This window comes from Pleurodeles waltl, chromosome 8 (genome assembly GCF_031143425.1).
Source record: "Pleurodeles waltl isolate 20211129_DDA chromosome 8, aPleWal1.hap1.20221129, whole genome shotgun sequence".
Taxonomy (NCBI): Eukaryota; Metazoa; Chordata; class Amphibia; order Caudata; family Salamandridae; genus Pleurodeles; species Pleurodeles waltl.
Genome location: NC_090447.1, coordinates 290,115,693 through 290,259,871, shown reverse-complemented (window position 1 = coordinate 290,259,871; position 144,179 = coordinate 290,115,693).

The window sequence follows — 144,179 nt, the reverse complement described above, 5'->3', positions numbered from 1 at the left end:
CAGTGCATACATGAGTGTGTGCTTGGGTGTGTTATTGGACGCATTAGTGATTGTGGGGCATGAGTGTCTGCATTTCTATGTGAGTTTATGCATGAATGTGCACCTGAATGTGTCAGGGTCGGCACCATTCTGTGTCGCTGTGTGTTAGTGTATGCATCAGAGTGTGCCTGGGTGTGTCAGTATATGTATCAGTATGTGCCTGGGTGTGTTACTGTATGCATCAGTATGCATCTGGGTATCTCAGTGTATGCATGAGTGTGTGCCTCACTGTGTACAAGTGTGTGTGTCTGGGTGTGGTTTTTAATGTATTAGTATTTGGGTGTGTATACCAGTGTTTGCACTGGTATGTGCTTAGGTGTCAGTATGTGCCTGGGTGTGTCAAGGACTGCATTACTCTTTGGTAAGTGTGTTAGTTTATGCATCTGTGTGTGCCTGGTTATGTCACTGGATGCATTAGTGTTTGGCTGAGTGTGTGAGTGTCTGCAGTGGTGTATGCCTTGGTGTGTCAGTGTATACATGAGTATATGCCCGATGTGCCAGTGTATACAATACAGTATGCCTGGGTGTGTTATTGAATGCTTTAGTATTTGACTAGGGGTGTCAGTGTCTGCATAGGTGTATGCCTTGGTGTGTCTGTGACTACATTAGTGTTTGGTAAGTGTGTTAGTGTCTGCATGAGTATGTGCCTGTGTTTGTCAGTGTTTGCATGAGTGTGCATCTGGGTGTGTTAGTGTCTGCATAAGTGTGTGTCTGGGTGTGTCACTATATGCATCAGTCTGTGCCTGCATATGTTAATTTATGCATCAGTGTGTTCCTGGGTGTCTCAGTGTATGCATGTGTGAGTGTCTGGGTGTCTCAGTGTATATATGAGTGTGTGCCTGGGATGTGCTAATTGATGCATTCATGTTTGGGTGTGTAGTGAATCCTAGTTTGTTTTAATGGGATAACAGGATTTAGCTTAGCCTTCGGCTTTCAGACTCGTGCCCCTGTCACCTAGTGACTTTTAACCTACTTAGCTTGCTCTGTCCTAGCCCATTTTATTATTTAATTCTTCTAAGATGGCTGCCTTGTTTATAGTTAGGCCACTTGTTATGCTTTGCATTATCAGTGCCACTGCGCTAAGGCGTCAAGATCAAGTGACAAAGACAAACAAACATTAGGTGTTCACACTTAGAGACTTTCCCTCTCTATACTTTTGATGGAATTGTTTATAGTAATTGCCGCCCCAAGCATGTCTGTTATCTATTGTTTGGGAACACACCTACGTCAGGGGTCCAAGTAGATCTGTATAAATACATCACACTTTAGACAGATAATCAGAGGGATTCCGACCAGAGAGCATCGCCACCATCGCTGATATTGATGCTGCATGTCGTCTTGACACTGACCCTATTTCGTGTCCGTACGGAGTCTAAGATAGAGACCTCATTCCAAGGTAACAAGAGTTGGCGGCTTCTCTCATGGACATGGCATTGGCAGATTAAGCTTAACATACCCAGCTCTCCTTTAGGTAGGAGGTTAGGCCTATCATGATACGGTAGTAGGACATATTACGCACTTTGGCGGTCATTCCGACCCTGGCGGTCATGGACCGCCAGGGCCGGGGACCGCGGGAGCACCGCCAACAGGCTGGCGGTGCTCCCAAGGGCATTCTGACCGCGGCGGTACAGCCGTGGTCAGAAACGGAAAACGGGCGGTGTACCGCCGGTTTTCCGCTGCCCTGGGGAATCCTCGATGGCGGCGCAGCTTGCTGCGCCGCCATGGGGATTCCGACCCCATTACCGCCATCCTGTTCCTGGCGGTTTTGGCCGCCAGGAACAGGATGGCGGTATGGGGTGTCGTGGGGCCCCTGGGGGCCCCTGCAATGCCCATGCCAATGGAATGCGCACTGCAGTGGCCCCTGTAACAGGGCCCCACCATGATTTTCAGTGTCTGCCATGCAGACCCTGAAAATCGCGACGGGTGCAACTGCACCTGTCGCACCCCTTCCACTCCGCCGGCTCCATTCGGAGCCGGCATCCTTGTGGAAGGGTGTTTCCCGCTGGGCTGGCGGGCGGCCTTCTGGCGGTCTCCCGCCAGCCCAGCGGGAAACCGAGAATACCCGCGGCGGTCTAGTGACCGCGCAGCGGTATTCTGGCGGCTCCCGCCGGCCCTGCGGATACCGCGGCCGGCGGGAGTCAGAATGACCCCCTTTATGTCTTTTCATGTTATTGCAATAGTGTGGGGATCTTTGTAATAATGACTCTTGTCTTTACAATTCTGTTTCTTGCACTGTTCATTATCCTAATCATTGCAGCCAATGCAACTTATCTCAGATTGCAGTTGTGTTAAATAAAAACTATTGAAACTTTACTGCATCTTCTTTATTGCCTGTGTTTGAATGAGACATGCTGTACCTGTGCGAAAGGGGTAATCTTCATTTAACCACGACAGTCCCTGAGATGTCTTACTTTTGAGTCCATGCATAAAGGCTGTCACAAATCACCTTTTACTATTTGGGTTTTTGGTGAGGTGCTGCTAGTGAGCCGGAAGGGTTGGGCGACAGCTGCAACTTGTTGTAGGATAGGCATAGTGGCCTACAAACATAAGTACTGTCATCCTTAAACCAGCAGTCTTGCCTAGAACAAGTGTCCAAACTACGACAGGTGGGTATATCAAAGTTTGCATTGGTGTGTTCTTGGGTGTGTCAGTGTATACATCAGTGTGTTGCTGGGTGTATCAGCAACTACATTAGTGCTTGGAAAGTATGTTAGTGAATGCATCAGTGTGTGTCTAGATGTATTAATGGATACATAGGTGTATGAATGCGAGTTTCAGTGTATACATAGTTGTGTGTCTGGATGTGTTATTGGATACATTCATGTTTAGGTGGGAGTGTAACTGTCTGTGATGGTGTATGCCTTGTAGTGTCAGTGTGAACATCACTCTGTGTCAGGGTTTGTCAGTGACTGCATTCGTGTTTGATAAGTGTGTTAGGGACATATTTATTATTTTTGGTGCAAAAGTGCACTAACGCAGTTTTGCACCAAAAAGTTTAGCACTAGTTTGCGCTATTCCTGAGCACCAGCCAGGCAACATATTTATGGAATGGCGCAAGCCGGTGAAAAGGGTGAGCTAGCGTAACAAAAATGACGTTAGCTGGGTGGGGCTGGCGGTATGAGAGAAGGGGGTTTTGCACCAAAAAATGACGTTAGGCTGGTTAGAGTAAAAATTGATGACTCTAGCCAGCCTAGCGTCCATACCACATACCACATGACTCCTGCCTTAGAAAATATAGAAGTCATGCCAACCACCCCAAAGGCCAGCACAGGGGACCAGTGTCCCCTGGGTATGGCTATTGCACCCTGTGCCATTCAGGGGGGCCCAAGATGGGCCCCCAGTGGCACTTTAACAAAAAACAAATTACTTACCTATACTTACCCTACTTACCTGGGATGGGGTCCCCATCCTCCGGTGTCCCTCTGGTGTGGGTGGTGGTGTTTCTGGGGCTTGAGGAGGGCACCTGTGGACCCATTCCATGGTGTTTACCCATGGAAACGGGTCCACAGGTCCCTTAACGACTGGTCTGACCTAGGCGTTAAATAATAGTGCAAAGCAAGCTTTGCACCATTATTTAGCCCCTCCTCCCACCCTTGTGTCATTTTAGCATGGGGTATAAATATGGGGATATGGGGGTAGCACCATTTCTTAGGTGGGAATGCCTACCTTGCATCTCATTGACGAAAGATAGGTTCACACATCTACAAAATGGTGCAAACTCCAATATTTTGACGTTAGACTGGTCTAATTTCAAAATATAAATATGGATTGAGTTTTGTGCCGAATTTGCGTAAAAAATCACTGAAATTCAGTGCAATTGTGGTATAAATATGCCCCTTTGTATATTCATCAGTGTGTGTCTGGATGTGTTATTGGACACATTAGTGTGTGCCTAGGTGTGTCATTGTCTCCACAAGGTTATGCATGGTTGTGTTATTGGATGCATTAGTATTTGGGTGGGTGTGTCAGTGTCCGCATTGTTACATGCCTGGTTGTGTCAGTGTATGCATGAGTGTGTGCCTGGTTGTGTAATTGTTTGCCTCACATCAGTGTGTGTCTGGGCATGTCTGTGACTGTATTAATGTTTGCTAAGTGTTTTAGTGTATGCATCAGTGTGCGTCTTGGTGTCTCAGTATATGCATTCTATGTGAATCAGTGTATACATCAGTGTGTGCCATGTAATGTCAGCATATTCATTGGTGTCTGCCTGGGTGTGTTATTGGATGCATATGTGTATGGCTGGGTGTGTCAGTGTCTTCATCAGTGTGTGCATGTGCGTGTCTGGATGTGTCAGTTGTATATCACTATTTGCCTCAATGCATACCTTAAGTATATAAATTTGTTTAACAACACTGAAAGAACTAATTAGTAACCTACATTACTCCAATATACGGTTCCATTGATCTGTATAACAATAAAAATATATATCTTTAAGTTAATGTTATGCTTTATTAAATTACACAATAAACTTTAAGTTTCTGCAATAAAAAAGTTATTGTTCATAATAAAGCAGTACACTTTTTTATGGTGTAATTCAATCTTACGTTAAAATGAAACATTTCATTTTCCCTTTTTTTACTGTTCTTGGTTCTATATTTGTACACAATAAATAATGTAATATTTAAAGGTATGTAAAACCAAATCTTCCAGGAGGAATTGTTTCTATAAATATTCACACTATTTACTGATGGTCACCATAGTGATTCAACTAAATAACTCAAGTAAGAAACAAATATGTTTAACCAAATGCATAAATTCAAACAGTCATACGTAGCATATTATGAAAAATTAAAGACACACTTTACTTTTGATTCACATAAGGAGCAAAGTCAAGACTCCTATACACTTGTAATAATTATTCTGTCTAGCTAATATAATGATAACTACATATACAGCACCGACACTTCCTCTTCAGCAGTCCAAAATGCTGGGGAAGCATAAAGTCCTCCTAATCACAAGCATTCTGAATCACAAATCCAAAAGAGCCAAAATCCTTGTCTTCAAGCTTCTGTTTATTGAACACCATCACATATGATGAGTTCACTGTGGTTAGGGAGGACACCCCTACACTTTTCGGTCTCACACGGTCATGCGGTCCACGAGACTGTCATCAGCAGTGATTAATACACAATATCACCTAAAATGCTAGCCCGAAGCCAAAGATCATACATAAATCACACCATTTATTAAAAATAACAATTACAAAACAAACAATACGCTCCCACTTCCTTGTGCATCATCTGCTCACCAAAACCCAGAGAAAAGACAATGGCCCTGATTTAAGAGGGTCTAGTGCCACTTTAGCACTGCCTTTAAGTCATCCTTATCCATGTGCCATATTTGTGCACTTTGTAACCCTTTGTGCTACATTATGTCTGTGGCAGGCATAAGGTATGCATCGGGGTGTTCCCCCGTTAGGGGAGGGGGAAACGATGGAAAGAAATCTAAGACATTTCTTTACACATTTTTTCAGCACTTTTAACTCCTGCTCAGAGCAGGCGTTAAAAGGAGACACACCATTATTTACAATGGACCTCAATGGGCTTAGCAGGATTAGCCTCAACATTTTTTATGCTAATTCTGCAAAGCTCCGAGCTAGTGCCAACATTTATGATGGTAGTTCCCTAAATACTGCTATGGTGCGGCGTATCTTAGATAGGGGGGCGCAAAGGAGGCGCACAAGAAACATGGCGCTGCACTGGGTGCAGCGCCACTTTTCTTAAATCTGGCCCAATGTGAACACAGTATTTGTATTTGTATCTGGATTTATAAAGTGCATTCCAGCCAAGGCATTGAAGCGCTAAAAAGGTAAGAGACACGTCCACCGTGTGAGAGAGAAGTCAAAAGAAGGCATTAGCGCGGAAAGAGCCATGTTTTGACTAACTTCCTAAAGACTAAAAAATTTTGTTCCTTCCTGATAGTCATAGCCACTGTAAAGGCTTTATCTCCCCATTTTGCTTTGTAGGTACGGGGAACCTGAATTTTGAATGCTCCTGCTGAGCGAAGAAAACATTTGGGTCTATACCAGAATAGTTTAGAAACCAATATTTGGAGCCGTTTCCATAAAATGCTTTATGGCTCAAACATAAGGTTTTAAAAATAATGCTCTGGGCCACTGGAAGCCAGTGCAGTTGTTTTAAGCTGTCACTAGCCAAAGCTGAATGAAGTAGGTTCAGGATTCCCCTAGCAGCAGTATTTTGGATCAGCTAAAGTTAGTTAAGAGATGTTTTGTCTAGATTAAGCAGCAGGGCAATGCAGTAGTCCAATTTTGACATCACCAAAGCCAAGGTTACTGTAATTTTCAATTCCCTTTGAAGGAAGAGAAAGACTTTCTTTAGCATTTTTAGTGTCCAAAAACTAGTTTTCACAATATGATTAATGTGCAGTCTAAAAGAGAGACAATTGTCAAAAATGACCCCTAAGTTTCTTGTAGAGGCAGTAGGAACTGGAAGAGTGCCACAGACGGTCGGCCACCAACGAGAATTCCACAGTTCACTTCCTAATCCAAAGCAGAGTATTTCAGTTTTGTCACCGTTTAATTTAAGCCAATAAGACTTCATCCAACCATTGACTTCCCGCATACATTTATTGAAACAATCAGCCACTTCCTCCCAATTTTTGTTAACTGGGATGATCAATTGGGTATCGTCTGCATAGGAAGTTGGTCTGAAACCAAACAAACGAATCAGTTTGGCCAAAGGAGCAACATACAAATTAAACAAAGTGGGGATAAGTGATTATCCCTGGGGGACACCACAAGGTAATAGGGAATAGGTAAGCGGGGGATCTGAAGTCACTGGAGCTTACAGTGGTCCACTTATTTGTCAGAAAAGATTCCAATAACTTAAGAACCTCATCTCTAATATCTGTTTGATATAGGCGGGCTATCATAATCTGTGGAGAAATGGTGTCAAATGCAGCAGACAGGTCCAATTGGATCAAAATAGCCCCTTGCCCTTCATCCACAATTCGCCTGATAGAATCCGAGGAGGTAATGAGGGCTGACTCTGTGCTGTGTGCTTTCCTGAAGCCATGTTGGGAGCCATCTAGTCATCCAGATTCTAATAGGAAGTTAACTAATTCCCTGTTAATGTGTTTCTCCAAAATCTTGTCCAGAAAGGGAAGTAGGGCAATGGGACACAAGTTATTAAGGTCCTGGCTGATTCCATCTTGTTTCTTTTTCAATGGGATTACTGTAGCCTCCTCCCAAGTTGCAGGATAAACTCCAGAAGTGAGGACCTCATGAAAAATTGGAGCTAAGGCTGAAGAAACAAGATTGGGGGCTAATTGAAAAATAGAAGGGGAACAGGGGTCCAAAGGAGAACCTGATTTAATTTCAAACATCAACTTATTTATTCTTTCCAGAGGTAGGGGTTGGAAGTTAGATAGTGTAAGGTAGTTCATTCTTGAACCAATATGAACTGTATCAGGATGGCCAGCTCTCTCCTCACAGGGAATAAAATTAACATACATGTGTAAAATTTTATTTTCAAAGTGCCGAGCTACTTTATTGCAGAATTCCTGTGGATTCTCCGGCTCTGACAATATTGGAGGGGAATTCAAAGCATTAATCACCTTAAAGAGTTCTCTGGGGGTGTTAGAGGCCTCTTTAATTTTTAAGGTGTAAAATTTAGATTTGTCTTTAATACTCGCCTCTTTAGAGTTTTCAAGAGCAATGTTTAATTTTTCTTTCTCAGTTAGAGTAGCATTCAATTTCCATTGCTGCTCTTGTTGGTGATACTTTCTTTGGAGTAGTTTAAGGTCCTTTGTGAACCAAGATTGACTTTTTTTTTTTTTTGTGGATCATAGGCCTTAAGGGGGGCCAATTGGCGATTCCCTGATTGAAATAATCCAGAGGTGACAGGGACAGCTTATTGGCCCTGTTCCATCCTTCTTCAGAGCGTCCAATAACTGTTCTTTTTTACGTGCTTCCAGTGCCTAATCAATTTACTTTTACGATTAGGTGCCTGGGGTAGCAAACCAGCCATAAATTTGAACGTCAGTAAAAAATGATCAGTCCAGCTTAAAGGGGCATTAAACAATGCCAACTGGTCCTTGTTACGGGCAAAAACCCGTCTATCAGATGTCCCGCTATATGTGTAGCTGAAGATACCTTTAATTCCCAATCTAAGGCCATCATGAGATTTATAAATTCTATGATATGCAGGTTTTGAATCTCATCAAAATGAATATTAAAGTCACCTAACATGATAGCCTTAGTTGACATAACCATGGGCTCTAACAAACCTGTCCAATTCTAAAAAAAGTTTAAAAGCGGTCCGGGTGGACGCTAAATTCATAAACCTTCAAGGAGTGACAAATTTTGCTGAAAGATTTTAAAACACATTGCTTCACATATCTCAGAGTGGGGGTTAGTGCTGTTCCATTGACACGTGAAGTCTGATCTGCAAATGATCGCTAATTCTCCTCCCCTACCAGTTGCCCGGTCTGATCTATAGTAGGCATATCTAAGGGGAGAAGCCTCACTAAAATTGGGATTAGTTTAGCCCATGTTTCTGTGATAAAAAGGCAATCAATGTTATTAGAGGCAATTAATTCCCTATTTTCCAATTTATGTTTTGGAGAGAACGGGCGTTAATCAGGGCATATGTGAGAGGCCTCCTACTAACCGACCTATCTTGTACATGTTTACTTCCTATCTTATTTATCTCTGAAATCTGAGCTCTAGTCTCCTCTATGGTTTGGGGAGCTTGAATCTCCCAGTTACAGTGCCTGCAGTTCCATGCTGTAGAATAATCTAGGGCTACCTTGTGTAGGCAGGACCTACCTGCAAACGAGCGAAGATATGCAGGGGAGAGGGCACCAGTTGTCGGTAGTTGGGCATGGTCCTCGGCCCCCGACCCTGGTTGGGCGCGGATGGGCGCAGACAGGCTTGCCTTGGGCGTGGCCGCATTATCGAAGAATATATGGCGCCGGGTCAAAAGAGTGAAGCTCACGGGACCAACGGCATCTAGACCGCTAACCAAAGAGTTAGTGGTCAAACAGGAAGTAGGGCTCTAACCGGCCCTAACTTCTGAAAAGTAAAACCCCCAAAAAAGAACTCCCAGATGCCAAAAAAACTAAGGTTAGCCCCACAAAGATAAAATGAATTTAAAAACACTTCAATTCAACTGTATTTAAATTTTTTTAAAGTACATTAAAAAGAGCCAGCGGCACACACGCTCACCTTCTCACAGTGCAGAGGCAAATACTCCTCAACCACAAAAGAGCCAATCAATTACTTTTTTTTAAATATATATGTCTGAACTCATGCACAAACCAATGTTCCATGCAGTTTACCAATCATTAATAATTTACATAATCCTAAATACGCTCCAGTATTGGTTACAATCTGTCAAAAAACTGAGTGAAAAAAGAAAGTTAGTGCAAAATCCACAAAGCTTCACAGACTAAGGGCCATATTTATACTCCGTTTGCGCCGAAATTGCGTCGTTTTTTTTGACGCAATTTCGACGCAAAACTAACGCCAACTAACGCCATATTTATACTATGGCGTTAGAGGCGAATAGCGCCAAAGTTCCCGGAATGTGCGTCATTTTTTAGCGTGAACCCCTTCCTTGCGTTAATGATATGCAAGGGAGGCGTTCCCGTCTAAAAAATGACTCCCAGGCCTTTACGTGGTATTTATACTCCCGGGCAAAAGTGACGCCCGGGAGTGGGCGTGGCTAAAAACGGCGCATTTGCGCCGCTTTTTAACGCCTGGGTCAGGCATGGCGTTAAGGGACAAGTGGGCTCAAAATGAGCCCAGAGTGCCCTCCCCTGCCCCCAGGGACCCCCCCTGCCACCCTTGCCCACCCCAGGAGGACACCCAAGGCTGGAGGGACCCACCCCAGGGACATTCAGGTAAGTTCAGGTAAGTTTTTTTTTTTTTTTTTTTAATAATATTTTGTGGCATAGGGGGGCCTGATTTGTGCCCCCCTACATGCCACTATGCCCAATGACCATGCCCAGGGGACAGAAGTCCCCTGGGCATGGCCATTGGGCAAGGGGGCATGACTCCTATCTTTACAATGATAGGAGTCATGTTGATGGGGGATGGGCGTCGTTAAAAAATGGCGCAAGTCGGGTTAAGACGATTTTTTCGACGTAACCTGACTTGCCCCATTTTAAGACGCCCATGCGCCATTTTCCCCCTACGCCGGCGCTGTCTGGTCTACGTGGTTTTTTCCCACGCAAACCAGGCAGCGCCGGTCTGCTTGCGCCGGCTAACGCCATTCCATAAATACGGCGCCCGCATGGCGCTTCAGAATGGCGTTAGACGGCGCGAAACTTTTTGACGCTAAACTGCGTTAGCGCAGTTTAGCGTCAAAAAGTATAAATATGGGCCTAAGTACCAAGCCTCATGTGACAGGCAACCATAACCCTTACCAATTCGTGGGTAACTCAGGGCTGACTAATCAACTTAACACAAGAGAAAAAAAAACTTAATCCAAAACAGCATGAGCAGAAAATAGTCTAAACACGGGTGACCCAACTGCCACTTTAACTTACTTCATATCATGGCTTTTCACCTCCCCAATAATGTCCCCGTGCCATCTATTCAATTTAGAACCACATCAGCAATTGAAAGACATCAGCAATTGAAAGACGTCAATCAAGCCGTCATGTTCTTGCAAAGTACAGCTAGTCACCCGTAAGGGTCTTGAGGTGCTAAGGGGGGGTTAGTAGCAGTTCAGTCAAAGAGGCAGTTCTTGAAGTCCTTCCTGAGTTGACGTAGTGATGGTAATTGCCTGAGGCATAGCACAAGAGCGTTCCAGGTCTGAGCAGCGAGGTAAGAGACAAATCTTCCTCCAGCTGAGTTTTTGCAGTATCTTCAGGGTTGCGGTGTGGGGCACTTGGGCTGAACAGAGGTGTCTGGTGGGCATGTAGAAGGACAGGCAGTGGTTGAGGTATGATGGATTGATGTGGAGGGTCTTGTAGACATGCGTAAGGAGATTGAAGGTGATCAGAAGCCAGTGAACGTCTCTCAGGTGCGCGGTGATATGGCTGCGGTGAGGGATGTCCAGGATGAGTCTGGCCGAGGAATTCTGGATTCTTTTCAGTTTCTTTTGGAGCTTTCGGGTTGGGACAGCACAGAGTAGGTTTCCATAGTAAAACTTGTTGCTGACGAGTGCCTGGGTGACTGTTCTCCTGGACTTGATGGGGATCCATTTGAAAATATTTTGGAACAGGTGGAGCGTTTATAAACAGGTGGATGAGCCAGCATTGATTTGAAGGTTCATTGAGAGCTAGGAGTCAAGGATGATGCCAAGGTTGTGTGTGTGGTTGGTGGGTGTAAGGGTGTTCTGAGTGCTGATGGCCACCAGGAGTCATCCCAGGCAGAAGGGATAGAGCCTAGGATGAGGACCTTGGTTTTGTTCAAGTTGAATTTCAGACAACTGTCCTTCATCAAGGTGCCGACTACCTTCATTCAAATGTGGAAGTTGCTGTTTGTGGTTGTAGGTTGGTCGGTGAGGGAGAGGTTCAGCTGGGTGTCTTCGGCATAGGAGACGATGTTAAGTCTGTGGTTTCTGATGATATTTGCAAGCGGGTCATGTAGATGTTGATGGGGGTGGGGCTCAGAGAGGAGGCCTGAGGAACTCCACAGTTGATATCTGTTGGTTTTGAGAACAGTGGGAACATGACTCTCTGGGTTCTGCTGTTGAGGAAGGAGTGGATCCAATCTTAGGCCCTCATTATCAACTTGGCGGCAAACCCCCGCAGACCGCCCTGCTGACGGCTGACAAAAGACCACCAGTGGCTGCAGATTGCATGCCACATTTTAATGATGCCAAAAAGGCACACTGACAAAAAATTGACAACCTTCACCCACCGCCAGGGCCAACGATGGTAGAAACTGACATACATACAAACACCCTGCCCACCAAATAATGATGCATAAATCAGTGCAGTGGTCAGTGAATGTCAAACGACCATTGGTGGCACGGACTGCCGCGGTCAGCAATAGAACCCGCCAACAACAAATGCACACATTGGCAAATGTGAAAAGCACACACCTCACACACATCCACACACTTCACACACCCACCCACACCACTATAATGCATACACACCCCACACTCCTTTGCAACACCAATAGCACAATGGATATTGACACCTCAACATGCATACACTGAACTAACAATCACACAAGTCATACACACAAAACTACCACCAAAACTCAAACACTGCACACCCACCATCACAAACCACACACCCAACCACATAACAGCACGTCCACCAACTCACCTACAACACACCACCCACAACACACACCATGGTACCCCCTATTCACCCCTGCTTCACCAACAGGGAGCTGAGGACCATGGTGGATGCAATACTCAGGGTTGAGCCACAGTTATTCAGGCACAGGTGCAGTAGATGCCATTGGCCAAGGATATGGAGCTATTGCAGAGAATAGTCAACAAGGTCAACGCTGTGGGAAACCACCCACGTACAAGTGATGTGTTAGAAATGGGGGTCTTTGGTTGGCAGTCAGGTTACCACCTGTTCAAACAAGGACCCTCACTCTAGTCAGGGTAAAGGAGAACCACCCTCAGTTAACCCCCGCTCAACCCCTTGGTAGCTTGGCACAAGCAGGCAGGCTTAACTTCAGAGTCTAGGTGTAAAGTATTTGTACCAGCACACACAGTAACTCACTGAAAACAATACAAAATGATACAACACCAAGTTAGAAAAATAGAACGTATTTATCTAAACAAAGCAAGACCAAAACGACAAAAATCCAACATACACAAGCAAAGTTATTAATTTTAAAAGCAAAAGAATCCTAAATACTTCATTAAACAGTAAAAACACTGTTAGCGTTGAAAAGTACCTGGGTAGCATCAAAATAACATGCATGGGCAGGCGTGCGTCAAAAAAGGCTACTGATGCGTCGATTTCTCACCCGCAAGTGAGACCATGAGTCGTTTCTCCTCCTCCGGTTGGGTCGGTGTACGTCATTTTTCCTCTCCGCAGGAGAGCAATGCGTCAATCAGGGCAAGCACTTGGGTCCGGGCAGGTTTTGCGTCGTTTTTCTGCACCTAGCAAGGTTTGCGTTGAAAATCCTGCTGCAGGGTATCAGCAAAACTGCACTATGTGGGTTGCAACATTATCAGCCTCCGTCAGCGGATGTTGCTCGTCCTTTCTCCAGCTACATACATGGATCTTCTAGCCGCGATGCAGGTGGTGCGTCGATTTCAGCCACGAAGCCGGTGGCGTGTCGTTTCTCAGCTGCCTCTCGGAAGGTGCATCAAAATTTTCCCCTGATGGAAGTCTGTGCGAGGATTTGCAGTCTTGGTCTACCAGCTTCACCTTTTAAGGCCCCAGGTCTCAGCAGAGTCTCAGCAGAGACTTCAGGTTCTGGCAGGATAAGTCTTTCATGGCCCTGAGACTTCAACAACAGGAGGCAAGCTCAGGACAAGCCCTTGGAGATTTCTTCACAAGCAGGAATGCACAACAAAGTCCAGTCTTTGACCCCTTGCACAGGCAGAAGCAGCAACTGCAGGATAGCTCCAAAATCACAGTCACAGGTAGGGTAGCACTTCTCCTCAGCTCTTCAGCTCTTCTCCAGGCAGAGGTTCCTCTTGATATTCATAAGTGATCTAATTTTCAGGTGTTCCGGGGCCCTTCTTTTACCCAGTTCTGCCTTTGAAGTAGGCCTACTGCAAAGGAAAGTCTCTCTTGTTTGTGAAATCCTGCCATGCCCAGGCCGGGCCCCAGACACACACCAGGGGGTTGGAGGCATTGTGTGAGGGCAGACACATCCCTTTCAGGTGTAAGTGACCACTCCTCCCCTCTCTCCTAGCACAGATGGCTCATCAGGCTATGCAGGCTATACCCCAGCTCCCTTTGTGTTACTACCTAGAGAGAGAGGTGCAAACAGCCCAACTGTCAAACTGACCCAGACAGGGAATCCACAAACAGGCAAAGTCACAGAATGGTTTTTGCAAGAAACTTCCCACTTAATAAAAGTGGCATTTTCAAACACACAATCTCAAAACCAACTTTACTAAAAGCTGATTTTTTAAAATTGTGAGTTCAGAGACCCCAAACTCCACATGTCCATCCCCTCTCAAAGGGAATCTATGCTTTAATCATATTTAAAGTCAGCCCCCATGTTAACCTATGAGAAGGACAGGCCTTGCAACAGTGAAAAACACATTTGGCAGTATTTCACTGTTAGGACATATAAACCACATTAGTATATTTCCTACCTTAAACATACACTGCACCCTGCCCATGGGGCTAACTAGGGCCTACCTTTGGGGTGTCTTTTATGTAAGGAAAGGGAAGGTTTTGGCATGGCAAGTGGGTACACTTGCCAAGTCGAATTGGCAGTTTAAAACTGCACACACAGACACTGCACTGGTAGGTCTCAGCATTCTTTACAGGGACACTAATGTGCGTGGCACAACCAGTGCTGCATGCCGACTAGTAGCATTTGATTTGCAGGCCCTGGGCACCTCTAGTCCACTTTACTAGGGTCTTACTAGTAAATCAAACATGCCAATCATGGACAAACCAATCAACAATACAGTCTACACAGAGAGCATATTCACTTTAGCACTGGTTATCAGTGGTAAAGTGCTCAGAGTTTAAAAGACAACAAAAACAGGTTAGAAAAAATAGGAAGCAGGATGCTAAAAGATTTTAAGATGACACTGCAAAGGAAAAAAGTCCAACAGGATGACATCAGGAAGAGATGGAACGACCCGTGGGGGAAGGTGCGATCCATGGTATCACAACACAACATCGCAGTACAGAAGACTGGCGGTGGTCCCCCACCTCCTCCCCCCAAATTCACTGACTGGAAGGAGAGGGTCTTGGCTATCCTCAACCCTGAGGACCTCAATGGACTCCCTGGAGGACTGGACTCAGGTAGGTCAACTACAATACCCTAACAGTTACCACCCCTGTAATGCATGTATTACCCCATCCCTCTCTCTGCCACCATGCCCCCATCTCCTACCCAGCCCACAACACCCAGACACTCCCATCCATGTTCCCTGCATGCTACACAACATCCCATACAAATCACAATCCAGCCTCCTGTGCACAGTCACCAACCCATGCATGTACTCTCAGGACCACTACAACATCCAGAATGCACCACCACCTCCTCACTAAATACATCAAAAAAAATATGAAGGGACCCTGTATGCTACTACATGGGAATGTAACCACCAATTACTGTTGACCAGTGCTACAAGGGAAATGGCAATGACTTTATAGGGAGCAGTAGACAGGAGACATACAAGACAAATGTAATCAACCCACAGACAAATACCCAAATGACCCCTATGAGACCGAAGGACAGTTCTGCCAATGCAGCGCCAGACCAACATTCAGCCTGAGTCCTCGAACCCACTTGCAGGCCCATTCAAATAGCCAGGACAGTGCCCTGGCATCTACCTCTGCAGCAGCTAGTGGACTGGTGCCACTGCCAGAGGACTCCAGGACACCAGCACCCCTTCCACTGCAGCCCAGGTTCCCCCTTGCAAATGTGGCCTTAGACCCAGACATCCCAGTGAAACACCAGCCAAGACCAAGCCCACCACCAAGAAATGAAACTTCCCTGAACAGTCTCCTTTGTGCGCCACTGAGCTACCTTGTTGACATGCCACTACCATTTCACCATCTTGCAATGGCCCCATGGACTCTGCCCCTGTGCTACCAACTGCTGTGGAAATGCACCTGAGTATATTGTTCAGCATGTGCCCATTCCCTTCCACTGTCCCATCACTTATGTATGTATTATCTTCAAATAAATACACTTGTACACACTAAATAGCTGTCCTTATTTAATATAAGCAATCAAATGTTAATGTGTATGTATTAGCCTGTTTCCATCATAATGCTGCTTTTATTTCAGGAGGGGGTCTAACAGACTGTAGTGTTTTAAGTATGTCACACTGTACATTCCATTGCTGTAACAAACATCTGTTACTTCATTCATAAAGTTGGTACATCACTGGTAAGGGACACCACAGCAGCATCTGTCTGCAAGGTAAATGTTATAAATCAGTACTGCACTGTTCAAACACAAAACTTCACAATTTCAATTTCTGATGTACAGACACACACAATTCACCAACTGCAACATTGGGGAGAGTGCACAAGTATCACTTAGGTCATCAATGATATTATCTGCATATGACCTAGCACAGTTTCTATCATACTGTGATGTAGATTGGCACCGAAAAAGTGCTTTCTGCACTCATCACCAGAGTGTAGACACATGGCAAAATGCCAGAAGAATACTGTTCCCCTGCCCAAACAACATTGATGTCTCATAATGGTGCATGCAGACCTACTCCAGGCAAGTACCCTGTCTGAGCGATGTTGATTCTAACCACTGACAACGCTGCAAACAGGTAACTATGAGGTGTCCTCAGTAACATTACACATACAACAGTATAGGAATGTGCCCCATGGGTGGTTCCCCAAAAACACCTTGGTGAAACATGCCCAAGGACACACAGCACTGTGCTGGTACTTAGTACATAAGTCACTCTAAAACCATGCAGTAAACCGATTTGCCTAATAGAAAATGGACCTGAGATTCACTGGAAGTATAGCCGGATTAGCTGGATTCTGGAGTTGATGTCTTCCCCCTCTTCTTCTCCATCACTCTCATCCATCCTCTGAGGTGGCAGGGCTGGATGGACAACATCCTCCTCTTCCAGAAGTGGCATAGCTTTCCTCGCAGCCAAGTTGTGCAGCATGCAGCAGGCCACCACTATCTGACACACCTTGTTAGGGACATTGCACTGGGATCCTCCAGAGAGATGCAGGCAACAAAATCTTGCCTTCAGGAGTCCTATGGTCTGCTCAATCACCCTCCCAGTGTGACCATGTGCCTCATTATAACATATTTCTGCATCTTTCCTGATATTTCTCACAGGTGCCAGGAGCCACTGCATGTTTGGGTAGCCAGGATCCCCTGGAACAGTGGATGAAAGAGGGTTAAAACATACACTTTCTACTTTCATAACTGCCAAGTATATAACTAATACAGTGTCATACACACTCACCTATGAGCCAAGCTCTATCCCATTGTAGTTGTCCCATCATGTGTGGCACACTGCTGTTTCTCAGGACAAAAGAATCATGGACTGATTGCTGCCATGCCCACTGTCACTTGGAATGAGCCTGTGGCCAAGAAATGTAGCACAGATAGTACCTGCACAGTTGTAGGTATGCCATGGGGATTCCTATTTGCTGGCATCAGATCAGGCTCCATTTGTTCACAGAGTGACCGGAATGTGGCTCGATTCAGGCGGTAATTGATAATGATGTGACGTTCGTCCATGGTGGCCAGATCTACCAGGGGTCTGTAAACAGATGGGGCCCTCCCTCACATATGGGTCTGTACGTATGGAGGAGGAAGAGAGACACATTGAGTTGAGACATACACTTCCATAACAAGGTTCCTCTATTTATGTTGTATATGCAACACAATTTTCCCTCACACAGACACAAAGAACTTGGTAATCCTGTCAGGGTAATGTGTGGTGAGGTGTGTATGTTTTATTGCATCACAGTGTAGGCACACTTTCTACCATGATTCTATGAGGAGGACCAGTAATTATGACAGTATTCAATGAAGGTGAGATGGAATGGAGCCATGGACTATGCCCCCGGCCAGACTTTGAAGGCGTGGTGAATGCAAAATGGCAGCCCCCTGCCCTACAGGTAGTGTAGTGTAGGAAGTGACCTCATTTCGCTTGCGTTAGTCGTCATAACTGTAGGCAGTGTTTACTGCTGTGCCTCTGATCATTGGCCAATCATGATCACCGCCGGCGGTGACGGTGCACACTGCTGCAGTATCTACCGCCATTTTCCCATGCCCTTGCCACTTGACTCCTGCACCTCGAGTAGGGAAGAACTCGACTGCGTGTGCTTCTGTGTCCTGACTTTGGTCCTTGAGATGGCATGTGCTACATGGGAATGGGCCCCGGCCTTCATCACAGAGGTGCTGGAAAAGCTGGTGCACGGGGTCCTACCGTGTATGCAAAGCTGTTTGGGCGACCAGAGGACTAGGTGAGTTGCTATTTGTCCTCCTTGAATGTGTGTGAATGTGGCAGATGCTTGTACACATTTTTGTTGGCTGCGTGAATGCTTACCCGTAGTGCGTCTGGCAGTCCTTGGCTTGGCTACTGTCTATATGTATGACTCCAAGGGCTATGTCAGGTTGAACTGGCATGGCATTTGTGTATGGGGCAAATGTAGCAGAGTAGAGGGCCAGGATGGTAATGTAGTGAACTGAGGGATCGTGCCTACCAGTCAGGGGCACATTCATATCATATATTGTGTCTGCTGAGAGTTTGTGAATGAGATGGGTCCCAACATGTATATTATTCCTGGAATTGACATACTTCCTTCTTGTTTTGCCCCCCCATGCTCTTGTGTCCTTGTGTGCTTTAGCATCATCTGGTGAGGGAGCTGAGGCAGCAGTGAGTGAGGATGCTGCAGCCCACAGGACCCAGGAGGCAGAGTCCATTGACACTGAGGGGACCAGTGGGTTAGAGGATGAGGGAAGTACCACAGGGGAGGCAACTACCACTGGAGGTAGTGACTCCAACACCTCCTCTGACGCAGCTCACTGATGGTGGTGGACCTTACTGGGCCCACCCATTCTTTGCCATCTACTGCCACCCCCATGCCATCACCACCCTTGCAGTAGCTCCACACCGAGTTGCCCGTGCCCACACAACATCCATATATACTGGCAGCCTGTCTTCTCCTACTGTGTCCACCCCATCCTCCCAAGACACACAAACACTCACACTCATCCACACTGCACACATCCACCATACATAAGCACACTGAACAGGCACCTGCATCCACGTCCAGCACACCTACTCCTTGTACCACCACTCCCTCAACCTTCACTCCTAAACCTGTCTCCAAAACCCCTCCAACTACACCTAAAAAGCTTTTCTTCTCCCATGTTACACTGTGTAAACCCACTGGCCCACACCGTCCTGTCCCTGAACGTTCCCTTGGCCTCCCCAGATCCACTCCTTCCTCTTCAAAGTCCTCCCCGGCACATCCTTCCCATTCCTGTGCCCCTTCCCCAGGGAGGAAGAAGGCCATTGTTGCCCCTGGTCCCTATGCCACCCCCTGATCCAGGCCCACTCCTCCTCCTTCCAAGGGCAAGACCAAAACCTCTCCATCTCCAAAACCTAAGCCCAAGACCCCCCCTTCCAAACCTGAGTCCCAACCCCACCACCTCCTGCACCCGATCCCTGAGCTGCCTGGCTGCCCCACTGATGCCCCTTATCAGTGCAGGATTGTTTTCATTATAGGAGTCAAGTGTGGGCGATATTTGTTTAAAATAAATGTTAAAGCCCAGCAGACATGTTGGTGCAGGGTTTCACTGTGGGGTTGTGGTGTACACAGGTGTGTGCATTGGCGCAGGTATTTGTTGGCTTGTGTCTCGTAAGTATATTTTGTTAGGGTATTTATAGCTTGGGGTGGTTGGAGGGGTTGAGTGTGCGTTCCTGTGTGGTTGGGGTTGGCGGGTGTATAATTGTGCCCTTTTCTCCCATGTGTGTTAGACTGCAGAACTTACCGTTGTGATCTTCATCGGTGGTCACGGTCCTGGAGAAATATGGCAAGGAGAAGCGCTGGGATTATTTCCAACTCTCACTCCATGTCGCCGTCGATGTGTTCTGTGTGCCTCCGGTGAGTGTACCCCTTCACATGGGTCGTTTCTGCCAAGCTTTGCGTGTCAGTGTTTCCCGTCCCGGAACTGATGGCACTGTGGTGTTTCATTATATGGTGGATAGGTAGGGCCTTTCCCCCTGGCTGAAGATGGAGGTGAGTGGCTGGGCCACTGGCTGCTTCTCATGTGCTTCATTATATGGCAGTCAGGCCACCAGCCTGTTGGCGGTAGTTACCGTGACCCGCGGCGGAGCGGTCTTTCCCGCCAGGTGCCTAATGACCACCTAAGTCTTTGTTGCGAATGCCGGCCTTGTGTATGGAAGTCTTGCTCTTTATGTAAATCAAAAGTAAAGTGCGTCTATCAATTTTTACAATATGCTATGTATGATTGTTTGAATTTATGTATTTAGTTGTACATATTTTTTTACTGAGTTTTGGTTGGATTAATACAGTGACTATCAGTAAATAGTGTGATTATTTATCAAAATAACTGCTCCTGGAACGTTTGGTTTTGCACATCATGTTACACAGTTCCAAGGGGAAAATTGGGTTGCCCTGCCTTCCATAAACTGTATAAAGAATCATTCTTGAACAGTGGGGATAAAAACAATCATTTGGATTGTAGAAAAGCACCCAGAACCTCACAGTATGTCATTGTAAATAAGCAGCAGTATGCATTGCACTCACTACAGTTATTAAACTAATTGTTTAGCTAGACTTACTGAAATACTCTAAATAAACATATTCTATTTGTTTTTTATTAAGAGTGATACAATACTACTAATATACACAAAGGACACCATGATTTTAAGAGCCTTATAAAGACATCACCCCTGGTAGGCCCTATGATGTCATAAAATCTGATAATACATGAACTACAACTACATTATTTCACTTTTCTAATTGTAATTCTCCTTGGGAATCGGTAGGCCATGATGAAATATTTTTTTGATCCTGAAGGTTTTCTCATTATACTGTATACATCCAGGTTTTGTACTGAAATACAAAATGCAGCATTGAAATGTAATACTAACTCCTTTGTGAAAGATGATAGCCTTAGTAATATTTGATTCTCAGCAAGATAATTTGTTGCCCTGGGTTATAGTTTGTAATGTCTGCTTCCAAAACACTGGCATCTGCTCTGTATCACTGTAGCATTAACTACACATCAGTATCTCGAAAACCTTATAGAGACATCATTTATGGTAGAATGTCAGAAATACTCACATCTCTACTATTTCACTTTTTCAGTTCTAATCAGCCTTAGAACTTAGGTTCAAGAACAAATGAGAAGAATTTGGTAGCTTGTAAGTCTTCACTTGAATATGAGGTTGCTGTCATTACATTCTCCCTATCCATTTTTACCTTTTAAACAGACAGTATAATGTCTAGATATAACAGTAACTTCTTCATGAAATATAATAGCCATAGTAGTATATGTTTTTCCTGAAATAGATTTATGTCCTGCTTTAAAATTTGGAATTTATGTTTCCAATTTACTGCAATCTGCTATGCATAGCCGCAACTTTAGAATAAGGCACTTGCCACATATAGTGGAAATGAGATCTGATCGAACATTTCAACAGGTATTGTTTTCTGTAGATTCTTTAAGAAATCTGTCAAAATTTACAGTTTTGCAATCTGGTAGAGTTAAGTAAACAATGTACTCTCAATCTATTTCTATACTTGATGTCAAAGAACAATCTTTACACTCATGGTTCCATGAGTAACTAAGTCCAAATAAGTGATCAATAGGTACTTTTTCTTCCTTTAAAATAGCAAACATCACCACAAGAAATTCCTGTGCATCTTCATGAGTGTTTCAGGTAAGCTGTACAGATCTACAAGATTTTGAATGTGTGCAGCACAGTGTGTTTTACTTCAATCATTGCAGAGATGTTGTAACAAAGCAAACAGTGCGTAACAAATTGTCTTCTGTTTTCTCTTTTCAGTTGCAATAAACAACATAAGGTAATGTAAACAGTGTGTTGAGAAATAGGCCTGTGTGGAGGGCACAGAATCGTGCTATGTGTAAATCCATGAGAGTTCCGCTAGCGGGTGGAGTTCTCTGTTGCATCAGTTTGTGTTGGGTCTGACGTCACATGCAATGCAAAGAGCGTACTCACATTAAAATCTTGCACAAATGGCACAAAGCGGTTCGCAAGGGAGCGCCCATCTTGTTCTTCACTCTGTTAATGGTGCTGGGACTTCTACTTCTATCTGCCCTTAATCTTTGCAATTCTCTACCTTAAACATTACCTATCCCTATTTTTTAATTTATAGTATTAGTGTTTCTTTTTGTGTCCCATTTTTTTTACGTTGTTTAAGTTTTTGGTTTTTTTTTAGCCACTTTTTGTATTTTTGCTTCTTTTTACCTTTTTCTTTCCTTGTCATCCGTTTCTTTTTCTTTTCTTTTCTCCTACCCTACCCACCAAGCAACTTGGCAGAGCAGCAGCGGGGCAACTGCAGCCACCTGCCTTGTAGGTAATGCTCCCCCAAGGGGTACAGACTCATCCAATCTTCAGAGAGGAGGAAGTGGAAGAACTTGCTTTGTCTGTGCAGTGACACCTCCCCTCCATGCTGGCAGCAGGCTGCAGGCCTGGGAGAGGTTACAGCCTGCGGTAGCATCAGAACCACTGGGCTAGGGTGTGCCGGTTGGTCAGGGCCACCACCCAGGTCGAGCACACCACCTACCAGATGTTGCACCACTGGGGGGATATTATCGACCGTGAGCAGGAACTGCTCGACTTGCTAGGTGACTGGATCCCGGAACTTGGTGAGTATTATATTTTTATTGTGTTTTTGTTCTACAATGCTAACTTTTTTTCTGAATAGAATGCAGCTTCCACTCAGATGTAAGTTATATTTAGTTTACGTTAGATTATTATTTATTATGTGATCCAGTCAGAGCTAGCCAGGTGCTCGGTGTTACATCATTAACTTTTATACTTGTAGGTAGGCACTTGCCTTGGCTGATTATTTAAGAAGCCACAGCAAGGCAATCTCCTCCTTCCTTCTCCTAACTCTCTCGTGAATTAGTGATATCAGTGAGTTAGCGTCCTCTGTGACTTTATGTAGCACGTACAGTCCCAAGCAATTTCACATTGATGCAAGTATAGATGCATTACAAAAAAGGGAGACTGAGTTGGTCCATCAAGGAACTTGAGAAATGAGAATAAAATGAAAGATTATTCATTGCAATGCATTAGTTCTAAATATAGATGTTCTCAAGGAAATTTGGAATAGGAATTTTAGGAGTATAGCCAACTTATCAATAGTTGATCATACTAGTATAGTACCACAGGTGATCTGATTCAACTATAATGTTATTGTATTTGGCTGTTATATAATAATTTTGTGGAGATTAACACTACCAATAATGTAATTTCTAGTCTTTCATCAGGAACCACACGTAAGAAGAAGGGCACTGTGCCGGCTGGTCCAGCAAGAGCTGGGGAGGCACCAATAAAGAGCACTGATGCTGATGGCTCTGCTCATCCCAGTAAGTCCTATTATTTAATATTATGATTATTATTACCTTACCTTTTACCTCTCTCCACTTTTATACTACTTTTAGTTTTGCCTTGTTCACTTTTTTATACTGTCTCGCTTTTTTATCAACAACCCTATCCTAACTGAACTGTAACGATTGTGATTGTATTTTTTTTATTTTAAAAATTAAGAATGGGATCTGGTATCTGAAAACAGTATACTGTGTTTTTATAGCCATACCAACAAACAGTGGAGTAGGAGGAGCTGGCTCCAGTTCCACCGCAGCAGGAGCAGGTGGTGATGTGGACGCAGGAGCGGGCACCGCTAAGTCAAATTGCTTGCTCATTGACAATTACTGTTACTCTCTAGCTACAAGGTTGTTTTCGTGAATGGATTCATGAACCACCTGCATTACAGCCACAGCGGTGGTTGGGTTACTTATGGCCTCTTCTATCGGCAACTCAGCAAAAGCACACATAATATATGCCAAAAATTATGGCTTGATGGGAACAGTAAAGAACAGAAGGTTAAAAGAAAAGAATTGGTGAAAAGATTGAAGGGAATTGTTGCGTGGGTGGATGAAAAAGGATGCATGGGTGAGTAATGGTATTAGGTAAATAGATGGACGGGTGAAAGGATGATTAAAAGAAAGAGTGGATATTGTGGGCACTGAATGGATGGATAAAGAATTGTGAATTTCGGTGGAAAACTGGATGAGAGAATGTAAAGCTTAAATCATGGTGGCTATGGGTGTATACTTTAAATAGGGGAGCAATGGAAGGCCGATTAAAGGAAGAAAGCTTTTCTTTTGTAGATAGATCTGTGACGCCCCTCTATTCTTCCACAGCGAACGCTCTAGCTACCTGCCTAATCCATCTGCCTGACTCTGCGGTAGAGTAAGTCAAGTTTCTTTACTTTCCTTACTGCCCAGAGAATCCATTTGTTGGATAGAAGTTGTGAAGGTGGGCAAGACCAGTGAGTAAAGTGACCTATTTTATTTCAAGTTTGGTGTAGTGGATACTCTGTGACAAATGTGACAAATACAATCTATATAGCTCATTTATTTCCATGTAGTGCAGTGTATCATTTACCTCTCCATCTACTTATGGCAGACAGGAAAAGGGAAGAGCAAAGCCATTGGAATTAAAGATAGATAATTGTCAGCTACAGATGCCCGAGCTGCAGACAGTAGCAATGTACTTGAACCGCTGGCTACCATGCCTTCACTATTTTGGCACAGCACCGTGTACTCCATAGTGCATAATGCCTTAATCATCACAATGAGAGGTAATTATTTTCATTTTCCACTAAATGTGTCTAATTAGTTACAAGAAACACTTTTAAAAGAAAAAAAATGAAATCACCAGCTTTTCATTCTGGCATTATTCTACCTTAATTATTTTCTACCAGACAGATAGTGCTTCTTATGCAAGGCAAGTGTAGGTCAACAAATAAAATATTGGCCCTGTGACTTTCCTAATCATAAATAATAATAACATCAAATTCCATCGTCCCTAGGGGACCAACCATGTAGTGCTACTGTGCCACCCACTATCTATCATTTGAATAAGTGCTTGTTCAGACCATTGTTTACAATTTGTCTTTTGTTAGTTTTCTTTCACTCGATATAGCTACTCCTGCCTGATAACCGCCAAAAACTAGACAGGAGATAGCTGCCTATCCATAGCAGCAGCAGCTGGGGATCATTTGGCCTGAGTACAGCAACTAGTGAACCTGGAGGAGAAAGAGGCTGAAACAATTGCCTCTGACCTAGGACCCAGCAGAAGATCATACAATTCCCTAGCCTCCCGGCCACTACATCTCCTGCACCGCCCCCAGCAGTCAGGGTCCATGAGTGAACCTGCTGCAACCTCCCACTCAAATAGGTCATTTCAAAGAGGCATGCTGCAGTGGATGGACCATTTGGAGAGCCAGCTTGACAGGATAGAGCAGCGCATCAACCATCTCCAGACTCGTATAGACAGTGCATTTTTTTAAGCCCTTTTGAAAAAAGTTTTGTTTTGGTGGGGCTTGTTTTGAGTAGAGAGGGTATTGAGGGAGTTGGTATAGACTTGAAGTTTAGACTTTTCATTGGACTTTTTGGGGACAGGGTTATATTTGTTTGGGGAGAAGAGTGGGACTGTTGTGTGTGGAGATGGAGGGTTTTATATTTCTAAAGAATAAAGGGGATATTGTTTTTTACCTCACTTGCATCTCAAATCTTTATTTTGGTGTTTTAGACTTTTAGTTTGCACTGCTGGCTTTTAGTGTAGCTTGTTATTTGTTATCTGCTAAAACAAGTATAAGTCATTTACTTAGATCCTTGCACTTTTGCCTTCTGCAACTAGTATTGACCACTAGGGGATTATTGGCCTTGCTATTTTGCCTACAAAAACCCAGTGAACACAAACATCTTCTTCAGTAGTAATTAAATACTAACTAAACAAGTTTACTTCAATCCATAGTACTTCTCCTGTCTGCATAGTTAAATTGAGGGATTCTTCTTCTTACTTCAGGGTTTTCCCAAGATGGCATCCTAAGTGGGTGATAGGTAGGTAGTAGTAGTAGCAGACTAGCTTGCTAACAAGGAAGACAGAAATTGAGAGAAAACACCACTCCCACCTATGAGAACTTCAACTACAGGAATGAACAAAGGGTTATCCATCACTGTCACCTCAATTGAAAGAAAATAGAGTTAGTGGGTCATCATCATTTATCATAACTATAGGAAGACTGAGACCAGATTACCAAAATGACAGTATTGACACACAGCAAATAAGAAGACCTGATATGATACTAAAATGTAGGAAGATCAATTTCTTCTGAGCAATGGTGGGGAGCTATAGTGTAAGAAAACTAAACTTAGGAAATAAGATCATGGAATCAAAAACGGACTCAGGCTCAAGAGTGTTTGGACCAGGATAAGCATTTATGGAACACACACAAGGCATGAATGAAGATGTTGATGGAGCCAGTATGGAATATTGCTCAGGTAATAGAAAGTAGAAGGTCATGCAGTGCTTTGGTGTTGCTTACTTGTTTTCACCACATCTGCCCCAGCAAATGTGTGATTCATGTATGGTATAAAATTAGGTCACTCCTCAATAAATCACACAGCCTGGGGGAAGAGGGTTCAAGGCTCAATGAACGGATGGGAAAATGGATTTGGGGAAAGGTGTGACAAAGACAAAGACTACACAGAAGAAACCATGACAATATTCATTGGGCCACTGAGTAGCATACCATCATCAATGTGTTGTGGAGGGAAACAAAGGGCTAAGTGAGCTAGTGTGACACAGGTCAGTAACTTAATTGGAAATAGTTCTTCTGCCCCAGAGAGAACCCAGATAGTATGTCCTAAGTGTTATGTCTTCTAGTTTTGAAATATGAAAGATTGAATGTAACCTACCCAGTTCTAAACAGTATGATTGTTAATAGGAAAATTATACTGTTTTGCTAAATTCGGTGATGCATCTCTGTTCTTCTTGGTGTGGCTGTCACTCTGGTGCCTGTCTGATCCTGTCCGGTCGGTAACCTGGAGTCTTGAGCTTTGCAAGTTTTGTTTGTGAAGGAAAGGACTAGGAGAAGGCCTGTGTATGTAAATAAACAGTTACTGTATTATAGAGTAAAGGAAGAGTACAAAATAAAGCAAGGTAAGCTTTATGAGGAGTCAAGAGGACTCTGGATTGTACCAAGAAGACTCAGAGGCAGAGCAAGAGCACTAGAGAATTTTCACATTTGAGCTAACAATGCAGCAACCACATATTCAGCAGCATTATTCAGCAGCATATACAAATCAATGCATCTCTCTCCAGTTCACAGAGCTGACTGAGTACTAGGCCTCAGAGTCATCACCATCATCATGGGTTCCTCTATAGCTGTTGAGGTAGTTCCACCTTGAGTCCTTCCATCTTCCTCCTTCAGATTTAGAGGAACTCTTGTCCCAGTCCCAAACCAAGCAATGTAGACCTGTGATGTGCACTACTGATGAAGAACAAATAGAGAAACATAAGTGAAGTATTTTTTTGTGTAGATTTGTTTTTTGTAAGTAAAGTGGCTGGTTTGTTATGAGGAATCAGAAACAAGGTAAACACCTGCAAATAAATTTCACTACTTTTGAAAGGCCATTGACTTTCAGGAAAAAACGATGGCTCATCAGCACCCAAGCTTTGCAAATCATAAGAAACATGTTTACAGTTTTATTGAACTCACTCCCTCACTGTCAGCCACCACATATATCAGATATCACTCACAAATTCACAAGCATAATCAATCAATGTATCACCACTTATTGGTGCAATAGTTACTTACCTCTTCCAATCCAAGCATAGTGGTTGAAGAAAATACCTCCTTTTTTAATGGTATCCACACATTGGAATTAGACATTTGCATCGGCAGTCTTCTCATCAATGATCTCCTAGGGCAGCCCTGCTAGGTGATGTATGGGATAGGCAATGGCATGTGCAGGAGGTAGGTAGCATCTTCAACGTCCCAAAGGGTATGTGGGGGCTTCTTCACTGCACATGAGTCCAACTCCAATCAGGGATTGTATGTGACTACAAAATCAATGGTGGGACAGCATAAATCTGACACAAATGTAAAGTTGAGTTAGCATTTGTTTTAAACAAAGATAGAGAAAAAGAAGCGGACCAAGAAATAATGAAATAGTTCTGTGGTGGCACTGGCATGCTCAGTCCAGGAAATATAGTTTTTCCTCAAACTCTAGTGGTTCACCCAGAAGTTGGTCAGCTTGATTCAGACCATACTCTTCCTCCTGTGGTATTTCAGGAATGTTGTATTCAGGTGGTATGGAATGCTGGTTCATTTTTATCATGGTCAACCTCTGAATGCAGTGAGGAGAGAGAATGGTTCTTTTTGTTGTAACTACTGCACCAGTTGCACTGAACACACATTCAGCAGACAAGCTGGCTATAGGACAAGTCAGAAACTTTATTGCCAGCCTGCTGAGCTCTGGCCATTGGCACATCTTCCCATACCAATACACCAATGGGTTTTGATCCACATGCACTTTTCTTGGGTCATCTAGATACTCCTGGAACAGCTTCTGAATGGTCATTGGTGTTGTCACCTGCTCAACAACTTTTTCAATCCCCTCTGAACTGGACTTAAGACCTGCCATTTGAAACCAAGCTAATGCAGAGGTTGGGTCCAATTCTTCTGTTGCTGTGGTTGCTGGTTTTCTGGTTGGTGGGGTTTGCAGATGTGAGACAAGACTGCCCTCTCTAGAAGTTAAAGGCTGCACCCCAGAACTGACAGCCATTATTCTTCCAGTTCTCTTGCTTATTTAACAATTTGCCTCTTGTATTGAGAAACATCCCCTTCAGAAAAATGAATGATAGCCGTATGAATTTTGTTGTTGTGTGGTTCAAGTAGGCTGGCACAGATGTACTCTTTGGATGAGAGGATATCATTTTGCAGCCTTGCACTACAAGTGAAGCGATAGCTTAGTCTAGTAACCAAGGCTTTCAGTTATGGGTTTTCCTTTGCACCACTGAATGTGAACCTTGCAGACACCGTCTTTAGCTCCTCCTGCAACAGATGCAACAACGGGATAGCTTAGCCCATTGTACTGTCCTCCTTGCTAACTTCCTGTGTGAAACCCTCAAAAGGGAGCAGCATCTGTCTGAGGCATTTGACTAGGCCCCATTTGTCTGCATCTATGGTCATAGCTCCCCAGTTGCATCAGCTCCTCTTTCAATGACATGGTCATTGATCTATTCGTACTACTCAAACAGATGTTGAAACAAATAATGGGTTGAATGCCAATATGTTGGCATCTCCTCTATCAGGGCTTAAACTGGTACTCTGTTAATACTCTGTATAATTTACAACAGTTTCTGGGCTTTAACAGAATGGCTGAAATGATTTCTGATGAGTCTGCAGGTGGGCAGTATGTTGCTGACTATGTCTTAATATTTAAGAAAGTCTTGCACAACCAGTTTGATGCAGTGCGCCTAACACAGGACCCTGAAATAGCCATGGCCTTGACTATTTAATGCTATTGTCTGTGGCACCAAATTCAACTCGAAGACCTCTGGGTCATAGCCATTCAGATATCTTGCTATTAAATTCCTCCAAGATGTTTGCAGCTGTGTGCGACGAACATGGCTACTGTTGTATGCCACCGAACACTCTTAAAAATGTCTTCAGGGCCAAGACCTGTAGATAGCTTTTGCTTTACCCCCAGAAAAGAGATCCAGTGTGCAGTGATTGACATGTAATCTGTTGCCTGACAACTGGTCCACATGTCTGTCATCAGGTGGATAGTGTGGACAACACTTTGCTACAAAGCTTGGCCAACCAATTGCAGCACATCATGATGCAGTGCTGCAAGAGCAATTCTGGCAAAATAGGTCCAGCTTGGAACCTTCCATTTCGGGCAGAGGGCTGCCACAAACTCTAAGAATAACACTCCTTACACAAAAGAAAAAAGGAGGAGGTCTAGAGCTAACATTTTTGCCAAATTTGCCATTGTACAAACATGCCGTTGGGTGGTTGTGGTCAGATGACCCCTCCTTCCTAAACAGGCCTGTAATTGTAGCCTGGATCTTCTTCTTTTGTGGGTCCACTGACACAGGCGTTTTTTCAGATGTAGGTGGTGGTAGACTCAATGCACGTCATGGTGCTACAGTAACCGCATGCTGTGGTGTCTCCATCTGACTTTTAGTCTACCTGTACCATTGTGAGGTCACTGAGGCTGGTGATTCTGGCACACTCTGAGGAATAGGGCTGCTTTCTGTGAGGATGATGTCACCCTCTGCTTCCTCATCTTCCACTGTGATTTGACAGGTACACCTAATGTTTCCTGGCTGTCCTCATCTTCACCACCAAGACCACATTGAGATGGTTGTTTAAGGTGCTGCTCTCACCAGATTGTGTGATTTTTTAAAATGGGTTGTCTTGTCTCCAGTACCATGAGGTGAGCCATAATTACCCTGATGAACACTTGCATGGCTAATGGAGCATATGGCAATGTTCTCCTCCTGTGTGCTAATTGTAAAAAAGTCCAAAAGTCTTATGGGGCCACTGCAAATGCCTGAAGAAAAACTGGATGTAGGTGGTCGTGGGTGTGTTGATTGCCTCTCTGCAGTGCCTACTTGTACTGGGGTTGGGGTTGGTGAAGGTCTCTGCTGGACCCTTACAAATATGGGAGCTGGCAGTGCTGTATGTGCCACATGCCTCAGAGCAGGTTGGATAGTAATGTCAAACTTCTCTGTGCCAGCTTCTACAATGACTATGTCATTGTCATCATCCTCATCATCATGCCCTTCCATGATTCTAAGGCTTTCTGGAACGTTTCTGTTCCCTTGCATCCCCTGGCATCTCCCAAACTCTCCCGGGGTCCACTCCATGTCCCTATCATCGTCATCAGAAGTCGTGCTTGAAGAAGATAATGGAGTAGTACCCTTCCTTTTTCTTGCTGGAGATCTGGGAGCCCTTGATTCTAAAAGAAGAGGTTCTTGCACAAAAGAAAGCTTGAACTCCGTTTCTGCTCCAACTTTTGGATGATCTAGCTGAGGCTGATGTCTACTTTGCTCTGTTTCCTGAAATGATGGGATACTACTTTTTAAAAAGGGACACATCCAATTCAACATCACTGCTCATTGTGGTTTCCACAATTGCAGTGGCTGCCTCACTGACAGTCATTGTCTTGGGCTTGGGTTGGGGTGGTGCTGTTGATGATGCAGGAGTGCTCCCTGGTTCCTTCCCAGAGGCGGGTGTTGGAGTAGGGACTTGTCTCCCAAAAATGGTTGTGGTTGGCACACCCCTGGCAGAAAGCTGCTTCTTCGTACTGTCCACTTTCTTTGGAGCAACGTTCTTTTGAGCCATCTTAACTTGCAAGTGAAAGAGTTTGGGGCCAGATGTATCAAGCCTATTTGCATTCGCAAACAGTGCGAATGCCCGTTTGTGAATGCAAAAGTGCCTTTCAGTATTTATGAAAGGCATTCGCAATGCAATTTTAAGGAATCACTAAAATAGCGACTCCTAAAATTTGCGACCCCGTTTTAGAGACTCGCAAATTGCGATTCTCTAAATAAGAAATCGCAAATAAGGAGTCCTTATTTGCGATTTCTAAACCACATGTATCAAGCATTTCCCTAATGCAAATTTGGCATTAAGGAATTGCAATTACCACCAAGTAAAACTTGGTGGTAACCATGTGCAAATTTTAAAAATGCTTTAAAAATGCATTTTTAAAATTGACATGTAACGCACACATGCTGCTTTGGCATGTGTGCGCCTTACATGTCCAAAACAACTTTTTGGGGTGCAGCAAAGGGGGCCTTAGGCCCCCACACCCTGGGGTTTTGCATTTCCAAAATTGCAAATTCCAGGTAGGAATTTACTATTTGGGAAATGCAAAAAAACGCAAATATGGTCCATAGGTGCGAAAGGGGGCTGTATCGCAATTTGCGATTCGGTGATAGCATTTGCGATTTTTAAGAAAACGCTATTACCGAATCACAAATATGATACCTAGCATTTTGCGAATCAGAAATAGCAATTTCTTAAAATTTGCTATTACCAATTCGCAAAAGGCTTTTTTGATACATCTGGACCTTGGTGCCTACAGTCCGAAGTAAGTATAGGGCTTTCTCTTTGGCAGTACTACGGTTAATGGGGGGTGTCTCTTCTCTTGCACACCTAAAAACAACCAAACAAAAAAACATGCGCTAATGAGCAGCCAGTTTTGGCAGTAAGCACGGCTGGAAGCAACACAAGAGAATGTGAGGTCTGGTGTACACTCACTAGCACCCCAGCACAATGGTTGCACTTGTGAGACAGTGCCAAAACAAAATCTCACAAGCACAAACTAACTCCACTCTGTGATGGAGAGCAGAATTCGGGACCTCCACGCTACTTTGTGTAACGTGTTGTGCCTGAATTCCGCTAACTCCATCTGGCAGTGTGGAGTTCTACCACTAGGCCTATTGAGAACTACATTTGCATAGCAGTGGACACCAGAAGAGTTTGACAAATGATAATCAACAAAATATCCATTATTATCAGCTTTTTGTTTCTCAATAACTTCCTTGTTCTGTTTCTTTCCTTTCTTCTCAACAACATCACTACTATCCTTTGAAAGGTTTCGCTCTGGGCTGATGGTAGGTTTTTTATAAACCAGATACTGTCCTAAATGAGGACTGTTAGAAATGGGGTTTCTGGTTGGCTAGGGTATGCACCTCAGCCAGGCAGAACCTACCCACTCTAATAAGGGCAAGGGAGTTACACGTCCAAGATAACCCCTGCTCACCCCCTTGGAAGCTTGGCATGAGCAGTCAGGCCTATCCCAGAAGCAATGTGTAAAGCGTTTGCACAACACACACAACACCTGTGACGCAATATCCCCAACACAAAGGAAACACAACACCAGATTATGTGAAAATATGCTGTATTGTACATAACGCAATTATTAGACCAGACTTCACATATCTGTAGTATCCTGCTACCTTAGCAGTTGTCAGAACGTTACACGTTAGTTACTCTACTCTGCAAACTAGCAGTAGTCACTTAAAACACACAGGTTACTCAGTATTCAGCAACATAAGCAGTAGTCAGGAAACACGTTATTACACCAAAGTACTTGTCATAAGAATATCATAAATGCCCATAGTAGGAACATTAGAAAACATATGGCAAGTTAGAAAAACATATTAGCATGTTATGCCCATAACAGGACATTTACATACATATATAAACATCATCAAGCAGGTAGGCAATATATGTATTCAAGTCTGTAGGAAGAACTTAGAATATATCTTATTTCCCTAGGAAAAACCTGGTTTTAATGATGAAGGCACCTCTAGTGCCTATAAGATGAAAAATTAGCCCCCGGTGCTCCTCTGCACAAAACGGGGGCCTCTCCTATCCTTTGGCTAGAGGCGGGCAGCATGCACCTCCTCTCTACTGTGGATGGGCTCCTCTGGGGGCCCGTGATTACTGGGAGCCCCCCTGGGCCTCAACTGGCCCTCATGAGGGGGGCCAATGTCTTTGGGATAACATAGGGTGAGGGGGGTGCCAGTCACCCCCTTCAACTGGTAAAGGGCCCCACCTGGGGCCCGTGATCTCCTTGGGTATCCCCCGGGCCTCCACTGGCCCTCCGCTGTGGGGGGAGACCACTACAATTGACACTGGCACCACATAGGGCCACACGGGGAAGTCGGCGGCACGGGGGGTCCTCCGGCGGGGTTCCCGCCCCACCCACGGCCTCCAGAAACAGGTCAGGAGTTTTGGGGAAGCAGGGGGAGCCTCCAGAGAGGCTTCCCTTCCCCCTGCCCGTTAGAAGACCAAAAGGGGCCTGGTGGGGCGAGGGAGCCTCCGAGGAGGCTTTCTTCCCTGCCCACCAGCTCCAATAGCACTCGTAAGCCTGTCCGGCCGTCGGAAAGGGGCAAGCTCCAATGTAGGTGCCTGCCTGTGCCCCAGGGGCGCTCCACAGAGTGCGCTTCGCCCCAAGGGCATGACTGGGGCTCTCTTGCTCCAATTTAGCTTTTAGTTGGATCTTCTTGTGCCCTGGGGGCACGAAGCAGCACGCTCACTCATGCTTAGTTGAAGCAGCTTCCCCAGGCTGCGGCGGTGATTTCGGGCACCAGGGCACGTTTTTCCAAAAGCGATGGAACCTCCAAGGAAGCCCGGGTCGCGGTGGTGACTTTATCATGCCACAATGAATAAGCGCTTTTTAAGGAGCCAGACACCAGAAAGGGGAAGCACTTTCCCTGGGGAGCAGAGTTCCAGGAAAAGGCCCACAGGTGGAGGGGCTTAGCAACAGGCCAGCACAAAGAGGATGCAGCAAGTGACAAGTCCTTTTCGATGACCAATCAGGTCACAGGTCAGCACAGCAGCAGCAGTCCATGGCGGTTCCTGGTGAGTCCTTCTTGCATTTCTTTGCCCAGTTCCAAGATGATTCAGAGAGTCTCCAAATTGTGGGGGAAATTCCCCTGTACTTATACTCAGTCCTTACAATGTTTTGCAATGGTAGGGAGAGGAGGTTCCAGCCAGTTACAACTGGTTCTGGGAGTGCACCTCTCTCCTTCAGCACAGGCTCCAAACATCAGTGGGGGGTAAACAACCCTATTTTGTGAGGCCAGTGCACAGCCTTTGCAAATGTAGATGTGCCCTGCCTCTCCCTTCTCTCTATTCAGTATGCAGATGCACCTCTGTGACACCTCCACCCTCCCTGTGTACAGGCTGTCTGAAAAGTATGCACAAAGCCTCAACTGTCACTCTGCCCAGACGTGGATTGGAGTCAAGCTGCAAAACACCAGAATTATAAGCACAGATAAATGTGCACCTTCTAGAAGTGGCATTTCTGTAATAGTAATGAACAATACACCTACACCAGTAAGCATCATTTATTATCACCATCACAACCAAACCAAACATGCCTATCCTACCTCTCATAAATCAGACAATACCCCTCACACATAAGGCATTTCTAATGCAATCCTATGAGGAGGCAGCACTCACAGCAGTGAGGCACCAAGTTAGGCTGTTTGTCACTACCAGGACAGGCCACGCAACCTGGCACATGTCCTGCCTTCAACATACATGGCACTCTGCTCATAGGGCTAGCTAGGATGTACCTTAGGGGTGACTTACATTTAAAAGGTGAGTTCTGGGCCTGGCAAGTAAATTTAGATGCCATGTCCGTGTGGCAGAAAACTGCACACACAGGCCCTGTGCTAGCAGACCTGAGACAGGTTTGAAAGTCTACTTCAGTGGATGGCGCAAGCAGCACTGCAGGCCCACTAATAGTATTTAATTTACAGGCCCTGGGTATATAAGCCAATCATACCAACTTTAGGTGGGAGAGCACTTGCGCTTTAGCACTGGTCAGCAGTGATAAAGAGCTCAGAGTCCTAGAGCCAACAGCGAGAGGTCGAAAAAAATAGGAGGAAGGAGGCAAAAAGACTGGGGATGACCCTGCATAAAGAAAAAAGTCCAACAAAGACCATAAAGACTTCTTAATTGATTGCATTATTTGATACCACTTGGATTGGCATTCACTTTACTGTCATTAAACTCAGAAAGATACAAACCAGACAATGTTCCGAACATACACATCTTTCACAAGCAAAAAACATACAATTAACCTTCCAATGTGTTTCACGCCATAAACTTGATCCAAATTTTATCACTAGGTATTCAAACTCAATCTTATTAGGAAAGGAAATTAAATCTATTAGAATCAGCTTTACTCAGCTAAATAACAGTTATAAAAGTATGCAAATACATATAAAATTGAAATCAATCGTTCCACCATAAAAAATATAAATATACAGAGAGAATGTATATAAAATCATCCAATCAATAAAAGCAGACATTTAAAATACCATCAGGCATAATTAATCAAAGTGCAGTGTGCTTCTAGATTGTGTTGCTGCTAAAATGAACAGAAAGAACAAGTCAAGATTAATCAAAGTGCATCTAGAATACACTGCTGCTAAATTACACAATGGCAAATTTCATCATCTGATAAACCTTGTACAAAACGGTAGTTCTGATAGCAATACTGAAGATTTCTAAGCTTCTTAAGAGGCACTAAAATCATTTTAGTGCAAAATGTATAATATTCCCAAACTAAGAAATTGCATCATTGATTCTTTGGTCAAATTATTGCATGGCATCGAGCTTATGCTTGTTCCCAGGTGGGAAGCGTACCAGCCCTAAAACGAAATGGTAGGGATTGCTCCCAAACTCCTGCTGGTGTGCCACAAGTAATTTAAAGGGACATCCCTAAGATTAAAATGCAAATAACTCATAACATTTGGTTTCTGGCTTTCCACGCTCAATCTGTTTGTTTGTTCCTGCTCTAATAATAAGGCTTGTGCTTGATTCCTGCCATGAGCACGCTTGACACTGTGTCAGAGAAAAAATTAGTTAAACTGATACCTTCCAGGAATTTTTTCACATAACCCAGCCGTTGGATGAAGCGACCCTTATCACAGGCCACATAATCAAAAATTATGGGCCTCATTCTGAGGCTGGCGGGCGCCGGTAGCCGCCCGCCTGGTGGGAACCGCTAAATGGCCGCTCCGCGGTCGAAAGACCGCGGAGGCCATTCTGGTTTTCCCGCTGAGCTGGCGGGCGACCGCCAGAAGGCCGCCCGCCAGCCCAGCGGGAAACCCCTTCCCACGAGGCAGCCGGCTCCGAATGGAGCCGGCGGAGTGGGAAGGTGCGACGGGTGCAGTTGCACCCGTCGCGGATTTCAGTGTCTGCACAGCAGACACTGAAATCCTTTGTGGGGCCCTCCACCCCAGGGGCCCCACAACACCCCATACCGCCATCCTGTTCCGTGTGGGCGAACCGCCAGGAACAGGATGGCGGTATGGGGTGTCGGAATCCCCATGGCGGCGCAGCTTGGAGGATTCCGTCGGGCAGTGGAAAACCGGCGGGAGACCGCCGGTTTTCCTCTTCTGACCGCGGCCAAAGCGCCGCGGTCAGAATGCCCTGCGGGGCACCGCCAGCCTGTTGGAGGTGCTCCCGCATCCCCGGCCCCGGTGGTCCTTGACCGCCGGGGTCAGAATGAGCCCCTATGTTCCTTATTTGTGATGATTCTTCCATACTCCAAATGGATAGCCACAAAAGGGGTGGGAGGATGTGAATGTAATCACTCCTTATGGCGAATAAAATGGGGAGTCAATACAGGGGTTGACAAGAATCTTTTACAAAAATCATTTTCTTTCCCTCTGGAGCTTTGTATGGTCACCTATTCCCCAGACTTCCACTCCATAAGTTACAATAGGACCACACACAGGGCAGAATATATTTGCAACTGGTGCAAAAATGCCCTGCTGCTAGGTAGGGACTGTCACACAGACTCTCTGCATGACTTTGGTGGCAGCATCATCTGAATTGTGGGGAACTGAGTCCAATCCCACACCATGTGACAACTGTCAGCCTAATCCGTTTTCAGCCAACTAGCAGTGCCTCAGCTCTGACCAAGAGCAGGGATGATTTGTGGCAACCAGGCACATGACAATGACTTCTCAGAGAAATCATGGTGGATCAGATCTCAACCTTTTCTCTCATTTACATTAGTCTCACACATGCAAAGACAAACAGAGGCAGAAAATGGTTCAATAAGAATTATTGAATCAGCTGCATCTTGGATAAAATGGCCTGAAATGCAATAATAAGAATAAGAAACATACTAGAAACAAAATGGTGACAAGGAAAGTGAAACACAGGAAAAGTTCCATCATACTGTCACTATGCACAATATATGTGATTCCTACCCAAGTTAAGTTAGAGCACAGCAGGATAAGCCCTAATCCACCCTTTAGGATTCCCCCCTGGGAAAACATTGTCCCCCATACCAGAGTATGACAGTAGCAGGGAAGCCTGTTGTCTATAGAGACACCATACCCACGTAGGCCAGGGAACTGGTAGTCTCAGTAAGCAGCCGTAACAAAGTCAATCAGCATGCGGTTGTGGTCTTCTGGCTGGAACCTCCCTCTAGCGTATATGGGACAGGGAAATGTTTTATAATAAAACAGCTGATGTTCTGAGAAATGGCCCTACCTAAGGTTACGTGTGTTTTTGTGTATTGCTAGAGATGCAGTATACTACTTGTGACAACAATCCTATCTCACTGTAGCCTTGAGGAAAGCACAGAGTAAAAAGAATAGTGTGATAAGAAATATAATGCTTTCCTAGGTGAAAGAACAACTAGAGAATGAAAATAAATATACCAGCACAAATGTGGCTGATTCTGAAATAATAAAATGAAGCAGAATAAAATGTTACTGGGCTATAAAGGGCTCAAGCAGCAGGCTTAGTTGCTAAAATAATGTGACCAGAGACATCACTAAAATGGCTGTATAACAATATGGTAAGCTGAGGAGTGAGCCAACTGCCCTAGATAGTCTAGCCCTATTATGTGTGATGTGGGGAGACCAAAGGCCAGCAGAGGTAAAAGTACCCCCAGATAGGGGAATGTACTAGCGCTGGATAAAATGATACGACCCACTGCGATAGATGAAAATCACATGAGCTTTTGGCAACAAGTCATTAGGAAAGATTTCATAAAGTTGGTTAAAAAAATCAAGGTTTGCCATGAGATGTACAAAGGTGTGGACTGATAGGCACATGGCTTCAGTGGTGTGGGTGATTAGTACTGCATCCTCCGTATAGAGTAGTGAGGGAAGGGGCCCACCATTTATCATGGGCACATCGAGGGCATATTTAAAGAGCTCTGAACTAAGATCATTTGTATCCAAGTTAAATAGCAACTCTGCAAGCACGCACCTTTGCAAAATTTATCATACATATCCCCAATATTACCAAACCTAACCAGAGCTTTTGCACAAGTGAGCTAGTGTTAATCCATTTCCAACTTAATAAGGAGTTGTCACAGCTTTGACTGGTTAACGCAGTTGAAGGCCATCAACTAAGTCCATAAAAGCAAGGTGCCATGTAGACTGTTTTGCCACAGTATATTTACCAGTGATCATGTATAGGTTGAAACATTGTTTCTATAACAATATGAAAAACAAACTGACAGGTGTTTAAGATCTTGCTGTTGGTAAACCACTTCAGTATTCTTTATACAATACTTCACCAGGAATTTTGCCTAGGATGTCAATCAGTGAGATATAGCTGTAGCATTTGGATTCTGAGGTATTCCCTTTCTTAAAGATTGTGACTATAACCAAAGTAATCCCAGTGTTTGGAATTGTGAAATGACTCAGGCTATTATAGACATAGGGCCTGATTACGACCCTGGCGGTAAAAACCGCCAGGGCCGTGGTCCGCGAGAGCACCGCCAACAGGCTGGCGGTGCTCCTTTGGGCATTCTGATCACGGCGGTACAGCCGCGGTCAGAAACGGAAAGTCGGCAGTGTACCGCCGGCTTTCCGCTGCTCAGGGGAATCCTCCATGGCGGCGCAGCTTGCTGCGCCGCCATGGGGATTCCGACCCCCATACCGCCATCCTGTTCCTGGCGGTTTCGGCTGCCAGGAACAGGATGGTGGTATGGGGTGTCGTGGGGCCCCTAGGGGCCCCTGCAGTGCCCATGCCAATGGCATGGGCACTGCAGGGGCCCCCGTAAGAGGTCACCACTTAGAATTTCAGTGTCTGCTTAGCAGACACTGAAATTCGCGACGGGTGCTACTGCACCCGTTGCACCCCTTCCACTCCGCCGGCTCCATTCGGAGCCGGCTTCCTTGTGGAAGGGTGTTTCCCGCTGGGCTGGCGGGCGGCCTTTTGGCGGTCGCCCGCCAGCCCAGCGGGAAACACAGAATGACCGCTGCGGTCTTTTGACCGCGGTACGGTCTTTGGTCTTGGAATCACCCCCTTAGTCAGCAGTGGGGCCCAGAGGTTTATATTGCAGTCAATTATTTCAATGGGAATACCATCCAGCCCTGTTTCTTGGCCCACCACACTCTCCTGAATGGCATCCAAGACTTCCTGCAGGGAAACTGATAAAAAAGATGATGAGTCCCCAAATGCTAACTGTGAACAGTTAGACTCACTATCTTCAAAGATTTTCTAAAGATGTGCCAGCCATTCTTCCTCATTTACGTGACAACTAATGGCTGTGCCTCCCTGGTCTAAAGAACTCATATCTGATACAGCTCTCCAAAAGGTCTTACTATCTTAAGTTAGGGCAGAATCTGTTTGTTTGACCTACGGATGGGTAAAAACTGCCTTCCTTATTTACTTGTGACTAGCTTGTAATGCACAAATGTGGGAACTCGCATTTAAAGCTCTACACAAAAGGAGATTGGCCAGACAGCACTTGTCATCAAACAAGCTTGGAGCCTAATGCACTGATTTAATAGGTACAGAAAGGGACTGTCTGATCCTAACACAGAATGACATAAAAAAGGTACCAATAGTCCTTTTTCCAAACTCCCAAAATAAGCTTTACAAAACTAGCTGCATGCTCAGCTCTAAAATGTCTGAAGAATGTTGGGGTCTGAGATTATTTGTGGTTGGCAATAAATTAATCAGGCCAGGTACAAATTGTGAGATCATTTTGAGAGGCACTTCTAAGGTTATCACAATCTGATTGTGATTGCTGAAATTATTGCTGACAATAGTACAATGAAGCAGCAGGTTTGTTCAGTTGTGGGAGTTATAAATATAATAAACTGCTGAGGAACTATTCAATCCCCTAAAAGAGGGTAACCCCAGCATGCCAGACCTAGCCCTTCCACCACTTTATGCAGATCAGAAGTGGCAATAAAGACCTGCAACTCTTTGCCTCTTTCTTGAAGTTTTGTAGGAACTGCTGGCTCTTTACCTGCTCAAAGGCTAAGTAATCTAGCTTAAAAATTGCCCCCAGGCAAAGAAACATTTGCCGACCCTGATGAGATCCACTCTCCACAATTGCTGATATGTAACCAAATAATTCTGGAAATTTTTGGTTGGGCACATTAAAAAAACAATATTATAACATTTGATGAGAAATAATGTCAAGGACCCTCTATAAAGAGCAGCTTGATAATTGCTCCTTAAGGTTTTCACTGTCTCTGCACTGCCCCCAAGTAATAGGGTAATCCAGATGGACAAACCTCCTGAGACTCGACTGGAGTAGGATGGTGCATCCGGTATTCTAACCCTTCAAAACTATCAGGTTGATGTCCCAAGTTTCCTGCATTAATAAAAAGTCATACAAGTTTAACAATAAACAATTGTCGTTCAGGAAGGGATATCTTGGAGCGGAGGCCATCACTGTTCCAACTTAATATTTTTAACTGAGAGTTTTGGGTAGGCAGGGTCACAAAGGCAGAGGTTATGAAGGGAAAATCAGGCATTAGTGTATTTGCTTGATGGGGCATATTCTAGGTGATGAGACTTTAAAGTTATGCCTAAACAATCAGACTCGCCTAGTGCTATGGACAATTCTAGGGCAGCATGTGTACTAGCTACGGAGGCCTTTAGGTTGCAGTGTGTGTTCCCGATGCAATCGATGCGGCCCTCACGGACCACCTGTGCACTACTATGCAATCCAAGACATTGCAGTCTGCAAAGGCTGCATACCTGTCATTGCATATAACTCCCCCAGATGGATGGGTGCAGCACTCAAAAAGAGGTGGTTGTTATGTTTCTTTGATCACTTATAGAAATAACCGTAGGGTAATGTGGTAGCCTTAGTTCCTGCTGTTCCCTCCCGTGTATAGGTACTCAGTAAATTCCTCAGACTATGCAGGGCTTAAAATTAATTACAAGGCTATCCCCAGCTATAATTTTACCAGAGGGCAAATCAAAGCAACCCTCCAAGCCATTAAAATTCCTGTGCACACAAAGCCAGTGGGTAACCTTGTAGCGTAACTCTGTGAAAGTCTCCATCTGGTTGAGTTTCAAGGGCAGCATACCTGCCATTATCAAAATATAAGGGCAGGCTTCTGGACGTAGATTTAAAATAGCGGAACTATATTTTTTAGCCATACGCCTACCTCTCCTGTGTAGCGTACCCATATGATTCAGTCTGTGATTGGTGAAGAATTATTGCCAGCATCCCCTGCCCCAAGATTAATGGCGAGATGGCCCGGGCTACCATTGAACGCATCACTCTGTGTAGCGAGCATGAGGTTGGCTGTAACCTGAGGAATTGCCGGGCCCTGAATGTGGTTTACAACCACACATACCTGGGACCTATCAAGAGGTACAGGATATGATACACTCATAGTACATTTGGACCCAATATTAGATGTAGTATGGGGTTTCAGCACAGTCACTATGTAGGGTTCTATTGCCTTAAAGGTGCTCTTTTCTCTGTCTTAATTAAGGTTCCAAAATAATCGAAAATCTAATTAAAATCTCCTTAATATTAACATTGCCCACAATTAATGAAATTGGCCCCTTTCCAGTTGTCATTTGGCCTGATTTGGATTTCATCTGTGGAGCACAGGCACTTGACGTTTTGTATTTGGTTGCATGTTTGAAAGGGAAAGTATTGCTGTTGGATCACAAGATAGAGATAGAGGGGTTCCAAGGCTTGTTTTAATGGTTGTAGCAGCTTGCATTATGGTGGGATTGTAGGGGAACACTGCTTCCCCTGAGTCTCAGACAGCAACCTCCTTCTTGGGGCTGCTAGTTTGAGACACACTAATGCAATTTGCTGCTCCACCAAGGCTGCTCTCATGCCCCAAGGATATTCTATGTTTAGTTAGGGCAATATCATTTGACACAATCCCTATGGCACAAACCAGCATGGTGTCAATGCTTATAGGTTTATGTGGGTGTCCGAAGAATCCAGCTGCCTTACATCTGCCCATTCTAGGAGAAGATTGACAACATTGTCTTATCCGATTTTCAAAAGATAATTGCCCATGTTGGAGGGGTGGTCTGGTCCAGCCTTGTCCAACCATAGACATGCCCAGAAGGCCCAGCCCTTTGCCCGGGTATATGCCTGAGAATGTCCTGCACTGTAGAACTCAGCAAGCACTTAAAAGCATGTCACCAGCTGTGCTTTCCGGCCCCGCCTTGGCCAGGTGCAGTCTGAGGAACGACGTCCCACCCCAAACTAAGCAGCAGGAGAGCATTCGTAAATGTGGGCAGGGGTCCGCTGAAACATACTCCTCTGCTGCATGCACCAAATGCTTAGGAGCATGGCATGAGGTGTGCTTCCCTGTCTTGATTGGATGGAGTCTGGGGGATGAGGTCCCACACCAGACCAAGCAGAAGAAGAGTGTTCGCAAATGTGGACAAGGAACCGCTGAAACAACCCCAATTTACCCATAGCACCAGTACCTAACCCATCTTCGACATTTACATTTTATCACAAAATTCCATCACAATACTTCCAAACACTTAAACAATTCTCTAATCCTGCAGTTCTAGAAAACAATTTTTCGAATTAATCCATTTGTACTTGTAGTTTTATATTTAGGAGAACTGTCACAACCTAGTTTCATTTTGTCTATTGCTGTAAATTGCTAAATGCCTTTGTTATCCTACATAAGTAATTCTTCATTAAAACAGGAGCTCTCCTGAACTGTTGGCATTAGGCAGAAAACAGGTTCTTAACAAGTTGACGTTCTCAGTGGTGTTCTCCTTCTTTTGTGAGAACACCTATGTAATATCTTTGAGGATATTTGCATATTCAACATCAGATGCTTGAAGCATATTCCTAAGCAGTTCTTTGTTTAAAAGTTTAACCAAATGTTTGCTTTTCCAATAATTCCCAAATAATTCAAAGGTTCACCATAGAGAAGTATCTTGAACACACTTCTGATTGGTGTAAGCTGTAGCAAATCCCTGAAAACAATCAAGTGCTTTCCTCCAAATAAGCACATCACAGTCAATCCATAGAATGTTGCATTTTCAAGTGTACGAACGCAAGCATTAAGTTTGAGACCATGCTCACTTCATCAAAGATTAAAAGTTTACATTTCTTTACTACTCATGAGACTTCATGACAAGCTTCACTGGATAATGTTTGGTACTCAGTATGTTGTCATGTTCCATAGGCATCAGGAGAAGTTGATGTAATTCTTTTAACCCCTTTGCTGCCAGGCCTTTCCCCCCTCAGGGGCCATTGGCTATTTTTTGGCTATTTGGGGCAGTTCCAGCTTGGGCCCTCATAACTTTTTGTCCACATAGCTACCAACATCAAATGCACATCTTTTTTTCCAACATCCTAGGTATTCTAGAGGTACCCAGAGTTTGTGGGTTCCCCTGAAGGAGACCAAGAAATTAGCCAAAATACAGCAAAAACTTCATTTCTCTAAAACAAATGGGAAAAAGGCTGCAGAAGAAGCCTTGTGATGTTTCCCCTGAAAATGGCATCAACAAAAGGTTTACGGTGTTAACATCACCATCTTCTCAGGCAGACTTGAATCAGAAAAACAAATTTTTCAACACAATTTTGGCATTTTACTGAGACATACCCCATTTTTCCAATTTTTAGTGCTTTTAGCCTCCTTCCAGCTAGTGACAGAAATAGGTATGAAACCAAAGCTGGATCCCGGATAGCTATCATTTCTGACAAAAGTAGACAACATTCTGAATTTAGCAAGGGGTCATTTGTGTAGATCCTACAAGGTTTTCCTACAGTAAATAACAGCTAAAAAAAAATATTGAAATCGAGCTGAAAAAAACAACAATTTTTCTAAAAGTTTTACTCTGTAACTTTTTCCTTGGATGTCAGATTTGTGAAAGCAATATACTGTTATGCCTGCTGGACTCTTCCGGATTGAGGGGATATATAAGGCTTGTAGGTTCATCAATAACCCTAGGTACCCAGAGCCAATAAAGGAGTTGCACCTTCCAATGGTTTTTCATTGTATACCTGGTATACAACAATTCATTTGGTGAAGCATGAAGAGTAGAAAATAGGTATAAAGGATACCTTTGTATTTCCAAAATGGGCAAGAGATAGGGTTGTTTTAGAAGCAGTGGTTATTTGCACATCTCTGAATTTCGGGTCCCCATACTAGCATGTGAATTACTGGCCATTTCTCAAATAGTCATCTTTTTTAAACACTTTCTTACATTTGGAAGGGAAAAATGTAGAGAAAGACAAGGGGCAATAACAATTGTTCTGCTATTCTGTATTCCCGACGTCTTCCGATAAAAATGGTACTTCACTTGCATGGGTAGGCCTAATGCATGCAACAGGAAACGCAAAATGGACACATCACATTTTTACTTCGAAAACTGATGTGTTTTTTGGAAAGTGCGTAGCTGTGGATTTTGATGTCTAACTCAGCCAGCACCTAGGAAAACCTACAAAATCTGTGCATTTTTTAAAAATAGACACCTAGGGGAATCCAATATGGGGTGACTTGTGGGACTCTCACCAGGTTCTGTTACCCAGAATCCTTTGCAAACCTCAAACTTTGCTAAAAAAATTACTTTTTCCTCATATTTCGGTGACAGAAAGTTTTGAAATCTGAGAGGAGCCATAAATATCCTTCCACCCAGCATTCCCCAAGTCTCCCGATAAAAATGGTACCTCACTTGTGTGGCTAGGCATAGTGACCACAAAAGGAAATGCCCCCAAACACTATGTGGACACATCAAAATTATCAAATGCAAAACTACCTGATTTTTTTTGGGGGGCCTGCATTTTTGGTCCTGGGCTCAGTAGCTATCTAGGGAAACCTACCAAACCTAAACATTTCTGAAAACTAGGACACCCGAGGGAGTCCAGGGAGGTGTGATTTGCGTGGATCCCCCAGTGTTTTCTTACCCAGAATCCTCAGCAAACCTCAAATTTAGCAAAAAAATCTAATTTTTCCCACATTTCTGAGTGAGATCTCCGCACCGGGACAAATTTCCTACCACTCAACATTCTCCTCAGTCTCCTTGTAAAAATGACACCCCACTTGTGTCTGTGGCAGGGACAAAAACATGTAGTAATTGAGGGGGAACCAAAGCAGGTCCAAAAGGGCAGTTTGAAAAAAATAATGTTTAGGCTGACAAGTGGGGCAGAATTTTTATCGGTATACATGCGACAATGCAGGCTGGTCAGAATTTTGTTGATTCCTGCAGATTCCGGAACGTTCCATCACAAAAATGTGGGAAAATGTGTGATTTCCAGCAAAGTTGGAGGTTTGCAGGGCATTGTGGAGAAGAACATGGTGTGGGGTGCATGTGAATCACACCACCCTGGACTCACCAATATGTTTAGTTTTCAGATGTGTCAAGGTCTTGTGGATTTTTCTACATGGCAGCGTCCCAAAATCCAAAAACCGTGCCTCACAATTCGAAGTGGGACAATTTTAGAGATAGACAAGCTCTCATGTCCCAAATATAAAACCAAAATCCAAAATAATCAAAGGTCTTCTTGGTTGCCATGGAATAAGATGTTTTAGTGTGTGGTGGAGAGCTGAAAGACTGTTACCCCCTTCAGTTGAGGTGGGGGCAGAACCACACCACTATTTTTTTTTTTAATTCCCTGGCGTCTAGTAGGCTTTCTGCCCTCCCAGGAACTGGATTGGGGGTAATTGCCCTATCTGCCCATCAGTGGGCAGAACAACTTTGGCCTCATTTAGTTAAGCTGGGGGTATGCCCATACCCCAACCCTCTTTTTTGAAAACAAAAGATCTTCCCTGGTCTCTGGTGGGCTTTCTGCCACACTGCGGAGCATATGAGCCTTCCAAATATAGGCAGATCTGCCCCCAAGTGTGGCACATACGGCCAACAGTAATATGCCCCCATGGAGAGCGACCCTTGCCCAAGGATTGCACCCCAAACAAAACACACACAGACACACACCAATCCCTGGTGCCTAAGTGTTTTCTGCTCTCTCGGGGGCAGATCAACCTAATAAAAATAGGCCAATCTGCCCCACAGGGGAAAGACCCTTCCTAAGGAATCGCTCCACTTGCCTGAAATTGAGACAAAACAAAAAAAATCCCTAGTGTCTAGTGGTTTCTGCCCCCCTTAGGGCAGATTGGCCTAGAGTGAATTTTGCCCCTAGGGGAGTAACCCTTGCCTATGGGGAGCCTAGAGGTTTCTGTCCCCCCAGGGGCAGATCAGCCTAATTACAATAGGCCGATCTGTCCCCAAGGGGGAACAAGAATGGCCTAAAACAAATTTGCACCCTCCAGGGGAGCGAACCTTGCCTAAGCGGTCACTCCCCTCAAGTGAAACTGACAAATACACACACCAATCCCTGGTGCCTAATTGGTTTCTGCTTTCCCCGGGGGCAGATCGTCCTAAGAAAAATAGGCCGCCCTTCCCCCAAAGGGGGCAGAAATGGCCTAAAATACATTTGCCCCTCAGGGGAACGACCCTTGCTTAAGGGATCGCTCCCCTTGCCTGAAATTGACACAAAAAAATAAAAATCCCTGGTGTCTAGTGGTTTCTGCCCCCCTAGTAGGCAGATTGGCCTAATAATAATAGACCGGTCAGCCCCCAAGGTGGGCAGAAATGGCCTAGAGTTAATTTTGTCCCCCATGGGAGTGACCCTTGCCTAAGAGGTTGCTCCCCACATATATATAAAAATAAAAAAAATCCCTGGGGCCTAGAGGTTTCTGATCCCCCCACCCCGGGGGCAGATCAGCCTAATTACAATTGGCTGATCTGCCCCTAAGGGGAGACAGAAATGGTCTAAAACAAATTTGCCCCTTCCATGGGAGTGACCCTTGCCTAAGGGTTTTGCTCCCCTCACGTGAAACTGAAAAAACAATCCTGGTACCTAGTGGTTTCTGCCCCCCTTTGGGGCAGATTGGCCTAATAAAAATAGGCTGATCTGTCCCCAAGGGGGGCAGAAATGGCCTAGAGTTAATGTTGCCCACAAGGGAATGACCATTGCCTATAGGGTCGCTCCCCACATATAAAAAAAACTACCAGAAAAAAAATCCCTGGTGTCTAGGGCTAATTATACTAGGTCAATCTGCCCCCAGAAATGGCATTAATATAATTCCCCCCCCTGGGGAGCGTCCCTTGCCCAAGGGGCTGCTCACCTCATGGATATAAAAAAAAAAAAAAAACTCCCTGGTGTCTAATGGCCATTTCTGCTGCCTGATCGCATTGCGAATGGGCAACAACAGAAATGCTGAGTGAGACATGAGAAGAGAGGACAGGGCTTTCCTCTCCTTTCATGCCTCTCTCTCCCCGTTCACGTGATCAAAGGAGAAATGCTTTTGCATAGGATGACGCCACCGAAGGCGAATGAATCCAAGCTAAAAAATGCTTTGAACTTAAAACAAGCTAAAATCTTTACAAACTAGCTAAAATTTATATATAGAAACATGTTGAAAATAGCTAAAAAACATACAAATAGATGTCATGTCGACCATGACAAGCACAGCAGGCCAAAGTCAAAAGTCAATCTTTGAATTTGGTGAGATAAGCCAATCACTAAATCTATTTAACAGTGGTCATGATCTTAAACGGAAAGGTCCTCAGAAAGGAGGCCACATTGTCAGATGTTAAATCGATGACAGGCTAAGCAGGTGGATCCATGGAGCAGTAGTGTTTGTCAGTCTCTTGTGCAGGACCTCCTGCTGGGGGGGCACTTTGCACAGCACCAAAAAGAGCCAGATCGTTCACCAAGGGCAGCTCCTAAGTGGCCTCGCAAATCAGCCTTAGTCTCAAAGGGCACAACCATGAATAAACCCTCATCGTGGACATTATCAGTTATAGGTAAACAGGAGGTACTGGTGAAACCGCAAGGCACAATGTAAACACATATTTGAAGAGGCACCACACGCAGTGAAAGGTTGGCTGCATGCACCATAGGACTGGTCTGAAGGACATTGACCAGTCACACTCCAACTCTTCCAGCAACAGAGCATTATAGAACTGAACCATGCATTCACGGCACATCTGAGCTGGTGGCAGTGGCTCCATCACTCCGCTTAGCTGGGATGGCACAACCACTGCGAATCAGAACCAATAGCAGTAGAATTCTGTCTATTAATGCCAAAGTTATAGAAAAACCACCAAACACACTTGAAAAGAGTGAATGGATGGCTGAAGGAATGATTCAGAAGACAGTCTGGAAGATTGACACGAATTCAGACCCAAAAGCACTAAAGAAATGGACAATCACTGTAGTGCTCGAGCCGTTGAATATTCTAGATACCAGCTGGATTGTATCTCGGTTGATGATCTCGCTGTCTGGAGAGCATACGTCTCTCTAGCTGATGTCAATGCCACTTGTTTTTGAAACAGTAGTGCCTTTAGTCTGCTTAGCTTGTCATAATTTATATTAGCAGTATCAATGTGTGGCCACATTTCTGCTACTCCTATCTCTTGTGTGGGGGGAAACATGTCCACAACATGTAATGACCTTGGAGACAGAAAATGTGTAGGCAATTTCTGGACGCATATCGCAATAGCTGTGCTCGCTCAGCTCAACATAACTTCCATTCTAAAGTACATGAAATGCTGGGCGAATCAAAGGGACGGGAGTACCCTTCAGAAAAAAGGCCAAGTTCATGACCCCTGCATTGCAGGGGCCATTAAGGGAAACCTGTTTGCAGATCATTGAATGACTAACAGTAGTCTCACATTTGCACCACTAAGAGAGACCTCTGTTTTGCCCCTCAAACTTTTATGTTCAAAGGACAATTCCCACTCTTCTTTCATATAGCTATCACATAACCGCTTGTATCTGCCTACTGCAAGATGTTTCAGGCATTTTGAAAAACTTAAAGTAGAAATGGACAGATTTATAATGCCATGTAGGAGCCATACAGTTGATGGACTTTCTGCAACTGCAAAAGGCAACTTCTATAACTTCTCTATAAGAAGCATGGTGAAACTTGCTTCCCTTTTAGCCATTGTCTGATGTTTCTTGGATAAATTAAAAGCAACAAACATGTCAAACTTGGAACGCCCCAATTTTTCAGAGTCTGTAATGTCCAACCTAGCTGCATGATGGAACACAGCTGATTTTGTCCATGATATAAAAGGGACATGTCTGAATAGTATCAATCGCAGATGACACTATGGTGGTCATTTTGACCCTGGCGGTCCGAGACCGCCAGGGCTAGTAGGACGGAAGCACCGCCAACACGCTGGCGATGCTTTCAGCCCTATTATGACTGCGGCGGAAGCACCGCGGTTGCACCGCCGGGGCCGGTGGTTTCCCGCCGTTTTAGCCCCGGCGGTGATAATCCGCCAGGGCAGCGCTGCATAGCAGACAGTGAAAAGCGCGACGGGTGCAACTGCACCCGTCGCACGGCCGCAACACCGCCGGCTCCATTAGGAGCCGGCTCCTATGTTGCGGCCTCATCCCCACTGGGCCGGCGGGCGCAAACTTGGTTTGCGCCCGCCGGCCCATCGGGAATGTCATAATGGGGGCCGCATGAGTGCGGCCGCATTGGCTGCCGCACAGTGGTTACCGCCTGGCGGGCGGCGGTAGCCGCTCGCCAAAGTCGTAATGACCCCCTATGTTTGTTAGAGAATAAATCCTAATGAACAGAGTGTTCATGCCATTGTTGACAACAGCTAAAGCCTTTTCTAAATTTTCTTTGTCTATCTGCCTTTAAGGTGCAGCAGCTTCTATCTGAGAAAGCTTCCAGATCACAATATATGGCATAGATGAATCTTTGAAAGCGTGGCTTTCTAGGACCTAACAAGAAGTCCTGCAAGTATATGGCCCTCATTATGACATTGGCGGTAAGTGTCACTTACTGCCGTGCTGACGTCAGGCAACTTACTGGTGCACTGGTGAATATCCATTCACGATATTATGACACACACATGTGGGTCTTAGTGGAGGAAGTCATCAGGGTAGAACCACAGCTATTTGGAGCACAGGTGCAGCAGATATCAATAGCAATGAAGATGGAGCAATGGCGGAGAAACATAGACAGGGTCAACGCCATGCACCAGCACTCAAGATCAAGGGACGACATCAGTAAGAAGTGGAACGACCTACGGGGGAAGGTACGTTCCATTGCAGCAAGACACCAGCTTGCTATACAGAGGACTGGCGGTGGACCCCCACCTCCTCCCCCACAACCCACAGCATAGGAGGGGCAAGTCTTGGCAATACTGCATCCTAGGGGCTCGCCAGAGTTGGAGGCGGACTGGACACTGGCAAGTCAACTTTTAACAATTATTACCCCATATCTGCATGCCATCACACACCCATACCCTCACTTCCATCACTCCAGTCCATCCCACACACTCCACCATCACATCACACTAATTCCAATGCCAAGCTCTGCATGCTGTAACAATGCATGGACAGCCCTCCCAGCCTAAATGGACACTCATCACCAAAGCATGCACAGCATAGGAAAACTAGCATAACCACTATACACCAACATACACAATCAAGAGGTGGCAGGGGAACAACAACCACAGAGTGGAAGCTACAGATGTACACATGTCAGACACCTGAAGTATAATACATCATTTACATCCCCACAGGTACCCCAGCCAATCTCACTGGAGAGGAGGAGCCACCACTCTCCAGTCCCCCAACAGAAGAGGCCCACAGTGATGACAGTAGCTCTGGACTTCAGGATCTGGACGATCTGCTTGGCCCATCAGGGACCACTGGACAGTCGGTCACCCAAGCCCAGTAACAGACCACCACAGAGCCTCCCCCATCAGGAACCAACACCACAGCACCCACCCAGCGTTCCCAAACCTCTGTTCCCAGGACACGTCAATCAGCAGTGTGCTCACCTGTACAGGGACCCCAAGCCACAACTCGCACAGGACCTGGGGACAGTGGCAGTTGTCACATGGTTCAGGGGACATAGGAACAGGCCAACAGGGACACTGGGAGGACTGCTGTGCACCAGGGGGAGGACAGGATCAGGGAACTGACTCTCAAAAGAGGCACTCTCTTAGATCCTGAGAGCCTACCAACATTCCCAGGACACGATGGGCCAGATTCTAGACAATGCGCAGGAGAATAGGTGGCTGCAGTATCGATAGTATCAGGGGATCAGGGAGGACTTGCATGCCATTAACACCTCCTTGGTCTCCATAGCAGGGGTGCTGGCAGACAGGGCCAACATCATGAGGGAGACAGTGTCACACCAGCGTCCGTTAGTGGCCAGGAGGCCTGCCACAGGACCAACAGGCCACCATCCCCCCTCCCCATGCAGAAGGTGAACCACTCCGCAAACATTCCCTGTAATCCAGACAAAAGCCAGAGACACTTGCCAAGACCACCGCCAGGAAATTAAACTCTCCTGATTGTCCCCCTTGTGTCCCACATTGTCCACCTTGAACTGCCATTGCTCCCCTTCCTATGCCCCCATGGATAATGCACCTGTGCTACAAACAGACAGGAACAATACCCTGGACTTTCCTCCATTATCACCTCATTACATTGCACTTTCCCCTCTATATTTTAGCACTACAACAAACACCCTTGGACAAACTCAACTATTAATATTTCATGTATTGTAAATTTGTATTCATTGGAACAGCTACAACCATTGCAAATGAACTGTACATAGAATGAGCATAGAATTAATGACCTCTAGCTGGCTGTTGTGAGCACACCAGAACATCTGCAAAATGAATATCCATAAGTAAAAGTAAGTAGTGCAAAGAAGTGGGTAATGCCAGCATGGCAATGCCACACAGAATACAATAGTCATAGAAATGTAATGTTGCACTTACTCACCTGTGTGTCATTTGAAGTATTGATGTGTCACAGATGTTCTATTGTCCACATCCTCATCCTCTGCCTCCTCATCCTCACTGTCCTCAGGGTCCACTGCTTCCACAGGGGCATCTCCAGTCTCCTCCTCCTGCAGAAAAGGTACATGGCATCTGAGGGCCAAGTTGTACAACAACAGCATTCCACTACTATCTAGAAGACCTTCTTGGGTGAGTAGCACAGGGATCCACCTGTTAGATGGAGGCACCTGAACCTGACCTTCAGGAGGCCAAAGGTCCTTTCAATGATCCTTCTGGTTCGCCCATGTGCCTCATTATAACGTTCTTCTGCCCTTGTCCTGGCATTCCTCACAGGGGTCTGATAGGTTTGGGTAACCAGAGTCACCTGCAAATATTGAGAGCCAACATTTAGCCACACACTATACTATATGTCCAACACCATATGCATACACCAATATATACTGGGTGGGAACCAGGGCTCACCTATTAGCCACACCCTATGCCTCAGTAGTTAGGCCATCGCAGCTGGTATGCTGCTATTCCTCAGGACAAAGGCATCATGCACTGATCCAGGATACTTAGCATTGACGTGGGAGATGTACTGGCCCGCCACCACACCATATGCACATTGATGGAGTGGAAATCCTTGCGATTCCTTGACACCTGTTCATTCTGTCGGGGGGGGCACAAGTGCAATATATGTTCCATCAATTGCACTTGTTATATTAGGGATATGTCCCTTGCACAGTGGCCAAATCCTCAACCTGAGGGAAAGCAATGTAGCTGCACATTTGTTTTATCAGGGCAGACAACACTCTTGTTAGCACGTTTGAGAACATTGGCTGTGACATTCCTGCTGCCATGCCCATTGTCACTTGGAAAGAACCAGTTGCCAGGAAATGGAACACTGATAGCACTTGCACAAGAGAGGGTTGACGGATAGCAGATATCAGGTCAGGCTACAATTGGGCACACAGCTCTGTGATTTTGGCCCATTCCAGTCTATAGGTGAGTATTATGTTCCTGTCCTCTAGTGTAGCAAAGTCCCCTAGGGGTCTTTACATGGGGGTATATCTCCATCTCCTATTCATCCACAGTGGTATGTATCTAAGGGACACAAGAGTGAATAGGCTGTCACAAACTGAACTATAGAGCCACAACAGCAGTCCACAATGTGCAAACATGTTATGGGACAGTGTAATTAGTGAAGCATGTGCCTATTTATCTAGTGATGCCGCAAAAACTGATAGGCCTGTTCACCCCCCCTGAAATGGCAACCACCTTTCCTGTGTGTAAGGACAGCTGGAAGTGAGGTAATGCCGCTGGCGTTTTGCGCCGTGGTGGTAGGCGGTCGTGAACTGCCGTGCAATTCATCATTGGTTAATACTGGGCCATATGGGGTACAGTCTCCAATGGTGATCTATGCCGTCAGTGACGGTATGCACTGCCGCGGACGTGACTGCCATTTTCTATCTGATTCCTCACTTGTTTCCTGACCTTCCATAGGAGAGGACCTACACTGCATGTGCTGCTGTGAACTGTGTCTGGAACCTACCATGGCCCGTGTGACTGGGGCGGCCCAGCTGGGGATGGCTGCCCAACGAGGAAGGGGTGCCTGTCACACCCTGACCCCCCTGATGTCCCACATACTGGCAGTTGCCTACTCTCAGCTGGATGGGTGCTTGAGGGCATCACAGCAGCCACAAAGGGGTGAGTACAGTGGCTATCATTACAACTTATGGCTGGTGGGGTGGTATCCGGGTGGTGTTGAGTGTCCTTGGGTGCCCCTAGGCCAGGCCAGACATAGCAGTGTAGGTTGTCTGGTGGCTAAGGGTTTAAATGGGAAATGCTGCTTACCTAGCTTGTTAGTATTCACTTCTAGGCAGGGCTGCGTGGGTCCCAGTTGTGCTGCAGTTGGCGGTGTGTGCCCCTCCTCACTCCTTGGTTACTAGCTATTTTACTGGTAGTGCCATGCATAGTGCGTAGGCCAGTTCCCTGTGTGTGAGGGTGCCGTGTACACCAATGGGGGTGTTGGTGCAGTCATTGACCCTGTGTATCCTTTGTCTCTCCCCACTTTCTTGTTTTCTCATTCTGTCCTTATTTACATTAGAATTATCTGGTGGAGGAGCAAAGGCATCGGCAACAGAGGGTGCTGCATCCCACAGGACCCTGGAGGCAGAGCTCACCGATGCTGAGGGCACCAGTAGGACGGAGGCGAGGGGAACACCACGGCAGAGACTGGAGGGGACAATACAGACTCCTCCCATGGGAGCTCCCTGGTGGTGGCAGACCATCAGAGGGTGCAGGGGCTGAGCAGGAGCCTTCCACAGCAACCACCACAGTACAGCCATCAGAGGGTGCAGGGGCTGAGCAGGAGCCTCCCACAACCACCACCTCAGTGCAGCTATCAGAGGGTGCAGGAGCTGAGAAGGAGCCTTCCCCAAACACCACCACAGTGCAGCCATCACCGCCAGCAGACACCTTGTAGTAGGGCCTCCAAGGGCTGCTGTGCGGCCTGCCCCCACTAGAACTAGTGGGCAAGACACCCACGTGAGAGACTGTTGCCTTGTACTCCCCAGGACTAAGGTCAATGGGCATGTTGCCTCCTCCAGAACCACTGGGAAAGTCACCCACTCCAGAGGCTGTGTCCTTGCATTCCCCAGGACAGAGCAATGGGAATGGAGCCCCCTCCAGAACCAGTGGGAAAGTCACCCACTCCAGAGACTGTGGCCTTGTACTCCCCAGGACAGAGCAATGGGCATGGAGCCCCATCCAGAACCAGTGGGATTGTTCCTGCAAACAGGTGAGGTGCCCCCCTTCCCTCCTGAGGTGCCTTTCCATTTGACAACTGATGTCCCTGCAGTGTTCTATCTGGATTGGTGCAGGATTCGGGTGGGGCTTTGGACTGTGTCCTGTGGCCATGTGAGCCCATTGAACTATGAACTGGGCAGTGTCCCTTTTTTATACAAGTGTACAGATCTGTTTCATGGCCAAATCAGATGTTTCCTTTTATTGTTAGACTGATTACAATCATTTTCGTAAATTCCTGTTGTCTTTGTATTATTCTGCAGATTTTCGTGGTCAAATTGTTTTTGTAATTCATATGGTTGTGTGCATGGTGTGTGTATGTCGGATGTGTGTATTGCATGTGTGTGTCACTCACGTTTTCCTCCCACCCTCACTTGTGTGCTAGGTGACTGCATTGACCGTCGTCATCTTTGCCTGCGTTGGTGTTCCAGGTGGAGCATAACGTAGAAGATCATTGGAAAGACTAGCAGTTATGGTTCCATGGCAGCTTGGTTCTTCCCTGTGTCTCCAATGGTGAGTCCTTTCACTTCTGTGATGTGTTTCGGCCAGGCTTTTAATGACGTTGGTACCATCCCAGAAAAGGTGGCAGTTTACAGAGTCTTAATATGGCGGGTAGGACTTTGTCTTCTGCCTGGCTGTAGGCGACTGTTGTTTCAGCCCTGGGGGTCAGTGTGGTACATTGGCTGTCTATTGGAGATATCCCTGCCATGGTCATAATTTGGCGGTACTTACTGCCAGCCTGTTGGCGGTATTACTGCCACTTTATCACTGATGGCCAGAGTCGTAATGAGGGCCTATATCTTCAGAAAGAGTGTTAATAAGTTTCTTAACTGCCGCTAACATGTTAGTCTGTACTCACTGTTGTCACAGTTTACTCACACTGTATGTTGTAACTATACCTGTGTGCTGACCTGAGACATATGGCTGGCTAATTTTGAAACCCCCTGAAGAATTTGCAAAACATGCCTGACACCCATTTCTGTCTATTAGATATATTAACCACCCGCCGGTACTGGAAAGTGAAGAGTTATAGGTACCAGTCTGAACTTTTGCATCTAGCCTCAGTAACATTCAGGAATTATTACCAGTTATTACATTTTGCTGGTGTGGGGATACTAATTGCACTCATTTCCTTCATTTGTGCTAACCCCAGACAGGATGTCTGTTGAATGGTGTTATTGAAAAAGATAATTTGCAGAGGAATAAGGCTTGCTCTAAATAAAGTTCCCTACCCTGTATTTGCCAATCTAGTGCTCCCCATACACTCTTTACATCAATAGTTCTCTTCCAGAATTCATAACCTTCAACTGCAAGTCAGGAAACAAAGGAATCTCAGTAAATTAACCTGGTATTAGTTAGCAAAAGTTTCCTAATTTTTGAAGGTGTTAATTTGAAGTAATATAACTGCATTTTTTGTGTCATGACCAGAAAAATAATTGAATCCGCATAATGTTTTGGGCTCCCCACAGGAGAAGTTGAACAATTTTCCCACTGCGTGTAATTAAATATTGATCTATGTCTAGTTGCACGGTGCAGGGAGTAATGTCCCCAATTGTTTTAGCAGAACATTTCCCCATAATTCTTTGTGTTGGTATACACATCATCACATTCAAATACCGTATGGTCTTTCATTTCAGTTAACATTGAATCAACTGTCTGGGCATCCCAATCATCAGACACAACACCATGTGTACCTATATCAGTCATAGATATTTTAAAAACATAAGGGATCTGAATGATTTCAGTATGCCCGTATACATCAAATGTAACTTTATCCCACATAATATCATCAGGAATTGGCTGTAGGAGGCTGGCCTGGTGTGTAGTGGGTAACTGTGGTACTTACATCTTATACCAGGTCCAGTTATCCCTTATTTGTGAAATGTAAGCAGTGTCTAGAAGCCAGCCTCTCTAGAGTTAGCTGTGGATGAGGAGTAAAGGCTTATCTAGGAGACATGTAAAGCTCACACAATACCACTGTAGTCACACAACACTCACACACATGAAAGAAAACACTCAGGGGCATATTTATACTCCGTTTGCGCCGATTGTGTGTCCAAAAATTTGACGCACAATCAGCGCAAACGTTGCCCCGTATTTAAACTCTGACGCCCGAGCCCGCGGACGACATAATTCCGCCGTGTGCGTCATTTCTTGGATGCGGCAACCCGCCCTGCGTTAATGATATGCAGGGTGGGCGTTCCCGTCCAAAAAATGACGCAAACAGCCGTGTGTCGTATTTATGCTTCCGGGCAAAAATGACGCACGGCCGGGAGGCAGAGTCAGAAAATTACGCACAGCCCGATTTGCGTCAAAATTTAAGGCCTGGGTCAGGGCAGGCGTTAAAATGGGGCAAACACACCTGTATTTAATCAGAACACACAGAACAAACAGCAGAGCAGCAGAGCAGCAACAGGGAGCCATGGAGGTGATTCTTACCCAGCGTGCACGCAGACGCAGCCCCCAGCAGCAACAACAGCAGCTACCACAACACCAGCAGGGACCCCAAAGGCAACGCAGAAGGCAGGAGAGGATATTCCGCCCAAGAACAACCCTTCAGGGCCTCAGGGAACACGACATCATACAGAGGTACCGGATGAACTGGCAGGCCATTCAGCAGCTGGTGCGAAACATTGAACAGCAGTTGGCCCCCACTTTGGTGATACCCCACACCATACCAACAGAAACAAAGCTGCTTGCCGTACTTCACATGCTGGCAAGTGGCTCATTTCAAACAACTGGTGCCCTGCTTGGCGGAATATCACAACCATCATTCTCCGCATCTCTGCCCAAAATACTGGATGCCATCATTCGCCTGACACCCCGCCACATCTGCTTCCCTAACACACTGCAGAAGCAGCAAGAAACTAAACAGGGGTTCTACGCAATCAGTGGCTTCCCACACGTCCTTGGTGCAATCGACTGCACACATGTACGCCTTGTGCTACCTGCTGCAACTGAACACCTCTACCGCAACAGGAAGCACACACATTCAATCAACGTGCAGGCTATAGTTGATCACCAAGGAATGTTCACAAACATCGTGGCTAAATATCCTGGGAGTGTCCATGACTCATTCATGTTCTGTCACTGCACCATCAACCAACACTTCCAGGATGGACGGTATGGCAATGGACTACTTGTTGGTAAGTACTAAAACCTACTTATTCACACACTGCACAGCAACCCTCTAGGACACACAGCACATACACCACAACAGCAACATCTAGACAGGAACACACTGAGGTCCTGACATCACTAGCCATGTTTCTTAAGTCACCATTGAACTTGTCACACATTGGAATTTACTTTACAGCCTAATGTGAAGACATTAATGAGTGTGGAAGCCGAAATGTCACCTTGCAAATTGTAAGTGTCACAATGACCTTTACATTAATACTATGCTTAAGTCTAAAGGTATGGGATGTCCAGGGTACTTTCATATGAACGTGCTTACAACACTTATAAATAAAACTCTACATTGAACTATCTACTCACCCCAAGTGAAGACACAAGGACACCTGTATCACAAGTCACAATGTTAGGGAGGGCACACTGCACTGAAAATCACAAAACATACTGATGACAAACTGTTAGCAGACAAACACGTGCTCAGCCAAGGTAAAAACACAATGCAGATGGTATAGCCTACAAGTATAGGATGTCACATCAGTACACAAAAGAGTCACAGACAACACAAGACAACTACTGCCATGAACGGTCTCTTCAATAATGCAAGCTACATCAACATGATTCCATTGTTTTTTTCTTTCAGCTGATCAGGGGTATGGCATCCAGCCATGGCTAATGACACCATTTGGCAACCCGAGTACTGCTGCAGAGCGGGCATACAACGACGCCCATAAGAGGACACTCAGCATTGTCGAGCGAACCTTTGGCATCCTCAAGTCAAGGTTCCGCTGCCTCAACATCACTGGTGGTAGCCTACTATATTCCCCCAAGATGGTCTGTAGGATCATACTAACATGTGCAATATTGCACAACATTTGTGTCAAAAGGAACATTCCCCTCCTCGAACCAGACCCATACATGCCTGAAGCGGAGGAAGAGGAGGATGCTGGCCCGCAACAGGAGGGGGGAACAACCAAACATGGCTGCTGGAGTGCGTAGGCGCCAACAGATTGTAAATATTTTTTTTTCATAATTATCACCATCAACACTTAATGCACTATTATAAATAAACACTGATAACAAACACCACATCATGGTCTGGCCTATTCATTTCTGCACACCTTTGGCTTTAAATATCAGAAGAAGAATGTTGTCTCATGGAGCAATAATGATATAACAATCAGGACACAGAAAAACACACAACAAATGTAATGCCTATCATACAATGGTCACATACACACACAATGTAAATGACTGACATCCTGTACAGTTCACCTTTGAAGGGCAATAGCTGAGGACCACACATATGACACACATACATGTAGGAAACATGGTTCATCGCAGCAGATGGCACACAACTAAAACACCATCACTCAACTAGGGAAAAATAGGCCTCATACATCAGGCAGTTGACATGCTTATGCTTCAGGAACAGGAATGTATTACCAGACTCTTGGCAGCAGTAATTCCAACTACTTACAATCTTTGCAATGACTATCTTTCACTAGAGTTACACATAAGCAGAACATGCTGTGTGTGTACACTGAGATTCCCTCATCTATATACACGCACTCACAAGAGTCATCCAGTGTGCCACACCCTTTCCTATGCCTACCATTGTCATAGTACCATCTCACTGCATGGAACTCAGCTCATATAATACACTGGCTTGGAGTTTTTAAGGCCTGGTATCACCTGTAGATTGATTCTCGTGTGAAAGGTACTGTAGGCTATTTTTCAGCAAATCTCATCCTACAGTACTAGTGAGACACTGATGGAGGCCACACCAGTGATCCCCTCCATGCACACCACCCAAATGTACATGCCCCGTCCATGCTGATGCCTCCTACAGCATAGATGTTGGCATTTGGGCAATTACATCATTAAGCATTGCTACTAATGATGCTGTGTAACACTTTATCAGGGTTCATGTGTCACCTTCAAGACAACACAGGACATACACAGTGTGACATGTCAACTGTCTACTCCTCCCTCTGGCCAGTCCTAGTCAGACCACTGATCATTTAATTTGTGAAAGAGCTGGCTCCTGATTGACCCAGCATCTTGTCAGCCTGACTGGCACCTGTCCGTGGGTCACCCTAAAGATACCTGGGGTCCACCTATGGACCACACTTGCTGTCCAAAACCTCTTTTACCTCAGAGAATAATTTGTCATTTGCCTCATCAATGTATACTCAAATACATAGTATTGCATCATCTGACTGTTATTTGTATCATATTTGTGACAGTGCCCTTGAATAGCTAAATCATAGCCCTTCCGTTGTCTGGGCCTCATTAATGCCTAAACTACAAAGTGTGACAGTGTACCTGGACCATAGCGTTTGATGGTGTACGTGGCCTCCAGCAGAACCTGCAACCTCAGATAATGTCCATGAAAAGTCAACACATATGAGGACCCTGATAGTTCACACGCTGAGTTACATTGTTCAAATAATAGAGATGAGTCGTGTGTGCTGAATACCAGCCATTTACTTCTGCACAGAGGCTATGATGTTTCCTGATACATTACCATCCACAGAGGCCAACTTGAGTACAAATGTTGCAATGACACATGCCGGATCCAGACACCTGAGACATTCTCTCACTCAGCACACCAAGGTTGCCCAGTTGAAAGTCTCATTACACGTCTTCAGTGACAGGGTGGGACCATCCACGTGTAGGTTACTATGTCCTCAATGACTTTACTCACATTTAGCTACAAACGATACTCATTAGATACACGATTAGCTGACACTAACTCATGATGAGACGTGGACGTTACAGTGACAACATACACCTTAACAGTTGATACTGGATCAATATTGGACCACACACATGTACATGTACCATCCAATCAACAAAATGGTTGCAAGCAGCCTGTCACAGTAGTGTCCCAGTTGTAACCTAGCAGAAAGATTGAAAAATGCCGCTAAACCAGGTAATGCATAAAGGGCCACACACATCAACAACCTATTTGCTATCATGACATAAGGAACGGTGAGAATTTGCTATTAAATCAATGCTAAATGGTATGTCACAATTATCCCAAGAATCAATAGGGCAAACGTCAAATGGGCAAATGGGATTACAGATTAGCAAACAAGGAATCATACCCAATTTGCTTCCATGGGCCTGCTTGCAATGGTTTCGCATTACTGAATTTGGGAAAACCTTGGATAAAGTTGCAATTCAGGAACAGCAAACCCCAGGGTGCTGGGGGCCTAAGTCCCCCTCTACTGCACCCCAAATATACATTTTTTATGCACATGTGAAGCACACACATGCATAAGGCGCATGTGTGCCCTACATGTCAATAGTGAAACACATTTTAGATACATTAACTCGTAATTAGGACATGGTTACCCCCAAAAAATGTTTAGGCGACAATTGTACTACCTAATTGGCCTTTATGCAATTTGGAATAGCTTGATACATGTGGACACAATCTGGTTAAGGAATACATCCTGGTATCTCTTTCATATTTTGAAATTAGCAATCAGCAATTACCTACATATGTGCACAATTATGAGTAACATCCATTCTGGCCAATCATTACTATTCCACTGTGAATACCTTCTATACATCCTATAAGGGACATTTGCCATAGCTAACCCCAAAGTTTATCACTTAGCACTGTTTGGTCATGCCAAAATCCATTTCTCATTTGGACAAATGAAATACATATTTGTCATAATGCGTCATATTTTCACGCATATAGCTTGTGCGTCATAATTTTTGACGCACAGGAGTGCAGATAATGCAGAGTCAAAAATATATTTCATAAAAAGATCTCATAATATCCTGCATAACATGGCCTCCGTTTTTTTCCATTATGCGTCATATTTCCACGCATACAGCTTGTGCGTCATATTTATTGACGCACAGGAGTGCAGATAATGCAGAGTCAAAAATATTTTTCGTAAATAGATATCATAATTTGCTGCAGCTTAATTTTCACCTCTAAAACTGTAAAATATGCCGCAAACAAATAATATATCCCAATTATGAAAAATATTTTGACTCTGCATTATCTGCACTCCTGTGCGTCAAAAAATATGACGCACAAGCTGTATGCGTGAAAATATGACTCATAATGGAAAAAAACGGCGGCCATTTTATGCAGGATGTGATGTAATAGGATATCCTGTTAACAGAATCTGTACAGTGGGTGTACTTTCACTTTGCAGTCTCTGATTATTCTAGACTGTGTGGCTGTGTGCAAAGTTTTGTCCTGTGTATTAGTGCTTTTGTGTCCAGTGTGCCATCTCACTTGTTCTTTTGTCATCATTATCTTGTTGTAGAATACTGTCTGAGTCTGTGTTGTACAAATTTTTCAAGTCCAGTGTTGTATATATTGTCTGTGGGAGTCTGTTGTGGGTACTGTGATATTGGGGATAGTTGGGCTCTTCTTTTTGTTAAGTTTTCTTTGTATTTCCCCACTCTAACTTTCCCCATTTCCCCCTTTTCTTTTTTTCTACTACTTTTTCCCCTTTTACAGTGCTTAAATGGCTGGTAGGCCACGGCTTTCCAGGATAGGTGAGGAGGAATTGGGGGGCTTTATATGGCTTGTTTGCCATTTCCTCCCACTTATGCTGGAGGCTGGGGGTAGGGTGATACAGGGGTATCACACGGAGGCCTGAAAAGTCTGGTGGGGAAAGGTGCGCCATCACTTGGTGCGTCTATATGGTAGCCAACGGAATGACCATCAATTGAAGCACCGCTGGGCTGATCTGATCTCCAGGAAGCAAGATCTGCTGGACCACCTGGGAATCAGGATTGGTGGCCATGTTGGTGAGTACATATCATGTAAATGTGCACAATTTAAAGCTGTGTTGTGACATGTGATGATTGTTACCCAATCTGCCAGATAAGTAGCTGACTGTGTGTAATGGTAGGGAAACATACAGGGTAACTGATGCACTATGTGAAGGATGACAAATGCTAGCAGTCAGGTAGCTCATGTTTTCCATACATACAGGTTGCTTGTAGCAGCATGTAATGTAGTGCCGCCTTTGTGTCAGACAAGCAACACATTAATGACGCAATCAGGACTCTACAGGTCCCAATAGCCAGTGAAGTATGGATGTAGAAACATCATACCTACATATGTTGACGCTATAGCTAGACTGACATTTTTAAACCCTACATGATGCTGAAAATGAGTGCTGCCTTCACGTCAATTGAAGTTAGCAATGTGGCCCACACATATGTCACATGTGTGTCTGGTTGGTGTGTAGGGAAAATGTTCACGGAAGTGCCATGCCTTGTCGTGATAAATGTGCTCCTTCACATTTAATTGTTACATGCCAGATCTGAGCATGAACCATATTTGTAAAGGACTCAGGTGCACTCAGCTAACATATTAGACAGGTATTTATTGTCACTTGTGCCAAAATCAGAATAGGGATGGCAGTCCAAAGGTATGGACTAGGGTACAAACATCTATGTTTGGTGCCAATCACCATTGTTTGGACACATCCATGTACGAAACTGTAACAACATGAGGTATTGCCAAAGAACCTGGCCCTCTGTACCATGTACCTATCTGTCACATATGTGTCATGACCACATAGGCTGTTTGACAGGTCATGCAGTCCTCAAGTAACCAGCTTTTGGATGTCTCTCTTGGATGCACATGATGAGATGAAATCACACATATTGTTGCTGCATACTAATGGAGGTGCATCTTTGCCACCACATGACAGTCCCGGCCACTGCATATGTGTAGAGGTGTGTGTAACTGTAGCAGGAGAATCATTCGATGTAAATTTTGCGCATGAATAATTCCATGCAGTATGAGCATGTGTGAAAGTGTTTCATTACTCATGTCATATTATCACATTGTGTTTGTATTTGAAATTGTTTGTCAGTGCACGGATTCTGAGTATATTCTTCCTTCCATGCTTTACAGGTGGACCTGAACCGTACACAGTGGGAGAGGTGGCTCATTTTGAGGACCCCAACACCTACAGTGAGTGTTGTATGTGTGGTATGTTTTGTGTTTGCTGGTGATGTGTGATGGACTACTGTGTGTTGAACACATTGCAAGGTTTGATGCGCTGCCCAATCATTAGTCTTGTTCCATTAGTGGGATTTCAGTTATCACTTCATTTTGAGTTGACCTATGCTTATCCATTTGTCTGATTTTGGGTCTGTAGGCCATTCCTGTAGGGCCCGCTATGGGAAATGGGGTGAGTCATGTGGAATACACTAGTGAATGTAAGAGTTGCACTGGGACTCGTCTCGGACTGAGTATGCATGTCAGACTGACATTCTCCCAGATAGCTTCTGTAAATGGCTTGTCTGAAATCTGCTGCTTCCCTAGTAACCGATGTACTGAGTACACTGTAGGTTGGATCTTCCGGGGGCATGTACTTCCACAAGTTGTAGTAGAAGTGTGTGGGACTAGAGTGCAACAGCCTAGGTGTGCATGCTATTCATGATCATGGGTGTTCTTGCTCCTCTGTGTCTGTAGAAAAATATGCCTCACTGGAAGTATGTGATGTTGGCCTAGGTCAGTACATTTTGACATGTGTGGACCTTGGATAGGACAAGGTTTAGCTGACTTCAATTTGTTGATAGCCCTTCACTGGTGGTGTGTGTGTGGAGGCAAAAACATGTTGAGGTTTCTATCCACTCCTGGGTGTGCATCTATTTTGGGATTGTTGGTTTTTCTTCCCACCCCCCTCAAAGACAGGCATGTGTTTGGAAATAGGGTACCTAGGACTGAAGCAACCAGTATGTTACACATACTTGTGACCATTTGAAACTTTGTTTTGAACCTAGTGCACACACTTGGTTATGGCACATGAGTTCTATACTAGCGAATCCCATTACAAATTGCAGATCTTGAGGTTTGTGATTGTTATCACATACACTGACATATGTAGTCGAGGCAATAGGCGGAGGAGGTGCAGCAGGATTGTTGGCTGCATTTGTAATTTTTATGATGACAAGTTTTGGCTGATGTTACCCATCATGTAGATTATTGTATATGCTATGTGTGAGATGACCTTTGTATGCAGGCTTCCCATGTATTTCCTCTGAGACTTTCAATGATCTATATGGTGATATGAGCTGTTACAACTACAGTAAATGTATTTTCCGATTCACCACTTGTGCTATTCCACACAATGCAGTTCCTATGGTAAATAGTTGCCCTTTCTCTTCACAGCTGCAAACATGAGTGCCGCACAGAGGCATGAATTTGAGAGGCGGGCCATGAGGTACCGACACATCCTGCAGGTGCAGTCAGGGTTCCGACGGATGGCCCAAAAATACCAGTCGGAGCATGGTGGGCTTCACCACAGGGTGGCTCAACGTTGCCCACTACAGCCACCACCACCACAACCACCGGTTCTCCCCAAGTGGCCCCAGCCACGGCGGGGACAGTTGTCCCTGCCTCTGCAGCACAACCAGGACCCATCAATATGACAGCAGCAGGACAGTCCAGTGGGCTAGGCTCAACACCCACACAGAGCACCTCTGCCGGGACCCAGGCAGCAGCAGCACCTTCAATTGACCCTGCGGCATTCCAGGCTTTGGAACGCAAAATGGACAAATTTATGAGGAAGGTGGACAAGCTGAGCCAGGATGTGGCCTACATCAAGAAGCCGGTCAGGTCTATCAGGCGGACCCTCCGGAAGGCCAACCTCTAGGACTGATATGGGCAATTTACATTATTCCCTCCCCTCCCTCCTCTTTCCTTGTTATCATGATTAGTGGGCTTGGAGGATTAGTGTTAGGTTAGTATAGGTTGTTAGCTTAGTTAGTGTTAGGGAGGAGGGTGGGGGGTCCTTATTCTTTCTACTTTTCATTATTAAGTGTGTGGGTGGGTGGGGGTCAATGTTGGGGTTCCTGTGTGTTTAGAAAAAAAAAGAATTTCAAAAAAATATATGATTGTTTAGGATAGTATAGTATGTGTGTAGGTTAGTATGTGTTGTCCTGCATGTGTCCTGTCTCATAATGGTGGGTGGGGGATTAATGTATAGATCGATTCATATATGTGTAGAGTAAGTTTAGCTTAGGTTAGTTAGGGACAGTTGTGGGTAAGGAGTAGTCAGGTTAGATTAGTGTAGGTATGACTTTTCCCTTAGTTGCCTCTGGAGTGATTACTTATGAATAAATATATAGTTAACCCTTTGCATTATGTGTTAACTGCTACTTGATCATGGCCTTGCCATCAGTGTAGATGATTGTTGTTCTATGACATTTGTGTCCTATGCTACAAACCAAAGAAAACAGAGGTTTAAAATGGCAGCTACCCCTGTGCTAACTTGGTAAGTATCCACCATTTGATAGAACCACCATTTGGAGTTTACATGGATCACAAAGGATTTGTGTCGATGAGTATGTTTTCTACATCACAAAGTGTGCTTCCAGACTTGGTATTGTGGGGAATTTTTTAGGTCGGACTGCAGTGTGATGTTCAGGGACATCTTTGAAGATGAGGTCTTGTTAACACTCTTGTCTTCTTGTCTTCATTACTGACATAGAGCATTTGTGCAAAAAATCAGCATGATTACCTATTTGGAAGTTTACTCAGAAAGGTTGATTGATGCTGTGTTTAGTTGTGTTTGCTTAGATTAGACTGCATAATTCAATGTTTTAGTATTGCATGGTGACAACATTTATCAGCCACCATTAGTTGACTTTGATTTCTCTTGATGAAGCATTATTCTGTCCAACACAGCATGATTGTGTGTGGTTTCTCCCTTCATCAGTTATTCTCCTCAGGATGGACAGGCTATGATGCAATCCTGGCCACTGCACAGATGTATCTGACTACATGATGTCAGGACAGTTGTATTGACAAGCTACATGGTTGTCACACAGGCACATTTGTGTTATCTACTGCACAGTTGATGTGTCAAATTACACAGAGACATATTGTGTGCAAGTGCTATTTATTGATAGGTGCTGTAGTGCAATATGTACATTGTCCATGTTTGCTGAGTCCGTTCTAGTGAAATCTTACATGGTGATCCTACTGAAGGGGTGTGGATAATGCTCCTGACATGCTGGGGTGATGTTACCGACAGTGCAGAGGGACAGGATTTGCCAATTAGTAGGAGAGAAACATTCACTGGCAATGCTGACAAGTTATACAGTGGTTAGCAGAACAGTCATTGAGTATAGTTGTAGTGAGACTGGCATTTGACAATACGTAGGACCTTGGTTGAAGCAGGCCATGGTGCAGGGACTAGTGCTTCCGGGTACTCTTCCTTGTGAATGTGATCTGTTCCATGTCTTCATCTTCTGATGTGTGTGTTGCCTGCTTCGTCCTTGTTGTTGTTGGTTGTGAAGGGGCAACACACACCTCAGTGTTAGAAGACGTGGAGTCAGACATCCCAGTGGCTGCTCCGTGTGAAGTTCTTAAGGGCAGTACTGCAGCAAGGAGGGCCTGCTGTTTTTTGAGAATAGCAGCCACATCACAATGGTAGGCAGCCAGGTCGGCCCTGAGGGAGTCATGATTGCATTCGTGCATGCAGTGGAAAGTTTGGGGTGCGAGGTGTTGTGGCAACTCCCTTACTGCAGTGGTGAATTCCTTGACAGTTTCTTGTAGTCCTTGCAGTATGGATGTTAGGGCTTGCATAGCTGCTGCCTGATCTGCAGATGACATCATGCATGAGCGCACCCCCTCAAGGCTGGCTGCCATAGTTTGCATCCCCACCCGCACCTCCTTGGCCAGCTCCCGCTGTACTCCAACTACAGTTCTTTCAAAGCTGGTGCCAGTGTCGTCAGAGTCCTCAGCTGTATAGGAGCTGGCAGGTCTTGCAATTGGGGTGGTGGGTGGTTCTTCTGTGATGGCTGCTTGTTCTGTGCTCTTCCTTGTGACTGAAGGTGGGGTCTGGAGGATTTCTAGGACCTTTTGGATGGTCTCCTGGGGAATGTTTATGGGCTTGTCATCCATGTCGTCAGGGAAATCTGGGACAGGCATATCAGCAGGAGATCCATCTTACTCTGAAATGAAACAAGGTACAATTAGTGTGTCTGTGTTGTGACAATTTTGACGTAACATGCCTGACTTTTGATGAATTCATTTTGTGATCTTGTTTGGTATTGGTATCTGCTGTCCTTCATATGGGCATTGTTATAGGCCTATGGCCCACCTGTGTGTCACATATATGATATTGAGTTATCAGACTTGTCTGCCTAATTGCCTCTAGGTGTTGCTTTATACCAAATAGAGAATAGCCACCTTTGTGTCCTACTCGACCCTCTGTGTATATCCATTCTCATGGTGAGACCTTTCACTGGCTATGGGTGTACTGATGGTCCTGGCAGCACAATTGCCTCTCAGGACCTGCCCCAATCCCTGATTGTTCACATTGACTTAAATTTAATTGCATATCCTATGCATGGCAATGTTATGATGTGATATGGATGTTGATATTGTTAATGTGTCCTGCTGATGTTGGGTAATGTGTGTTACATTGGATTGCCCTGATTATCGTATCAGTGTCCTATTTCCCCCTCTGACTGTGCAGGTGTATTTCAGTGAACAGTTCCATGTGTCCCCTCCTCAATGCTGTTGTCTGAGCAGTATGCCTTTTGTGATGTTGCCTTGTTTGCCAGGCACAGGATGGACCCTGACATATGCAGCATGGGTGTGTCCTTAGTGCTGTGTCGCTCCTATTGCTGGTTACATTGGCTGATGTTTGCGGCAACTATGGGCATTGACATTTGAGTGTACTGGGGGCTTTGTCTTCTTTCAGGAGATTGTTGCAAATGTCATCCTCACCCCCTAATTTAGGTATGTATGTTCCATGGGGAGGTTACTGCCATTGGCTACTATAGCTGCACACAGATCAGAGGTGGTAGTGTCAACTGTTGTTGCAGTTACATTGCAGTTGTTGTTTTGGCTAGAGGATTGCTGATAGGGCCCTAGTTAATGTAGGAGATATGTTCGCTGACGAGTGCCAGGATGTAAGTTTGACATAGTGGCCTTCCCTCCTGTCAAGGCTTTCCCTTTGCTCTATTGTTGGCATGACAGCATGCCCCCATGGGAATGTTGTTGGTGTAGTGTAATGTTGTGCCCCAGCTTCTGTTTGTGCAGGCCATGCCCCCCTGCAGTACCCCTTTACCCATGCCACTCCATGTATATGATGACTTACATGCAATGTGTAGTAGGTATTCCCCCCCCTGCTCACAGTTGACATTATTGCATTTTAATTTCCCATGCGACTTACCATGCATGTGCGTTGTCTCGTGGTAGTCTGCGCTGTCATGTCCTTGAATCCCTGTGACGATCTCCACAGGGATGACGGCTGCGACCATGTCCTCCATGTGGTCCAGGGCCTCCTGGTGTGCTGGACTCCCACCTCCAGTCTGCAGTGCTGCCTTCCTGTTCCTGGCCATTTTTTCCTTTGTCCTACGTTTGCAGTCATGCCAGCGTTTCTTACACTCGGTGACTGTCCTGCGTACTTCTGCCACACTGTTGATCTTGTCAGCAATTTGATGCCATATGGCCTCTCTCCTACTGATTGGCAACTTAGAGGTGATAAACAGTTGGTGCTGGTGTTCCGTCACCTCTTTAACCAGGATTTCCTGCTCCTCTGCACTGAAGCAACACTTTCTTTTTTTTCTATATATGTCCTGGTTCTTGTATGGATCGTCCTGGCTGGTTCCTGGTCTGTTGTCATCTTCCTGGGGTCTGTAGTGGCATCTGGGATCCATTTTGGCTCTCCTCTGCTGAAATGGCTGTGTTCGTGGGTATTTTTGACGCTATTGCGTTAAACAAAACAGCGCATATCTTGGTTGCGGTGTCGTAAATTGACCCACAGTCATTTGCGCCGCGTTAACGTCATTTTCCTTTACGACTTAACGCCGCGATGTGCGTAAAAAAAAATGACTCCCACCTGTTGATTGCGCCGCCGTGCGTCAAAGTATAAATTTGACGCCCGCACGGTGCTACGAAATGGCGTTAGCCGGCGGTAACATTTTTGACGCAAAACTGCGGCGGTGCAGTTTTGCGTCAAAAAGTATAAATATGGCCCTCAGTTTTACAAAAATAAAGATACTTTATTTTGGTGACACCAATACAAAAAATACCATAGAGACTATACTAGGAGGTAAGTAACACACAAATTATATACACTAATATGCAGAAATAGGCATAAAACAGTTAGAAAACAGGGCAATTAGTGAAAATCACAGTAGTTAGAAATGGGGGTGGGAGGGCACAAATCATATATTAAGAAAGTGGAATGCGAAAGTCGGTCTCCCACCTAGGCAAGTGTAGTGTGTAGAGGAGAGCTGGGAGTACTAGAAAATCCCAAAGGTAAGTACTAGATCCCACCCCAGAGACTAGGAAAGCAGGAGTACATCACAGTGTTTCCTAGAACACACAAGAAATAAGAATAAGAATTATGCAGAACTCAGAAGAGACTGCAAGACACCAACAGTGGATTCCTGGACAAGAAGACCTGTGGAAGAAGGAGACCAAGTCCAAGAAGCACAGAAGAGTCCAGGAAGAGCAGGAGCCCCTGCTAACCAGGATGAAGGTGCAAAAGGAGAACCACCGGTGAAGAAGGAAAATCATTAGTGCAACCAAGAAGACAAAGCTGGGTTCCTGGTTGGTGCAAGTGATGTCCCATGTCAGATTGAGGATTGCAGTTGGGTTCACAGAGTCCACCAACAAGCCTTGGCACCCGCAAAGCTTTCAGTTGGTGGAAAATGGCGCTGCCCGGGACCAGGAAGGACCAGGTGGACTCTTCCCATGAGGGGGAGTTAGAGGGGCTTCTCAGCAACTCAGAGAACCCACACATGACCAGGCAGGATGCGCAGGTGTCCCACAGCACGGGGACAAGGAAGGTGCAAAAGAGGCCTATACAGCACTACGGCAAAGGCTCCCACGCTGCTGGCGAACCACTCAGGAAAGTGGGCATCACAGGATTAAGTTCTGGGGCCAGAGCAACAAGATGCATGAAGAACTTGGAGGAAGGATGCCAACAAGCCTTGGCAGCTGAAAAACACAAGATGCACGGGGTACTGTCTTGCGTAGGGAGGCAAGCTCTTATCTCCACCAAAGTTGGATAGTTGGATGTGAGGACCATCGGGCCACTTCAGTCTGCCACCTGTGACGCAGGATCTATGGAGCTCAGCAGGAGAGGAGATCCACGCAGACGGTCGTCGCTGCAGTTTGTGCCTGCTGAAACAGGGGATGGACTCCTTCACCCCAAGGAAGATTCATTCGCTCTTCTGGTGCAGGCTGAAGACAAGCTGTCCTCAGAGGATGCACAACCTAGAAACAGTTGCAGTTGATGGCAGGAGCCGGAGATACAATGTTGTAGAAAGTGTTTTGCTTTTTGTTGCAGCTTATACATTTCCTGGAGGGTCCAGATGCAGTTTTGTCAGTGAGAAGTTAAAGTGGAGGATACAGAGGGTTCCTGCTGGAGTCCTGAAATCCCAATCTGAGGAACCACCCAAAGGAGAGACCCTAAATAGCCCTGAAAGGGGGATTGGTCACCTAACCAGGTAAGCGCCTTGGCAACTGATCCAAGCAGCTCTTCAGAAGAGGGGACCCACTCAGCTGCCTATTCTTACAGAGAGGTGCCTGCTGAAGCAAAGGAGTGACTCCTTAACTCCAAGGGAGATTCCTTTGTTTTTCTGGTGCAGGCTGAAGACAGGCTGTCCTCTGAGGATGCACAACTGGGATACAGTTGCAGTTGCAGGCAGAAGCTGAAGATAAAATGCTGCAGGAGTCATCTTTGCTTCTTTGATGCAGTTTGTAGAGTGCCTGTATGGTCCAGATGCAGTTTCCTCAGTGAGAAGGTGAATTAAAGGATGCAGAGGATTCCTGCTGGAGTTTTCCAATCCGAATCTGAAGAACCACCCAAGAGAGAGACCCTAAACAGCCCTGAAAGGGGGATTGGTCAGCTAAACAGGTAAGCACATATCAGGGGAAGGCTCTGACGTCACCTGCTGCCACTGGCCACTCAGATGCTCCCAGAGTTCCCTGTCAACCTTGAATCCAAGATGGCAAAACTCAGGGACCCTCTGGAGGACCTCTGAGCACACCCCTGGGATGGTGATGGACAGGGGATTGGTCACTCCCTTTTCCTTTGTCCTGTTTCATACCAGAGCAGGGGCTGGGGTCCCTGAACTGGTGTAGACTGGTTTATGCAAGGTGGGCACCAAATGTAATGTTCAAAGTACTTCCAGTGGCCTGGGGAGGCTACCCTTCCCAAGCCTGTAACACGTATTTCCAAAGGGAGAGGGTGTAACACCCCTCTCCTAAAGGAAATCCTTTGATCTTCCTTCCTGGGTTTAAGCTTTTTCAGCAACAGGAGGGCGTAGACCTGTCTGTGAGGTGGCAGCAGCTAAGGCTGCCTGGAAAAACCTCAGAAGGCTGAAATGGCAATTCTGGGGGTCCTCTATGGAGCCCCCAGAGTGCATGCAATCATACAACCAATGCTTGCAAAAGCCTTGAGGTATGATTCCAACATGTTTGATATAAAAAATGCCATGTTAAGAGTTACCATTATGTAGGTGGACATAGGTAGTGGCCTATGTCCAGTATAAGCGTAAAATGGCATCCCTGCACTCACCAAGTCTGGGAAAATAGTCCTGGAGGTCGTGGGGGCACCTCTGTAGTGCAGAGGTGCCATCACACACAGGTATTTTGCAGCCTGCCTGCCCTTAGGCCCAGAGGGCCTGCTATAGGGATGACTTATAAGTGATCTGGTGCAGTGTAAATGTCACTGAAAGGGTGCTTGCACCTTTTCACGCAGGCTGCAAAGGCAATCTTGTAGAAGCTTTTGCATGGGCTCCCTATGGGTGGCAAAATGTATGCTGCAGCCCTTTGGGATCCCCTGGAAAACCAATGCACTGGGTACCTAGGTACCATATACTAGGGACATATAGGCGGGCACCAGTATGCCCATTGCAGGTGAAATACTGTGTTAACCAATTTTAGGGGAGAGAGCATAACTACTGGGCTCCTGGTTAGCAGAATCCCAGTAGACACCGGCAGACACACTGACAAACGGGCCAAAAGTGGGGGTAACCAAGCTAGAAAGAGGCTATTTTTCTACATTGGCACAGCTGTAATGTTCACAAGGGACATGTCTCTCTGGGCCTTATGTAAGTAATGATATAGAGTTAGGACTTCATCCACAGGCTCAACAGAGAAGCATTCAAGAAGGTAATGACCATTTATAAACAGGAAGAAAACAGTCACAAAACAAATCCATAGAAAAAATGCAAATAATATCAAGACTAACTATAGATAGTTCTATGGGTAAATTAGACAGGTATTTTTAAGCCATATGCACAGCTTACATGTCTTTGAAACAGTTTTTATTGCAGGAGTGGATGAAGTCAAAGAAAAGTCATCAATATCAATGAAGAAACTAGAAGCAGTCTCTGCAAACGCAGGAGCATGTGCATTACCAGAGGTTGGATCCACTTCACATGGAAGATCATAGTAGACAATGTCGTCAGTTTGTGTTGTTTTGGAATAGAAGACAGCCACATCTTGGACAGGTGATGTTGTTGAAGTGGTAACAGGAATCAGCAAGAGCTAATTTTCTGCCCTCCCTATGGTCAAGGAGGTATTTGTAGCATAGTTGGATTTGCTTGTGTTGTCAGAAGTAATGTTGTGTCTTCTTTGAAGCGGTATGTCCTGTTGGGTAGTGAGAGAGGACCGGGAACTACTACTGTGACCTCTGGGTCTACTCATCAGGATCAGCCACATGGTGAAGTTTGATGTTGTCAAACAAAATGAATCTGTTAGCTTTGGAGCCTGGCAGCGGTGGCAGGATAACAGTGCTGGTACCTTGTATTTCCAGGAGTAGGACCAGTGCTCTGTAGGACAGGCCAAATTCGTTTTTCACAGTGATCTCCTCACAAACCAGATCCCCAACTTTAGGAAATCCAGCCAGTAGAAGTTGTTGGCAAATCCTTTATTCCTAAGGTGACAGTTCTTGCGAATTAATTATCATCACAAAATTGCTGCAGCTCCTGCAAGACAGTGAGATGTTCATTTATGTCAAATGGTATATCTGCTGCCACCAAACCGGGGCCATCAAGATCTGGGACATACATAGGTATTCCAAAGAGAACCTCATAGGGAGCACGTCCCCCCAAGGACCGTCTTGGCAGATTATTCAGAGCTCTCTGGACCCCATATGGGTGATGAAACCAACTGCGGCCTAAACCTAATACTCTGACTGTTAAGGACTGCTTTAGATCTCAATTACTCCTCTCCATGACTGAATTTCCCTTGGGATGGTATGTGAGGAATCATGGAGTTCAACACCCATCATCCCCCTGGTGTCCCTGAATGCCTTGGAGGCAAAAGCAGGGCCCTGGTCTGAGTTGAATGGTGCCAAGGCATATGTACCGATAAGGATCAGCAAGTCTTTTATAACAGTTGGAGCGTTAGCCGACCACTGAGGCAATGCCCGCAGTGTTGGAAAATGGGTTTTTGGTAAGGGCAGGTAGGTACCTACACTTAGCAATAGGCCACTAACCTCCACTAAGGTCCAGTTAAATCTCAGTAAATTAAACCCTGTTCAACCCTTGGTAGCTTGGCAACGAGCGTCAAAGCTTAACTTAGGAGACAGAGTGTAAAGCATTCAAATATCACAAAACAGTAATTAAATAAAACACAGGAAACAGTTTAAAAATCCAAAACCAATTTATAAAAATAGATTATATTTTTCTCTTTTAAATGACACAAAAACGAATAAAATCGGATAAGGGGAACCGGAGATATGAATTTTTAAAGAATTATTGTTTTTTAGCACCTGAAAACAAAAAGCGCCAATCGGGTCATCTGGTTGCACCTCGACCAGGGCAAAGTAAAAGTTTAAGGATGACCGCGATGGAGCCCTGCTCGGCTACAGGCCGCGGGAGGCCTCGGTTAAAAGGTTACCCCTCACACTTGATCTCTTTTTTGAAGATTTTCTTCAGCGGGACGAACCTGCCAGTCCAATCCGACCTCCTGGAGCCCTTCTCCGGATACGCGATGCGGGAATCCTTGGTGGAGATTTTTACCTTCAGACTTAGTCGTTTTTTCGAGGTGAAAATCCTACGACCGGGGTAAACCTGGATCTTGATCCGACGTCCTTGGAGGCCTCCTCGGATATGCTGGCTGGGATGTCCTGGTCAACTTTTTACCTTTGGACTTAGTCGTTTTTTCAGAGATTTTCTTTACCAGGACGAACCAGCAAATCAGGCCGGGTCGCGGTTGAGGCAAGCCGGCTAGAGTTGCCATGGCGGGTCGGTCCCTCTATGGAGCTTTTTTACAAAAATTCTCCAAACTTCTCCAAACTTCTGGGGCTTCTCCCAGATGTCCTTTTAAGGTTCTTTTGAGGTCCACAGCTCACCCCAAGGGTCCAGAAGTTCTGAGATGGTCCTTGCGGGTGCGGACTACAACTCCCAGAATGCACCTGGTGCAAACTCCTTCTGGTTGATTTATTCAGGAGTTGGTGCAGGGGACTCTGGATAGCAATTTTTCACCGGTAGCAAACAGGGAGTCCCTCCTTGAACCAGTTGAAACCAGGAAAAGTCCTTCTTGTGGTGAAGCCCAAGTGTGCAGCTGGTGCAGTCCTTCTGAGTGCAGGTTCCAGGTGCTGGCCAGGGGTCCAGCAGGGCAGTCCTTCTTCTCCTTTGGTTTTTCCTTGTTGGAATCTGATGGGGATCTGAGGTGTGGATGCAGGTCTGCCAGTTTTATCCATGTTCCTGGGTGAAAAGCAGGGGGGTCCTGGTTCTCCATTCAGGTGCAGGGTCCTTCCCCCTGTGATGACCACTTCCTGGGAAGTGTGGCAAAAATCAATCCCAGGAGCCAACATTCTCCAAAAATCCATCATGGCTGAATCTGATTTTTGGAGGTTACATATGGCTGAGCCCACCCACTGGTGTGGCTAAAAATCATAAACACACCCCTCTCCTGCCCTCTCCTAATCTAATCAAGGGGGCACCTAGTTGTCAGGGGTTGCAGGATGTTGGGGTGTTGCTGGTTGCTCCAAATGTCCTTCTCTGCCTTTGAAAACCAGTTTGACAGCCCTCCCCCTTCCTGCCTCACCATCTGCTGAGGGGAGATTCCCTCCCACAGGCACATTCCTTTGTGTGAAGCCAGACCACTTCACACCTCATCAAGGCAGTCTGTCCAGGCTGCTAGAGGCTGGCCAATCAGAGCACAGTAGTAAAAAAAATACAGGGCTGAAATTGGCAACTTTTCAGGTAAAGTTTAAAACTCTTTACCTGAACAAGTTATATTAAATCCAACTACTGGAAGTTGTTAGATTTATTACAACAATTAATTTGAAACCAAACTCTTGGTATCCATCATTTATGGAGACTTTAAAAATTAAAGTAAAGTCTCCCCATTCTAGCCCATGAAGGCCATTTACTACAATGAGGGAAAACGAATTTGGCTGTTTTTACATCACCAGGGCTTATAAAACTATTTTTATAAGGTCCCTGCTTATAGTTACATGGCACCCAGCCCTAGGGGCACATAGGGCACACCTTAGGGGTGACTTATGTGTAAAAATAGGGTAGTTTAAGACTTTGGAACTACTTTTAATTCCAAAGTCGAATTTGCATATAACTTTAATTTAAAAGCAGCCAGCAAGGCAGGCCTGCCTTTAAAATGACACTGGGCACCTCAGCAGTGCACCTATGGGTGCACTACCTATGCTGTAGTCCCTAAACCTACATGCCCTACCATATACTAGGGACTTATAGGTAGGTTAAATTAGCCAATTATAATTAGCTTAATTTGCATATCCATTTTACACAGAGCACTGGCCCTGGGATTGGTAAGCAGTACCCAGGGCACAGCCAAGAGTCAGTAACCACCAGTACCTGTCCAAAAAGTGTGGGGGTGACCAGGGCAAAAAGGAGGACTTTCCTACACACAGGAATCTAGAACAAGAATCTACAGTGACTAAGATGTATTTGTATGCACCGTCTTGTTGGAGGAGACCACTATGGTCCAGGTACACACATTGAAGTGGCCTATTGGACACTAAGAGGGATGTTTTCAGTGGGTGTTTGATGTTGGAGCCCTTAATGTGCTGGCAAATGTCACAACAAAGGACATATTGTTGTGTCTGTTTGTATAGACCTGGTCACCAGAAGCGTTTCTGTAAAAGTGTTATTGTAGCCAAGATACCAGCATGAGCAGATTCAACACCCACATGCGCTGCTTTGATGAGATCTAATCACTGGCATTGGTTGGGGATTGCTCGGTCTCCAACCCCAGGAATTGTTGCATAAGCAACATTCTGTGTACTGATGTGATATGAATATTTTGTAGGGTATGCTTTTGGGAGAGGCTTGCCTTCAGCCAAAGCTTTCACAGCAGTCAGAATGTCATTATCCAATCTCATCTGAGAATGAGTCACTACAGCCACAGAAGCTGTAGCTTCTGCAGATTTGGCCGCTTCATCAGCCAACGGTTTGCTGATAACGTGTACTCCTACACGTTGGTGGCCCAGTGTATGCACTACATGGACACAAAGTATCTTATCCTTGAGATCAGTCACTATCCCCCACAGAGTTCTGTGTTTTATGGTGTTCCCTTTGGAATCTCTAAACCCGTTCAACTTACAATGATTAAGATAATCATTGTAGGACTGGATGCAGTATTATGAGTCACAAACAATCAAGTGAGTAGTCCTGGCTCTGCGTGTTTTAGCGCTAGTATAAGGCCTTTGAGTTCAGCCAGCTGGGCTGTTCAATCTCCTAAGGTCTGCATGTAGGTATTATGAGGGGGAAATACACCATCCTTCATCACTCCGCTCACGGCTGCCCAAGTGGCTGAGTATTGATGTTTAGTACCTACAGCTGGTTGTGCTGAACCACCTGTGCAAATGACAGCATGGTATCTGTCAGGTGGCAAAATATCTTGATGTGTGGGGTACTCCTGTTCGTATTGGAGAAATTCTTGTGTCTAAAGTTTTGGAACAAAGATGTAATCTACATTGGTGGCAGTCAGGGAGGTTGCCCGCTGAATCCAACGCAGATGTAATGCTTTAGCATTGGAACACTTGCTTTGGTGACAGCCTCCAAGGCTGGCACCGGGATAATGACAATAATGTGTTTACCTTGGGGGAGTGGCCTCTCCTTGATGACAGCCATCTGTTCAGCATTTAAAAACATTTCTGTAGGTGTGAATGGTTTCTCTGCATTGGAGTATAAATGTGATTTATATGCAATGGGCACTGTTTCCCCCTCATTAAAGGTGACATAAGTGAACCCGATGGCACTAGCAATTATTCTGATGACCAAATTTGTTTTGTTGTCACAGGTGTGTAAGCGTTTTGCTTCTAGCATGTGCTGTTGCAGTTCACCAAGGATGCTTGTGTGTTCAACTGTCCAGAGTCTGCTAGAAAAATCAGGGTGTATTAAGTCATAAAATGTCTTGATACGTTGTGCATAGTCAGGAATGTATGTTCTGCCAAAGTTAAAGAAACCATGTAAGGACTGTAATTTCTTAATTGTATTTGGTCGTTGGAGTTGAGCACATTTCTCTAATCCCAGGAATAATACGCTGAGAAAGGCTATTTTTGTTTTCCTAAAATAAAATTTGTAACCAAGGGCTGCGAATCCTAGAATGATCCCATCCACCCTGGCAGGATGAATGTTGAGGTTGTCATCTGTGAGAGAAATGTCATCCATGTGAGGCAACGGGATCAATATCATGTAATATTGATGTTACACATGGTGAAAACAGCCCTGGGCTGTTCTTGTAGCCTTTGAGGAAACGGCAAAAGCATTTTTGTGAGCCAAATGAGAATGCACTCAGGTCCTGATTTCCGCGTGCCAAGTTTTGGCAAAAAAAGCCGTTGGAGATAGCCAACGTTCTTTTGTATTTTTTACGCGCTATGTTGTTTATTAGTGTTGTGCTATGTGAATTTAGTATAGCGTATGGGCATGTATGACTGTTTAAATGTCTGTAATCTAAGACTATTCTTCATGAATGGTCGGGTTTTGCAACGGAGAGTAACAGGTTATTCATTGTAGAGATGCAGGGCTTAATTATACCCTGGTACTCAAGTTGAGTGAGGATCTCCCTCACTGGAGCCTTTGCTTAGTGTTTCACAGGATATTGTTTCTGAAGCTGGGCTGTAGACCTGATAAGTATTACATGGCAAGGTGAATCCTTGTCCCAACTTACATGATTGCAGTAAAACACAGGTTCCTGCGCTAAAGCCCAGTTGAAAGCGTAGGCTTGTTTTACCACTTCTGGAACAAGATCGGAGAAAGGTGGCAAAATGACATCTTCCCCATGTGGGAGCTTACGGACGTGCTCAGGTGGCCAATCCCTTTCGGCCAGTATGATATCACAACTAAGTTCATCCCAGAATATCACACTAATAGTGCATTCTATGTCCCCCTCAATTTGAAGGTTTAAATCATAAACCCTGTCGGGTGAAAGGACACACCTGTCCGCAGTCTCAACTGCAATGACGTTACTAGTTTCTGTCACATCCAGATGATCTTTCAGACTCTGGTGACATATTGTGACCTCTGCTGCGCTGTCTAGTAGTGCCACTGCCCACATCATGTTCTTCAGCAATGTTCTCAAGTGTACTGGCATTTTAAATTGACAGTGCTGCCACATTTTTCTTTTTGAATTGTGGCCTTTGTTGTGGGGACTTGTCTTTTTTTCTGTCTGAAGACTGTGGTGAGCCTTTCTTCTGTTTCACATATTCAGGACATCAATCAGGCGGCCTGTCTCTCACTACGTCTATCCGGTGCATTCTGAAAAGGAACGAGAGGGGCGTGAATCAGTATATCTGTCAGGAGTTTTATACTTTCTCTATTTCTAAGATTATGGGGTCCGCCGCCCGCCAAAGTAACCTCGTCGGAAGACCGCGAGGGTCATTCCGACTTTCCTGCTGGGCCGGCGGGCGACCGCCAAAAGGGCGCCCGCCGGCCCAGCGGGACAGACCCTGCAACAAGGAAGCCGGCTCCGAATGGAGCCGGTGGAGTTGCAAGGGTGCGACGGGTGCAGTGGCACCCGTCGCGATTTTCACTGTCTGCAAAGCAGACAGTGAAAATCTTAATGGGGCCCTGTTAGGGGGCCCCTGCACTCCCCATGCCAGTGGCATGGGCGGTGCAGGGGCCCCCAGGGGCCCCACAACACCCATTCCCGGCATCCTGTTTCTGGCGGTGAAAACCGCCAGAAACAGGGTGGCGGGAAGGGGGTTGGAATCCCCATGGCGGCGCTGCAAGCAGCGCCGTCATGGAGGATTCCCTGGGCCAGGGGAAAACCGGCCGGAAAACGCCGGTTCTCCTTTTCTGACCGCGACTTTACCGCAGCGGTCAGAATGGCCCTGGAAGCACCGCCAGCCTGTTGGCGGTGCTTCCGTGGTCCCCGGCCTCCGAATGACCCCCTATATCTCCTGTCGAAGTTCTCCAGGTGTGGAGAATCTGCTCTCTCACTTTGTCTGTCTTTAAATTGTTTTTGGTTTCTCCTAGCACTTTTTAAAACCATCCTGTGCTTGTTTAGTAACTTCCTTCAGGGTGGTACTTTGTGTTTCAGGCTTTTTTGGTTTGGCTGCCAAATTGTCCCGTCCTATACTGGTATAGTTGTCGGAAATTATTTTCGGAAGCTGTATCCCCTGGTCCAAATGTAGAATGTCTCGGAGGGGCGGCATACAGCCAATGCTTCCGCTTCCCCTTTAATGTTACTGAGTATGATTAAGGAAACTGTGTCAAAGTTGCATATTAATTTCATCCACAACTTTAGGGCTGGTGCAGCCTGTGGTCTTTCTGTATTTATTTTAACACTTCTGGTAAATTGGCAAGTACTGGGGTACCATGTGTGGGAGTATAAATTGCAGCCATGACTGTACCCCATGTGGCGCAGTCATCCACTGAGGGAACCATCCCGAAAAGTAAGAGCATAGTGAGCATTCTATATGTTTCTTATGGTCCTGTATGGGGAAATACAGCTTCCAGCTGATTTGTTTTCTGTACTATCCAAAACAGGATTTTCTCTTGTCCTGTGGGGGCCATACCCATAATGGAATGTACTGCTTGTGGATTAATACCAGTAGTAGCCAATTGATATCCAGCAGTTACTGGTAGTGCTGGATGCGCTCAATGTATAAGTTGTGCAGATCAGCTTCCTGCATATTTTGTATACCTGGGTGAGGTGTGTATGTGGCAAACATAGGTAATGTTGGTCCAACATTATCAAAGGGACCTAGTCTTATGGGTTGTATTATGTGTGGTATGGTGCCATTAAACCAGTTCTGATGTTCTGTAATTGGAATTTCGAGATACTGGTATGCTTGGTACCGTTGAGGTACGTTTGCAATTCTGTATGTGTGGAACAGGAATGTAGTGTTGTCTTCCACATGAAAGGTAACCCAGGAATAGAATATTTCTGTTTGATAAGCTTCATTGGCTTCTACTATGAATGTAACATATACGTCCTCATCTGAAAAGCCATGCACTATTAGGTGTAATGTTAATGAGTGTCTAACATTCTTGGGGATGTCTATGGCTTTAGCCTTCGTGTATAATGGGTATAATGGAACACCAAGTCCTTTTAAGAGTTTGAGATTGAACTACCTACAGCCTACTCAGGTGCTCCCTGTTCAGCTGAGGAGGATCTTCCCTAAGACCACGGACGTCTCCGTTTAACAGTACTTAGGGTACCTGTTGTGTTTGAGACATTGATAATCAGGGTATCCGTAAATTAGTGCCTAAACACCATCGTTGGTGATGCCATGTCTTAGTTGGACTCTTGCTCTAGGCACGACTGCTAGTTTAAGGATGACAGTAGTTATGTTTATAGGTGACTATGCCATTCCTACAACAAGTCGCAACTGTCGTCCCAACCCTCCTGGCTCACAAGCAGCACCCCACCAAAAACCCTGACAGTAAAAGGTGATTTGTGACAGCTTTTACGCATGGACTCAAGAGTGTGACATCTCAGGGAGTGTTGTGGTTAAATGTAGATTACTCCTTTCTCACATGAACAACATGTCTCAATCAAACACACAGGCAATAAAGGAGATGCAATAAAAGCTTAATAGGTTTTTATTAACAATACTGCAATGTATGATAAATTGCATGGGCTGCAATGATTAGGCTAGTGAACAGTGCAAGAAACAGAATTGTCACTAGTACAAAGACCTCCACCATCTTGCATTAACATAAAATGACCTGAGATGTGAGATATTTCCTAATACCCTAACATGATCAACCTAACCTAAAGAGAGCTAGGTTTTATAAACCTAATCTGCCAATGCGGTGTCCATGAGAAGAGCCCTGACCCACGTTACCTTGGAATGAGGTGTCTAGAAAAGACTTGTGGCAATACGAAGACTGGGCCAGCATCAAAGTTACATGCAGCATCAATAGCATCAATGGCATCTGGTAGGAATCCCTCTGACTATCTGTCTGTGTGAGATGTATTCACACAGATGTGATCAGACCCCTGACATGGGTCTGTTCCCAAACAATAGATAACAAGACATGCTGGGCGGTAATTACATAAACAATTCCCATGAAAGCTCAAACAGGGAAAGTACTTGATGTGAATACCTAGAGTTTGTTTAACTTTGGCGCTTTATAGTGACACCTTAGCACAGTGGCACTAATAACATGAAACTAAAACATTGGGCTAAATAAAAACAATGCAGCCATTTTGGAAGCTATAGTTAACTAATTGTGCTAAAACAGATAAATCTAAGTAGGGTAAAAGGCACTGGGTGACGGGGGTATGAGTCTACAAGCCAGAAGGCAAAGCTAACTTCTGCTTCCCATTAAACCAAGATAGGATTCACTACCGTATAATAATGAAATCTGGGATACTCTGAATATAATCTGGTTGACCTATACTCAGTTGCTAGTATTTGCAATGGGTTGGTCATTATACTGGCCACCTATTCCATTTGGGAATATTTGTTGAAAACAATGAACCCCTAAAAGTGTCTCCCACACACTCATTGGATTTCCTTTTTCTTGTTTCATTTGAAAGAGATCAATAGCATCACCAATAATTTCTTATGAATTGAGTAGATGGATACTTTAGTGCTCATATATTTCTTCTGACTTAGTTCTATCCACTTTTTTATCTGTCCACTTGATTGTAACATTCCATACTCAATACAACTTCCAGGACCAACAACATTTTCATCTTTATATTAGATATTATTTTGTTTCAGGTATAATCTATCTAGCTTATTTTACTTTATTTACATACACTAGCTCTTGCCATATGTTTTTTGTGTTTGATAGGCACACCATTTACTATAATGATAAGTTGCTCATCAATATCCCTCTCTACACGCACAGTTTAAAAATTCTGTTTAAAATTTAAAGGTAAAAAGTCAACTCTACCTAAAAGGCCTTTCTGTAGCTCTGTCAATGGTAGTTTCCCAGTCTTTTGTTCCATGCAAACTATTGCTTGAAAAAGGTGTATAGATTGTATCAGTATTTATTCATAAATATTTGATTCTCAAAGTTCTTCTAGACATGAAACCAATTCTAACTTGTTATGTATTTCCCTGGCCGGCATTTTGTTATCTTCTAACTTCTAATAGAAATATTTTCATATAATTTGCTGTATTGACAAATCAAAGTGTTCCTCCATAATTAAACCTATATCAAATTCTTGACACTTATCTCTGTTCTCATGTTCAGTTTTTGAGAACAAGATAGTATTAGTGTGAGCGTCAACAACAAATACAAACAGTTTGGTTTTTCTGAAGAAGGTGTGATAAACTTTCCAATCTTTCAAGTGAAATTATCACTACTAATACCTATGTTCTGATCTTCTACATCTGCATATACCAACTCATGATTTCCCCTACTCTCCTCTTCAGGTCTAAAGAAATGTAATTGAACATCTTCACAAACTTTGTTGCCATCTGGTAGTGTGCCATACACTAGAGCTCTATTCATTTTTCTGGAACGTGAGGCAGGCGCTTTCACAAAGTAACATTTTCTAACTAAATTTTACATTTTAGAGTGAGGAACAGCCAATATTCTGAAGTGATGAAAGGTGCTTGTGCACACTTTCTAGCATAAACACTCTAGTGAATGTCTGTAGGGAGCTGTGTTCTGGTTGTAGTATCCCCATACACTTTTTGCCTGGAACATGATATGGTTTTGAACTGTAATTCCCCTGGGCTCCTCCTAAACAGGCTCCCAGAGCCAGATCTCTATCCCCAAAAACTGTACTGTAATTGGCACTTCAGCCACCCTTGTAAGGCCCTAGAAAATGGTACCCCTGAAATCTAGGGCATAGGTACTGAAGAGGGCCCCTCAAAACTGCAGCACCAATTGTTCTATTCTGAGAGGCCCCACAACACCCTTAAGCAAACTGCCATTGCAAGTTGCATGACGGGGTGCCCCTATGTCACCCCTCTAGCAGCACTGTAATGCATGTGAGGTCATATGTGCATGAGCATATATGCCCTTACTGTGTTTTTGCTTGTTCTTAGACATAGAAAGTATACTGGGAAGCCATAGTAAATGCATGTGTTGGACACTGGTCATTATGAGTTCCCCAGCTACATGATGGCCTCTATGAACCCTGGGTTATTTGGCATCAAACAACTCAGAATAATCCACACTGATGTCAATTTGGGATTTAGAATAAAAAAGTACCCAGAGGGCACCATAGATGTGCCCCCTGCAAAAGATAATAGCCGTGACATGGTTGCTTGCTGGTCTGAGACGGCCTGCTACCATCAGACATGATTCTAGACTCCTTGGGTGAGAACCTTTGCTCTTAGGATCCAGACGATAAAGCCTTTCCTGGGCAAAGGTCTCACGCCTCCTCCCCTAGACAGGCACCCTGCTCCCGTGGTCAGCCTTGCTGCGTTTGAAATCTGACCCCCAGCCTCTGATGCTACAAGCAGAAGGCAGCCTACTTGTTCTACCCCCACTTTAGGTGAGAAAACCGTAGGGAAACTTAGGAAGAATAGGAGGAGTAGCCAATCTCAGCCCGCACAACCCATCATGTGTGGCAGGTGAGGTGACCATTCCATTTCATTTTCTTCCATCTTGGATGATAGAAAAAAATAGCTAGTCAGGTTTAGGGTTGTGTCACCTTCCCACAGGAAGTGGTCACTTAGTTGGTATAGCTATCCTAAGGTAGGCAGCCCAATGGCTACTACCAGGTACTCCCCCCAATGACCCCTAAATACAGTATTTAGAGGGCATCCCCTGACCAAGGCCTTAGATTTGATGGGCACCAGAGGGCCAGGACAAAGATGGTCTAAGGCACACGAACTGAAGCTCTGCTGCACAAGAAAAAGGCACCAAATCCTGCCTGCGGCTTTAAGGACTCGACAATTGTTACTGTACAAAACCCCATAGCACATCCATCCTGCAAAAAATTACCAAGAACCTCTCTTTGAGTGAATGTATCACTCTTCTGCACCCTTCAGACAATGAACCTGTGAAGTCTGATTTACTGACCTGCTGCTCACCAATGACCCAGACAAAAACTGTACAACAGCTCCAGAGGACCTGACCTGCCTCTCTACCAAATTTGGTGACACTAGGACCTCCCAGGGCTGTGGCATATCAGTACAAGAGGTACCAGAACCTCAACAGCGGACACCCAGAAGCCAAGTCCATTCTGCCCTCCCCAAAGCTCAGAAGCAAGCCCTATTTGAGGGACTTCAGGACACCTAAGATCCACCCCTTGAGTGGCCCATCTCACCTGCAATCCACCCTCAAAGCTGCCTGCTCCTGACCAAGAGGACTCCAAGACACACAAGGCCTGGCAGACCTATCTGCGCTGCAACTGGCCTCTCTGGGCCCTGCACCGATCAATCAGTTGTGCTCCTATGGTTCCCAAGCCCTTGAAACCTCCTCCTTCCAAGGACAACCTTCAGACTTATCCTTAAGTCCCTCTGTGCAGTATGTTTCCAAGTGGTCCCCTTCTCCTTTGTGCACCAGCTCCAGGAACTTCAGCCACTGCTCCCGCTCAAACTGGGAACCACCCACACTTCTCTGACTGGACCATTGGACCTCTTTACAACCTCAACATAAGAACAGAAGGTGATATTTTTCTAGTTTTTTACAATGATTCCTATGTGCGTAATTACACACAAAAACAGTACTTTCCTGAACTTTACCAATTCATAAGTAAAAAATACATACAGTATAACGATGATCTTGGTCTTTAAAAATTAATGAAAGTATGCTTTATTGTTTGTAAATTAGTATTGAATGAGCGCGTGTTGTCATTTATTGATTCTGTGAGTACAACAGATGCTTAGCATGACTCCAGGATTAACCTAATTGCTCACCCACACTACCACAAAAATAAGGCATTACCAAGGTGGGGTTGGTTGGACTCTCTGCACAGTGAACATCATTTCAATACACTATATAGCGAGCCAGTCTCCTACAATGTCACACTTTGATCTGAAAATTGACGTAGATCTTTTTTCAATATATCAATTGATTCCTGCTGAGCACTACAAATACGAATACAGTTCCATATACAGGAGCATGACTATGCCTACCTTGTACCTCTTCAGCTATCTCTTGCTCTACAAGTCTAGAAACCATCTGCTCTTTCATAATAGAAATGCCATCTTTCACCTCATAGCATAGACCAGTTGTTTCAACTGCATGCACTAACGAGTTCTCTTAGAAGTAGCTTTTCTCATTAAAGAAAAGCTCAGTACTAGAGATTTGCTTCCTTTCTCTTATGAACATTTTACAAAAAATATTTCTATTTACAAGTCTTTTTTTGATTCTTTTTTTTATAGGCAACACTGTGATATCTTGTGTTCTCATTCTGTTCAGTATTAAAATAAGTAGTTTCCTCTTTAACCCCTTCTGTGCCCAGGACGTAATGGTTACATCCTGAGGCACAGTGCTCCCTCTGTGGGGTTCCCCCCCACCCCCCAAGGCAGGGATAGCAGGGGAAGCCCTTCCCCTTCCACCTCCGACCCCCCCTTTGAGGTCAGCGTGCGACAAGGCCTCCTCCTATCGCACTGGAAGCTCAGCTTCCAGCGCGATCGGAAGATAAATGCAAAAGCATTTCTCTTCCGATCACGTGGAGGAGGCCGAGAGACTTCAAAGGGAAGGAAAGTCTCTCTCAGCGTTATAGCAGCCGGATTGCAAGCAATCCGGCTGCTAAAACGCCCACTAGATGCCAGGGATTTTTTTTTCAATGAAATTGGCATGAGGGAGCAACCCCTTGGGCAAGGGTAAAGGCCTTTTCTGCCCCCACCTGGGCACCAGGGAGCATTTCTTTGTTTTGTTTTTGTTTTGTTTTGTATTTTTGAGGTGGGGAGTGACCCCTTAGGCAAGGGTCGCTCCCCTAGGGGGCAAATTATATTTAGGCCATGTCTGCCCCCCTTGGGGGCAGATTGGCCTATTTTTATGAGGCCAATCTGCCCCCAAGGGGGACAGAAACCACTAGACCCAAGAGAGTTTATTTGTTTTCCGCGAATTGCACGCAAAGGGAGCGACCCCTTGGGCAAGGGTCGCTCCCAGGGGGCGCATTTTTTTTAAAGGCCTTTTCTGCCCCCAGGGAGGTCAGAAACCTCTAGGCACCAGATCATTTTTTTTTTTTTTTGTGACCCCTTAGGCAAGGGATGCTCCCCTAGGGGACAAATTATATTTAGGCCATTTCTGTCCCCCTTGGGGGCTGATTGGCCTATTTTTATGAGGCCAATCTGCCCCTCAAGAGGGACAGAAACCACTAGACACCAGGGAGTTTTTTTTTTTTTTTCGCGAATTTCACGCAAGGGGAGCAACCCCTTAGGCAAGGGTCGTTCCCCTGGGGGGGCAATTTATTTTAGGCCATTTCTGCCCTCCTGGGGGGGCAGATCAGCCTATTTTAATTAGGCCGATCTTCCCCCAAGGGGGGCAGAAACCACTGGGCACCTGAGATTTCGTTTTTTGTTGTTGTTTTACAGATGGGGAGCTACCCCTTAGGCAAGGGTCGCTCCCCGGGAGGGTGGGGGGTTGGGAGACAAATTTATTTTAGGCCATTTGTGCTCCCCCTGGGGGCAGATTGGCCTATTGTTATTAGGCCGATCTGCTCCCAGGGGTGGCAGAAACCTCTAGGCGCCAGGGCAAAAAAAAAATGTTTTTTTTTTTGGTTTGTTTGTTTTTTTAGAGATAGGGAGTGACCCATTAGGCAAGGGTCGCTCCCCTGGGGGGGGGGGGGATTTGTATTTTGATATTGTAATTTTAGGTCAATCTGCCCCCAAGGGGGGCAGAAACCACTAGGCAAAGGGGATCTTTTTTTGCGCCAACGTCACGCAAGGGGAGTGACCCGTAGGCAAGGGTCGCTCCCCGGGGGGAGTGGGGGGGCAATTTTATTTTACAACCTCTAGGCGAAGGGCCAGGGCAAAAAAATGTTTTTTGTTTTTTTAGAGATGGGGAGCAACCCATTAGGCAAGGGTCGCTCCCCTGGGGGGTAAATTGTATTTAGACCATTTCTGCCCCCCTTGGGGGCAAATCGGCCGGTTTTAGGTCAATCTGCCCCCAAGGGGGCCAGAAACAACTAGGCATAGGGGATCTTTTTTTTGCGCCAATGTAGGCAAGGGTCGCTCCCCGTGGGGGTGGGGGGTGCAAATTTATTTTGGCCCATTTCTGCCCCCCCCTGGGGCCGGCTGAGCTAGAGGCCAAAATCCACAGGTAGGCACTTTGCAAAAAACACCTCTGTTTTCTGTGAAAAAATTTGATGTGTCCATGTTGTGTTTTGAGCCATTTCCTTTTGTGGGCGCTAGGCCTACCTACACAAGTGAGGTACCATTTTTATCGGGAGACTTGGGGGAATACAGAATAGCAAAACAAGTGTTATTGCCCCTTGTCTTTCTCTACATTTTTTCCTTCCAAATGTAAGGCAGTGTGTAAAAAAGATGTCTATTTGAGAAATGCCCTGTAATTCACATGCTAGTATGGGCACCCCGGAATTCAGAGATGTGCAAATAACCACTGCTTCTCAACACCTTATCTAGTGGCCATTTTGGAAATACAAAGGTTTTCTTGATACCTATTTTTCACTTTTTATATTTCAGCAAATGATTTGCTGTATGCTCAGCATAGAATAAAAACCCATTGCAAGGTGCAGGTCGTTTATTGGCTCTGAGTACCTAGAGTTCTTGATGAACCTACAAGCCCTATATATCCCCGCAACCAGAAGAGTCCAGCTGACGTAACGGTATATTGCTTTAAAAAATCTAAATTCGCAGGGAAAAGTTACAGAGTAAAACGTGGAGAAAAATTGCTGTTTTTTTCACCTCAATTTCAATATTTTTTCATTTCAGATGTTATTTTCTGTAGGAAACACTTGTAGGATGTACACAAATGACCCCTTGCTGAATTCAGAATTTTGTCTACTTTTCGGAAATGTTTAGCTTTCTGGGATCCAGCATTGGTTTCTCACCCATTTTGGTCACTACCTGGAAGGAGGCTGAAAGCACAAAAAATAGTAAAAATGGGGTATGTCCCAGTAAAATGTCAAAATTGTATTAAAAAATTGGGTTTTCCAATTCAAGTCAGCCTGTTCCAGAAAGCTGGGAACATGGTGATCTTGCCACAACAAACCCTTTATTGATGCCATTTTCAGCGAAAAAACCATGAGCTGCCTTCTGCAGCCCTTTTTTCCAATTGTTTTGAAAAAAACAAAATGTTCACTGTATTTTGGCTAATTTCTTGGTCTCCTTCAGGGGAACCCACAAAGTCTGGGTATCTCTAGAATCCATAGGATGTTGGAAAAAAAGGATGCAAATTTGGCGTGGGTAGCTTGTGGGAGCAAAAAGTTATGAGGGCCTAAGCGCGAACAGTCCCAAATAGCCCAAAAAAGGCTCGGCACAGGAGGGGGAAAAGGCCTGGCAGCGAAGCGGTTATGTTAAATGCTTTATCAACTACATTCTCAATATGTTGTTTTTGCTTGACTGCCTCCCTTCTCCTTTTATACGGCCTCATAGATCATACAAATTCTTTATTACCCTACTACGAAATATTTTGACTCGTATTTCCCTAAATAGTTTCTGTCTTCTCCATAAAATATCTGTTTTCTTATAAGATTTATTAGCTTGAATGTCACTTACTCCATCTCCTTTTTAGTTGATTTTAGAACTCGCTTTTCACTTGCATGCTTTTCCACATTTAGAATTTTTCCACATATACGATTTTAAGAAACTTATTAGTTTTCTGACCAGCAGCTGTTTTCTCTTTAATTACATTCTCTGTATTATGTCCCTTTTAAGTCTGAACATAAGAGTAATATAATTTCTTGTTTCTTTCTTGTTTTGGGTTTTTTAGCATTGTAAATCTCTGTTTTTCAATATAAGTAGATGTCTGAAAAGAAAAAAAAACAATCAATACATTTATCTTTTGATTATATACAATTAAATCGCACAGTTTAAGCAATTAAGTGGATACATAAATAGTTATGTAACAGCCTCTTTAGGGGCTTCATTTAAAAGAAGCTGGTGCATCGATCACAATGCACCAATATGCTTGCACCACCCTGCACCTTCCCAACAACACCATGGTAGTGCTGTATTTACAACACAGTGCACCATGGACCTCATTAGAACAGCTGCATTAGAATTTCTGACACATTTGTGGTGTTTTGCTAGATTATCATCAAAAATGTTGACGCTAGTCCAGCAAAGCTCAGGGAGGCCCATTTAAAACAGCCTAGAGTCACTTTAATGCCTTCCCTAGAGCAGGCTTTAAAAAACGACACTGGAATGACGCAGTGAAATCTTGTAGATTTCACTGCACCATACCTGCGGGCCTCCTAGAGGGTAAATACCTCCATTTCATACATTATACCTGGTGCGGGTAAAATGTGGCACAGGGGTTTGCAAACTAGTGCAAAGATCCATTTTGCCAATTTGTAAATATGATGTGGGGTGGGAGACTGCTCTGTGCCACCATAGCATTAAAGAAATAATGCTACTGTGAAGCAATTGGCTTGTAAGTGAGCCCCTAAGTGTATTACTTCACATCAATAAATACATGTCTCAGTGTCTGCATAAGTGTTTCACTGGTTGTTTCAGTGTCTGCATCAGTGTCTGTATTGTTGTCTCAGTGTATGCGTAGGTGTTTGACTGGGTGTGTCAGTGTCTGCATCATTGTGTGCCTGGGACTCTAAGTACCTGCACTGGTGTTTGTCTGGGTCTGTTGGTGCCTGTATCATTGTGTGCCTTGGTGTGTCAGTGCCTGCATCGTAGTGTGCCTATGTGTTAGTTGCTGTATTAATGCGTACCTGAGTGTATTGGCGTCTTTATCAGTGTGTCTATGGGTGTGTTAGTGCATCCATTAGTGTTTCATTGAGTATCACAGTGTTTGCATCAATGTGTACCTGGGTATGTTACTAGTTGTGTTAGTGTTTGCCTGGGTGTGTTAGTAGTTGTATTAGTGTGTGCCTGGGTATGTCAGTGCCTGCATCAGTGAGTCTGGGTGTCTCAATGCATTCATTATTGTTCTGGTGTGTCTGTCAGGGAGTGTATTGGAGTGTTCCTGGATATGTCAATCCCTGTATCAGTGTGTGTATGGGTGTGTCAGTGCTTTCATTAGAGTATACCTGTGTGTTAACAAATATATTTGTGTTTGGTTGAGTGTATCAGTGTCTATATATGTCTAGAAATAGGTTTATGAGTGCCAGCATAAGTGTTTGGCTGGGTGTGTCAGTGTATGCATTGGTCTGTACATGGGTGTATCAGTGACTGTATTAGTGAGTTTAGCTGTTTCTGTTACTCTGTGTGCCTCAATGTGTACCTGGGTGTCTATGTAGCTGCATTAGTGTTCGGCTAGGTGAGTTAGGGCCATATTTATACTTTTTGACGCAAAACTGCGCTAGCGCCGGATAACGCCATTCTGAAGCGCCATGCGGGCGCCGTATTTATTGAATGGCGTTAGCCGGCATTAGTCGACCGGCGCTGCCTGGTGTACGTGAAAAAAAACCACGTACACCAGGCAGCGCCGGCGTAGGGAAAAATGGCGTTTGGGCGTCCAAAAATGGGGCAAGTCAGGCTGAGGCAAAAAAATCGGCTTAACCCGATTTGCGCCATTTATTTTTGGCGCCCAGACGCCATTAACATGACTCCTGTCTTAGCAAAGACAGGAGTCATGCCCCCTTGCCCAATGGCCATGCCCAGGGGACTTCTGTCCCCTGGGCATGGTCATTGGGCATAGTGGCATGTAGGGGGGCACAAATTAGGCCCCCCTATGCCCAAAAAAAAAATTACAAAAAAAAACTTACCACAACTTACCTTTTCTTCCCTGGGATTGGTCCCTCCATCCTTGGGTGTCCTCCTGGGGTGGGCAAGGGTGGCAGGGGGTGTCCCTGGGGGCTTGGGAGGGCACCTCTGGGCTCATTCTGAGCCCACAGGTCCCGTAACGCCTGCCCTGACCCAGGCGCTAAAATCCGGCGCAAATGCGGGTTTTTTAGTCCCGCCCACTCCCGGGCGTCATTTTTGCCCAGGAGTATAAATCCGACGCAATAGCATCGGAGTCATTTTTTAAGACGGGAGCGCCTACCTTGCATATCATTAATGCAAGGAAGGTGTTCACGCAAAAAAATGACGCTAACTCCATGAACTTTGGCGCTAGACGCGTCTAACGCCAAAGTATAAATATGGAGTTAGTTTTGCGTCGAATTTGCGTCGAAAAAAACGACGCAAATTCGGCGCAAATGGAGTATAAATATGCCCCTTAGTGTCTATCATTGTGTTTCTGCATGTGACAGTGCCCTCATCAGAGTCTGCATGGGTGTTAGTTGCTGTATTAGTGTTTCATAACTGCGGTAGTGTATGCATTAGTGTACGCCATGGTGTGTCAGTGGGTCCATTAGTGTTTGGCTTAGTCTGTCAGTGTCTGCTTCTGTGTGTGCCTGGGTGTGTCAGTACTTGTGTTAGTGTTTAGGTGGCTGTATCAGTATCTGTATGACTGGCTATGTCAGTGCCTGCATCAGTGTGTGCCTGTGTGTCTCACTGGCTACATTAGCGTTTGACTGGGTATATTAGTGAATGCATGACTGTGTGCTGGATGTGTTAGCAAGCAACATCAGAATGTGCTTGGGTGCGTCAATGTCTACATCGCTCTGTGCATGACTGTGTCACTGACTGCACTAATGTCAATGAGAATGTTAGTGGATGTATAGGGAATTAAATGAGTATGTAAATAGTTGTCTTAGTGTATTTCTCAGTGTGTCAGTTTTACTGTCTAGCTATACCACTTTTGGGTTCATAAGCATGTTTCTGATAATGTAATTCGGTGTATAAGTGCAGCAGTTATGCACTGTGTAACATGCACTGAAAGTCTGCCACTTTAATTGTATAGATGTGTTTATGAGTTACTATATGGATAGGTGATGAAGTGTATCGGTAATTGAGTATATATCTAAGTCACTGTATGATTGCCTCTGTGAATGTATCACAGAATTTGTAGGAAGCTAAGTCAGTGTATGACGGTCTGTCTAGTAACTCTATGGGTATCTACATCGGTATCTACATGCCTCTATGGACTGCTTACTGTTTCTGTTGATGAATGTTGTACTTTTTTTTATATTTCTCCAAAGCCAATCACATGTACTTACTTTAATTTCAATATTACTACCTAGCTTTACGCACCTGCATATTTGTCCCATCCAATCAAAAAACATGATTTTTAAAATGTTATGTGCGATCCTCCATTTCGACTGCCTTTCATTTTAAATCTGTGTTATTCAGCTGCCTCATTCTCATCTTTGCTTCTCCTGTTTTCTGCCAAAATGGTCTGAGTGTAGATTGTGAGTCACAGTTTTGTGTTTTGGGCCAGAGAGAGTGCTAGAAAGATCAGTATTGACAGAGACCTTCGTTTACTTAATCTGTACATTACTTGGGTTGGCCAGAGATGGTTAAAGTTGCATCAATTGCTGCCTTTGGTTGAAAGCATTATAAATTGCCAACCTCCAGACGTATTGATTGTGCACTGTGGTAGCAATGACTGAGGTACATTTATTGGGGCAGGACTGGAAATGCTAATGAAGGATACCTTTGGTAAAGTAATGGCACTTCTCTAACACACTGCCTTGGTGTTCTCTAACATTTCTCAAAGGCAGATGAGGAAGCGGTCAACTGAATTCTATCCACAGATAGACAAAACCAAGAAACATGTGAATAAAACTGTGTCTGTAGTCCTCAGAGACCGCAACATAGGCTACATATATCACAACAATTTATGCTTTGATATGGACGGAATATATATAAATGATGGAGTTCATTTGACAGAGAAAGGCCGCAGGTTGTTCCAGCCGGACATGAAGGGTTGGATCCTGTTTTATGTGTAGTTGCAATCTACACATCATAAACACAAAGGCTCTCTACAGAGCCAAACCTTTTACCAAAAAAAATGTGTTTAATTTTCAATTCTTATTTTTTAAAACTTGTGTATACACTGATCCATCAAGGATTCACAATCCAGTGCACAGATCCAATACACACCAGCAACACTTTAGGATGTGTCAGTGGATGTGTGATTGATTAGTAGGTGTGTCAGAGGTTGTGTGGCTCTGTCAGTTGGTATGTAAGTATTTGTATGGGTTTAAGAGTAGATCTGACTGTTTGTAAGTGGGTGTGTCACTGTGTAGGTCTGTGAGTGGGTCTATGAGTAGGTATATAAGTGTCTATGAGTCTGTGAGTGGGTGTGTGAGTGTCATTGTTGGTCTGTGAGTGGCTGTGTGAGTATCTATGTGGATATGTAAGTGGGCATGTGTCTGAGTCTCTGAGTGGGTGTGTGGGTGTATCTTTTTGTCTCTGAGTGGGTGTCTGTCTGGGTGGGCATATGAGTCTCTCTTATGGGTCTGTGAGTTAGTGTGTGAGTGTCTGTGTGGGCCTGTGACTTAGTCTAAGAATGTCTGTTTGGTTCTCTGAGTGTATGTCTGAGTGGGTCTGTGAGTGTCTGAGTAGGTCTGTGAATTGATCTGTGAGTTTCACAATAGGTCTGTAAGTGGATGTCTAAGTGGGCATGTGAGTAGGTGCGTGCAACTCTTTGTGGGTTTATGAGTGGGTGAGTGAGTGCCTGAGTGGGTCTGTGACTGAGTGTATGAGTGTCTGTCTGAGTGAGTGTGTGAGTGGGTGTGCCAGTGTTTGTTTTGGGTCCATGAGTGGGTATGTGAGTACCTGAGTAGGTCTGTCAGTGTGTGTGTGAGTGTCAGACTGGGTCTATCAGTGGATCTGTGAGTATCTGAGTGGGTCTGTGAGTGGGTCAGTGAGTATCTGAATGGTTCTGTCAGTGAGTATGTGAGTGTCTGTGTTGGTCTATCAGTGGGTGTGTGAGTGTCTGAGTGATTCTGTGATTGGGTGTGTGTTTGTATGGGTTTGCCAGTGGATCAGTGAGTGCCTATGTGTATCTGTGAGTGGGTGTGTAAGTGTCTGTGTGGGTTTGGCAGTGGATTTGTGAGTGTCTGAGTAGATCTGTGAGTAGGAGTATGAGTGTCTGGGTGGGTCTGAGACTGGATGTGAGAGTGTCTGTCTGAGACTGGGTGTATGTCTATTTGAGTCTCTGAGTAGGTGTCTGAGTATCAGAGTGGTCTGTTACTGGACATGTGAGTATCTTTTTGAGTGGTTGAGTGTGTGTCTAAGTGAGTCTGCGAGTGGGTGTGTGAGTGTCTGAGTGGGTCTGTGAGTGGGTACGAGTGTCTGTGTGGGTCTGTGACTGGGTGTGTGAATGAGTGTCCGAGCAGGTCTGTCAGTGAGTGTGCCAGTATCAGAGTGGGTGTGTGAGTGTCTAAGTGGGTCTCTGAGGAGGTATGTGAGTCCTGTATGGGTCTGTGACTAGGTGTGTGAGTGTCTGTTTGGGCCTGTGATTGGGCCTGTGAATGTCTGTTTGGGTTTCTGAGTGGGTGTCTGAGTGTGTCTACAAGTGGGTATGTGAGTCTCGGAGTAGGTCTGTGAATTGATCTGTAAGTTTCACAATGGATCTGTAAGTGGATGTCTGAGTTGGCATGTGAGTAGGTGTGTGGACATTTTGTGGGTCTGTGAGTTGGTGTGTGAGTGTCTGAGTGGGTTTGTAACGGGGTAGGAGTTCTATTGTGTTCTAAGTCTGGTTGTGTGGGATTTTGTGGTTTTCAGTGGGTATCTGAGTGGGTCTGTGACTGAGTGTATGAGTGTCTGAGTCTCTGAGTGGGTGTTTGTCTGAGTGAGTGTGTGAGTGGGAGTGTCAGTGTCTATTTCTGTCTGTGAGTGGGTGTGTGAGTATCTGAGTAGGTCTATCAATGGGTGTGTGAGTGTCAGACTGGGTCTATCAGTGGGTCTGTGAGTGTGTCTGTGAGTGGGTCAGTATGTGTCTGAGTGTGTCTGTCAGTGGATATGTGAGTGTCTGTGTTGGTCTATCAGTGGGCATGTGAGTGCCTGAATAGTTCTGTGATTAGGTGTGTGCTTGTATGGGTTTGTCAGTGGATCATTGAGTGCCTAAGTGGATCTGTGAGTGGGTGTGTGAGTGTCTGTGTGGGTCTGACAGTGGTTCTGTCAGTGTCTGAGTGAGTCTGTGAGTGGGTGTGTGGCTGTTTGAGTGGGTCTGTGAGTGGGTGTGAGTGTCTGTGTGGGTCTATGACTGGGTGTGTGAGTGGGTATTTGAGTGGGTCTTTAAGTGGGTGTGTCAGTATCTGAGTGGGTGTGTGAGTGTCTAAGTGAGTCTGTGAGGAGGTATGTGAATCTTGTGTGGGTCTGTGACGAGGTGTGTGATTGTCTGTCTGGGTATCTGAATGGTTGTCTGAATGCCTGGTTGGGTCTGTGATAGTCTGTGTGAGTCTCTCTTTTGGGTCTGTAACTGGGTGTGTGTCTGTTTGGGTATCTAAGTGGGTTTCTGAGTGTCTGGCTGGGTTTGTGAGTGGACGTGGGTGTGTCTGAGTGGGTCTGTGAGTGTGTGTCTGACTAGGTGTGCCTTTGGCTACGTCAGTGTCTGTATAGGTCTGTGAGTGGGTGTGAGAGTTTATGTGTAGGTCTGTGAGTAGCTGTGTTAGCGCCTGAATGGGTGTGTGAGTGGTTGTGATAGTGGTTTTGTGGATCTCTGAGTGGATGGGTGAGTGTCTGAGTGAGTCTGTGAGTGGTGTGTGAGTGCCTGTGTGGGTCTGTGTGTGGATGTGTGAGTGTCTGGGTCACTGAGAGTGTCTGTCTAGATCTGTAAATGTCTATGTAAGTGTCTGTGTAGGCCTGTGAGTAGTTGTGTGAGTATATCTTTTTTATAATTTAGGGCTGGATCTGAAGATCCATTGTGGATTTACACAAGGGGCTGTTCTGGGGATCTCACACATGAAAAAAAAACATTTTTAGGCAATTTCTTTCCCATCACGCCTTCTTTTGCCACCTCTGTAACGCAAACGTGGGGCCAGGGAATCTCTAGTAGTTTTCGATAAATTAAAGAAAAAAGAAATATAGTTATTTGGGTGCAGCCTAAGCACTGATCTCATGGTGAGATCTGATTGGCTGCAAGTACTTTGACCAGGAACCGCTGGCAGCCGTGTTGGAACCAAATATACATGAAAGCACCTTCTAAATGATCTACTCAGTTGAAAATCAGAACTAAAGTTTAAGTTTAAGGACAATGCAAGTTTAGGAATAAATATTTAAATAAAGTGTTCCACTGAATCCTGTTGTACATGGGAAGTTTCGAGGTGATCCGTCAAGCGGGGACTGTGAAAAGGGAGTGGCTTGAAAACTGTGCTTTTCCCGTTATAATTCCCACAGAGATTTTAGACACAACTACAGCCCAAACCTCTAGATAGAATTACACTAGAAAGAGTGCTTTTTATTATTTGGTATAAATCCATTCAGTACTTTTTGAAACATAAAAAAAAAAAACTAAATATAGCTATCTATAGGCGTGAAGGGTTTGCGAATAATAATGAGCTTGTGCAGCAAAATGCAGAGCTCTGATTTGCTGCCAACACTTCAACCAGAAAGAGTTGGAAGCCATCTTGTAGCTCAGCTTCAGCCAAGTCCCACAAAAAACACATTAAAAAAGAAAATAGGCAGAGTAGGGTGAACCTTCCAATAATTTGTATTTGTATTTGAGGTATAGTTAGGTGAAATAACTGTAAATATAACTGGTAAATTTCTGTGGTTTAGTGAGAGAAAATTCAGAACTTAACAATAACATCCCTCTACATTAGTGTGTGCCTGGGTGTTTCAGTGTATCCACAAGGGTGTGCTTGGGTGTGTTATTGTGTGCATTAGTGTTTAGGTGGGTGTGTCAGTGTCTGCATTGGTTCATGCCTGGGTGTGTCAGTGTATGTATGAGTGTGTGCCTGAAAGTGTCAGTGTTTACAATGCCTGGGTGTGTCTGACTGTATTAATGTTTGGTAAGTGTGTTAGCGTATGCCTCAGTGTGTGTCTGGTTGTGTCAGTATATTCATCAGTCTGTCTCTACATGTGTCAGTGTAGACGTCACTGTGTGCCCGGGTGTGTCAGTGCATGTACCAGTGTATTCAGGGTGAGTTATTGGATGCACTAGTGCTTGGCTGGCTATGTCAGTGTCTTCATTGGTGTGTGCGCCTATATATCAATGTCTGTATCGGTGTGTGTCTGGTTGTGTCAGTAGTATATCACTATTTGCCTCAATACATTTCCTACATAAATTTGTTGAACAACACTGAAAGAAGTAATTAGTAACCTACATTACTCCAATAGATGGTTCCATTGATCTGTATAAAAAGAAAAAAAATAACATAATTATAATTTAATATTATGCTTTATTAAATGACACAATAAACATTTAGGGCCTCTTTTACAAGGTGTTTATGGCCCACTATGCCAACAGGGTGTAATTTGTTTTATGCTACAGTGTCACAGTGTGCCATCCGATATTTGCAAGGCCACACAAAGCCATCTTGCGTGGCTTTTCATGCACTTGTAAATATGGGTCCCTTTCTTTCTTAAAACTGCATGAAAGGGGCGTTCCATGGGTTTTTCTATGGGTGTTCCCATGCAACACCTATGGATGCCAAGTTACCTGGTTCATTCCCAGATTTACAAGTCTAGGAATGCATCAGACACCTATGCCACCTCAGATGTTGCATCGGAGTGATGTAACAGGGAGAAATATAGTTATTTCTCCCCGTTTGTTCCTCTTTCTATGTGTTCTACATTCTGTAACACATATCAAAAGAGGAAATGACCCCTCTTGATTGTTATTGTGGAGGAAGGTGTCCCTTACTCCACAAAAACAATGGTCCCCAAAGTACAGGCATTCTAGCACCATGGTGCAAGGGTGCCTGTGTTGGTGCTAGGCAGCAATTTTTGTGTCAGTGCAGGTTGAGAGGAAAGAAATGTGCTGCATCTTGTAGATAAGGCACATTTCTGCCCTTTCCTCATGGTGCAGGGTGGAGCAGCAAGACACTTGCTCTGCTGTCTTGCACCACAGGTTTTGTAAGTAAGCCCCTTAGTTTCTACAATGCAAAAGTTCCTCTTAATAAGAAAGAAGTACACATTTCTTATGCTATAATGCAATCTTACATTAAAATAAAACATTTCATTTTCCCCTTTTTACTGTTTTTGGGTTCTGTACTTGTACACCATAAGTTATGTACTGTATAAAGATTCATCATTGAACAGTGGGGAAAAACAATCAAATAGATTGTAGAAAATCACCCACAATAGCACAGTATGTCACTGTAAATAAGCGACACTATGCATTGCACTCACTACAGTAGTGAAACTGGTTGTTTTAGCTATACTTACTGACCTAATCTAAAGAAATGTATGCTAAAAATAACAGTTTATTTTTATTTTTATTAAGACTGCAACAGTACAATAATAAATATAAAGGACACTATGGCCCTCATTATGACATTGGGGTAAAAACTGAATACCACCGCGCTGACTGCCGCCAACTTACTGCCATGGAGGCGGACATCCTTCTACCACATTATGACATATACATCTAAAACCTACAGAAAACAGCCACAACCACAAATCCGCCAGACCCACTGAACGTGATAAACTGTCAGTACTACCACCCATACCGTTATGCCACCAACATTACACCCTCCAAATAATGACTTACCAATCACCACAGCATACATTCAAGAACGGTAAACCATTGTCGGTGAACACCACTGTGGCGGATAAGGCCACCCAAAGAAAAAACAAGACAACATTGTCCAGCACTAAAAACCCACACCCTGACACAAATACACCCACACCCACCAACAGCATTATAAAGCACACACACCCACATCACACTCAATGTTTGGCCAACACTACAAGCCTGCAATAGTTAGTCACGCAAATCACAGAGACAACTTCACACACACACCACATCCTCCCATTCATCTGTCAAGCACCACACACCCCACACCCCACCACATTACCCTACACCCTCTGCTCAAAACACACACAACACCCCAACCTATGTCCCCACAAAGGCACCCCCATTTCACTGATGATGAGTTGTGGGTCATGGTTAAGGAAATAGTCAGGGGGAAGCCACAGCTGTTTGAAGCACAGATCCAGCAGATCTCCATTGCTAGGAAGATGGAGTTATGGCAGAGGATCGTGGGCCGAGTGAACGCCATGGGATAGCATCCATGAACAAGGGACGACATCAGGAAGAGGTGGAATGACCTACTGGGGAAGGAACATTCCATAGCAGCAATGCACCAGCTCACCACCCAGAGGACTGGGGGTGAATCCCCACCTCCTCCCCCACAGCTGACAGCATGGGAGGAGTAAGTCTTGGCAATCCTGCATCCTAAAGGGCTCACTGGAGTTGCCAGAGGACTGGACACTGATGAGTCAATTTTACTACCTATCACCCCCCATGCCTGCATGCCACCACCACTCCTCACCATGAAACAGATCACTCTGCTCCATTCCACACAGTTCACCACCACAATTAACTAACCCAAATGCCATCCCTGCATGCCATACCCACTGCATGCACATCCCTTCAAGCCCTGCATGTACACCCACCACCAATGTATGCACATCATGGACAACTAACAATCCCACAATATATCAACATACACAAAGGTGGCAGGCTACAGCAATGACATACAGGAAGCTAGTATTGTGTCACAGACATGTAGTATAATACACCACGTACATCCTCACATGTGCAACAGCTACTGCCAGCGGCAAGGAGGTGCCATGGTTACCCAGTCCCCCACCAAAAGACGCCCCCAGTGATGTCAAGAACTCTGGACTTCTGGATCTGGATGAACTCCCTGGCCCATCAGGGACCACCGGTCAGTCAGATACCCCAGCCCACACCCAGTCCATCACAGAGCCTCCCCCTCAGTATCTAACACCCCAGCAGCCACCCAACGTCTCAAGACCTCGGTCCCCAGGACATGTCAATCAGCAGTGTGCCCACCTGAACAGGGACCACAGTCTACACCTCACAGGCAAGACAATGAGTGTCCTGGGGTCAGTGGGCACACCGTTCAGGGGACACAGGCACAGGGAGTCAGGGATACTCGGAGGATAGCTGTGCGCCAGGGTGAGGACAGGCCAAGAGAACCAACTGTCCAGGAGGCCCTCACCAATGTCCTGGGGGCTTACCAACAATCCCAGGACAAGATGGGTCAGGTGATATACATTATGCAGGAGAGCCAGCGGCTGTAGGAGGAACACCACCAGGAGATCAGGAAAGAATTGCTGGCCCTCAACACCACCATGGTCTCCATAGCAGGGGTGTTGGGTGACATGGCCAACATTATGAGAGATAGCACATCACTCCAGCGGGCCCCTTCCACTAGCCAGTCAACTGACCAGCCATCCACATCTGCTGCAGCTAGTGGACAGGAGGCACTGCCCAGGACCCACAGGCCACCAGCACCCCTCCCCCCGCAGAAGATGAACTGCCCCGCATATATTCCCTGTGACCCAGACAGACACCAGAGACACTTGCCAAGACAAAGACCACCACCAGGAAATGAGAACCTCCTAAATGTTCTCCTTGTGTTCCACTGTGTCACCTTGTTCACTTTGAACTGCCATTGGTCCCCTTCCTATGGCCCCTTGGACACTGGATATGTACTACAACCAGACTGGACCACTACACTGGACTATTCCCAACCATTACCCCACTCTATTGCACTTCCCATTGTAGAACTTTTTTAATAAACACCCATGGACACAACATGTGTAATAGTACTTTATCTATAGGTAATGTACAATGTAACAAACTGTAGTGAACTGCATGATCCTGTGTAAATGCCCAGTAACATGTTGACCCATCCAACAAATGTGTCTCAGCAGTCTGTACACATCATAGCAGTAGACTGTTGTAACAACACCAACATCTGCAATAAGGTAAAATATAGGTTAACGTCAGGTGGGATGCAAAGGGAATGCTTGGCATCATGCTGCAGTCACACAGTAAAACACTAAAATGTAGTCTTGCTTAGTTCAAGAGTCTTACCTGAGTGTCATTAGAAGTACTGCTGGATAAAATCTGACCTGTTGTCCACATCCTCCTCCTCTTCCACCTCCTCATTGTCCTCAGTGTCCACTGCTGCCACAGCTGCATTGTCACCTCTCTCCTCCTGTAGATAGGGTACATGCCATCTGAGGGCCAAATTTTGCAACATGCAGCACACAACAACGATTCTGAAGACCTTCGTAGGGGAGTAGTATAGGGTTCCACCTGTCAGATGGAAGCACCTGAACCTAGCCTACAGGAGACCGAAGGTCCTTTCAACCATCCTCCTGGTACGTTCATGGGCATCATTATACCTATTTTCAGCCCCTGTTCTTGGATTCCTAACAGCGGTCATGGGCCAGGACAGGTTTGGGTGTCTGGAATCATCTGCTAGAAGTGAGGGACACATATTAACCTTGCACTTTGGCAGGGGGGATGACTCCTGAAGACCTACACTGACATCCATGGATGGGGACTCAGGCTCACCTATGAGCCAGACTCTGTGCCTCTGTAGTTGTGCCATCAGCTGTGGGACACTGCTATTCTTCAGGACAAAAGCATAATGCACTGACCTTGGATACTTGGCAGTGACATGGGAGATGAACTGGTCAGCCAGGCACACCATCTGGACATTGAGTGTGTAGAAACTCCTATAATTCCTGTACACCTGTTCATTGGCCCAGAGGGGGTCTAAGGCAATATGGGTCCTGTCGATGGCCCTAATAACATGAGGTATATGTCCCATTGCATAGAATCCAGCCTTTACAGTGGGTAAGTCATCTACCCGGAGGAACACGATGTAGCTGCACATATGATTGAGCATGGCAGACAGGACCCTTGCAAGCACAATAGAGAACATTGGCTGTGACATCCTGGCAGCCAAGCCCACTGTCACCTGGAAGGAGCCTGTTGCCAGGAAATGGAGCACTGAGAGTACCTGCACAAGAGGGGGATTGCTGTGGTGCTATGGATAGCAGGTAGCAGATCAGGCTCCAATTGTGCACACAGCTCTGTGATTGGGGCCCGGTCCAGACGATAGGGGAGTATGAAGTGCTGGTCCTCCAGTGTAGCCATGTCCACAAGGGGTCTGTACAACAGGAGTTACCTCCTCCTATTCCTCCACAGTGGTTGGTACCTAAGGGACCCAAATGTAGAAAAGGAGTGTCAACAACAACCATACACCCCACACCCCACCACATTACAGCAGTGTACACAGAGCATGTTTGTATTTTGAACACAGGAACTGTGTAGTTGAGTACATTCAACTACAATGATGCACTTATTAATCTGTATATGTGTACCAGCATAAGAAAATGGCACCCGTCTGTCCTGTATTCAGGTACAGGTGGAAGTGACGTCACACCGCTGATGTTGGGGTCATGGCGGAAGGTGGTCCGCAGCGGCGTTCATTTCCTCATTGGCTAACATGGCCCTTCATGGAGTATGGTAACCAATGATGATCAATGTCGGCGGTGATGGTGTTCACCGCCACGGACGTGAGACATTTCCTTTCTACCACTTCACTTGACTCCTGACTTTCTACAGAATGGCATCCTTACTGCAAGTGCTGCTGTGACCTGTGTCTGGAACCTGCCATGGCTCATGCTCCAGGGGAAAGGGCCCCAGCCTTCACATCACAGGAGTTGGAGTACCTCATGGATGGGGTCCTACACCAGTGTGGACAGATGTATGGGCCTCCAGACCAACAGGTGAGTACGCCATGGATATGTTTCAGGCAACATGACTGCATGGAGATGTGTGTGTGTGTGCTGGCAGTGTGTCAGATGGGGCGAATGACTGGTGTCAGTGTCAATGCAGGGCTATGGGTCATATGTGTGCCTGATGAGGGGAAGTGCTTTTTGTGGGCCATATGTGTGACATGCTGGATTGTCAGGTTCATGGTGTCCCACCTTCTGTGTTTCCTATGCAGGTCAGCGCCCATCAGAAGAAGTGATTGTGGCATGCCATCGCCAAGGACGTGCAAACCCTGGGGGTCTATACCAGGCAGAGCACCCACTGAAGGAAAAGGTGGGAGGACCTGAGATGCTGGGCCTGGATGACCGCGGAGGCCCAGCTGGAGATGACCTCTCAATGAGGGAGGGGTGCCCGCCGGAATCTGACCCTCCATGTGGCCTGCATATTTGTGGTGGTCTACCCAGAGCTGGATGGGCACATGGGGGCATCACAGCAGCCCCAAAGGGGTGAGTACAGTGTGTATGTCAACCATCTCTGTTGCCTGGCATGGGCTTTGGGTGCAGGGTACTAGTCAGTGGATAGTGGATGCCCCACTATGCCAGTTCAGATATTGCTGCGTAGTCCATCTCAGGATAATAGGGTTGAAAGCATGTATTAGATAGCTAGGTAGGTGACTTCCCATGTCAGGCAGGGCTTAGCTGGTCCCAGTTGGTGTGTGGCTGGCAGTGTTTGGCTCTTACCTGCTGTGGTACTTGGCCAATGGTATACCAGTGTGGTCCATACTGCCCTTTCTCAGTCTTGGTGTGTAACAGTGATGTGTCTGCAATCTGTGCTGTTGGTGCTGAGATTCACCCTGTGTTCCTTTTCACTCTTCCCCCCCCTCCTCCTGTCATCCTGTCCATGTGTGCATTAGCAGCATCTGGCGAAGGAGCAGGGGCACCGGTGTGTGAGGGATCTGCCGCCCATGGGACCCAGGAGGCAGAGTCCACTGACGCCGAGGGGACCAGTGGGACGGAGGGAGAGGGGAGCACCACAGCGGGGACAGGAGGTGGCACCACTGACTCTGAGTCACCCTCCGATGGGAGCTCCCTGGTGGTAGTGGACCCCTCTGGGACTACCACAGCTGCAGGTTCTTCCGCCACCCCCATACCAGCACCGCCCTCCCAGTAGCCACCCACCGAGTTGCTTGTGCCCGCTCACCCAAGAGGGTGGGCATCTCTTTAGCCCCAGGCACCTCAGACCCTGCCCCAATCGGCCCTGCTGTCCTCAGTGAGGAGGCTATTGACCTCCTGAGATCCATCTCTGTAGGGCAGTCAACCATTGTGAATGCCATCCAGGGGCTGACATCCCAGATGCAGCAATTGAATGCCTTCCTTGAGGGCATCCACAGTGGGCTGGCGGCCCTACAGAGATCGTTTCAGGCTCTGGCCTCTTCATTGACGGCAGCCAGTATCCCTATTTCATCCATCCGCCCCTACTACCACTAACCAGTCTCAGTCTCCTTACCCCCAAATCATCCCATGCACACATTCTGACAAGCATGCACCCAGATCAACACACAAGACTCGCACTGACAAACACAGGCAGCACACTTCAGTCCACAAGCACTCACACAACCAACACCCAGATGCACACACAACATCATCCACTGCCACCACTGTCTCCCCCTCCTCCCTCACAGTCCAGTCACATCCTCAATCACACCTGCATGCACTGCATCAACATTCCCAGATCTTGCCACCAGCACAGCCTTGCCCACATGTACCCCACACACACAGTCACCACCACCACATGCAGCACACACACCTCATTTGCAGACATAACCAAAACATCCATTCACATGTCATGTTTGTCCTACCCAACCCTGTCTTCCCCCACCTCCAGTAACACACAAACGCTCGCACTTAGACCCCAACAGTCATCCAGCTCATACATGCACACTGTCCATGCACCTACACCCAAGTCCCTCTACCTCCACTCCCATCCCTCCTTCCACATCCTACCCCATTGTTCCTAAGAATTTTTTCCTTGCCCCATGATCTCTCCTATCTCCCTGTCCTGCTCGTAAGAGGAAGGTCACACCACCACAGCCCAGTACCTCAAGCACCCAGTCTGACACATCTCCACCCCCAAAGTCTCCAGCTGCCACTAAGGGGCACCTGAGTGAGAAGCCGGTCCACCGCACAAAGGACACCCCTCCCCCAAAACATAGGGCTAAAGTGCCGCCCCCTCCCAAACAGACTGGCAAGACCACAGGGCCACCTCTAAAACCCAGGGCCAAGGAGGCCCCAACGAAATCCATGCCCAAGGAGGCCTCACAAAGGTCAAAGGTCAAGGAGGAGCCCAAAAAATCAAAGGACTAGGATGCCCCCCAGACATCAAAGGCAAAGAAGGAGCCCAAGAAATCAAAGGCCAAGGAGGCCCCCCAGACATCAAAGACCAAGGAGGAGCCCGGGAAATCCAAAGCCAAGGAGGAGCCCAAGAAATCAAAGACCAAGGAAGAGCCAAAGAAATCAAAGGCCAAAGAGGCCCCTCAGACATCCAAGGCCAAGGAGGAGCCCCTGATATCCCTGGAGAAGGAGGCCCCACAGGAATCCCTGGACAAGGAAGAACCCCAGAAATCCCTGGACAAGAAGGAGCCCCAGGAATCCCTGGACAAGGAGGCCCCACAGTTATCCCTGGACAAGGAAGAACCCCATAAATCTCTGGAAAAGGAGGAGCCCCAGGAATCCCTGGACAATGAGGCCCCACAGATATCCCTGGACCAGGAGACCCACAATATAGTGGCTATGGAGCAGGATCCGGAACCAGAGGCCAAAGAGCAGCATCCGGAACCAGAGGCCAAGGAGCAGCATCTAGAACCAGAGGCCAAAGGGCACCATCAGTAACCAGTGGGCAGCTAGCCCCCTCCAGAACCAGTGGGCAGCCAGCTCCCTCCAGAACCAGTGGGGAGCCAGGCCCCTCCTCATCCTGTGAGCAGCCAGCCCCCTCCTCATCCTGTGAGCAGACAGCCCCCTACTCATCCTGTGGGCAGCCAGCTCCCTCCAGAACTAGTGGACAGCCAGCTCCGTCCTCATCCTGTGGGCAGCCAGCCCGATCCTCATCCTGTGGGCAGGAAGCCCCCTCCTCATCCCGTGGGCAGCCAGCCCCTTCCGGAACCATTCCTTTTAAATGATCTGTTTCTGCCAGGCTTTTGGTGCCTTAGCTACTGCCCTGGAAATCGTGGCGTGTGCTAAGTCACATTAAGGTGGGTGGATCCTTGTCTTCCGCCTGCCTGTAGGTGGCTACCGCCCTATTCATTGTTTGTACCGCACTGGTCATTGGTTTGGTACATTGCCTGTCTATGGGAGGGATCACCGCCATGTTCATAATTTGACGTTCATTACCACCAGTTTGTTGGCGGTGATACTGCCCCGTTAACCGTCGTGACCATCTATGATTTTGGGAGCCTTATAAAGACATCATGCCTGGTGAGCTGTATGATATCATAAAAAACTGATAATACAGAAACTAAAACAAAATATTTTTACTTTTCCAATTGTAATTCTCCTTAGGTCTTGGTAGGGCATGATGCAATATTTATTTGTCTTCGAAGGTGTACTCATTACATTCTGTCCATCCAGTTTCAGTAGTGAAATACAAAATGCAGCATCCAAATATAAAACTAACTCCGTCATCAAAGATGATAGCCTTCGTAGTATTTACTTCTCCACACCAAGGTGTTGTCCTGGTTTATAGTTTGTATCGTCTGCTTCTAATTTACTGACATCTGCTCAGTATCGTTGTAGCATTAACTGCACATTAGCATCTTTAAACCCTTATGGAGGTATGATCCCTGGTGGGCCATATGATGTTATAAATAGTCATAATACAACTGCCACAACTATACTATTACACTTTTTCAGTTGTAATCATCCTTAGAGCTTAGGTTTAAGGAACAAACAATAATACATGGCTTATAAGGCAGTCTTCACTTGAATGTGAGTTTGCTGTCATCACACTTTGTCCATCCATTTGTTCTGTTCTAAATAGACAGTATGGTGTCCAGATTTAATAGTAACTCCTTCATGAATTATAATAGCCATAGTAGTACATGTTTTTCCTGAAATAGATTTTGTCCTGCTTTAAAATGTTTAATTTATGTTACCAATTTACTCCAAGTTGCTCTGCATCACTATAGTATTAGAATAAGATACTTGCCACTTTCTCGTATACATCGAATTGACATGAGATTTGATTGAAAATTTCTGCAGGTATTGTTTTGTGTAGCTTCTTTAAGCAACCTAGTAGAGTTAAGTAAACAATTCACTCTGAATCTATTGATATATTTGAAGTCAAAGAACAATCTTCACACTTCTGGCTTCATGAGCAACTAAGTAATCAATAGGTATTTTCTCTTCCTCTAAAATACCAAACATCACCATAACAAATTCCTGTGCATCTTCTTGAGTTTATCGGGTAAAAGTTCATATTGAGTACATACATCTGTCTGGAATGTGTGCCACACAATGGGCCGTATTTATACTTTTTGGCGCACAACTGCGCCAACGCAGTTGTGCATCAAAAAATTTAACGCTGGCTAACGCCATTCCAAAGCGCCATGCGGGTGCCTTATTTATGGAATGACGTTAGCCGGCGGAGCTACCTGGTGTGCGTCAAAAAAAATTACTTACACCAGGCAGCGCCGGCGTAGGGGAAAATGGAGCTTGGGCGCCAAAAAATGGGGCAAGTCGGTCTGAGGCAAAAAATCTGCCTCAACCCGAGTTGCGCCATTTTTTTTTTACTCCCACCCTCCATTGACATGACTCCTGTCTTAGCAAAGACAGGAGTCATGCCCCCTTGCCCAATGGCCATGCCCAGGGGACTTATGTCCCCTGGGCATGGTCATTGGGCATAGTGGCATGTAGGGGGGCACAAATCAGGCCCCCCTATGCCACAAAAAATAAATAAATAAATACTTACCTGAACTTACCTTAAGTTCCCTGGGATGGGTCCCTCCATCCTTGGGTGTCCTCCTGGGGTGGGCAAGGGTGGCAGGGGGTGTCCCTGGGGGCATGGGAGGGCACCTCTGGGTTCCTTCCAAGCCCACAGGTCCCTTAACGCCTGCCCTGACCAGGCGCTAACAAATGACGCTAAAGCGGCTGCACGTAAATTTTTTTGACCCGCCCACTCCCGGGCGTCATTTTTGCCCAGGAGTATAAATACGGCGCACATGCCTCGGAGTCATTTTTTAGACGGGAACGCCTACCTTGCATATCATTAACGCAAGGAAGGTGTCCACGCTAAAAAATGACGCAAACTCCAAGATCTTTGGCGCTAGATGGGTCTAGCGCCAAAGTATAAATATGGAGTTAGTTTTGCGTCGGATTTGCATAAAAAAAAACGACGCATTTCCGGCGCAACCAGAGTATAAATATGCCCCAATGTGTTTTACTTCAATCATTGCAGAGATGTTGAAACAAAGTGAACAGTGAGTAACACAGTCTTCTGTTTTTTCTGTTCAATTGTATGAACAACATGAGGTAATGTAAACAGTGTGTTGAGAACTACAGTCCTTGGAATGTTTTAGCTTTGGGTGGATGGTAGGGTGTTTGTAAACCGGATACTGTCCTAAATGAGGAGCAGGAACACTTCCTAATGGGTTCCACTCTTTCATACAACTTGGATTGGCATTTACTTTACTGTCATTGAACTCAACAAGATACCAATCAGACAAAGTTCCAACATGAGATAAGACTACATATGACATACCTTCCTTAAACAAAGTGCTACCAATATTAATAAATGCTGCTTCTACGCTCAAACCTTGAACCTTATGAATAGTCACAGCATATGGTAGAGAGGCTGGAATCTGTTTCCTCCAAACATACAAGTCTCTCAGAAGCAAGCAATGTGCTATGGACCTTCAAATTTATTTTACGCTGTCAACCTGATCAAACTTTATTGCTAGGTATTCAGCCTCATTCCTATTAGTAAATGAAATGAAATTAAACAGAATCAGCTTTATTTGGCTGAAAAACATTGATATATGTATGGAGATACATACAAACTTGACATCAGTCAAATGCCCCACCATAAATATAAAAATATACAGTTAAATGTACATAAAATCATCGAAGCAAAAGCAGACATTTAACAGAAAGATCAACAGGCATAATTAATCAAATGCATTGTCCTTCTAGAAATCACTACTGCTCAAAGAAACAAAACTGTACAATCGCAAATTTCATCATCTGATAAACCTTGTACAAAATGCTAGACCTGAAAGCAATACCTAATATTTCTGAGCTTCATGAGAGGTACTAAAAACATTTCAGTGTTAAATGTATAATAATCACAAAAAAGTAAGTGGAGCATTGAATGTTTGGCCAAATTGTTACATGGCATACTGTGGAATTGAGCTTATGCTGGTACCCAAGTGGGGAGCATAAGAGTATTTCATTATACCAGCCCAAAAATGAAATAGTAGGGATTGCTCCCAACTCCTGCTAGTCACCCACAGGTAATTTTCAGGGACAGCCTCAAGATTAAAGTGCTAATAGCTCATAGAATTTGGTGTTTGGAATTCCACACTCAACCTCTATGCTTTTGCCTGCTCTAATATTAACGCTTGTGATTGCTTTCTGCCAAAAGCAGGGTGTGGTACTGTGTCAGAGAAAATATTGGTTAAACAAATACCTTTGAGGAATTATTTCACATTACCCAGACATGGGATAGAGCGACCCTTATCACAGGCCAAACAATCAGAAATTAAGGGGCATATTTAGGAGACCCTAGCGCCACTGGAGAGTCACTTTACATGATGCTCCAGTGGCTCTAACCTCTGCTCCATATTTACAAGGCACTTTTTGTGGTGTTACTCCTCCTTGTAAATATGGGCCCTCCGACCCAGTTATCTGCGTCAGAGGAATGTGCAATGGGTGTTGCTGTGGGCGTGCTACAGCAACACCCATACCATTTTTGATTTTGTAAACCTGAGGCAATGCCAAAATCCAACACCACCCCCAGGGGTGGCATTAGCAAGGCACAACGAGGAGGAATACCTCCTCATTTTTTAAAATTTTCCAGTTGTGCAGCACACACAGAAGTGCCAAAGCATCATTAGCGATTGTTTATGTACAGGAAGGGACACCTTCCCGCACATAAACAATCACACCCCTCAGCACAGACATCCTTGCACAATGGTATAAGGGAGCCTGCGTTGGCTGCTAAATTTATTGCCAGCACAGGGGACCACACAGGGGTGCGGTATTCACTTAAATACAGTGCATCCTTGCATTGTGAAAATGATGGAGCTCGGCACTGCCAATTTTGGCACAGTGTTGCACTTCATCATTTTCCCATAAATATGGGCCTTTGTTTCTTGTTAGTGATGCTTCTTCCATACTACAAATGGATAGCCACAAAAAGGATTAGTAGATGAGAATGTAATCACTCAGATAAATTAGGCTCAACTCCTTATGGCAAATTAAATGGGGAGTTAATATAGGGGCTGCAAGAATCTTCTACAAAAATGTTTTTCTTCCCTCTGAAGTGTTGTAGGGTCACCTACTCCCCAGGCTTCTGCTCCATAGGTTGCAATAGGTATGCACTTGGCAGAACATATTTACAACAGGGGTAAAGACTCCCTGCTCTCAGGTGGGGACAGTAAGCTAAGGAGTGAGCCAACTGCCCTAGATAGCTTAACCCTATTCAATGTGATATGGAGAAACCACAAACCAGTAGAGCTGAAAGTGAACCCCAGATAAGCGAAAGTGCTAGTACTGGATAAGATTTTCAGACCCACTTCAATAGATGAAAATTGTGAGTGCTTTGGGCCACAAGCCATTAGAAAGATTTCACAAAGTTGGTCAACAAATGAAGGTTTGCCATGAAATGGACAAAGGAGTTGACTAATCGGTGCCTGGCTTTAATGGTGTGGGCGATTAGCACTGCACCATTGGCATAGAGTAGTGCAGGAAGGGGACACAATTTATCAGTGGCACATCAGGGGTACATTCAATAAGCTCTGAACTGAGATAATTTTTATACAAAATAAATAGCAGCAGGATGCAAAATGTATCTGATACTTCCACATTATTTCCAACCTAACCAGAACTTTTGTACCTGTGGTTGGGAATACTAACAAGGGTACTATTGTTGAATCCATTCCCAGTTTAATAAAGACTTGCCACAGCTTTGACTGCTTAACACAGTCGAAATCCATCAACAAGTCCATGAAAGCAAGGTGTTATGTAGAACGCTTTGCCACAGTATATTTTCCAATGATCAAGTGTAGGTTGATCTTTTGCTTTAGCATTTCTATACCATTACAAAAATCAAACTGGTGGCGTTTAAGATGTTGTTGTTGTTAAGCCACTCTAGTATTGTGTTATACAGAACTCAGCCAAGAATTTTGGCAGGGATGTCAATTAAGGAGGCAGCATTTGCTTTCTGAGCGATTCCGTTTTTTGAAGCTTGTGACTATGAGCAAAGTATCCCAAGGGTTTAGAATTGTGGAGTGACTCTGGCTATTATAGAAAATAGTCAGAAGTGGGGCCCAGAGGTTCATATTTCAGTTAATTATGTCAATGGGAATGCCATCTAGCCCTGGTGCCTTGCCCTCTACAATGTCCTGAATAGCATCCAAGACTTCCTGGAGGGAAACTGAAAAAAGTGATGAGTGCCTGAAAGCTAACTGCACACAATTAGACTCACTAGCTTCATAGATTGTCTCAAAATGTGCCACCAATTCCTCCCCATTTATGTAACAACTAATGGATGTGCCTCCCTGGTCTAAAGATCTTATATGTGATACAGCTCTCCAAAAGGTCTTCCTATCTTTGGGTGCTATCTGTTAGTATGGACTATTGACGTTTAATAATATCCGAAATTTAGCTTCACAAAACTAGCTGCATGTTCTCAGCTATCACCTTTCTGAGGAATTTCGGGGGTTGGACAATTTCAAGCAGAGTCTGAGATTATACATAGTTCATGATCAATTAATAAGGCCAGGTACAACTGGTGAAATCTCTCTAGGTGCACTTGTAAGGCTATCACAATCCAATTGTGATTGCCGAAATTAGTACAAATAACAGTGCCATGAAGCAGTAGGTTTGTTAAGTTACAGGAGTTAAAAATATAATTAATTGCAAATAACTATTCCTTCCCCTGAAAGTGTGTAACCCCAGCATGCCAGACCCAGCCCCCCATCACTTTATGCAGATTGGAAGTGGTGAGAAGCACCTGCAGCTCTTTGCCTGTCTTGTCAGTTCTTACGTGGGCCACTGCTCTTTCCTTGCTCTGAGGCTAGGTAATTTAGCGTTAAAATTGCCCCTAGGCAAAGATACATTTACTGACCCTGAGGAGATCCACTCCACAATGGCAGATATGTAATCAAATAATTCTGGGAATTTTTGATTGGACACATTAAAAAAATTGTTATTTCAAAAGTTGATGAGAAGTAATGTCAGAGCTCCTCTCTAACGAACAGCCTAATAATTCTTCCCCGGGGTATTCATGGCCCCCAAGTAAACCAGATGGACAGACCTCCTGTGGCCCTCACGGACAGCTGGGCACTACCAGTCAATCAACCTCATTACAGTCCGCAAAGGATCCATACCTATTATTGCATGCAAGGCGATAAAATGGCTGGGGCCAGCAGTCAAAAAGAGGTGGTTGTAATGTTTGCTTTGATGACTGCAAGAAAGAACCTAAGGGTAATGTGGCAGTCTTAGTCCCAGCTGTTGCCTCCAGTGTACAGGTGCCCTGTAATTTCCCCACATTGTGAGGGGGCCTAAAATTAATTATGATATATTCCCCAGGTATAATTTCACCAGAGGGGCCAATCTAAGCCGCCCTTCATGCCATTATGATTTCATGACTTTCTGTACAGTTGAAATTCCTGTGCACACAAGAACAGTGGGTAGCCTTATTACATAACTCTGCCCACATCTCCACCTGGTTGTCTTTCAAGGGCAGCACACCTGCCATTATCAAATGTAAGGGTAGACTTCTGGGGTTAGATTTAAAATTGTGGAACTAGACTTTTTATCCATATGCCTGTTTTCCCTGTGTAGGGAACCTGTGTGATTCTGGCTACCAGCTATGATTGCCGAAGTATTATTGCCAGCACCCTCTGCCCCAAGATCAATGCCCAAATAGCCCCGGCTACCAATGAAAATGTCACACTGTGCAGCAGCTGCAATCTGAGGAATTGCCCTGTTAAAAATCCTTAGAGAATTACTCCCTCTCTAAAGACCTATTTCAAAATTCAAACAGATATGAGTAGTTGCACTAATGAGGACAGGGAAAGCAGAAGGAAATAACAGAGCACAGCCATAAAATGGGAGTCATGGAAATTGGGGGAACCGACCCCGTGGAGTTATCTACCACTGTGGAACTCCCAGTGATAACAACGTGTAACAAATTCACAGATTTGCCTGTTGAAGCCTCTGATTCAGCTTAAAGTTTTTTTTTTTTTTTTTTACAGGAGAGAGCAGTAAGCAGCGTGACCCCTTGACAGTGGAAGATACAAATATACAGAATGAGGGGCCTGATGGTTGGGCTCTGGTTCAGCAGACGCTCATCCAATTAACTCAAGAGATTAAAGAACGCTTTGCGATTTCCAAAGTAACTCAAAAAGGAATTCAGACAACCTGTTCTAACCTGGAAACTAAAATAGAGAACCTAACCCAGCGCACTCAAGAGCTGGAATAGGGGTTTCAGGGTCTTCGAACTGAGTTGCAAGAAAACACCTGGGAGGCAACATGTTTGAAGTTGAGACTGGAAAGAATAGAAAATAACACCTGAAGAAACAACATCAGAATCCTGGGGGTGAAAGAAGGGATGGAAGCGGCAGATTAAGACATTTGTAGTCAATTTGTTGAAGGACTGTTTTGCGCAAGATAGTTCGATAGATAATCTCAAGGTACCGATTCAGCGAGTGCATAGAGACCCTTTTAAACAACACCCCGGGTGGAAAAACCCTCAGAAAATCCTGATAAATTTTCATCTCATATTCTGTGAAAGAGAAGATATTGGGGATAGCTCTGAAACCAGGCTCACGGCAAGCTTTAGGGGTAACTTTCATGATAAGATCTGAAATCTCTCAATAGACAGCCGACAGACTGTGTGAGCTGGGAAAAAAGTTGGAGGTTTTGAAAAAAAAAGAAGTTAGGAGCTAAGGCACAATTGAGGTTCCCAGCCATCTTGAAGGTCAATGGCAAAATAAAATGCATCATTTTATTGACCCTGCGGATGTAGATGATTTTATTGCTCAGATAAAGAGGGGGGCTCCCAAGTGGAAATTAAATATGTAAATGTATGGCGGTGGTCTCCCAGAGGGTAGGGCGAAACAGGCATCAGGAAATTTAGTTGGGAGGGTTCTGATGGGGGGGCACTTCTGGTGGGGAGCAGCGGGAGAGAAACAAAAGGTCCTCAATCTTAGCCAAGTAGCTAGCTACCAGAGCAAAGCACCAACTAGATATATAGGTTATGGTTTATGCGGGGAACTGGGACAGAAGGAATGGGTTTAGGTGAGGTAAATATGTCAAACAGCTGGGAAGTCCGCAGTTGGAATTTAAACGGGCTACGTGTGGCTAAAAGGCAGTATTAGCCCATTTTGAAATAGGTAAACCTATAACAAAGGTGTTGGTGATGATTTACAGTGCACCAACTGCAAAACTCCTGGCGAATGGCAGTCTATCTTCAGAAATGAAAATAGAGATACAAGACAAGGTTGCCCTTTCCCACCTATTCTTTTTGATCTTTATTTTGAACCTTTTGCGGAGAGTTTGTGTTTAATTAAGCAGATAATCCCTTTGTGGTAGGTGAATTTTGTCAGAAAAATTGCCCTATATGCTGACGATCTGATGGTATATACCTCCGATGTTACCTTTGCCCTCCTGAATCTCATGAAAGAAGGTAGGTCTTTTTCAAAACTTGAAGGCTATGAAGTAAATGAAGAAAACTCAGAAATAATGATATGGAATCACAATAGTGGGGATCCCGGAAGGGTTTCCAAGATGAGGTATTTAGCCATAAAAATATCACAGGATCTGGGAAAAATGGCAGATATAAATTTGGAGAAGGTGGCTAGTGAGGTTGGGGCTTTGTTAAACAAACGGGGTAATCTTCCACTTCCTATATACAGGCTAATTAATTTAGTAAATATGTCTATCCTACCCAAAATGACCTTTCTGTTTGCTAACATCCCTCTAACCTTTGATAAAAAGGCTATTTTAAGACTTCAAGGGAAGGTAACTCCATTTATCTGGGCTAGTAAAGGAATCCGCTTGTCCTGGATAAAGTTGAGGAGGAAGGTTATTGCTGAAGGACTGGCACTTCCGGACCTGCAGATTTACTATTGGGCCTACCAGCTGAAATACAACAGGATGTTGCTAATGAATCCAGACAAGACGCCATTAGGGGTTATGCTTAAAACAATGCTTGCAGGTCTCCCCAAGGAAGGTTTCTCCTATACATTTGTGGCCCCAAAATGTTTTTAAAAAGTCAGGTTGAAACACCTACGAGCAGCAGCTACCATCTGGTATGAGATTAGATTCCTCCTGCCTATCAGATATTATAGCAGGGACTCCTGAGTGTCTGTTAGATGGTTTGGCTTTGCTTCTGAAACAAAATTGGGTTACCAGATGGGGGCACCTAGTAAATGGTCGAGAAAGGTTGACATGGGAATTTTGGAGCAATAGGACTGGGGGGACCATATCTAGATTCAAGATTGACCAGGTGAATGGGTGTCTTTTTGCGTTTGGTTGCGGGTTCGAAAGGGGAAGTAAGGCTGTTGGACTTCAAGGAGGCTAGGGAGGTACCGAGGCTTGTTTTAATGGTTGTAGCTCCTCCATGATGGTGGGACCACAGGGGAACACTGTTTCCCATGAGGCTCTGACAGCTACCTCCTCTGTGGGGCTGCTAGTTTGAGCTACACTGATGCCATTTGGCCCACCACCAAGGTTGCTCACATGCCCTAAGCATAATCTATGTTCAGTGAAGGCAATATCATTTGACACAACTCCAGTTTCATCCTCCAGCATGGTGTCAATGCTTGTAGGTTTATGTGGGGGTCCAGAACATCCAGCTGCCTTACTTTGCTCGTTCTAGAAGAAAATTGATGAGTGTCACACCTGCTTGTCCAAAGTTAACATCCCATCCAGAGGAGTGGGCCAGTCTAGCCTCTTCTGACCGCAGAAGTGCGCAGATGGGCCAGCCCTTCCCTCTGCGGGTCCCATGCTGTGGAACTCACCAAGCACTTAGAAGCACATCACCAGCTGTGCTCCCTAAACCAAGCAGCAAGAAAGCATTCAAAAATGCGGACAGGGGACCACTGAAGCAACCCACACTGCAGGACTTAGCAAACGCTTAAGAGCATCTCAGCAGCTATGCTTCCCAGGCCCACCTTCACCAGATGGAGTCTGGGGTAGAAGTCCCATGCTAGACCAAGCAGCAGGATGATATTCACAAATGAGAACAGGAAACCGCTGAAATAACCCTACTTTGCCCAGAGCACCATTAACTAATCCTTCCTCAGCTTTTAAATTAAATCACAAAATTACTCTTCAGTTTTTTCAAACACTTGAACTTTTAGTATTTCTTGATTAAAACAGGAGCACTCCTGAAGTGTGGGCATTAGATACACAATGGATTTTCCTTCTTGAACAAAAGTGAACATTTGCTCTGCTGCTGTCTTGTTTGTAGAAAACAGGTTCTTAACATGTTGACTTCCTTAGCAAAGTTTTCATTCTTTTGTGAGAACACCTACTGTATTACTTTGGAGAATATTTGTACATTCAACATCAAATGTTTGAAACATATTCTTGAGCAGTTCTTTGTATTGAAAGTGTAAACAAATGTTTACATTTCCAATACTTCCCAAATAATTCAGAGTCTCATCATAGAGAAGTGTCTTGAACAGAGGCTGTCCTCAGATCGGTGTAAGCGGTAGTATATCACCAAACACAATCAAGTGCTTTCCTCCAAATAGCACATCATAGTCTGTCCTTAGAAAGTTGCAATCTCAAGTGTACAAAGGCAAGCATTAAATGTTTCAATTTATTTAATACTCTTGAGATTTTGTGATGAGCTTCCATGGATAACATTTGGTACTCAATTTATTGTCATGTTCCATAGGCAGCATGAGAAGTTGATACAAAGTAATTCTTTAATGTTGTGTGCATCTAATCTTGTAGGTGCTGTTACTACACATAAAAAATTACAGACTGGTGTCTTTTATATGAAAGCAGTGAAAATGTATATTAAAAAGCTTCTACCAGTGCTATCCGTACCACTGACCTACAATAAAATTGGCTTACATGATGCCCAGTGGTGGAACCGCCAGGGCGCCTCTGCCCGCCAACACATCTACTGCTGGATTTCCACCCAAAGTGTGGCAGAAATCCAGCAGTACCCATAATATGGTGGGTAGGAGACCAGTCTCCTGGTGCCCGCGGCTTTGGTAGTCTTCATGGAAGACCGCCAAAGTCATAATGAGGGTCAAAGTCTCCAAGGAAATCTGATTCAGAACGCCAAGGCTTGAACAGTTGTAGAAGTGCCAAAGAGAAAAACTCCCTTTTATCAGGACTCTGGCAACTAAGGGCCTGATTTATGAAAAGTTAGTGCCGCCTTTGTGTCATTTTTTGATGCAAAAGCAGCGTAAAGTTATAAAATATAATAGTTGCACTGCTTTTGCATAAAAAAATGACGTAAAGTTGGTGCTAACTTTTCATAAATCAAGCTCTACGTTTTCTGTGGTTAATTAGACAGCCTTATATGTATCGTACCAGAAAACCATCACACTGAGCTACTGCATATTTTCCTTTATTTACATTTTCTTTTACATTGTTTCTATAACTGTAGTGTTGAAGCATTTCCTAAAGACACATGTTTTCAAGATGTGGAAGCCTTCTTGGACAGTAAGGGCCATATTTATACTCTGTTTGCGCCGGATTTGCGTCGTTTTTTTTAACGCAAATTAGACGCAAAACAAATTCCATATTTATACTCTGGCGTTAGATGCATCAGGCGCCAAAGTTCATGGAGTTTGCGTCATTTTTTAGCGTGGACACCTACTTTGCGTTAATGATAAGCAAGGTAGGCGATCCCTTCTAAAAAATGACTCTGAGGCATATGCGCCGTATTTACACTCCCGGGCAAAAATGACGCCCGGGAGTGGGTGGGTCAAAAAGAATGACGTCCAGCCGCTTTTGCGTCGTTTTTTAGCGCCTGGTCAGGGCAGGCATTAAGGGACCTGTGAGCTCGGAAGGAGCCCAGAGGTACCCTCCCATGCCCCCAGGGACACCCCCTGCCACCCTTGCCCACCCCAGGAGGACGCCCAAGGATGGAGGGACCCATCCCAGGGAACTTAAGGTAAGTTCAGGTAAGTATTTTTTTTTTTTTTTGGGTGGCATAGGGGGGCCTGATTTGTGCCCCCCTACATGCCACTATGCCCAATGGCCATGCCCAGGGGACAGAAGTCCCCTGGGCACGGCCATTGGGCAAGGGGGCATGACTCCTGTCTTTGCTAAGACAGGAGTCATTTCAATGGGGGTTGGGAGTAAAAAAAAATGGCGTAAATCGGGTTGAGGCGAAAATTTTGCCTCAGCCTGACTTGCCCCATTTTTTGACGCCCAAGCTCCATATTCCCCTACGCCGGCGCTGCCTGGTGTAAGTCTTTTTTTGACGCACACCAGGCAGCTCCGCCGGCTAACGCCGGCTAACGTCATTGAATAAATACGGCGCCCGCATGGCGCTTCAGAATGGCGTTAGCCGGCGTTAGATTTTTTGACGCACAACTACGTTGGCGCAGTTGTGCATCAAAAAGTATAAATATGGCCCTAAGTGTCCAACATATTTGTTTTCACAATGTCTTCCACGTCAAACTCTGCAAGCCATTGATTTTCTAGAAAATACTTCAGTAATCTATTTTGCATACTTAAAAAGGCCTAGACTTACCCAAACAATTCCTCTTCACTTTTAATATAAACTAGCTGAGCTTAGTCAGATGCAGCACTCATAGCAACTAATTTCTCTGCTTAAAAGCATCTTCAAATTAAAGCTGAACAATTTTTGGGTTAGAGACTTTTCAGCAGAAATCTCCTCCCACATCATCTCCTCTTGTCTGATTTTATTATGTAAGAAGTCATATAACAAGCAACAGCTATAGAGTTGCCTGCCACAAATTGAATATCCATATTGACATTCTACATTTTGAGAATCACAGGATTATAGCCGTTAATATATTTGAAGGCCTCCATTCTTCTCAGGTTATATGAGTTTTTCAGTGATTTTTGAGTAAGTGTATACCTCGCTCCAGATAACTGCAGATAAAAAAAATTAAAATAAAAACTATTCATTCTTCATTTGGTAATCACAGGTCTTGCAATTCCAAAGCAACACTTTCTGGAAAAAGCTAATTTAGCCCTAAATGTGTGCTGACAGTAAATCCAACATATATGTGTTTGAAAGCACAGAACTTGCTGTGTCAGGCCATTTTCATCACTGTCTTTCAGGATAGCATGTCACATACTCTTCTATGAAAGAAAGTACTGGTTCTTCACTGTCTGTGCCAAATTTAAGTACATGTTTTATCCATAATAACATGTGATTACGAGGAGCACATCTTGCTTGGTGCTTTTCACGCCAAAAGAAATGAGTAACTTCTCCAAGAGGAGGAGTTGTTATGTTGCAAATTAAAAATAGCATGACTTGAAACCTATGGTTAAAACTTCTACAAACATTAGCAGGCTCCAAAGATTCAAATTTTCCTAGTGTCTTCAAATTGATATCCTCAATGTTTGAGTTTGCTTCTCTTAAAAAGTCAAGTGAGTCATCCAACGTATGCTCTGCACACGCTCTGCACAAAACCTATATTTTCAAACATACATTTCAGTTCTCCATGTTGATGATACCTATACTCATTGGGCCTACATTGGCATGCCATTGAATAATCAAATTGTATTCCAACTTTTCATCATTTCTATGAACATTGTCAACAAATTATTTTGCAAAGAGACCTGGTACATTACCTCAGTATGAGGTTTACAGCATCTGTGATCTGATCCAGAAAAATCACTCTCACAAACAGATGGAATATATATGGAATATATTGATGAAATCTAGGGTCCTCTGAATATAATCTGGTTGACCTGTAGTCAGCTGCTGTTATTTGCCTGAGACTGTCATCATCCTGGCAACCAACTCAGTTTGGAAATCGTTGTGGAAAACAATGCGCCTCTAAATGCTTCTCCCACACACTCATTAGAACTCTTTTTCCTGTTCCATTTGAAAGACATCCATAGCATAACCAATAACTTCTTTTGAATGGAGTAGATGGATACTATAGTATTCATGTAGCTCCTCTGATTTAGTCCTATCCACTTTTTCATCTGTCCACTTGATGGTAACATTTCATCCTCCATACAACGTCAATGTCCAACAATATCAATCATCAATATATCTCTCTAAACCCACGGTGTCAAAACTGTATTTAAAATCTAAAGGTAAGAAGAAAACTCTACCTAAAAGGCTGCTCTGCTGCTCTGTAGGTGTTGGTTTCCCAGTCTTTGATTAAATATGAACTACTGCTTGAAAAGGATGTAGATTGTCTAAGTATTGATTCATAAATATTTAATTCTCAAAGTGTTCTGGAATTAAAACCAGTTCTAACTTGTTATGTACTGCTCTGGCAGGCATTTTGTTATCCTCTAACTTATCACAGCAATACTTTCATTTGATTTGCCATGTTGACAAATCACAGCGTTTCTCCATAAATAAATGCACAGCCAAATCTTGCCCCTTATCTCTGTTCCCTTGTTCAGTTTTTGAGAGCAAGAAAACATTGTGAGTTTGGATTTTGTAGTGAGTGTGTCAACAACAAATACAAACACAGTTTGGTGTCTCAGAAGCAACTGTGTTAAACTTTGCAATCTTTTGTGTAAAACAACAATACTATTACCTGTGTTCCTACTCTCATTTTCAGATCCAAAGAAACACAACTGAACATCTTCACAAACTTTTCAACCTCTGGTAGTGTACCATACAATAGAGCGCTATTCATTTTTCCTAGACATAAGGCAGAAGTTTGCACAAAGTATTGTTTTCTAACTGAATTTAGCATTTTAGAGTGATGAACAGCCAATATTCTGAAGTGATGACATGTGCTTGTGTACACTTTCTTGGATAAACATGCTAGTGAATGTCCTTGTATATTAGTATGTTTCCTGACTTTGCATAGATCTAGTCATTGTAAAATTGCAATTTTCTGTTTGACACTTCTATTTGGAAATTGACATAGAAAATTTCTGAATATAACAATTGATTCCTTCTGAGCACAACATATACTTATACAGTTCCATGTTTATACTAGAGCATGTCTACACCTACCTTGTACCTCTTCAGCTATCTCTTACTCTACATTTCTAGAAACCATCTGCTATTTCTTAATGGGAATACCATCTTTCACCTCATATCATTGACCAGTTGTTTCAATTGCATGCACTAATGTGTTCTCTTGGAAGTAGCTTTTTTTCATGAAAAAAAAGCTCAGTATTAGACATTTGCTCCCATTCTTCTCTAAACATTTTACAAAAACTATTTCTATTTAGAAGTCTTTTTTGTCTTCTTACCTTGATAGACAACACTGTTTCAGCCTGTGTTCTCATTCTGTTCAATATTTAAATAGTTTTCACTTCAAGCCAAATGCTACATTCTCAATAAGCTGTTTTTGCTTGACTGCTTCCCTCTCCTTTTATACTGCCTCACAGTCTGTACCAAATTCTGTATGACCATACTACAAAACATTTTAACTTGTAATTCCTTACATTGTTTCTGTCTCATTGTGAAAGAATCTTTCTTATAAGATTTATTAGCTTGAAGGTCACTTACTCCATCTCCTTTCTAAGCTGATTTTAAACCTCACTTTTTATTTGCATGTCTTTGCACACTGTGGCCCTCATTTGGACCTTGGTGGTCTTTTCGCAAGACCGCTGAGGTACCACCGTGCTGAAGACCGCCAGTGCAGGCGGTTTTCCACATAGCGTATTATGACTGCTGGAAGCCCTCTGCTCTTTTCCGGACAGAGAGCCCCCAGCAGCTATACTTGCGGTCGGCGGTGAAGTGGAGGCTGCTCCACCTCCACCGCCACGTCATCAGAACACCGCCCACCGAATCACGTCCCAGGATTCGGTGTGGCGGTGTTCTGGTGATGGGGAGCTGGTGGCAGAGCAGCCCCCATGGATCCCGTTCCCTCCTGGAGAATCACCGGACCAGGTAAGGTGATCGTCCGTTAGGGGAGTGGGGTGGGGATTCTTGTGTGTTTTGTGCATGCATGGGGGTATGAATATGAGTGTGTAGAGGGGGTGTGTGAGTGCGTGTATGCATGCAGGGGGTGTGTTGTGTGTATGGGAAAATGTGTGTGTGTATGTCTGTGTGTATATCTGTGTGTATGTCAGCGTGTATGTCTGTGTGTATGTCAGCGTGTATGTGTAGTTGTGTGAGTGTGGTGTAGTGGTGTGTTTGTGTGTCAATGTTGTGGGTGGGGTGGGGAGGGTAGTCCTACCACATTTAGGGGTGGTAGGGGGGTCGTGGGTTTGGAGGAGGACTTTGGGGAGGGGCAGGGAGGTGGTCGAGACCCCTATCAGTACCAGGGAACGAATTCCCTGGCACTGATAGTGCCTACCGCCATGGATTTCGTGGTGGTACAGAACCCCACAAAATCCATGGCGGTATGCGGGGCGTGATACCGAAGTCTCCAGCCCAGCGGTCGTTAGCACCCTGGCGGTCGGAGTGAAGAAGTGGCAGTTTGGCATGGCGGTCACCGCCACTTCTCCACCGACCACCAGGGTTGTAATGAGGGCCCTTGTATTTTTCCACATACTATTTTAGGAACTTCTTAGTTTTCTAACCAGGAGCTGTTTTTTTTCTAAGAGAATTCTTCATATTATGTCCCTTTTCAGTCTGAGCTTAAGTAAATAGTATCCCTTCTTCTGTTTCTTCCTTGTTTCTGTTTATTTTCGGCATTGTAAATCTCTGTTTTTCAATATAGGTAAATGTCTGAAAAGAAAAAAAAAAACTAACACATTTACCTTTTGATTATATACTATTATATTGCATAATTTAAGCAACTATTGGTTACATAAATAATTATGTAGTTGCCACTCAAAGGCCCATGTAAGAGGGCCAAGCGCAACATAAGAGGGCCTAGAGCCACTTTAACGATGCCTTAGCATCATTTTTTTGATGCTAAGGCGGCACTGAGGTAGCCTTTCCCCTGTGTTGTGTTTAAAAAGTGATACAATGCATGCATTACCCCATTATGTAACCCTTCGTGCAAGATTCTGCCTGCACTAGGCATAATGTATGCAAAGGGAGCGTTCCTCTGTTAGGTCGGGTAAAAAAATGGCGCAAAGAAGTCTAAGAGATTTGTTTGCGTCATTTTTTTCAGCACTTTTAACACCTGCTCAGAGCAGGCATTAAAAGGGGGCACACCATTGTTTCCTATGGGCCTCTATGTGGTGTTCAGGATAAGCACCAAAACTTTGGTGCTAACCTTGAACAGTACATGAATAGTGTCAACATTTTGATGCTATTGCCCCATACCTTGTGCTATGGTGCGCCATATCTTAGATAAGGCTCACACACAGTGGCGGTCTGGGGGTGGTAAGAGACGCAAAGAAAGTAGCGCTGCACTGGGTGCCACACCACTTTCCTTAAATCTGCCCCAAGTGTATTAGTTTGCATCTATAAATAAGTGTCTCAGTGTCTGCATCAGTTTCACGGTTGTGTCAGTGACTGCATCAGTGTGTGCTTGGTAATCTAAGTACCAGTACTTGTGTTTGCCTGGGTCTATTGGTGTCTGTATCAGTGTGTGCCTTGGTGCATCAGTGCTTACACTGGCGTGTACTTTTGTGTCAGTGGCTGTATTAATGCTTGCCTGAGGTATCAATGTAGTTATCAGTATATCTATGGGTGTGTCAGTGCATTCATTAGTGTTTGACTGACTATCTCAGTGTCAGCATCAGTGTGTACTTCGGTATGTCACTAGATTTGTTAGTGTTTGCCTGAGTGTGTTAGTAGTTTTATTTGTGTATGCCTGGGCATGTCAGTGCCTGTATCAGTGTGTGCCTGGATCTTTTAATCACTGTATCAGTGTGTGCATGGGTGTTTCAGTGTCTCCATTAGAGTATGCCTTTGGGTTAGGGACAGTATTTGTGTTTGGCTGAGTGCATCAGTGTCTGCATAAGTGTAGAAAGGGGTATGTAAGTGGCAGCATATTTTATTGGCTGTGTGTGTCAGTGTACCCATTGGTATGTGCATTGGTTTATCGGTGACTGCATTAGTGTGTTTAGCTGGTCTGTTGCGATGTGTGTCTCAATGTGTACCTGGGTGTCTACGTAGCTGCATTAGTGTTTAGGTGAGTAAGTCAGGGTCTCTATCACTATGTGCTTGCATGTGTTACTACCTGCATTGGAGTCTGCATGTGTGTTAGTGACTGTATTAATGTTTCATAACTGTGTTAGAGTATGCATCAGTGTGTGCATGGGTGTGTCAGTCGGTGCATTAGTGGTTGGCTGGGTGTGTCAGTGTCTGCATTGGTATGTCACTGGGGGTGTGAGTACCTGTGTTAGTGTTGAGATGGCTGTATCAGAAACTGTATGACTGTGTGACTTGCTGTGTCAGTGCCTGCATCAGTGTGTGGCTGAGTGTCTAACTGGTTGCATTAGGGTTTGAGTGGGGATGTTATGCACTGTATGAGTATGTGCCAGGGTGTGTTAGTAATCAACATCAATATGTGCCATGGTATGCAAGTGTGTGCATCGCTCTGTGTGTGGCTTTGTCACTGGCTGCATTATTGTAAATGAGTATGTTAGTGGATGTGTAGGTGATTAAATGATTGTATGAATAGTTTTCTCAGTGTATTTCTCTGTGTGCCAGTTTTACTGTCTAGCTATACAACTTTTGGGTTCATAAGCACTTTTCTGAGAATATAACTGGGAGTATAAGTGCTGCAGTTATGCACTGTGTAACATGCACCAAAGGTCTATCAGTTTGGTTGTATAGATGTGTTTATGAGTTACAAGATGGTTGAATGATGACGTGTATCATTACTTGAATATACATGTAAGTCACTGTATGAGTTTCTATGTGCATGTGTTTGAGAATTTATAAGTAAATATGTCAGTGTATGACTGTCTGTCTTAGTAACTGTATTGGTCTCTAAAGAGATATCTGCCTGCCTCTATGGACTGCTTACTGGCTGTGTTAATGAGTGTTGTACTTTTTTGTTACTTCTCCAAAGCCAATCACTCATGTGCTTAGTTTTATCTCACATTCCTATCTGGATTTAAACACCTACATATTTATACACTTCAATCAAAATAGATTTTATAAGCTTTATGTGCTATCCTGTATTTTATCTGCCTTTGATTTTAAATCTGTGCCATTCAGCTGCAGCATATCCTGTCTGCTACTCCTGCTTTTCTCCAAAATGGTCAGAGTATAGGTTGTGGGTCAGATTTTTGTGTTTTGAGCCAGAGAGAGTGCTATAATGATTGGTATTGACAGATAAATGGGTTTACCTACTGTGGACATTACTTGGGTTGTCCATAGACAGGTTATGAGAGCTTGACATTATACAAAAGCATATACGAAAGTGAAATGTAAAAAATACAATGAAAAATATCACTCAAAATATGTTTAAATAATCAGTGTCCTTGTTGAGGTGATTTTGAAATGTATTCTGTAAAGACACTTAGCCGACATTTAAAGATTATTAATTGTTGTAATATGTGATAAGCAGCAATTAATAATCTGAAATGATTCATATTTTTCTATTTATATGAGATAACATCATAAGCAATATATGGTTTGATAATAGAATAAGACAAGATCCGTGATAATCCTATCCTCAAAAAATGATACGAATATAAAAAGAAATACATATATATAAAAATATGCAAGTAGGTATATGTATAACATTCTCATGATGAAAATTTAGCGATTGCAAAAATGAAGGCAACATATTTAAAATGCAGGAAATAACATTGGTTATAAGTCTCATTTATATAGAAGTAATTATTGTAATGTAATTTTATTTTGTATTGGACATTCTTTCAACTTTAGGATTCTAATTTGAGTGATATTTTTCTTTTTCTTTTTGAAATTTCACCTTCATATATGCTTTTGTATAATGTTAAACTACCTTAACCAGAATGCAATGAGGTGGTAACAGTGGCATCACACTATTTAAGGGTGGTATGAAAAAAACTCATTTATACCGTAAGCAAGATAAAAGTGGAGCTGAAATGCGTTGGTGGTTGCTATTCTTATCAATAAATCTGCCTAAAGGAACTTTGGAGTGCGGTAAATTACTTTTTGGACACAAAATATCTTTTGAGGGTGATCTCCTTTGTTACCAGCACCAGCAGCTGAGTGAGCCTTTAAGAAAATGACTCTGACCATTTGGATAAACTATTTATCTATATGTATGTATGTATATTCAAGCAATTCCAAGTCCACACCATGCAGGCCGAAATGGCACAGCAATTGTGTTGAAATTTCACCCGTTTTTTTTTTTTTTTCACCATATACAGATGTGTAGGAAAAAGTGGCAGACATGTTTCAGTGTTTGCCTTCAAATGGTCTGTAGAGTCCATCCATTTCCAAAATGTTAAAGTGCCCAAACATTACCAGTCCTTTGTTTTTCTTTACTGAAAAACAATTAGAACTTGAATTTCTTTCCACAATATCACATTGCAGACACCATTTAAGACACATCATCCATCTAATTAAACCAGCAATAATTCCCTAATTTAAGAAAAACTGACATGAAACTCCTCAACATCCCAGTAATAATAATAAAGAGATATAGCTGAGAAGACCATTTCTGAAAAAAAAACAGGGGAGTGATTTCTTCAATTCCGCAATATAGCAAGACAACGGATTCAATGGCAGGCAAAGATACATTTCAACATGATGCCAAGTCAAAAAAACACTTTTATGCTCTGTACATAATGTTTATAATAAATTTAGGGTTCTAATTCCTTATCTCAAAGGATCACATAATTCAAAAGGATGTGTGTTCATATAAAAAGTGCAACAGTGGCATTGTGTGATCCTTGTCTGGTGTCAAATAGTTTACCTCATGGTAAAGACCCACTATGAAGTTCTGTGTGTCAACACTTCAATCATAATGTTAGAAAAGTGCATAGTGCAGGGATAAAAATGCAAAATTATAAAGATGGGAAAGAGAGGAGGCTTACTGAATCCTCTCATTGGAACCAACTGTAACCATGATACTTTTCTCATCAAACAATGGGAAAGAAAACCATAACGAAATGTAAAATCCTGAATGTTCTTGTTGTATATGTGAAATCCTAACTTTTGATATTGCATAATCCCAAGAAGAAGACATGTATTTAAATGCACCTAATGGCCTGATAAAAAGTACAGCAGTGCCATTGAACAGTACTTAATAACCACCAGATAATATCTCTCATGTTTAAAACACACTATAAAAATAGTGTGTCACTACTAAATTCACAATATAACGAAAGTGCCCCAGTATAGAGATAAAAATGTGAACTGATGGAGAGACAGAAGAATTATAGCATTATCTAATCAGTCAGCCATGCACGGTGGGGGGTGGAGGCAGGGCCATGCCTTTTCAAAGTCCCTGTGGCCAACCCCCCAACCACCGAACTTTTTGTGTGTAATATTGAATTCGTGGATGTCACTTTTCTATGTAATGTTGTCTGAATTAAACCCTCTTTTATATATATTTTTAATATTACACGCAAAAAGTTTTCACCCCCCAAAAAACAAGTGGAATATTCCTTATGGTGAATTTTTGCGAATAAAGAAAATCTGCTCAGAACCCGTGGAATGTGACAAACATCTTAAACTGTATGAAGACAGATTTGTAGCTAGACAATATTCCCACAAATGTCTATTTCAGGCTAAGCAACGCTTAAACAAACTATCTAGCGAACAATTAATCCAGAATGTGAATCATCCTCGAAAACATGACAAACAGCAACAGTTGCGATTCATAACCACGTACTCACAAAGTGCTACACAAGTTCGAAAACTTTTTGAGAATCATTGGCCAATTTTAATAATGGACCCTGTAGTAAGAGAAATCATAGGACAATATCCTCAAATGACATTTAGAAGAGCATCCAATCTAAGTGATTAATTAACACACAGTCACTTCCAGAATAAAAAACAAAACTGGCTACAAAAGCCGGGATTCTGGAAATGTAGTGATTGTAAAGCATGTAAAATCGGGAAGAATCAGCAAGAATATTTGATGAATACTTGAAATGTTAGAGTAATTCGAAAACACTTAACATGCAAAAGCTGTTTTACAGTGTATGTGATTGAATGTCCCTGTGGTCTAAAATATATTGGCAGCATGATTTGTGAGACCAAAAAGTGAATTTTAGAACACATTCGAGCAACTATCAACTTAGACAGGAGTTATGCTACTGCAAGGCATATGGAACAGAAACACAGCAGTAAATGGGAACTAATGAAATATTTTGTAATTGACCAAGTACCAAAACAAGAACGAGGGGGAGATAGAGAAAAGAAGCTACGTTAGTTGGAGTCAAGACACATATTAGACATTCGTTCTTTAACTCCGCTTGGTCTTAATTAGGATGAAGAGCTATTTGTACACTTATAAAGACAATGAAAATTATATATATTGTTTGCTATACCCTTTGGGATTGATAAGCTGGGAGGCGGTTACCTCTGTATGGCCATTTGGCCTTGTCTCTCTTTTTTCATTTGTTCTTATTTATTTTGTGTGGCATTCATATGGGTGCTTTCAAATTAATTAACAAACTTTACAGGCATAGACACACTAATGTTCAAGTGTAGAGGAAAGATTAATTTTGAATGGTTCGAATTTTTAAATTAGACATAAATATTGACATCATCGAACATCAATATAATCTATTCAACACTTGAGTTTAAGTAATCACTTGAGATTTAGATGAATGAATCTGCTGTAATATATAACATTGATAACTACATTTACCAGAATTCATTGCATGGGCATAAAAGAAAAAGTAGCGAGACCCGTGCAAAATTTATACAATTTATATATTATTCAGCAGAGTTTGTCTATAGTAATATATATGATGCTTTGGCCTTTGAGATGTAAACAAGCGCGATTGAAATTGGTCTTTTGTTTGTGCATTTGTGGTTTTTGGTTTGCATATTTAAAACGCCAGAAGAATGCACAGGAAGTTCCTGTGAACAAGGTCTGGTGAGACCGAACCGCGTCAGGGGAGTCCTGACTTTGTTTGTTTGTTTTTTGTTGAGTTTGCATATTAAAGTGAAGGAGAATAATGGTACAACCTCGGAGTGCGGTTTTCTCTTTGTCATAAACCAAGAGAATTAGTAATATATACATATATTAATTTATCGTTAGAGTTATCTCAAGTAGCTATAACTCGTGCTCTGAAGTAACTATATCTTATGCCCCCACCATGCACAGTTTGTTCATCAAACATTTTACTGTAAATATTATATTGGTACTATCAATGATTTTATCAAAGATGTCATGAGTGTCATAATTTGTAGGGTAATTAGTGCTGCATGCTGTGTTATAGTTACCTTAGGGTATAAGCTATAGTTACTTGAGATAACTCTGGACTCTAGCTTAATCTGGTGAATTTCTGTTGTTTGATACACTTAGAATGTGAGCCTAACTACAATGTCCCTGTAACCTTTGCTTTTTTCTTTGAATTTCCATTTTCTTTTTTCACATATAATAATTTTCTTTACTATACAGTCATCCAGCCACCACAGCACATGTCCGAAGTAGCAGTTGTCCACAGTGAGTGGGTGCATGAGGGTGGCAGTGGGTCTGTGAGTGGGTGTGTTAGTGTCTGAGTGAGTCTGTGAGTGGGTGTGTGACGATCTGACTGGGGCTGTGAGTGGGTGCGTCAGGGTTTGACTGGGGCAGTATGTGTATGAGGGTCTGAGTGGGTCTGTGAGTCGGTGCGTGAGTGTCTCAGTTGGTCTGTGATGGGTGAATAAAGTTCTGAGTGGGTTTGTGAGTGGGAGAAAGAGATTGAAAGAGAGAGAGAGAGTAAGAGAGAGAGAGGGAGAAAAGAGAGATAGAGAGTTGTTTACGCTTTGATGTATGATATACTTATAATGGGATATTTCTGCATAATTTCAAAAGGAAAATGTATTTGTCATTTTAAATAGTAGGGACACTTTTCAGTATGAGCTTGAAAGATGTGCAATTGAAAAAAAAATAAAGGAGAGAAACGGCTCCGGATAAACCTGGAGTTGAGCGCTCAATTTACAGTGTGAAAATCTGTGACTTTCACCGCTACTCTACGTCTTTTTTAATCTTTTAGTTTCATTTCTCTTGCTCTTTACAGGCAATCTGGGACCATGGAGAGCAGAATCTTCAAGGCCTCTCCCGTGTTTCTTGCTGATTTTATTTATTTTGTCTTTATTTGTAGCCCTTTACAGGCTATCTGGGACCGCTGGAAAGCCTGAAGGCATCCGCTGCGGTTCCACTGGCCCAGAACGCAGGCAGCTGCTTTAAGTAGCAGCTCCCCAGTTGCTGCATGCAGGGAACAGAAATGAAAACTCTGCTTTTTGACAGCCGACCCTGTTTGACATGTCCCGCTGTCAAAAAGCAGTGTGTTTGCTGTGACTTGGCTACAGCTGTCAAAGCTGCAGCCAAGCAAAAGTAAACAGCTATGTCCTGGGGGTGGGCAACGTGGGACATAGCAGGAGCCAGCCCTGGGGGGTGGCGATCCTCTGGGTCGTCAGTGGCTCCTTGTGGGAGGCCCCATCCAACGTACGGGCTAGGGGGTCTGAAATGGAGCACCATTCTATTATTTTTACAAGTTTTTTTTTTTTTTTTACTATTTGCCCTAGGGAGCTGCTGTACCCCAGGGCCGTGGATGGGCATGCAACCCCCTGCATCATATGTAATTAAAGCGCTTGGGAAATGGTGGTCCCTGGGATAGCAGGGGGGCATGCAGCCTCCCTGCAGTATAAAATAAAAGCCCCAGAGAGGTGGTGAAGGCTTGCGCCCCCGCATGTTAGTTATAAGTCCCTGGGAGATGGCAGTTCCCAGGGCAGTAGGAAGGGGCCAGATGGCCCCTCCTCATTATGATGCAAATGCCCCCAGGACTTAGTCCACACAAGGGCTTAAAAAAGAGAAAGCAGAGGAGCACGCACTTCTTAAAAAAATATTTTTGCAAAAATGTAATGAAAAATGCTTTTTAGCCCTGAAGGGTCCATCTGGAACCCCACCACCAGAGCTAAGGGGTCAGGGTGTCTGTGCCCTGCCCCCCCTTTTTTTATTTCAGACTCAGCTTCCGAGACCCAAGATAGCTGCTTACACTTCCTGGTGTAAGTGTTCACAGCCAGTCAGCACAAGTATCGGGAGGGGTCGCAAATCCTTTGTGCCCCTATATATACAAATGTGTTATCCCCAAAAGTTCTCAAAAAACACTGAATGGATTTACACCAAAACAAAAAAGGTGGCTATTTGAACCAGGAACTTCCTTTGATCCAAATTTGGTGTAATTCCGTCCAGTAGTTTTGGCACAATTGCTGTTCAATTAAGCCTATGGAAAAATGAAAGGGGAAAAAGCATTTTCAGACCCATCTTTTTCTCAGACCCCCACCCCCCTCAAGACCGATAACCCTGAAACTTTTCAGACAACAGGTGACATTACTGGCAATGTTTTTGGGAATGTTTTAGGCAAATAAAAATGCTTTTTATATAGAAACTAGGTCCTAAATATAACTACCTAGTGACAATCTTGGTAATATATCTATCTCTATATATATATATAAACACATTCTGACATGCAGAAGACTGAATCATGCACTTTCAACACGACCATCAGATGGATTGCTTTACTGCAATGCAATACAGCAACCAGACACCAGACTGCTAACACTCGAAATTTTTCTAAACATGTGACACATCTAAAAGCCATCTTGTTGGAATTGCGGTGGAAAACTGAAAACATTTCCTATTGAGGATACTACAATAAATGACGAGATGAGGGACATTCATAACAAATAAGAATCCCATGATGGCCACCAGAGAAAAGAGCCCAGATGTAGTACAAATATCACCCTAGTGTAGCCCAAGTATAGCCCGATGACAGAAGCGCGTCACGGGAGGCGGCGGCGGCACAGAGCCTCGGGCAGGAGCCCTTTAAAAACTGCTTCACGCTCCCGCGGGACGCGTGTCACGGGAGGCGGCGGCACAGAGCCTCGGGGCAGGAGCCCTTTAAAAACTGCTTCGCGCTCCTGCATCCGCGGGACGCGCGTAACGGGAGGCGGCGGCGGCACAGAGCCTCGGGGCAGGAGCCCTTTAAAAACTGCTTCGCGCTCCCGCATCCGCGGGACGCGCGTCACGGGAGGCAGCGGCAGCACAGTGCCTCGGGGCAGGAGCCCTTTAAAAACTGCTTCGCGCTCCCGCATCCCGTTAGAGGCTGGGCTGGGCCACCCCTCTTTCATCTCCAGTGAAGGGTTTTCAGCGGGTAGGAGGAAGTGGCGGCAAGAACTTTTAGAGGGCAGAAGCCCCCCCTTTAACGCCTACTCCACCTGCCTGCGGTAACTTCATCCGAGGAGCTGTGTCAGGTACTGTGTGAGTCCATTATCCACAATGGTGAAAAGAAAGATTAATGTACAAAAGGGGGAAGGTGGGCCCACCTCCCTTCAATCCTCCATTACTAGTTACTTATCTTCTGTGATGGGGGCCATCGAATCTGAACTTGAACATGTAGAAGAAAGGATTGGGGCTGTCCAAAGTACTGTACAACACCCCCCTTTGGAACCTATCGTCCACATATCCACTTCTCCAAGAACCGGTCCTTCATTACCGTTCCTGCCCTCGAATACCAGACAATTGGGCGACGATATACTTCCTATTATTGATCAAACTAATTCTTCTCCCTTAGTAGTTATTCCTCCTCTCTAAAGTTCTTGTTCTCAAGCCGATTCTCCTCCCCTGAAGAAGAGGAGAGCCGGAAAAAAGCCCAAAAATACTAAAAAGGCCTCAGGCTCTAAAAAGAGACTACCTACCCCCCGGCCCAAAGTGACAAAGCCCCAATCTCCTTGGTTTCCTCCTCTGAATGGCCTCTGAGCAAGGATGCTCCTGAAGACTTTTCTAGTATTATTGACTTGACACTCAAATCCTTCTGCTCAACTTTAGAGGCAAAACTTATCACTTTGATCACTAGGAAGCTTGATCGTTTTTGTAATAAGGTGACCAGTTCTTTATCTAATTTTTTTAAACCAGGTCCATTAAGTATGGGAGTACACCACAGCCCAGAACCAGCCTATCAACCCTTTCCTCCTTCTACCTTGGTACCACAAGGAGAAAGTAATTCATTAGGGCTGACAAGGGAAGTTTACTCCTCTAGGTTGCGAGACAATGGTCCAAATAAACTTACTAATCACGCAAACTCTTTACATTTACCACCTGACTGTAATCCGTATGTTTTGGTTCTCTCAAATGTCCCCCCTTTGGAGTGTTCTCAACAAGAAGATACCCACTCCCTAATTAGAAAAGCTGGTCATTGGTTGAACTCCAATTTTAAACCTAATTTCTTTCACAATGATAAGATTCTTATGGCTCGTAGAGGGAGGAGGGTTGGATATTCAAAGGAAATGGAGGAGGGAGACTATGTTGTTTTAAATTTAGCTAATCCTCGTTCAGTTGACTATTTTTTGGCCAATTTAGACCATGGTATTATGACAAATAACAGGATTCAAATACATCCCCTGCATCATTTCTACTACCCTGTGCTTCTACCAAACAGCATTGTTATTAACTCAAGTATTCATAGACCAGACCCAGAAAGATTTCATTTACAGGTAAATGTACCCTCTAGCAATCAGTTTTCGATTCTTAATCACCTTGACGAGAACGATTGACTGACGGCTTTGGGCCTCCCCTGTTCCTCTAACATGGAGAGACCGAAAGCCGGGAACGTCCTTGTTGAACGTACCTGGGACACAGGAATGCCTGTAATGGATTTGCCAGTTTCTAGAAACACTAAAGTTCTAAGGTTATGTCCTGTGTCTAGACCACTAACCCTGCTTAGCTGGAACATAGCAGGGCTGCGATCCAAAATTGACAATTCGGATTGGAAAAGCTTTATTTCCTCTTATGACATAATTTGCCTACAGGAGACCTGGTCTAAAGATACGTTCCTTCTGAACGGTTTTACCTCTCTGTGCCAGCCGGCATTAACCTCCCAAATGGGGAGAGCTCGCGGTGGCCTTTTAGTTCTTGTTTCCTTACATTTCCCACTTTTAAATGTGTCCTTAATCTGGTCTTCCCCTTATTTTATGGCTGTTTTAGTTTCTATTAGACAAAAGGATATCCTAATTTTAAACTTTTACAATAACATTCCTCGGGGCCTGCTTATGGGTCATTTGGAGGAGTTAACGGACCTCATAGATTCATCACATGTTTTGCAGAATAATGATCCAATCAACCTATGGGTGGGCGATTTCAATACTCCTCTGTGTAGCAAGGAACACATGGACCTGTGTGCCTTCCCTGCTGAGGGCAGAGAGTCATTAATTAATTTCAATCATTCTACTGAAGGAGACGCCTTAAACCTTTTTGTTTGTAAGTTTGATTTGGTTCACGTTACAGAGAAATTGGTTCCTGACACTTGTAATAAACCAACCTTTACAGGGAATTTGAAGGGGAGTATTATCGATTTCATACTTATTGGCTCCTCTGATTTTTATTTAATTCAAGAATTTAAGATTACACCTCACTGTGCGAGCAATCATAACCCCCTCAGTATTATTTTGGACCTAAAAATTAACCAGGCACCTAAGAATATAAGCTTGAGAGCTGCTACTGTTTATAACCCAAATTGTGGTCTACGTTTAAAATGGGACAAAATTGATCCAAAAAATTTCAACCAGGAAATTGTAAGAAGTAGGTTTGACTCCATTCACATGTGTTTGTCCCAGCAGGTAGCTCCTGACCGTATAGTTTGTGAATTTGAATCTTTAAGCACTAACATTTCACGTGCCCTGGTGGTGGACAGGCCCTGGAAGGGCCCGGTGGCCCACAGATGGTTTGATTCTGTGTGCTCATCCGCCCATAATAAACTCAAAGACGCTCTTAAAGCAGTTCCTCTTTCCCGTCAACTAGTTAAATTAGCTAGAGCCGACTATAAGGCCGCCCTCGAAAAACGGAAATCAGAAATCAGGTCTAAAGCCTGGGACGAACTTATGGCTGCGTCTGAGCTGAAGGATGCTTCTAAATTCTGGAAAGTGATAAATCACTCCTACTTTTCTGATAACAACTCCAAGGCCGATGACTGTCTTATTGCGGAGGACATCTGGGTAACCCATTTTAGGAAAGTTTTCTGTTCAGGAATTCATAAGAATCCATATATGACAGATAATCCCTCTGCACATTCTATTTTAGACTCTAATTCTAAGGCCCCAAATATTATCTTTGACCTCCATGAGGTCTTAAGCGCTATGAACAGATCAAGGCAGGGAAAGACTCCTGGTCCTGATGGGGTTACCGCTGATCTTTTTAAATAAGAAATTGACCTTTGGGGCCCGCTAGTCACAAATGTGTTGAATAGTGTGGTAAATAGTAACATGCCTATCTCATGGAAATTGGCTATTATTGTCCCCATCTTCAAAAAAGGAAACAGACAAGATCCTTCTTGTTACAGACCAATTTCTCTTATCGATTCGACGGCAACGATTTTAGGTAGTGTGATCTTGTCCCGTTTAGAAGATTGGGTGACCGAGGCCCAGATTTTATCTCCTATTCAATTTGGTTTTAGACCCGGTGTAGGCACGGTTGAGCAAGTTTTAAACCTGAAGCTGATACTCAGTAAATATGTGACAGTCAAAAAAGAGTCCATTCATATGGCTTTTATTGATCTAACTATTGCCTTTGATATGGTCAATAGGTCAAAGTTATGGCAAATTTTGGGAGCTTTAGGCTGTGATTCGTCCCTATTGGAGCTCATTAAACGTCTACACACAGGCTTAATGGTTTCTGTTCAGGTCGGCTCATATGGGCAGAGAACCTCTCTCATTCCGTCAACAAGGGGTGTAAGACAGGGATGTATCTTAGCCCCCTTTCTTTTTCTGATATATATTAATGGGCTTTATGACTCACTGGTAATACATGCTAAGGATGTACCGAAGATGGGCCAGAGACTACTTCCAGTTTTATTATATGCTGATGATGCAGTTTTAATTGCTCATACCGCAAATGGTTTACAGGGACTATTGGACGCATTTTATAACTTTATGTTGAACCTTGATCTGAAAGTAAATTACCCCAAGACGTTTGTTATGGCCTGTGGCCCACGTAACACAAAGTCTAAACAATTTATTATGGGAGGACATATTTTAAACAAGATCAACAATTTTTGTTTTCTAGGCATGTATATGAGTTCTTCTCTGTCCTGGAAGACTCACGTTAATTCTAAGCTCCAACAGTTGATAAGGAATAATGAAGCAATCTTTCGCTTTTCAAATAAACTAGGCCACAGACCCCCTGCACAGATGAAAACCCTCTACAATTATAAGTGCGCTGCAGCAGTCCTCTACGGGGCAGGTGTCTGGGGCTACAATAAAATACCCTCTCTCCAGAGCATTGAAAATAAATTCCTGCGCATATTACTGTTGGTTCCAAAATGCATTGCAAACATCATCTGCCATGAAGAACTTGGTCAGCGCTTTTTGTAGGATAGGGTCTCTATAGCTCCTCTACTGCTCTGGATCAGATGTTGGTCAAATCCTATGGCAAAACTTGTCCAAGACTGTATTTCTGATTGTCTCCAACTGGAAAATTCAAATAGGATTCCTTGGCTTACGTTTCTGAGAAACTCTTTTGAGAACCTAGGGCTTAGGTACATGTTTGATGAACCCCATTTGCTAACTACAAACTCTAGGTCTGTTCTGAAGTCTACTTATTCCGAGCACATATCAGAGTTAAGATTTTGTAGTTCCCTGAAATTGAAATCTTTCGATCCCTATTCTCTGATTGTGACTGTTCCACGCCTTGAACCCTATTTGACTTGGTTCTCAAGTTTTAGAATAACTGCTCTTTTAACACTTTTTAGACTTAATTTAATTCATTTTAAGGTAGCTTTCCCCGAACCTTGTTTTTGGAAAAAGGATTTACCACTTTGTCCCTGTGATTCCAAATCAACTCAGAGTACCTTGCATTTTCATCTTTTTTGCCCTCTATATGCTGTTCCTAGAGGGGCTTTTATTCTACCCAGTGTACGTCCTCTTAGACCCATTCACTACAAGGAAGCTCTTCTATATCTTCAGAGATTGCCAGACATTCAAATTTGTCATTTTGTATTAGATTTTGTTACAGCTTCTTTAAATATCAGGAAAAGGTCTACTCTATTTTAAATTTTATATGTATGTACAGTTTATCATTTTAAGCTAATACTTGTATTTTTCTGATTCCGTGATCTTCATCATGTTTAGTACATTTATCTGTTTATGTTAAGGGGTTTCAGATTGGATGTTTATGTGGTGTTTTTAGAAATGGTTTTTAAGTTTTATTTGTGTTTTATATTACTTACAGATCGGTAAATGTGTTCTGGTTCACACTTTTATGGCAATTGCCGAATAAAGTTATTTGACTGACTGACTGACTGACTGACTGACAGAAGTGTGCTAAGCACCTAGGGCTTTATTTACAAGCCCCGTGGCACAGGGCGGTGCAGCAAGTATCTTGCTGTGCCACTGTGTGCCACCAGAAAGGGCAGGAATGCACCCTATCCACAAGATACAGCACATTTTTATCCTCTCCCCCTGCGTTGGAGCACAAATTGTTGCCTAGCGCCAAAGCAGGCATCCTTGCACCATGTCTGCATTGTGGAGATGATTGTTTTTGTGCACAAAAACAATCAAAAGAAGAAAAAGCAGGGAGAAATAAAAATATTTCTCCCCGTTCAGTCACTTTTTCACCACTTCTGAGGTGTCACAGGATTCTGAGGCATTCCCAGACTTGTAAATATAAGAATACATCAGATTCCTTCGGGTTCCAAGCGTGTTGCATGGAAACACCTCAAACAAAGAAAATGACACTCCGGTGGTGCAGTGCGCTTCAAGGGCCTCGTAAACTAGTCCCTTAATTTCTTTGTATTTTTTGCAGTTTCATATAGTGCAGACTTGACTAGCATGTACTGGACTGCTTTATATGAGCATCAGTTATATTAGACAAGGACATATTCATTTTGGTTTTAGGCATTGTATGATGAAGTGATTTGCCCTAAATCACAGGATGTCGAGCTGACGCTGATCTGCTTGTAACGCCCCAACCTCTCGACTAAGTGATACATATAATAAAGTGATCAACTGGATAAAAAAAACACATAAAGTTAACATTTTTGATTTTTAGAGCACTAACTATAATTTCTATGGAAATATGACTCCCTCAATTTTGTAATTTCTAAAGGAAATTCTGTAGGTATTACAGGTTTGATTTACATAAAGATGACGTCAGGTGTGCCACACATTTGTAATAAATATTGAATGTTAGTAATCTAGTTTTTCATCACAATACTGCGGGGAGGCAGAAGTCCGGGGCAGAGGCAACAAGTCGACCACAGGAGGGGCGGTGGCTTCAAAATGTACCATGGAGGGCAGGGGAAAGGGTGGTAAGGGCAACAAACCAACCATGAAGGGTAAGCAAGAGAGGCTATGGCAATATAACAGGCCATTGAGAGCAGAAAGAAGAGGCAGTAGCAGTACAGCCATAACATACATCTCAACAGACCCAATTCAGGCAGGAGATTCCCAATGCTGTTAAGCCTAAATGGGCTTTCTTTTGTCTCTTGACTAAAATCTCCTTTTTTTAATGTAAGTCAGTAAGGGAAATCAATTCCCCAGATTTCTTCTTTCAAATTTCCCTCTTACCAAATTCAAAATGTTGGCAAGTATGGAGGGCAGGAGGAATGGGTAGGGGCAAGGACTTGGATGACAGAGGCAGGAAGGAGATTGGCAGGGCAGGTGCATTGATTGCAATAGCACAATACACTTCAATGGGGGAGGCGGTACAGCAGTGCAGCACAACAGACCATGGAAAGCAATAGGGAGGGGACAGGGACATAAACATGGACATCAGAGAGCACAGGGGAAAAAGGCAAAGACAACAGGTTTACCATACCAGAGACAGGAGGGACAGTTGCTGCATAACAGACCAAGAATGCCAGGAAAAAGGGGTCAGGGGCAGGACAATGCACCAACAAGGCAGGAGGGAGGGGATAGGGACATGCACATGGAAAACTGAAGGTAGGGAGCAAGGGGGCAGGAGCAGAAAGCTGACCATGGAAGGCAGGCAGGCTGGACACTGGAAGTACAACACACCTTGAAGGGCAACCGTGGGACTATAATGGCAAACATGTAGACCACAGAGGGAAGGTGGGGAGGTCAGGGGAAATGATATGATCACATAGGGCAGGTGGACGGGTCATGGAAGCACAGAAGATCAGGCAAGGCAAGCAGGAGGGGTAGTAGCAGAAAAGCAGCCATGGTGGGCAAGAGAGAGCAGGTAGAGGCATGCAACAAGGACCATGGAGGACAGAAGGGAGGGTTAGGGGCTGGACACAGACAAGAGAGGGCAAGGACTTCACAATAGACCATGCAGGGCAGGTAGGTGGAGCAGCTGCAGTACAACCTAGCAATGGAGGACAGAAGGGAGGTGCTAGGGACATGGAACTTGGAAAGGCAGAGTAGAGATGACAGAGGCACGCGGCAGTCATCTGACCATGCTAGGCAGGTGGGAGAGGAGGTGGCCACTCAACATTACAGTTAGAGTAGAAAGGAGGGACAGTGACATGTCTATGGAACATAGTATGCAACAGGGAGGTAGCAGGGGCATGTACACAGACATCAGAGGGCAAGGAAAGGAAGGTAGGGGCAGCAAGCTAAGCACATAAGCTAAGCAGTAGGGCAACAATAGGACCTATAAATGGACAAAGGCCAGCGGGAGTGGGTAGGGACATCAAGCTAAATGGAGGACCATAGCAAACCATTGGACCAGGCAGGGCAGGAGGGGATAGGCTAGTATATGGACTCATACAACAGAGGGTAGGGAGGAGGTTATAGTTAGGAAAAAGAATTTAAAAAACCTTACAAATTCACACAAAAAAAAGGTTACAGGGACGTTATAGTTAGGTTCAGATTTTACACACACAAAACCATAGAAATTCATCTGGTATAGTTATCTCAAGTAACTATAACTTGTTGCTTAAGGCAACTATAACTAGTTCTCTTTCCATGCACTGCTAATTTTATTACATCAATAATGACATCTTCTATGACATCATTGATAATAACATTACAACATTTGCATGAGAAAACTTTTGTGTATATAAAATATTAACCTAATTATAACATCCCTGTAACCTCCCCAAAGGGAAAACATCCCCCCAAAAAAATGAGGGTCCAACTGGGGTCAGCCCTAGCAATTTTGCTTATTTTTTTTTAAATGATGGCCATTCTCCAAGAGGGCTGAACCCTACCCCCTCCCTCTTTCCCCAAACACTGGTCCCTTGTGCTTTTAAGATGAAATGTTGATTTGTGGCTTCTCAAAATAAATTTTATACTTGCAATTGCCCAAGAGCTCCCCTAAAAATAAGGTTTTGCATGAGTGAAGGAAAAAAGGAAAAGGTATGCAGTAATATTGGCTATGTAGCAAGATAAAATAATACTGTGTCTTTTTTGTCTTATTGTAGTGCCTTTGGAGAACCTGCAAATTCACCACAAAAGTAAGTTTTTGTTTATTTACTGTTCCACAAATTTCACAGATGCACACATCCTCCAACTGATTTAGGCCCTCATTATGACTTCAGTGGTCAAAACAGTTGACTGCCGGAGTCCTAAATTGGGAGGAGAGCTGCCAGCAGCCATACTCGCATTCGGTGGTCTTGTGGAGGTTGCTTCGCTGGCACCCCCATTTCATGACAACACTGCCCGCTGTATTTCAAGTTTACAATCAGCGTGGCGATGTTGTGGTGATGGAAAGGTGATGGCGGAACAGGCCCCATGGACCCTGTTCCCTCCTGGCCAACCACCGTGATCAGGTAAGGAGATTGTTTGACGGGGAGTGTAGCGGGGTGTGTTGAGTGTTGTGTGCGTGAATAGGGGTATGAGTGTGTGTGTGGATGGAGGGGAAGGTGTTTGTGTGAGTGTATGTGTGTATGTGTGTGAGAAAACAGGGCTGATTGCAGAGGCCCCATAACTTTTTGCCCCCATTTTCCACTTTTTGCTGGTGTTTTCCTGACTCTGATGGTGCCCTGGGTACTGCTAACCAGTCCCAGGGCCTGTGCTCTGTGTAAAATGGATATGCAAATTAGGCTAATTATAATTGGCTAAGTTAACCTACCTATAAGTCCCTAGTATATGGTAGGGCATGTAGGTTTAGGGACCACAGCATAGGTGGTGCACACCTAGGTGCACTGCTGAGGTGCCCAGTGTCATTTTAAAGGCAGGCCTGCCTTGCTGGCTGCTTTTAAATTAAAATTATATGCAAATTCGACTTTGGAATTAAAGGTACTTCCAAAGTCTTAAACTACCTTATTTTTACATATAAGTCACCCCTAAGGTGTGCCCTATGTGCCCGTAGGGCTGGGTGCCATGTAACTATAAGCAGGGACTTTATAAAAATAGATTTATAAGCCCTGGTGAGGTAAAAACAGCCAAATTCGTTTTTCCCTCATTGAAGTAAATGGCCTTCATAGGCTAGAATGGGCAGACTTTATTTTAAATTTTAAAGTCTCCTTAAATATTGCATACCAAGAATTTGGTATCAAATTAATTGTTGTAATAAATCCTACAACTTCCAGTTGTTGGATTTAATATAACTTGTTCAGGTAAAAAGTTTAGACTTTACCTAAAAAGTTGCCAATTTCAGCTCTGCATTGTTTTTGCTGCTGTGCTCTGATTGGCCAGCCTGCAGCAGCTTCTGCCAGGCTACCTTGATGAGGTGTGAAGTGGCCTGACTTCACACAAAGGAATGTGCTTGGGGGAGAGAATCTCCCCTCAGCAGATGGTGAGGCAGGAAGGGGGAGGGCTGCCAAACTGGTCTTCAAAGGCAGAGAAGGACATTTGCAGCACCCAGCAACACCCCCACATCCTGCAACCCCAGACAGCTAGGTGCCCCCTTGATTAGATTAGGAGAGGGCAGGAGAGGGGTGTGTTTATGATTTTTAGCCACACCAGTGGGTGGGCTCAGCCAGATGTAACCTCCAAAAATCAGATTCATCCATGTTGGATTTTTAGAGACTGTTGCCTTCTGGGATGGATTTTTGCCACACTTCCCAGGAAGTGGTCATCACAGGGGGACGACCCTGTCCCTGACTGGAGAACCAGGACCCCCTGCTTTTCACCCAGGAGCAAGGATAAAACTGGCAGACCTGCACCCACACCTCAGATCCCCTCCAGAATTCAACAAGAAAGGAACTAAAGAAGAAGAAGGACTGCCCTGCTGGACCCCTGGCCTGCACCTGGAACCTGCACTCAGAAGGACTGCACCAGCTGCACACTTGGGCTTCACCACAAGAAGGACTTTGCCTGGCTTCAACTGGTTCAAGGAGGGACTCCCTGTTTGCTACAGGTGAAAAATTGCTAACCAGAGTCCCCTGCACCAACTCCTGAAAGAAGCGACCAGCTGACCACTGCCCAGTGGCCAAAAAGGAGTTTGCGCCAGGTGCATTCTGGGAGTTGAAGTCCGCACCCCCCAAGGACCATCACAGAACTTCTGGACCCTTGGGGTGAGCTGTGGACCCCAAAAGAACCTTAAAAGAACATCTGGGTGAAGCCCCAGAAGTTTGGAAAAGATTTGAGAATTTGAAACATCCAAAAAAGAGACTAAGTCCGAATGTAAAAAGTTGACCGGGACCTCCCAGCCATCGTATCCGAGAAGGGCTCCATGGACGTCGGATCAAGATCCAGGTTTACCCCGGTCGAAGGAT